The sequence below is a fragment of the Motacilla alba genome, chromosome 1 (genome assembly GCF_015832195.1).
Source record: "Motacilla alba alba isolate MOTALB_02 chromosome 1, Motacilla_alba_V1.0_pri, whole genome shotgun sequence".
NCBI lineage: Eukaryota > Metazoa > Chordata > Aves > Passeriformes > Motacillidae > Motacilla > Motacilla alba.
Window position 1 is genome coordinate 84,404,886 of NC_052016.1, and position 125,305 is coordinate 84,530,190.

General features: G+C 40.9%; 1 protein-coding gene across 9 annotated transcripts; it reads left to right on the plus strand.

Moving 5' to 3' along the window:
* The first annotated feature begins 2,110 nt into the window (after positions 1–2,110).
* On the plus strand, positions 2,111–107,098 carry MBNL2 (muscleblind like splicing regulator 2). 9 transcript variants are annotated; one of them, XM_038158627.1, is made up of 10 exons: positions 2,111–2,256; positions 39,509–40,349; positions 75,227–75,391; positions 78,323–78,523; positions 79,682–79,945; positions 85,545–85,598; positions 86,283–86,436; positions 89,649–89,684; positions 91,099–91,193; positions 106,092–107,098. In XM_038158627.1, the coding sequence occupies exons 2-10, from the start codon at positions 40,176–40,178 to the stop codon at positions 106,104–106,106; spliced, it is 1,158 nt and encodes a 385-aa protein (XP_038014555.1). In that variant the 5' UTR covers positions 2,111–2,256; positions 39,509–40,175; the 3' UTR covers positions 106,107–107,098. The 9 variants fall into 9 exon arrangements, with proteins under 9 accessions (XP_038014555.1, XP_038014594.1, XP_038014603.1 ...); XM_038158646.1 differs by lacking the exon at positions 2,111–2,256 and adding an exon at positions 2,480–3,004; XM_038158637.1 differs by lacking the exon at positions 2,111–2,256 and adding an exon at positions 18,170–18,935.
* Positions 107,099–125,305: the final 18,207 nt, after the last annotated feature.

The window sequence follows — 125,305 nt, forward strand, 5'->3', positions numbered from 1 at the left end:
GTAGATGTGGATGTTTCATTCAAATGACTGGAGGAGAGCAACAAGAATGATACAAGTTTGAGAAAATGTGGCAATTTGAATCAAAAAATAAAGTCTGAAGGGAAAATATAACTCATTATAACTTCAGATGTATATGTAAAAGATTGTCATGAATAGGATAACATCAGTCATCCTCCACAGCCAAGAGAGGAAGACAATTTAATCAGGTTAATTTGCAGAAAGAGGGGCTTGCTCAAAGCCAGTTGATGAGCACATTAAGTTGCCTGAAGAGAACAGGCACCTCATGGGTGGTTTTTAAAAGCAGGGTAGAAACCTGTGTTGGATTTGGCCTGAAATATATTTAATTCTGCTTCTGGGCATAGATGCTTAATAGAAGGCCTCAGGAGATCCCGCGTTTTATGGTATCAGTTTATCAGGCACTAAACCCTCATTGATGGAACTTCCTGTTGAGGCTTTTTGCATATTTAACAACATCTTTAGTTCTGCTTTCTCTCATTTAATGAAGCTTAAAAACAATGTGCCAGGGAAAAAAATGTTACAATCTCATTTATTTTCTTTCACAAAATTGCCATTCACCAAGATCAAAATCATACAAAAGGAGGGAAGGAATAGAGATGTTACTCTTGCTGCTTCTGGTCACCCAGGGGCTACCATAATCAGCACTGGGTTATGCTGGAGCAGCAGCAGAATTTCAAATTTTATTTTCCACCCTTTTCAAAGCCATTGTCTCCTCCTACAAACTGGGGGAGAGTGCTTACTGTACCTGGTGGCATCCTCAGCTAGGCTCTAGCTTGGCTTTGTGTTTGCTCCATTTATTCTATTTCCCTTTCAAAGTAGAACAATATTACCATAGTTTTTTTAATTGAGTATAATCAAACACATTTAACCATGGGGTCGCCTTGCACAGACTGGTTAGAACTGGTTTCCAGTTAGTCTTACAATAATAATTTGTCACTCTGCTCATTACTTAAATTTAAAAAAAAATTTAAAACCCCCAGGTTTTTCTTTTTGCCTCTTTTTTCAGCCTCTTAACACCAAAAGGATGTGGCTAAGTTGAAAGGGTCACTTTTCTTCTCAAAACGTAACACGTTTTTCAGTAGCAGTTCAGTTACTGATCCTTGTGAAAGACCTCAGGGACAGTCTAAAGGAATTTAGTTGGAATTGAAGTGCAGCTGCTTTCTGATTTATTTCCTGCTCCACCACCCTTACATTGGGATGCTGCAGCGGTGAAGATCCATCGAGGATGGGGCAGCTGTGGCCTCACCCCGGGATGTTGCCTGGCCTTCTGGAGACCCTGTTCAGGGACCCGAGCTGCCTGGAAATGAATTGTGGGGTTTGCCAGATGAGCCTTCAGCCCTCCCAGCACGCAGAGCAGGGGTTCGCTGGGACCGTGGGGGCCGGGGGTCGCTGGGGATGCCCGGCCGGAGCGGGCAGTGCTCCGACAGCTCCGCTGAACCACCGCACCTTCAGCTTCACCGGGCACGGGAGCACAAGCACAGTTTGATGGGCTGGAGGCAGACGGGAATCACTGCAGCTGCCCTCTTTCTGGATTGGGAATATTCCATGTTTTTTTAGGGAAAGGTGCCAACCCTTGTTCCAGGGACAGCGGCCTGTGGGAGAACGGGGGCAGAAGGCTACCGGGGGCCTGCGCTGGCTGCTGCGGGCGAGGAAGAGAACCCATTTTGCCTGTGAACGACACTTCACAGGAACAGAAACTGCTCACGAATTCGGGTCAAAATGCGGGAAGAATAAGCCCTGGAAGCCAAGCCACGCGTTTCTTTCCTCCAGAAAATCGTCCACGGGAACCGGCGACACGCCATAGCTTCAGCAGTCAAAAGGAAGCCGAGCAACACGACACAAACCCAGTATTTCGGCCGCTCTGCAGCACAGCCCGCCCGCCGCTGCCCCCGTTGTTTTGCGGAGGAAACGCTCCGGCCCGTCCCAGAGGCGGGCCGGGCTCCAGGCAGAGCACCGCGGGCCTGCCCGCACCCCCGCCGGAGCCCCGGGCCCCGCGCTGCCGCTGCCCCTTCCCCGGCCCCGGCGGCGGCCGGACGGCGCGGGCTGCGGCGGGCGGGCCCGGCCCCGGGGCGGTGCGAGCGGCGCTCGGCCCCGGCAGGGAGGGGCCGGACCGCCCCTACGCGAGGAGCCGCCGCCGTCGCGGTCGCGGCGGGAGAGGTGACAAGCCGCCGCTGCGCGGAGCCGCCTCCGCCCCGCTGGGAGAAGCGGGTGTACCCGCGCTCCGCGCTCCGCTCCGAGGTAAGGCAGCCGCCCGCGCCGCCGCCAGTTCTCCCCGCGCCGCCGCCAGCCCGCCCCCGCTCCGGGGCGGCTGCGGGGCCACGGCGCGGGGACAGCCCGTGTCCTCTCGCCGCGGGGCCGGGCCGCGCGGGGACGCAGCGGGTGCGCGGCGGCGGCGGGACTTCGGCTCGCCCGGCGCCCCGGGGAGGAGTCGTGGCAGCGGTGCCGCCGGCCCCGGGGGAGCCTGGCGGCCGTGGGGCCCGCGGCGCCTCCCTGCGCGGGGAGCTGCCGCCGCTGCCCGTCCCGCCGCACCTGGACCCGCGCTCCCTCCCGCTGCCGCCGCCAAGGGCGCGGGAAGGCGCCCCGAGCCCCGCGCCCGTTCGGGTGCCCGCTGCCCCCGCCGCTCGCCTCCCCTTCGCTTCCCTGGGGAAGCCGCCGCGGCGTGGGACGGGGCGAGAGGCGGCGGGCGCTGCTGCCGGGCCGTCGCGTCTGGTTCAGCGGTGATTTATGGTTTTGTTAACTCAGCATTTGGCACGGCGTGCGAGCGGGGAGAGCGGCGAGCGGGAGTCATAACTTTGTGTTACTTCTGGAAGGGAAAGGGAAAGGGCCCCGTGGGGCCGTGGCCGCCCCAGCGGCTTCCTCCAAATCCTCCCTCCCCGCTCCATGCCCGCCCGCTTCGTCCCTGCGCCGGGGGCTCGCTGCAGCCAGCGGGGAATAGCGCTGGGCAGGTTCGTGGGGGGAACATGACACGGGACTGCCACCCGTGAAGGTGAGTGTGACAGAGGGGGAAAAACTGTCAGAAATTAAATGTTTTTCTTACTCCTGGCTTTGTGTGGATACCCTGTATATTTATTCCTTGTACGTATATATGTATTTGTCTGCATACGCACAGAATATGCACATGTATTTTTTGAATTGTGAGAACATTGCCTATAGGCTTCTGTTTCCAGATTTTTTGTTTTCTGTTTCTTTTTGGGCATATTAACATTTCTGCTGGGAGGGAAACAGACAACAGTAATGTGACTGAATATGTATTTGAGCAGTAGCAAGGAATAACTTGTGTGCCTTTAATTCAGCTGCTGAGGATATCCATGTGGGATTAATATACTTAAGTGATCGTGTCACACTGACGTATCTTGTTCAGACTTGTAGATTTTTAAAGCAGTGTGGACTTGTAGGTAGTAGCGGAAGTGTAATTAATTTTAAACATGTGACTTGGCCTAGTGCTTATGATTTTAACGTGGTATTCGTACCTTGGTAAATATGCATAGATTTAGCCATCTGTCCTCTATTTTTGCTTCGTGCGTGCACGTACCACACTGTGCAAATGAAAAAGTACCTGCGGTAAGCTTTAGGGCCAAATACATATTTCAAGTCTTCTGGGAAAGGATCTAAAGTTACTCTCAAGGATTAGTGGAAAGCGTCTTTCATACAGTTTCTGAGTATATTTAAAGTTAAAAAAATAGTTGCTCCAGCATCAATTATGTCAATTTGTAGCTTGTATTTGGCACTGATACTATTTGCGTTCGTTGAGTACAGTTGATACTGCTGCTGGAAGGGATGTAGTTTTTCCCACTGTGGACAAGGCCCTTTTGTGCAGTGTAAACTTCATGCTTTTAGAGGACGCATGAACCCCTGGGTAGAGCCAGCCCTGCGGTTTCTCTCTCCAGTGATAAGGTGGTGGTGGGGTGCCAGCTCCAGTGTGGCTCGTTGGAGATCATAGCAACACAACTTCTGCCACAGGCTGGAGCTCCCAGTTGTGGCACACCAGTCTACGGCACTTGCAGTAGTTGCAGGCATATGCTATGGCTTATCTGCGTGTCAGTGAAATCTGGAATAGCAGTGAGTCACCCTGGTGATTTGGACAGTGTGGGGGTCTGTCTGTCTGTCCGTGCAAGGTAAGCTGTGGGACGGTGCCTGTTTTCCTGCAGCTGAAGAGATGGGCTGTTCTGTTGTAGTATCCCTGCCGTCACCACAGGAGTGGTACCTATCTGCATTGTGCGTGTAGGTGGGTGGATGATATAACATGGGTCACTTCAACATACCTTCTCCTCTGAAACTTATCTCCTCTATTATTTATGGCCCTCTCTCTGAAGAAATGGCCTGGGTTTAGTCAACAGCAACTCTGCCAAGATCGCTAATCTTTGGAATTGATATGTTTGGGATTGTGATGCTGAAATCTTCATGTGAGCATCATTTTCTTAAATTTGGCTTTTATAGAATAACAGTTGTCATAAGAAGATTAAAAATAAAGTCTACTTGCTGTTAACACTTGGTGGGTGAAATTTTCATCTCTTATACTCCAGATGCTCTGCAGTTTCTCTGCTGGTTGCAGTCTCTAGAATTGTACTGTGCAGTACTAAATGCTTTTTCTCCTAACCAAGGGATTCTTGAACTGCGGTAATACCTACCATAGCAAAAGTAGTACATGAATGCTGCTACCAATGGCATGTGACTGCTGTTTGGGGAACCTTCTTAGTCCTGCTTTTCCTTGGGTTAAAAGTTGGGTGACAAGGCACTGGAAAAAGTTAACTTTTTGTCCTGATTTATGGCAGGAAGAAAGAAACAGTCTATTAAATTGGTATTCCCATTGCTGCCTGATGGTGTTAGATTTTTTGCATCCTCTGGGTAGCTCTTAGAATCTCAGCAACACTACGTGATTATTTTACTCCTTATGCTGCCAAGTAGAATTATATAGCCTAATTTATTTAGATTTGGCATGTTCTCACTGAAAGTCATTCCATGCTAGGTGAATGAACGGTTTTCTTGTTTATATTGCCTTCACTCCCCACTCCCCTTTTAATAGGCCCTCACAGGTCTTACTATAGCTCTACTTGAGCGTTTCTGAATTTTGTTGAATCTGGCAATAAAAATAGAAATAAAGAACTATGAATCACATTAAACTTGTTATCAAAGAAGGTATTTTCATGCTGTCAGTTACCAGGGTAGAAATCTCACTTCTCATGGCTCCAGCCAGTCCTACAATCACATTTACTGCTCTTCTATAAATTTTTTTCTGACAGTTTATGGTTAGCTCTCTGTGGCTGAAGTACTCAGGACAGATGTGAACACACTGCCTTCATCTTTGAAGAATTACGAAGTCACCTAATTGGCTTCCAGATCACACTGTATCTTTCTTCATAGCCCTCTATCATAATTCAGACTCTTCCATTCTACTTATTATTCCTTTCCAGATGTCTTTTAACAGTCGAATCTTTGCTGGATCACTTTTCCCGTGATGAATTATTATTTATTTTATCAGAGGCACCTAAGAAATAAAATGACTGATGGATTATTCTTTTCCCCTCCCATTACCTTTTTTCAATATTCTCCCACGTTCATTTGCAAGTAGAGCTACTTAGAAAGTGTTCATTAAAATGTCATTGAAATGAAAGTCAAGGCAAAGTGTTAATCAAAAATGCTTTTCAGTTTCAAGTCACTCATTTCTCGTGAATAAACCTTCAAAAACAAAAACAATCTCTTTCTTTTCTACAGCTGATACTTTCTTTCCCTGTGCATTTTGCTGTCTTGATCATTGTGGTTGGATTATTTGTGGTAACTGCGTTTGACACAATCGATTGGCTTAGGGCTTTAGAGAAACACAGTATCAAAACACTCAACTAGCTTCAGAATAAAAATGTATGGCTCAGTCAACTGCAGGTATGAAGAAAGAGTAGACCTCTTCAAAAATCTTGAAGTGCTGAAGAATTCAACAGTTCATCTTGCCTTGCAGCTGCATGCCACCATGTCAAGCTCATGTTGGGTGACTGATGGCAGGGATGACTGTCAGGGGCTCTTCCTCTGTGGAGCCCAAGGTATCCCTGCTGCTGCCCAGGGCTGGGGCCTCAGGGAGCTGTAAGACAGCGGGTAGATGTTTGTGCTCTGTGAGGATGCAGCCTGGAAGATGGGAGGATGATGGTATCACGCTGTGTTCTTAGGGAAGGACATAACACATTCTGGAGTAATCAGATTTCCTAGATTGGAAGGCTTCATGGGCTGCCCATGGGGACACAAATGACTCTTTGCCTAGATAGAGCTGAGACAGCAATGCTGTTATTGAGTAGTGTTTCAGTATGAAAGTATAATGTCAGTGTAAAGTCCAGAAATACTTCTGACCTATGACCAGCTGGGATCATGTATCTTAAAGCAACAAACCTATGGTCTGTCTGTGGCTGCAAACTCTTGACAGGCTTTCCTCTGTTCTCCACTGAATTCCAGGTTTAGGTTTAACTTCAGCTATTCCTCCTTGCTTGGATGGTGCTGCAGTTGTTTGTGCTGAATGTTAAACAGGTCTGTTGTTTTTTTCACATTGGCAGAATTTGAGACTGTTGCTGGCTAATTCACCAGGTGGTTTGATACTGATGTTAAAAACTAGTGAATTGGGAATTGAGCTTTGTATGTCTCTACAGGGGAAGGAAGAGGTGATGTGGAAGTGCCTTTCTACTGCTGCCTTTTCTCCATTGCCCCTAGTTTATTTAGGAAGGACCCAAACTATATTTTTGTGGGCCCTTTTGAGGTATCCCCCCAGTGAGAGACAAATATTTCATGCCTGATGGTATTAAAAAGGAGGTCTGTGAGGCTGAGTTTATACTGTCCCATACCTCCTCTGAAAAGAGATAATTTGAAGTATGGGAAGATCCATGTCCTTTCTCTGGTTTGGTGTCCCTGGTCTGTACCATTTGGCTTACCGAAGTGAGCCAATAGTTGGTTTTGCTGCTTATCTTTTTCGGGAATGGGAGATTTGGCACTAACAAAGTGGTTGCTCAGGACAGTATATCCACAATGAGTTTCCTCAGCAGTGGTAGGACTGTTATATTTTTAAGGAGGAAGAAGACTTCCAAGTATTTTGTTAATGATTTCAGACTGGAAGAAGCATGGTTCAATTCACAGGTCTCAAAAAAAAAAGACACCCTGTTTTAAGACTAGGTGATGTCTAAATGTGGTTGGCTTGAGCTGTGTAAGCTGGGTGTTGGTGGATATGGGCGAGGCATGGTTTTGTTTCCTGAGAGGGCTTTCCAAGTGTGCACAAGGCTTTCACAAAGGGGAGTATTTCCTTGCTGTATGTCTGTATGGATGTCACAGGCCTTGAGCATGGAAAGCCTTAGCATAGGCTTTGATTATTCAGCATTTATCAGTCGTTTCTTCATTTGAGAGTTTCTGTCCTATGCCTGTGGTGAGATACTGATAGATAACATCAAGGTGATTGTTGGGTATGTTACTGGAGCAGTGTTTGTCAGGAGTTGACTGTGGTTTTGATTGTTGCTGATGTGTGGGTCTCTGAGCCCTCAGGCCCTTGCCCGGCTGCTGTTGATGAGATCTGCATGGTTTTGGAGTTTCTCAGTCCTTACTCTGCTTAGGCTTTCTCTAGTTCCTTGGAAGCTGGCCATGCTTTCACTTCTCTGAATGAGGCAATGCTCTTTCCATAACTGCAGTAGCGTTGTGATATCCGTAATGTTCAACTTCTCTGTCAAGTGTTAGGTCAAAAATATGATCAGCTTTGCAGGTTGGTCCAGGTGTGATCTGTGAAGGGGCCAAGAGGACTATGACGAATTGGGTTTTCTTAAGAAACACAAGGTGATAAGGTTTGGGAATTTTATCATGTTCAACCTTGTGTCAAAGTATCTGCTGAAATTCTCAAGCTTTGTAGTTCTGGGACCTTCTATTGAAAGATATTAATGTGAGCCTTCCTAAAGCTGTTTCTTGTAGTCTTTGAGTGAATAAATTTTAGCTTTGGCTTTTCAGGTTAACAAAATCTAATAAAGATGCTTTATTATAAGCACCTGAGATTTCACATTTGCAGAACAGTTGAACAAAGTGTTTCTTGGTGTCTGCTTGTCTTGGACGCTGTACTGTGAGGAGCGGGGGAAAAAGACATGGGATTTATATCTCATCTAGAGAGAGCTTTGGGTGATGCAATGTATATCGTGCATTTCACTCTCGGGAGTGTGTGTTGCCTGTTGGCAGTTAGAGGTAGGTCTTACATTACTCAATTCATTCACTTAATTTCATAATGCTTGGTGCTCTTTGCTTCCTGTTCGTAGTTGAGTGTATTTCTTCTACTACTTGCAGCTATCTGATTTCTCTGGTTCTCTCCCTCTAATTCCTTGGAAAACCAGTCCAGTTTATACTATGGCAGATGAAGTGTGCCATGTCATTCGGATTGCTGGGTCCCACAAGAGAGGCACGTGATTTGTCTTTGAGGCACAAGCTGTTCAATCCTGGGAGTGGTTAGACCTGGATATGCCTCCTATGGGAGCTGTGGTGAGTGTGGGCAGGAAGGATGAGGGCAGGGTAATGTTGAGATTAAGGCACATTCCATCAGAAGATGGTGTTGGTGGTTTCAGGCAGTCATTTTTTATTTTAAAATAACCTGTCCTTGCTGTTGTGAGTTAGAGGAAGGGAGAAGAAAAATCTGTCCACTTCCTGAGCTGTAAAGGGGCCACTTGACTAATGGTGTGGCAATAACTGGAGGCCAGAGCTGGGTGGATCTCAATACTCCTCCCTCACAAAGCAGCAGAAAAGTTTGGTCATCTGAATTGTGGTGATGGCCCTGGGGCTGACAGGAGGATTACTACAGCACTGTACTTGCTTTCTGGAAAGCTTACACCATGCTTCTTTACAAATGTCAAAGATGACTGAAGTGTTTTTTCTTACGTGGTATGAGCAGTTCCTAATCTGCTAGTGCTGGTCCCCACTGCTGCTGAGTCCCTGGTGGAGTCTGCTGCTGGAAGCATACTGGGGTGGGGGAAAATGTCATTAGTGCAGAACTGTGCTGAAGGCTTTTAGGATTGAGATAATGAATTTTCTAAACAGGAAGAATAATTGAAACTGCTGTAGTTCCACTTTGCTTACTCCAGCAAGATTAAGTCAGCGGGTTCTTAGTTATTTGTTGATTTCTGCATAATAGACTGAAAAAAGGAGCAGAATGAATGGATATCCATAGAGGTTAGATTTTTTGACTGGACTTTTTTTTTCCCCTTTTATTTTTTAGCTGCCGGTACTCTTGAAGTTACATTGTCTAAAAAAGAAATCTTTAGAGATGGCCATAATTGGAAACAGCTGGATAAAATTTGGGGGTTTTTAAAGTACCCATAAAGATCTCCTAGAGTAAATAAGCACTGGTAACTTCATTTTTTATTGTTAGGTGGCTTGATTCTAGATACCTTTGTAAAATAGAAGTGCACTCATTTTGCAAAATGTCTGAGAGTACTGAAATAAAAAGGTCTGAAATTTTGTGGGCATTTCTGTACAGGATGCAGAGCTTTTAACATATCCCTTCTGTCAGCAGTACAAAGAGGAATCAAAAGAAGCAAATGCAAAACATCTGAGTAGTAGTCCCTTGTATATGCAGGTATATGCAGCCAGTAGTAAAGGGAAGAGAAAAGCAGAAGTCTTTCTAGTTCATCCAGTGTTAATTGAGCACATGGTCACGGCTTTTGTCAAAGCAGTATTCTAGCTCAGATGAAGTTCCATTGCCATGTCTAGTTCCAGTGAAAAGTTACTTTTACAAGTAGGGGTCTAGGGTGAGGGAGGTGGGCTTATTTGCTTGGACAAAAAGTAGGCAAGGGACAGTCCAGTAGCTATTACAGCTATTGGAGGATGATTATGAAAATAGTAGGACCAAACTATACTTAGTAGTGCCAGGTGACATCAAGGGAGAGTGACAATCAATTGTTTCTTTGGAGATTAGGGTTGAATGTTGGAAAAAAATCTTGTTATTAGGAGAGTAGTGCAGCACACCAGCAGGGTGTCCAGAGGAGCCCTCTGAGCTTATCAGGACTCATCAAGGCAAAGCCATGCTGACCCAGTCTGCTCTTAATGATAGTTTTCTTGAGGCAGAAGCTGGACTAGGTAAGAAAGCCCCTTAGGTTTCTTACTGTCCAAGTTTGTAGGAGAACTCCCCTCACACCTTCCTTCTCAAATGAAGAAGTTTTTAGACAACTTTGGACTGAGGTGACCTGCTACTGTGGGATGCTTGGTGGTAAACTTATTTTCATGTCCTCAATACAGCTTTTGTAGTTCATACAGTAATGTTTCAGTGCACTATACTTAGATTAGTATTGTTCATCTAAGTGTTTTTGACCTGAGGACGAGTAGAATATTTTTGTCAACAGGCTTCTTTTGTTCTTACCTGTCCCTGAAGGAAGGGACAGAACTCTTTGATGGTTAATACAATCCTGCTCTAACAGGCAAGCCTCTCCTTGTGGATCTGCTGAAGATAGCTTTGGGGGTTGAGGTGGCATTGCAGTTGCCAAAAGGGCAGGTGATCTGCAGTGAAATTTCGTTTAAAATCTTAAGTTTATAAGACTATGCACCCCACAGCAAGAAACCTGTGCAATCTTCATCTTGTACTTTTTCCCTGCATTCCCCTTTCCTTAGTAGTACTACCTTTAAAGTAAGCCAAAGTTAGCAGACAGGATATATTCTAATCTTATTGTGGCTCTACTAATATTAGTGTTAGTGGTTTTATTTTATCCTTAGTAGAGTTGATATGAGGGGGCACAGCCAAATGAATGGTTTTGTCAATTTATAACACTTTTTTTTTTTTTTTTGAGAGAGAGCGAGGAAGAGGAGAGTTGGAGAAAAATACAGAATGGGTGAAGTAGCTGTGCTAGAAAGCTGGGTGCTATCCCTTTATAGACATTTTCCTACAAATAAACTCTCCGTTCCATCTTTGGGTCTCTGGTGAATAAAGTCCTGTATGGATTTTGATTTTTGAGGCATTTTTTTTCTGTAATTTGCTTCATTTTTCTGGTGGTGGGATTAAATATTGACATGTTCTACTTGAAGCATGCTGTTTTCAGAGGTCATGCTTTTGGATGCCATTTTATCCCACACAGTGCTTCTGCTAGAGGACCTTGTTTCTTGCCCTGCATTACTCATACTTGTTTGCTTATTTTTTTTCCATGTGAAAACAATTCTTGTTTCTCTTTGTGTTTACAGCTACTTATTTCTTGGTTTCTGTTACATGACATTTGGGAAAACTGAAGGTTCATGTTCATGTATATAGTATTTTGTGGCAGAGTAATTAGGCAAAGATCCACATGTAATGTTTAAAAGCATTATACAACAAAGTGTTCCTGACACTTCACAGTAATCAGAAAAACAAGCTGAAACAAAGCAACCTCTTTTGAGGTGCAAATGGAAATTTGGTGCAAAACTCATGACTGAATGCATCTAAGTCTAATGTTTAAAGAAAAGCTTGCCTAAGTGAACACAAACTCATAGACTTCACAAAACAGAGCTGCCTGTTAACCAAAAGACTAGTTGCTTGCCAACAGTTCACTTGGCATAGCTTTCTCCTACCTGTCATCCATACTTCACAGAAAGAAATAAAACCCTGCACTTACATACTCCAGGCCCTCTCTTCTTGCCAAAGTAATGCTTTTTTAATTATATAGAGTCCTCTGCTCTTACATGTGTGGGTTATTAATTGCTGTAAAAGGGTGAGGGATTGAAAGCTGCTCTTACTGATTTTAAAAAACAAAAATTATCCAATTGGCTTTCATTTTCTGTGAAGTTTCCTGGAGCCTATTTTCTCTGCTTACAGTGGAGATTGCTTGCTGATTTTGCTGCATGCCCCTGAGCATCTACCCTACAGACTCTGGCTGTTAAGAGGCAGCTTGTAGAGAAATGGGAGGCAGCATCACCTCTTAAATTAGGTTGTTTTACACCTGTATTGCAGTAGTGTGCAAAAACAATAGCGTAATTTTAATGAATTAGAAAGAGCAAGTTGAATTATTTTTGTGCTAATTGAAGATGGGAAAATTCAAAATGTAGCTTAGTTTCAGTAGCATTTTTTCCCTTTGGGTTTTTAATGGATTAATAAAATAGAGCTTTTGATTTAAAGGATAATTAGAGTTCTCATTACATCATTCATTTCAAGACGTATTATTTGGAGCCATTGCTTGCATTATATGCATGATTTCAGATATATTTGAGGCTGATAACCGAATCTTCATAGATTTAAAAAATACTAGGTTTGCTTGTAAACTTACTTGGAATACGTCTCCATATAGTTACATGAAATACTAATTTTAGTCATTTACGAGCTTCTTGGAGGGGAACTCTTCCTCCCGTGTCTTCCCAATAGGTTGGAAATCCCCAAGATAAGGGGCAGAAGTTTAGTATATGCATCCTCCACTACATTCTTTGAAGCCCAAGAGGGTTTTTCTATGCCCATGTGATTTTGCAGCTGAGGTTAGTAGGTTTTATGAAAAGGTGATTTATCAAATGGTTTCCTCTTGTTGTGGGTTTAAATAGGAACTACTCCACATCTGAGGCCAGAACAATGGGTATGGAGGAAATTAGTCATGGAGGGGTCTGAGGAGGAAGGAGCATGTTTTTATCAGTGATGGAAGAACTTCCCAGTACATGGGGGTCTCACTAAAGATGACTGGGTAGTGCTGGATGGGTAGTGCTGGATTACAATGGGTAGTGCTGGATTACACCTTTGCATTGTTTCCAATTGACTATTAAAAACCTAAGGGTACAACACTTGCTTTCTTCTTAATTTAACACATTTGGGAAGTATTCTTCCTAACCACGTGGATTTGCAATACATTTATGAAGGCTTAAGCATTTGGTGTTTATTTCAGCTGAAGTCAAAGGCTCAGGAGGCTTCCATCAGGTAAGTCCCTGGCTGTGGCATTTATTGTACAAATTAGGGGGACATTAAGTGAGTTAGCAGAGAGAAATTTATCTTGAATTTATGATATATGTTTTTGGCTTAAATAGTGCTTGTATTTTACACTGTGATTCCTTGTGATTCATAAAACATATTCTGGACAGGGTTCAGCAGCTGATGATAAAGGGTTTCTGTTTTGTATATAACCCTTTTACATTCTGCTGGAAGATTTGAGAAGATCTGTTCTGATAGGAATATTTCTGAGGAAATGGTTGCATTTTTGGATGGATACAGGTATCTAAATATATGGCATCTAAAATGGCACTAGACAATTTTATATCTAGGACATCTGTGTGGGGCTGGCAAATATAAGACATACCAGTAACCCAGTCCTTCTAGCAATGGCCACTGAAGGCCAACAGAAATTTCCTAGACCATCTAGAAGAAACTAGATATCTGAGTTTGGATGATTAAATTTTCAGTTTTAATGTTTTAATACTTCTATGATTTGGTGTTTCAGATGAGCAAACTGAAAAAGGCTTTTTATTCAGCTGTCATGAAGAAAAACAGAATCACTTTCCTGAAAAAACTTTTGCATAAGTCAGTGTTCTGAGAGTAAGGCAGTGTAGGTGGTTTGCCAATTTATTTTTCTGAGCTTATTATTTTGCCGGTTTATAGTATCTGCCTTATAGAGTCAGCAAGATAATGGTTATTTTACCAAGCTTCCCTCTCCTTAAAAATGTCCCCCACCAAAACAAAAAAGAAAATCAAGAGGAAAATCCCGATTCAACTCTTCTTAGGTTAATTTGGTGTCCATCAGTTGTTCAGAGGAGGAAAGCGTGAGTGAGTGCAAAGATTGCTATTCAGTCAGGAGGGAAAAAAAAAAACCTGGAACATGTTCAGCATAGCTTAGAGAACAAGCTTATGTAGCTTATATAGCAACATAGCTGGAACATGCTTATGGCAAGCTGAGGATTTACACCAAAGCTGTAACTGTACATTGTCAAAATACAGGTGTCCTTTAGCTCTATGCTAATGTCTTTGGTTATTTGAACTGATTTTGAAAATCTAAAGTGCTATCCAGTGTATGTAACTGAAATATCTAAATATTTATGTTCCTAATAAGGCTTCTTCTGTAGTAAGATTTCATCTCCTACATGTTTAATGAAGGACATGATAGAAGCAGCCTAAGGGTGACCATCTCAGGTAACCGATACAGAAACACAGATGCTTTTAGGATATGATGGAATCTCTTAGAATAGCTACTTTGGGATAGGATGAATCACAGCCCACAAATGCCTATTTCTCTTCGGTGACTATAAAGAGAGAGGGGGAGTAGAGTGACTCAGTGAAATGTGGTTGTTTATATTTGGTCAAATGTATTTCGAGCTAAGTGCATAAGGCTACAATCCTGAGGCAGCTCAGCTCTCCATGGCACCTGGTGTATGAGTCTCAAACATTCAGCTACAAAAGCCTGGTTGGAGTGAACTGCAGTTCTTCTCTGGCTGATGCCTTCATCACCCTTCCCAACTGGAACCACCCTCTAAAGGAATTGTGCACATGTACTTAGTTTTCATCCCGATGGGGAATTGGTGTCATCCTAAAATAAAGTCAGGATGCAGACTGGATGTGTGCCTGAACCCATGTGTTTGGATCTCACAATTTAGACATGGCTTAAGCTCCTTGTGCAAGCAGCGGAAGGAGAGAGAGCATTTGGAAAGCCTCCAGGAGCCACCTTAATTTTGGTAAGATTGATTCCTAACATGTAACTTGAAAATGTGCTTGCTTCTCTGGAGTGTTTCCATTTTATATTTCTCTCAGCATATATATGATGAAAATAGAATAGTCTGTTGTCCTTTCTGTGCACAATCTCCAGTTTTCCTAGGTTAGGGAGATGTTGGGATGTCTGGGAGGTAGGAAGTTAAAACAGTTGAAAAGCCAGACTGAAAGTTCTTGCAATAAGCCTATTTTAAAAACAAAAATTAGACTCATCATTTCAGAACCTGTTCCCAGTTAGTAACTTGGAATTTTGATATTACTCTTTAAACTTTTAACTTAATAATTATTTCCACCATCCCTTCAGCCCCAATATAGAGATTGAGGTATTTTGCAAACGCTGGCATCAATGGTATTATGCATGAGTGCCTAGTTTTAAAATCTTGGCAGCTGCTTTGACTTTTCTTTATGCTGTCATTCAGACCATAGCTACCAAAGCTGAATTTTGCTCATAGTAACAGTTGTGGGAAGTTACTAAGGGAAGAGTCTATTACGGACACAGGAAATAGTTTTACAGTTCTTTTTGTCATTGCCAAACTTGCCTAAACGTCACTGTTGCCATAGGTCATCTAGGCACAGCTCAAAATCATCAATCTGCTGCAACTGAATATCACATAAATTGCTTGGTGACTTCGGTGCTAGTGTTACATATGTTCCATCCTTCTTGCAAAACTCCCTTTGAATTGACAAGTTTTGTTGTTTCTGGAATTAGACCTAATTGCTATGATTCAAGAGTAAGGAAGGAAAAATAACTGTGTGGGTTCTGCATTTTTCAGTTCTCCTCCTCTTTATTACTTCCAAAATAGTTCACTTTTCTCCAAAAGTTGTATCAAGACCATTCAGAAAATTGTGTGTAATAGTCACTGATGGAAGCTTTTTTCCCTTGATTCATTAATTACAAGGAGCATATCAGGCAGAGCAGATGGCATTTTTTGAGTTGGGAATTTACCTTTGTTATTCTTTGTTGAGTTTGACATGCAAATTTCTCAGCTTCTCTAAGATGATATTGTTTTGCAATTAAATACATAATATGGTTGTAAATCAGACTGAAAATTGAAATTCTGGACTTTGTAACTGATGTGAAAAATGAACGGGCACATCTCCATTTGAGAACTACTCACTCCTCAATGTACAGAGCAATTATTTTCAATTTTTTTTTTTTTTTTTTTTGCATGAATGAAGTCATGCCTTACTATGGTACTACTCAGGTGCCATTTTTGAGAAAGAGTATTTACTTTCTCTTGAGCTTTTTGATGGGCCTTAGCTAAAGGGTTCAGCAATGGGATATGATGTATTTCCTGCATGCCCCATTGAGCTGAGGGTTTTCTGATCCTTTGTCATGGGAGAATCTATAACATAATAACTCACATGAGGATCTGGGCAGGTGTGTAGCTGCTAGCTTTGTGTTTGTGATTCAGGATTCCTAGGAATACTGTCTGGAAGCACTCCAGCCCCATTTGATTGCAGTTAAAGCTCTGCAGTGGCTGAAGACCAGTGTGTGCGCTGTGAAGCAGTGGCACTCGAAATCGGGTTGTGCAGGCAGTGCTGAGTCCGTGCCTTTTCAGGGGTTGTGTTAGTGACTTGCCTTGGGTTTGTGGCGGGGAAGGGTTGAGGCAACTTGCAAGTTGGAGAGAACTAATGGGCTGCAGAAGCTCTTGGTGGGTGCTGTGGTATGGATGTGCAAGGGTCTGTGGAGAGGGCAGCCAGCTCCTGCTGACTGGTGCTGCCTGTGCTGCTTAACTCTCCCTTGTCTGGCAGGGCCACCATCTTCCTCTGTGTTGTAACCTGCTTGACTAGACCAGCCAGACTCTGGCTCCTGCATCTATTCCTCCCTTTCCCTCATCCCTCTCTCCCTCTTCTGCCCAGCCTCGTGGTGTGTTTTGGCCCACCTGACCTTTCTGACAATCCCCTCTGCAGTGCGCTCTGAAGGGCTTGTCTCACGCACGTCCTGGGGCACCAGCTGAAGGGTCATGAGAGCAACAGGCGAGGTTGTCTTCCTGCTGTCAGCTCCAATGTCTGGTCTCTGGCAGATGGGAGCAGCAGTTACAGGGGAAATCCTGCTAATCTCCTGTAACTTGAGCCCATTACATGCTCAGTCGCACTGTGGGGCTGGTGCCTTTCCAGCCACATATGGACGGATGGCTGAAGGAATCAGACGCTTACTGCACAACACTTTCCGAGATTTGCACTGTAGGGATCAGAAACAAAAATTAAAAAGATGCTGTGAGTCAGCTGAATACTGGCAGGTTTTAAAGCTTTGTCAAATAGGAAAATATTTTCATATGCATAGCAAAACATATAAAAACCCCTCGATATATTAAAAAAACACCCTTGAAACAACATCAAAAAAGCAAGGGATCAGCACTTTGCCAAATTTCAAGGCTGCCCCAAGATGGGCAGAGGAGCCAGAGTTCCCCAGTGAGTTACAAGGATGGCAGAGCAACATGTTTTTGTCTAGGTTATCTCAGAAATAGGCAAACTGTGTTTTGGCAGAAAAGTCAATAAATCCTGCAGCAGATGTCCAGCATGGAAAATTTTTAACAAGGGCAGCTCAAGTTTGGCAGAGTCAAAAGAATGTGGAAAATCCTGATGAGATGCGCCAAGCCATCTTAATAATGGGTGGAGTTACCACCCTTGTCCCCAGGATCTCTCGAACCCACCAAAATCAACTATTTGGTTTTTTTGAGGAGGATTGTTTTGGTTTGTTTGGGGTTTTTTTTTGTTTGTTTGTTTTTTTAATATAGGGCAGAATACAGAGGAATGAAGGGGGTGATTGAACAGAAAGTAAGGGGTGGCTGGCAGGAACCTTCTTGGCAAGAACACGTTTCAGCCATGCCTGGAAGGGGAGGGTTTTCACAAATTGTGTGGGAGATGGTGGAGCCTAAAGGAGAGTTGTTGCTTGCTGGATAGAGGAATAATGGATTTTTGGGAAGCTGTGTTTATAATATGCAAAACAGTCCACAGGAAACAATGGGGCTTTGGGACAGAGCTGCCAGTGAATGAGAGCTTTGTTTTCTTCTTGTCTATTCATATTTCTAAACTTTTAGTGGCATTTTAAACACATTTTACACATTTTTTGTGTAATGACTTGAATTGCCTAAACTGCTGCCTAAAGTACTGTTGCTCTGCAATCTTTATCCCTTTTTTGGATAAAGATTGACTTTCAGCTTAAGCTCCTTTTTGTATTTTTCTTAATTGCAACTCTTGTTTAATAATCCTTGGCTGCTTTGTTCTTGTGTTTTAAAACTTTAGAACAATTTATAGGAAAACTTGTTGACAGCAGACCTTGTGTATCAAGCGTGTCAAGCTGCCCACAGCTTGACTTGAAAATGGCAACTGGTATCGTAGTCCTTATGCCAGAACCTTGACAAAAATGAACATCAGTTGCAAGCTAATTGCATGGACTTTAGTTTAGATGCTGCTGATGGGATTTGTCTGCCATGTATATGAATTAAAACACCATCATATAGATTGTGTTTTCATTGAGAAGCATCCCGTACCTGCAGTCCGTAACATCCGGTCTGAAATAATCGAAAAGATGTTATGGTTGTATTGCTGTTAAATGCAGACACTGCGCATAAGATTATGCAGTATTAAAATGAGAATATTACTGCCTGAATTGGAGTGTGTTTTGGCTGCCTGTTAAAATAAAAGACAGATGGTTTGATTTATATTGGTGCGGGTCTCACCTTTACAAACAAAACAGCACCACTGCAGTTTTGCAGTTTCAGAAATGTTGTTTGTGCGTGCGTTTACGATTAGCAAAAGCTTTGAAAATCCTTGTGCAAGAAATGCAGAAGCTGCTGTTGCAGTGGAGGGAAAGGGAGTTGTTTGCTTTTGCTGTGTATGTTATTTCATGGAGCTATCGCTTTGCCTCACCAGTAAAACTCCTTCCCTGTGCAAGGGAAATTCCTGGTTCATTGGTATGGATGCATTGTTTTTACACATTAGAAGTGCTGTGTTGCTGTGTCAATCATCCCGTTAGGATCAGTTTAAGAGCAGTAGGGCTGACGAAGCTGGGTGTGATTGGCTGCCATATGCTGGGAGGGCTCTGTGAGAAGGAAGGGCTGCAGTCTTTCAGCAACAGAGTTTAGGCTGTGTCTGCTTCATCATCTGAGGAAAAATCCCCTGATAAGTCACCAGGCTTTCTGAGAAAAAAACCCAAAACATTACAGGCTGCTCATCGTTTGGTGTGAGAATTAGTTACCATGCTGCGATGGGGAAGATGTGGCTGTTTGTTTATATCAGATGTTCCTGTTCACGTTGGGAATGTGTCGAATAGACAGGGCTAAACAAGGTAGGAGGATTGTTGTCTTTTATCGAATGTTTCAAGAGTTTGCTGCAGTATACTGCATACTGTATGTGTTGCTTGGGGGAGTCGGGAGTCACTGTTTCTCCCGTGAATGGATTCTGTTTGGGTGAAATAGGTGGATTTTATGGTAACTTGTTTTCAAAGGGTATTAATTTCCAGTGTAAATAGCTCTCTTCAGAAATAGAACATGAGTATATGCATATTAAAACAAGTAAAAAAAGAAATAGGTCAGTGTGTTTCAGAAGTGCTGCTACCCTAATTGGATTTTTAGCTGGGTTGTTGTCTGGAAGTGCAGCCTAGCTTTAAGAAGGAGAAGGAGTCAACCTGGAAATCTGTGAAGTTTATAGCAGCTATGTTTGAAGATTTAGGTGAATTAGACTGGCTGATCTAAATAATTCCCTATCAGAAGCTTTAACTGAAGCCAAGACTGCCTGTTTTAGATTTGTAGGAGTATACAACACGATTACAGTATTTTGCCCTGTTATAAAACTATGGGTTTTTTTTGACTGCGCTGTGATTCCTTGTGCTCTTCAATGAAAGCCGGGGGGATTTTTCATATCGTAGTTTAGCTTATTGTAGTTTATTGTAGAAAACTGCCCTTTCCATTTCTTCGTCTAGGCAGCAAAACAGAACCTATACATGAAAATAAGGAAAACAAGGTTAATAATATGTGCTGCAATTATCTGATCTTTATACATTTTTAATGAGAGAACACACAGCTAGCAGAATAATTTAATGAGCAGGCTGGCTTTTAGAGCAATGACTTCACTGTGCTAAGGCACATCAACTTTCTTCCAGAGGAGGAGCCTCAGTAAGGAATGGAGAAGATTTATGTTAAATGCTCTAGAGAGAGCAGAAGTCTGTAAAATTCTGGAAGAATAGAGTAGTTTTTAGTTGTTACTATTGTTTATTAGATAGAAAGCAAACTTTACCATCATGTTGCAGGAAGGCTCTGAGAACATTTCCTCGTCCTGTTATATGCTGAAACCTTTTCAACTTTCTCACACTGCCATATGCATTGATGGTGCTCAGTATCTTTTCAGGATGTCACCCAGTTAGTGACCCAAATTAACATGCTGACTTCAGTTGTGTTATAGCAACATTATTTATATGTACAGTATATAATTTAGTTGGGTTATAATTTTTTTTTCTCCTGAGATTACCCATTGGTGAGACAAGAAAATGTTGTATGCTTATTTATTTTCTAACAGCCATGTAGATTGCATACTCGTATTCAGCTGGAATGTTGATAGAAAGAATAAGTGTATGTCCTGAGGAAGACTAAAGATCAATATCTTAAAGAGAAATCAGGTAGAAGAACCTTTTGCTGCCTAAAAAAAAACTTTCAGTGGTGTAATTTTGGGGGGAAAGTTTCAAGATTTCCTTCATCCTAGGAATGAGTTATACAAGTTTTAACATTGTGTATTGTGGCAAGTAGGCCCTTCTAGCCCAACTGTCCATCGACCCTCCCGTTTTTCAAGGAGAAGTACAGGACATGTACTCAGAGCTCCTGATGTCACCTCTCAACTCCTCACAGCTGACTCCGCTCTGGGAAGGTTGACACGACTTCCCTGCTCCCTGGCCAAATACTTGCTGGGGACCTGTGGCTGGGTTGTTGACACGTACTCATGAACCAGTTATTTTTGAAGGCTACAGTCTTCTAAGTCAAAACAACCTTGTGTCTTTTGAAAATTTCAAGATCTGCTAACAAATGAAACAAATGTCAGGATGTAGAGCATTATTATTACAAATCCATAGGGTATGGATATATATGTTTAACCCTCTATCACTATTGATGCTTAAATGTGTTGTTCGTGTGCAGACCGTGTTAAGCATGTGAGGCAAAGACTGATAATTAAAACAAGTTAAATAATCTTTTTCAAGAGGTTTCTCTGTAAAATATGAGACAAATATTTAGGTTTTGCAAATAAAACTGTTTTCCTGCACAGCTCTCAGAGAAAACTTTTCAGTTTCCTGTTTTGAGACAATCTCTTACTTTCAGAAAATGTCAGTGTCTGGTTTCCCTACCTTGTAGATCACAATATGTGGAGTTATCTTGCTGTGCCTGACTACCAAAGTGAAAATTTGCATTCATACTTAGTCAAGTAGTTTATATCAAACTACTGACAGACAGTCAAATGACAAAAGGATTAAAAAAAATTATTTCCTGGTCAAGCTGCATAAATATTCTACTACTTTATATGATTAGGTAAATGAACCTTCAGTTAACAGAGTAGAGGTGGTAGTAAATATTCTGTATTTACATTTATTTGGTATTAAAAGTATTTCAGACAAGATTCTGGTGCCTATTTAATTTAGTAATATCTTTTCTGCTTAATTGCTCTGTGTATTTCATCAGAGTTATTAGTGTGGTAACCTTCTGATGTGCAGTCTGTCTGTTTTCAAGGAATAATTACTTCGTTTAGAATTACTCTATTTTCCTAAGATAAAATTTTCTAATGAGTTAGAGGTCCTGAAGTATAGTGCTTGGCAATAGAACGTTTATAAAGGCATATCTACTTCTTAATTTGTAAGTGTACATTTTACAGAAATATGAGATAATTATGTGCTACCATTTTTTTTTCTGAGCAAGAAAAATGGCTCTTAATGTTGCGTGGGATTTCCGGCACTCAGGTATCACCTCAGCTGTGAATGAATCTTCTTCTCTGTTGTTCAGAAATATGTCAGAAATAATCTGTACCGTGTTTATTTGTAAAAGCTCTAGAAAATATTCAGTTTTTATAATACTGAGAGATGAGAAATAGTGTTCAATTGAAATTACTTATTAATTATTTTGCATACAGTTTTAACACATTGCTAATATTTGAATTTCACATTATAGCAATTAGTTGTACTTTGCTTCCTAATGTTACTAGAAATTTCTGACTTTGAGGATTGTTTTTTCTCTTCCAGGGAAGAAACATTTTTTTAAAGTTGAATTATTTTTTCCCTTTTTCAATGAATATGGCTGTTGTAAAATTTTAGCAAAAGATAACTAAATCACTTTTTAAAAAATTTGTTAGTATGCATTTTCTTTTTAAAACCTTTGATTGTGAAGCTAATTTGATGTGTTTAATACAATGTATTATGGTTAACTCATGTGCACCAGTGCTATGTAACTGGTCTGTAAACAGGCTGAAATTATAGCCTGAGGAAAATAAAACTCATTTCAAGAGAGTGTCAGTGCTGAAAACTAGTTCAAATAATAGCAGTATTAACTGTTTGACTAATTAAACTAATCTCCTTATACATTATTAGCAAATGCAGTGGCAGTTGTTGGTTATTGATATCCAGAGTCTTCTTTTTAAAAAGTCTTCTTTTAAAACCAAACTTTTTGTGTCTGTTTGGAGTAGAGAGTGCCTGAGGAGAAAGAAGTTATGCATACCCTTTCTAGAATCTGCCAACTTCTTAATCACTGCAATTTTTTATTATTCTTTTGTAACCGGGCCGTTAAAACACAGAGCTTTCTCTCCGATAACGCTGGCAACGTCAAGTTCTTAGTTCCATATTTCAGGCGTGCTAAAAAAGGAAAAGTCTGGGGCTGTGAAGATTGAAGAGCATACCTAACAGGGGATTATATGCAAAATCCTTATAACTAACACAAAGAAATACTAATTATGTAGGGGACTCTTTGTGCTACTGATGATTGCTAAAGCTGTTGAGAACTGCCAGTGTGCAGTTTGCTGCTTCTGCAGAAGACTTGTAGGATTCCTGGAGTCGTAAGTCTGGCAAAAGACCTGGTGGGCTTGTGATGCCTGAAACTTTGCCAGCTAGAAGAGCTCAGCTGTAAACAAATTGATAAACACAGAGCTTCATGCTCATTTTATTATTTATTTTCTTTTTCTTCCTTTTGTTTTTCCTTTTCTTTTCTCCTTTCTTTTTCATACCTAGATATATGTCCACAAATGCTTATGCACATACATAATATACACACACTCATAAAAAATAATTTTTCATCCTCATGATTTTTGTACTACCAAAACAATAGCTAATAAAGACAGTGGGAGGGATTAAGTGATACAGTTATTGCATAAAGAAGTGGATCAAGAAATAGGAACAGATGGTTCATATCAGAGTCTATTAATTTTTTCTATTTTAGATCAATGATTTTTTTTCATCAGTTTCTGAGTGTATGATAAACATTTTGGGAGGCGTTTTGGGAAGATCTGGGTATTATACATTGCTGAACTCATAAATAGAGACAAGGTCAGTCTGGAGGTTCATGAGCTGTAAAATCTTCTCTCCTGCAGGGAATACAGCACCTCTGACAGTAGGCAGAATTGAGAGTACAAGTAAGGAAAAATGCAGGAGGGTTTACCTGTGGTAGTTTTATGGAAGGAGAAAGCTAGGATTTGGTTAGAAATGCCTTTCTTTTTTTTTGTGGGAATTCTGGCGGCAGCTTTTCAGTGTGTTTGATTTTTTGGTTTTTGGTTGTTGTTTTTTTTTTTTTTGTGTATGATCACTTTTAAGAGGCCTGGCAAATAAATGTTTTGGGTTTTTAACCCTCTAGTGTTCACTCCTATCCAGACTGAATACTTTTTAACTTGAGTTTCTGAGGAATTTTATTTTGTTGTTTTGGGTTTTTTTCCCCTACTGCTCTGTTATATATACTTCAGATATGTTGAATGGCTCAGTCTCCCAGCCCCTAGTTTTCTGAATCTGTCATGATTTATGTACTTTATAGGTGTCATACGCAGTGTTTTGAACTTAGTCTAAAACTAACCTACAATTTCCAAGTGGCAAGTTTTCTGTTTTTTCTGGTGTTCAGAAGGATGATGTTTCAATACTGGGTTTCAGCAGGTCAGGTTTGTGCCTTCACAGTCTCCTTTGGCAGCTCTCTGTGGGACGCTGCCGCTAATGTCAAGGTGGGTAAAGTGGCTGCCTCGTAGGACTGGCAAAGCCCTATTTTAGTCCATTTAAATATTTTTGGGGTGTTTCCTTCCACTGTTCAGACTATCTGCAGTGCTGTTATCAGCAGCTGTATGCATATTTCAAGCCTGGAGCTGCCTTGGTTTGTCAGCAGACCCCTCTGGCTGTGCCCCTGGCAGGACAGGCAGGCTCACTGCTGGCAGGAGCATACCTCTGCACCCAGTTAATGATTCAGGACTTTAGCACTGCCTCACTCTTATTTACTTAAAAGGCTGTGATAACGTGTGGGATTTCTCTGATGGCTGTGTTCACCTGTGGCACAGCCTCTCTCTGCCGTGAGGAGACCAATGCCAGCTTTCTCACCTTCATCTCCTCACCCTATAGCCAAAAAGTGATGTGGCCTGGGGCACCTCCTCCAGCTGGCATGAGGCTTTTGCAGAGGAGGACGCCGGTGCGTGGGCTGCTGGTGCTGGGGATTGCAGTGCTGCAGTCCTTATTGGCATGCTGAACATGCTCTGGCAGCACGGCGCGCCGCTGTCCTGGAGTCTAGTGCTTGTCTTTAAAAACTTTTTTGCTTTGTGTGTGGGGTTTTTTTTACAATTCCCTTGTGTATTTTAGTTCCCCGCTGCTAATGCTGGGAAACACTTTGGGGATGGATTACTTTATTGCCATAATTTTAAGGAAGTTGGGGTGGTGGCTAAAAACTCAAAGATTTTCTCTGTCACATTGTAGATGGCATGAAAGGCTTTGAAAGTAGCCCCACTGATGTGTTTATAAAGCCAGTGCACTTTCCACTTTTCCCCCCCTTCTTTTTTTTTAAAGACCTCATTTAATGCTCAGGGCTGTGCGGTGAGGCCACTTTCAAAGGCTGTAGTATCCACAGTAGCAGCTCTTTGAAGTGGAAACGCCAGCAGGGAACAAGCCTTCAGCTTAATCCTTGGTGTAAAAGGTCCTAAGCGGTAAGAAGCCACAACATCCCTCTCAGTGGGAGGAGCTGGAGAGCGATACCTACAACTGAATCTATATCCTGGGCCTGGACCTCATCTGTGGAGCTAGAACTGGTTGGACACTTCTGTAGGGCAGGAGGGATGCAGTCCCTCTCATCTCTGTGGTTTTTCATTCTGGTTCTGTCCCAGCTTCTTGCCCCAGTTTCTTGAGGAGGAAAGGTGAGAGAGTAAGGCCTGAGAGCAAACATGTATGTGCTTGGATTTGATTGCTCTCTCAAGCTGGTAAATCTTTCCTCTGGAGTGCAGAGCCAGTGCCACAATCTGTCTGCTTGTCCTTGTGGGCATTTGTCTGTCCATTCAGATTGGTGGCTTCATGGTAGCCTCAGATGCTTGTCTCCCCTTTGGCACAAGGAGGGTGAAGGAGACAGTGCTTTTTGGTCACCAATGACTCATTTAACTGCTGAAAGCTAGGTGGGATGAGTCTGTCATCTCTGAAATACGTTTGTTTTGTAGGGGATGAAAATGTTGAGTTTCTTGCAGTGGGGCTTGAGAATCAGTGTGTCCCTGTGAATTTGTAGCCAGTCTTGGTTGCAGAACTAGGTCGCTTGTAAGGAGGTGCCTTCCTAAAATGAAGAAGGCAGAAGATGGCAGTGCCTTGACTGGCACGTGGTTTGAGTGACCAGGGGTTAGAAGCTTTTTGAGGAGGGCTTTCCTTCTCAAACATAGTAGCCATTGTTGATTCTGATGACTATTTAAATAATCTTATTTTTAATTGAAAAGTTATTTTTAAACTTACTGGTATTTTTGACTTTCAGCACATCATCTGCTGTTTAACTTCACCCTTGTGCTGTTTGCTGTGTGCAAAAACAGCTGTCTTTTCCATGGCTTCCCCACTGGTAAATGACTGAACACTCCCTGCCTCCTAGTCAAAATCTGGTGATCCTCATCATCAGTCTGTATGAATTTCATATTCTTTCTGTTGTCAGAAACCTCACTGTTGCCTCTTTGTACATGTAAGCCTTTTCTGCAGTGCTGATGTTGCTGTTACTGTTCTCTCACTCTTTTATCATTCCAGAGTTACATACTCCATGTCTGTACACACTAGTGTAACTCTTTTTTGTTTTCCTTTGATAGTGCCAAATGTTCTGCTTGTTTTATACTCATCAGCTGCTGAATGTTTTGCAGAAGCCTTCACTGAATTGCCTCTAATGTCCACATGATCTTTCCTCTGAAGCAGTGTCTTGTTGGAACCTAGTGTTGTGTGTTTGCTATTCATTGTTTGTCAGTTTTTTTCCCTCATCTGTATTATTGTGCCTATCTTTATGCTAAAACTGATGTCATTTTATCACCTAGTAAACTCATTATCATGAGATCCTTTTGTAACTCCTCACAGTTGGCTTCAGGTATGACTTCGCAAAAAATTTTTGTCCTGTTGGTGATGGCTACTGTTGTAAAGCAGAGAAGGAAACTCTCTTGGCAAACCTAATTATGAAAATTATGGTACATCATTATAAGTAAAACATGAATTTAATCTTGTGAGTTTGTTGTGAACTTCTGCTCTGACTTGAGTCTTCATACTGTCTGCAAATGCTTAGCACTTTTTGCTGCTCTTTTAAATTAAATTTCTTTAACATCCATAAGGCGTAAGTCATCACGATAACTGGCTTCCACAAAAATCATCAGATTATAAAGATGAAATGGTTAATTTGCTTTCATTTTGCTTAATTTTGAGCTTTTAGGATTTGTATTTCCTAGCTCTTTCCTACCATTGTCAGAATTGTAGTTCTTAATGAAACCTGGCAGTTGCTTGTAAACATAGTTGTAGGTGATAAGGTTTTATGAAATGCACTTGATGTTTTCAGATTTCCAGTGAAATGGGCAAGAGATAGCTATGCTGCAGTAGCTTTTCTTCTTAAACTTGAAGATTCTTGTAATAGGAATCAATATAAGGTGGTGATGGTTTGGGGTTTTTTTGTGGTTTTTTTTTTTTTCTTAAAGAGAAATGAAATTAAAACAGACTTAGTAGTAATATTCTGCTTTGGTGAAGATAACCACCTGTATCTCACCCATCTGGGTCTCCAATCACCAAAACACCAGGATACTTTTCACTTAGGGGAAAGGTAAATGTGATTATTGTAGTCTTTGAAGTGCTTCACTGCAAGGTAAATATTATTTTACTGAAACAGGACATTAAAATTTGTGGACAGGTTTCTGCTTTTCTGATTTCAAAATATATAGTTTTTTATTTGTGTGGCTATTTTGACTCCAGTTTTGCAGTTAGGAAATTTAGGGTACATCATGCAGGATTATTCTTTGCTTTCCTGATGGACTTGGTTTATGTGGTGAAAAAATATCGGACCTTAAATTGTGGATTTCCATTCAGCTTTACAGAACCATAATAATTAAATTGACCACTCCCCCAGTATGTAAATTGAGTGAACTTCTGTTGTATGAAAGTACAGAGCTAGAATACCACTGCGTCTTTGTTGTCCCTCTCTTTTCTGTCTTTTCAGAGTATATTTTGGGGGGGGGGGATTTTTGGTGCTTTTTTTTTAGTGGGAGCTGGTAGGTTTGGGAGGATTTGGTTTGGTTTGTTGTTTTTATTTTTGTGCAGGTTTTTTATTTGTGGATTTTTTTTTGCTTTTGGGTTTTTGGGGATTTGGTTTGTTGGTTGTTTTGGGATTTTTTTTTTATTTTTTTGTATTTTTGGGGGTTTTTTTGGTATTTTATAGTGGACAGTTGTATTCAGTTGCTATAAAGTGGTACCATGGTTTCTGTTCTTTCAGGTGATGGGCAGAAGGATAAATGTGGAGAAGAGCCATTTAAGTAGGATTTCTAGAACCTGTGCATTGTTGTAAAGTGATTATCTCTGTGAAAGCCAAATATTGCTGGTGCAAACTTTGCATCCCATAAAGTTGTAGAGGATTTCTAGAGGGCATAACTTTGACCGACTTTGACCGAGAGTGAGGTTGGTTTTTTTTGTTGGGTTTTTTTTTTCCTTTTTTGGGTTTTTTTTTTTGGTTGGGTTTTATTTTCTGGTCTGGTTTGATTTTATGTCTCACTTGTTTTATCCTGGAAATGCTGTATCAAATGGAAGGAATTCTTAACAGGTGTCTGGGACCAGAGCGTGTACAGGCTGAAGGTTTGAAGTTATAAAATCTCTTATTTACAAGCTAAGCAAATATTGCACTTAAATGAGGCACATTCAAAACACATTTAAGTCATTTTTGAAAACTTGTTTCTGCATAGAAGTGTGTGTAAGCATAACAGAAACAGTCCACTTCTTATGTTTATATAAGTTTTTTTTAATCTCTGGGTAGTATTGATGATGTTATTTATTTGACTAAATCAAATTTATTTTTTCTTTTTTTGTTATTGTAACACAGAAATTTTGACATTGTCTTTCAAAAATTCCAGGCTGTGCTTACCTGTTCTGCCATTACCAGCAGGACAGAGAAATCTCTGCAGTTACCAGTAAGCAGAGATAGTAGAAAAAAGTCTGGAAGAGGGCTTTGTCAAACCATTTATAGGAAATGTGTTCACTTTTCTCTGCAAAACATTGCAATTCATTGTGTCAAAGCATGAAAGCACTTGATTTTTCAACGTATTATTTTTTTCCTACTGCTCTCTTGACAATAAATAGCTGAGTTAAAATAGAAGCTGTAATTTGAATATTGAGAAAATCTTTGATTTACGGTGGGGACATGCGACATGCCTGGCTCTGAGACATTAGACTAACACTGCCTAACCTGTATGGCTGCCTAAATCCATTCCCTTTTCAACTTTTAAGCTGAGAGAAATTAAAACCAAGACTCTATATATTGAAGTTGCTTTTGAAAGATACTGGCTGGAATTTTTGTTGTGGTTTAGGATTTTTTCCCTGACAGAAACCGGAATGTAGGTTATCTCCTCTTACTGTTACAAATTAATGATATACATGGTACAAAAATGAGTATGAACTCATCCAATGTCTTTACTGTAGGCCAATAAACTTCGAGTTGATTTCTGTGTAACCTTTCTGTGTTTAAGTACTAAATCTCCTGTTAGTTGTAAATTTAAAAAAAAAAAAAAGAAAAGAAGTTACTCTCTAAAATGAAACTGAGTTCAAAAGTAACTTTCTTCAAGTGACAGCGGGTGGTGAGCTTTTTGGACTGAGGGAGACATGTTACACAAATCAAAACAACAGATCGATATGACCCATTTTTGTTGGGTCAGTGCTTCTTAATTGGTGCTCAAGCAAAAAGGAAGGTCAGTAGCAGTACTGCACACCAAACCCAAAATTCGTCATCCTGGAGCTCAGGGGAAAAAAAAAAAAATGTTTACTTGGTAGGCAATGTCTGCAGATGGTTATTGTGCACTCCTTCCAGTTGTAACTCTATTACTTGCCTCAGGACTAAATAGAAGTATTCAAGACTTCCAGGAAAACATTCAACAGAAGTTGCAAGTCATATGAGAAAAGCTCGTCTCTTCTTTTCTGCCACCAGTTGCAAAAACTTTAGGGGAAAAGCATTCTCTTTCTGAACTTGTGATAGCTATTTGACAGCTGAATAGTGGTTCACTAAATGCAAATTTATTGTATTCCAGAAAGAGAGAGTTTGCATTGTGTACTGTCAAATACAACAGGTAGCCTTTGAATTTTATGGGTTGGTTTTGTTTAGTTTTTTTTGTTGTTTGTTTTTTCTTGGGGACACATGCATGAATTTTGAAAATGAAGTTTCTTACTGTCATCCTCACATGGAACATGATTAAATATTTTCTTTATTCGCCTTGGAAGACCAAAGATAATCAGGCAGGAAGCCATCACTGTTTACAACACAAAAAAGCCAAACTATCTTCAGAAGAGACCAATAGGGATCACCTGTCAGTCCCTATTAGTCCTACCTAAGGACCTACCTTTTTTTCTTCAAGGCCATGCTAAACCCCCCATTTCTGGTTTTTTCTTAACTGGGAAGGGTCTTTGAAAAATTGGCTTTTAATGGGAGATTTCAACTGCTATCTGAATGTTAATATAAAAACACTATTTTAAAATATTTTTTAAAAAATCATCTTTGAAGATTATTAATTTAACTATCTACTATTCTGTAGGCGACTTTAAAGTTAGGTTGCTGTTCCAACTTTAACTGCTGTAAGATAGGAAGTACTCTGGCATAGGCACCTAATCAGGCTTTGCAGTATGTCCTGTGAGATATTTAAGCAGTAAAGCACTTGAATGTGTTCTGCTTCGTGAGGATTTCTTTAGTTTTGGAAATAAATAAAACTGGTGTTGTGTATTACGTGCACGCTACTAATGGAGCAAAAGGCGAATTGAATCCTTGTGATAAAATGGACTCTGGTGAAGGCTTGCTTGGGCAACCCTTTGAGTACTAAAGACACTACTGAGGTTTTTCTTTTCCCTGCCAGAAGCACTTTGCCATTGTGATAAGTTGCTTCTTCCAAAATATGTTTGAGATGCTTGTGAAATGCTTTGGTTTGGGTGGAATGCAAGAGTGCCTTGCTTAGGCTCCTTTAGACAGACTCTCAGGTTTTCTTCCTTCTCTGTGGGGTTGCTGACGAAGATCCCTGCTTCTGGGAGTGTTCCTAGGTGATGCAGCTTGGGATGCAGAGGAAGGAGTCTTGGTGTTTCTTCCTCTTGTGGTAGGTCTTAAAAGTCTTTTTCTCCAAGCTCCACTTTTCCTGGAGCTTTTAGTTTAGCACATTCAGGAGTACGGGTGAAACAACTCAGATTCTCTTGAAGTCTTTTGTAATCAGTCATCTTACTCTCCAGCTCCAAATGTGGTTTTCAAATTTTTGTGATTCTCCAAAGTCCTGAAGTGTTTCCTTCCATATTCAGGCTCCTCTCCTGAGAGTTTGTGCTTTTGTCAACAATTGTGAGAGCAGTCAGGCTTCTTCTTGGTATCCTGCTTTTCATGCACATTATAAAAGACGTTTCTGACAGAGCAGCATTTGAAAAACGGATTGAGGAAATCCGTGAAAGTAAAATTCAGTGAGATCTATTAAATACAAAGACATCAGTTACAGGTTGTTGGGAGAAAATTCATGGAAATTATCACGCCCTGCCTGCTCTGATTCTGCACTCTTCTGAAGACATCTAGTATAAGTCATAGTTGCAGGCTGCATTTTGGGCGAGATGGACTTTGGCTCATCTGCTGGGGTCATCCTTTTGTGTATTGTTATTCTGTACTCAGGTAAAAGGTGGAGGAAATGGCATAGGAATGCAGAATTTTATTTTATCTCAGAACATTGATGCTGCTTGAATATAGTGTAGGAAATCTGTTCAGCAGAATGGGTTAAGCATTTAAGAGGCAGTTGGAGTTAGCAGCATTGGGTAGTGTTCTTGCTGCCCTCACCTTAGGAGCTTGGTTTGGATGTACCATGCAACTTCCCAGAGCTGGGTAATTTGCTGGAGTATATTTTGTTTGCCATCTTAAAACATGTGCAGCTTGTGAATTCAACATGTCATTGATTTACATACAGTCCTTGGTTTATTCAGACTTATCCTTGTCTTTCAATGCAAAGGGATGCTGTTTGTCACATAAACAAATACCTCAGCAAGAGTTCTGCCTTCTTGGCTTACAGCAAAACTGGACTAGAGAAAATAAATAATTTACAGCAGCCTGAGCTCTTTTAGATTGTGCTCCTGTGTAACAGCATGTTATCAGTCCTTTGGCAGGTGAGAACAGTCATTTGATCACATGTTCCCTCCATGCCAGTCTGTAAAAATTTCACAGTACATAAGCACACTTTTCTATAAATATTTTACAGTCCTAAAAAACCATATATACAATGCATGTCTGCAGCTGGGTGTGAGTGGAAGCTCCTAATGCACCGGGGTACCCTTTCCTGGGAATTGGGTTTGATTAATAGCTATTACATGTTGCACTCTGCCAAAAGCAAAACATTTGTGTCCACAAGAGGCCAAGTGGTAACGTCATTGCTGCCGGGGATGATTAACTCTGCTTGCCAAGGCAACAGAAACAGAAATTGCTTTTGCCCTCTTGTCAAGGTGGGAACTGAATTTCGTGTATGATATTCATCCATATAGAGGATAAAATCAGGTTAATTTGGACTTAGAAAGTGTTTAGGTTAAAAACTGTGAGAAAGTACAAACCAAGAGAGGAGGAGTAGAATAAAAACAAAAGTGGTTTGCTAGAAGAAGAAAACTCTTTTCTGCAATTGCATTTTATCTGAAGCATAATAGGCATTAGTTTTTCCAGCATGACTTCGAAGCACTTTGGTTTTTGAAAATATTCTTGTAGGCTGTAGTCATCCACTGACCTAAAGTTCAGCAGAAACATTTCACGGTCCGTTAGCAAAGTAGTACAGTGGGTTGCTGAAAAGGTCCCAGGCTGTGTCGGTTGTTTCACAGTCAGTGGTACACCTTCCTCCTCACCCACTTCCCCAGGGACAAAGGACATTAGTGTTATTATATTGTAAAGCCAGCTTCAAAGGAAAGCGGCAGGTTTTAACAAGAAGCTCATTGCCATGCTGTAAATAGTGAGGGACATACTAAGAAGCCTGAACCTGGCACATTAGTGATCGTGACAAGGAAAATATGGCTCATTTAGCAAAACTGATTTGAAGGTCATGCTCAGTTTAAATAAAGCAAACTGGTGTTTTCTAGTCTGTCCCTGGCCTGGACTTCAGTCAGCTTAACTAAAATAGTTAGGGTTGTCTCTACACTGTGTAAAGTGTTCATCTGAATTACAGTTCACAAGTGTTCATTGCTGGTTGTATAACAGGCAAAGAGATGTTGCAATAGTTGATCTCCAAGTCAAGCAAATAAAATAAATAATGTCTTTTTTGTAAGTCCTGGCACTTCTGACTTGAGCTGCTTCATGTTGAATTAATACAAGACCCAGGGTTAGAATTTTAGTATTTTTGGCTACCAGCCACCTGCTCAAACAAGTGAGCTGCTTCCCTGATATGGCAGTTCTGGCTTCTTCCACACTTGAGCAATACGGTTTCCTCAGTGTCAGATGGGAGCTGTTCAACATCTTAAAGTGGAAAAAAACCCTGAAAGTGATTAAAGAAATATTTGTAGGTTTTTTTTGAAATTTATGGAATAATTTCTACATGCTCTACTGTAGTTGAATGGCTCTTCTTAAAAATGTTATGGTGACAGAAAGATTTCCCTTTCATATTTGCCATCAAAGAATGGATGATGTTTCATGGAAACCCGTACTGTTTTCTCTTGTTTCTTGAATTTAGGGATTATTATTTTTTGTGACTCCACAATAGTTCAGAGGAGAGCCAAAATCTTGATTCTGGTTTTAGTGCTGTCTTTTTACGTAACTATACTGACACTACTAAAGTCTACTGTGCATTGTCCAGTATCTATCTTAGTAGATATCTAGTATAAGGGTACATATAAAAAATATGAATATTAGACATTGGTTTAAAGAGAAGAACACAAAGCTGGCATAGTACTCACTGATGAATGATACCTCTGTACTGATGCATCACTTCTGGTCCTGTTTCCCTAGTTTGGAAAGCTGATGGGATGAGAAAAGCCTCTCCACCACAGGAGACTCTCCTGCATGTTTTTTCTTTAAGATGTAGTTTATTCAAATGTGATTAACAAGCATACTGACTGTCACATTATTTGCCTGTAAAATTACTTTATTTTTTATTTAATTCATGTTGGCATCTTTTGATGTAGGATCCTCTTTGTATTGGGGAATAGGCTTAAATTAGCGAGTGGTGCCTCAGAGCTGGTCTTGCTTTCCAGGGACAGGGAGCGTGTCCTGTGGGACACAGCACTGTAGCTAAAGGTGCTTGCAAAGAGGAGCCAGACCTGCTGCAGGTGGCGTGCCCTGTCCTGCCTGCTCTGCTCCCTACTCCGTTGGAGTGGGATGCGAGCAGGTGGCCATGTCTCTGTTGAGTTGGCATGTGCGAGGCAGGGGGCATTATGCTGCTGGGTTACTGTGCACCTGATGAGGCAGATCAGAATGGATCCAGCCTGGGATTAAGCTGCAGTCTTGCTTTCCTCAGCGGGGAGTTTGGGGGAACTCAAGTGAGAACTTCACAGGGGGGTAGAGGAAATTGCAAGTAGCTTGCATTAAAAGCAGCAGTGGAGTGAGCTTGTGGGTTTGTGGCTGTTCTTTAATGGGCAGCTTATCTTCTGTTTGGAGGCCTTGAATGCTATTTAAAGCACCAACAATGGGGAAAAAAAAGGACATTTAAGAGTGTATATGAGATTTAGTTGAAAAAGAGAAGCAAAGTTCTACAGTCTTTTGGACTAAAGCACCTGCCAGTGTCTTCTAAACGTATGTCTGTGTCCTGAATGATTTGAAAGTGGAGTCTGCTATGCAGCTGCAAACAAGAGGTATGAAAAGAGGTATGACTTAGTGGGATTTGAGTGCCTTTTCCTGGAATAAGGGTGAGGGTTCTGTAGCTGTCAGTCTTTGAATATCTGTTTTTCCATTGTGAATGGTCAGGATACGTAACTTGATCTGGCTACAGAAGCATTCCTATGTGTTAAACTTATGCAGGGAATCTTTCCACTGGGTTTGGTCTGCAAACATAGTGAAATGCAAAGCTAGTTTCCTTTGCAAATAGGTCAACTGCTGAAGAAGCAGCAGCTTTTTGAAGGAACACAATTTTTGTCAGTAGTCTGAAGATGCATCTGTGGAGTGGGGCACATTGGTTAATCTATGTTTTCAGATGTCCTGAGGCATCTGGAGATGGTTGTGTTTTGTCCCACACCATCTGACCCAGGTAAAATCACCGATTTAAAACTAGTAAGTCCGGGCTGAAAGAAGTCGCTAAACTATTTTTTTTCTTACAGATCAGTTTATTTCCTGAACAAAAAGGAACATCATAAGAATCTAAATTAAAGTAGTATGTGGTCAAGACACTGCTGGTTCATGAACTTGTGCTATGGGATGTGGACCTAGTGATGCTTATGGTTAACCCTGTCTAAGGGGTAGAGAGCCTGTTTTTCTTTTTTCTTCCAGCCTCCAGCCAGACCTTAACATTTTGACAATAAATTCTTTGGGTCTGGTGTCTCCTGCATGATGGTCATTGTTATTGTTTCTTTGTTAAAAAGTTTCTGGAATTTAAGACTATGACCATGATTTTCTGTGAGGAAACAACATGAGATTTTGTTGATGTGTAAATGGATAAAAGTTGTAGAAGCAACCTGCTTTGGGCCAAGGGCTTAAAACTGTACAGTATTGTTTCCCTGGGGTTAGAGAGTTGACCTTGGTCTTCCTGAAAAAGATCTCACATTTGGATGAGAAAACAGTTTGTCTCTGAAGAGTGGCAGTATATGTATGCTGGGTTTGAAAACTAATTTGTATTGGCATTGGGAATATCCAGCAGGTCAGTTGTGGTGGCTGTAGATAGCTCCTGAAGGTGAGTTTTTTCCCCACCTGAGGTCATGTGTTTAACTGAATTTGGGCAGCAGTCTGTAAGTCAACATGTTTCTCCCTGCTAATGACCTAGAGAAGGCTCACCTTGCTTCCACAGCTCACCTTCCTTCCACAGCGAGTCTCTGGGGCTTGGGGAGTGTTTTGGTTTTGTATTTTTGTTTCCTTGTCTTTAAAACAGAGCATTGTTTACAAATTATCAAACTTGTACTTGGCTAAGTATATTTAGTACATCTCTTCTGTCTGGGAAAGAAGAGCTTATATACTTCAAACTGCACAGTCCCCTTTAAGTACAACTGAGGGTTTCCTAACTTTTTAATTCCTGTGCTTCTGGTGTATTTATAGAAGAAAGATATGGATCATGTTGATAAATTTTGACAGTAGGAGCAACAAATTGAGCCCCAGTGTTGACATCTCTTACTCGAGATTTTAATGTGATGAATAATACAGAGTGTTTAAACCTCAAGAAGTGTAAAACTGTTTTAACACCTTGTGAGTAGACTTAGTGGTTCCTCTAGATATCTGTGGTGAGACCATGTAGAAGACTGTGCCCCTTTACTGGATGTCATCACCTGCAGAGATGACTTTTGAAGATGGGATTGCTCATTACTACATGTTACCTACTGAAGTATGTCCAGGAAGTCTCAGCTTCACCATTAGACAGATACTGCATAATCCCTTGCCACATAATCTGGCTGATAAGTAAAACTACTGCACCAAAGCAACTCGTGTTTTGTAGGTAGTAAGAACTCCTGTTTTCTAGCTGAAAGATCCAACTGGTTCGTAATAGAGCAGAGCTTTGTGTTCACTTGCAGTTCCCAAAGATGAGGCTGTCTGCCCTGTATTTCTCTAAGAACTTTTTCTGTGGGCTTCTAGTGTCTGTGTGCTTTGTCTTGTTTACTAATGAAAAGGATTTCTTTTTTCTTAACCATGACAAAGGCCTTTTACTCCTATGCTTTGCAAGCTTTCTGTGAAAGGGAAGTGATGCTTATCCTAAAAGAGATCCAAAGCTAAATAACTTTTACAAATACTTGTCCATGAATTTCATTTCTCTCAACCTACAAAAAACTGCATTTGTAAGTGTGCATTCTTGATCAATTCCATTGATTCAACTGTGTGAGAGACTGAAAATAAACAATAATAGTTGTAAAAAGACAAAAATAATTTGTTCTTAGGTTGAGTACTTCCTTCATCTTCAGTAAGAATATTTTGCAGCTCAGTTGTTTGTTTGTAAGTTTTGATAGTTTGTTTAGCTACAGTGGTGAGTGTTGTCTTGAGCTGGGATTGTTAATGATAATGACAACAAAACAACTAAACAAAACCATCAAGCCAAAACCATCAAGCAGACAAAATCTTCTGCCAGGATAAGGAACACTTGGTGCTGAGGGCTTTATGCCAGTGAGGTACCATTGGTTTTGTCAGGACAGCTAACTTTGGCTGATATGTTGGGACACAATTAGAAATAATGGGAAGAGGAGCAGAGTTTGTGTTTGCAAAACCCACTGGTTTTCTCCAGATGGGTGGGTTTTGCAACACGCAAGGTCAGGATAAGCTATGATGTTAATAATGGCGTGTGACCTGGCAGGCATTTTATTGAGGGTTATTGTTGTTATTGTTGCTATATTTTCTTATATAAATTCCATTCGTTACGGTTGTTTACTTCCCTGTTTACTCAAACTGATGGAATTTTTTTCCTGTAACCACAGTCTCTTCTGCTTTTCTTCTAAAATTTCCTCTTGTCCCTCTCTCTTCCAGTATTCACAACCTTTCTCCATCTTTCTTCCATTTCCTATGAAGTCTCTCCCTTCCTTTCAGTTTCACAACCAGCCATTTCATTTTCCTGCCTTCCTCTCCCATTTTTTTCCTTCTCTTGAGCACATTCCTCATGTGTTGAATTCTACTTTTCCTGACTTCTCCAAGAAGTATAATTTTATTCTCTGCTTTGTCTTTTCTCTCCCTCCTCCTTGTTTTGCGTCCCTCATGTTCAGGTTTTCAAGGTGGCATCTCTTCCTTCATCCTCCTGGTGCAGGTGATGGGCAGAGGTATGACAGCTGCCTAGCGTGTGGTTGTGAACACGTAGGTCATTTAAGTGGTAAGGATGAAGCACTTCAAATTATTCTATCTTCACCATGTTTGAACTTGCCTCCTGCTGAAGGCATGGCCTCCTTCAGAAAGGACTCAGTTCTGTCTCCTGAGTTTTTACCAGTAGAAACTTCTGAGGCATTTGATAACTCTTGAGAAATCATGTGGCGTTGTTTTGTTTGACAAGATGTGGATTTTTGAGACAAACTTCATGCTTCCCTTTCTTTAGAAAATCTTCGTGTAGCGTGAGGGTAAGAAATAGGATGATACTGTGTTTCTTTCTTCTACCCTCCAACCTCAAATGCTTTTTGATGTGAATTCTTGCTGTAGTCTCACAAATTTTGTATGTGATTCTGCTGTGCACTTCTTTTTTAAAAACCATGGTTACTGCCATTTCTATACTGTGTGCTGTTTGCTTTGCTGCCACGTGCTATGTCTGGTTTTTTTCAGTCTTAACACCTACTACTTGAGAAACAACTTTGTCAATTTTATGGTGTGCAGCCCTGCAGAGTATTACTACTTGTGACTTTCAGCAGTGTGCAGTATAACATTTACCCTTTTCCCAAAATTTCCGTCCGTTTCCAACATCTATTACTGAAAACCGTTACTGACATTTCTGAATTGGAATGTGTGGCTCTAGGGAGAGTATTTCCTCTTTTACATTTAGCCAGCTAAATCATCAGCCCAACAAGCTATCAGCTCAACAAGCCCTTGTGGAGAGGCTCTTCTTGTATTTCCTCCTCTCTTTCCTTTTCATCAGTTATGGGTATTTTCTCACCTCTCTGTATGCTTTTAGCTTAATCTCATTCTTCATTGATGCTGTCAGACAACATTGATGGAATATTTAATTTGAGGAGTTTGTAATTTATGTGCTGTACTATAATTGCATGGAATTATTTCAAAATGTACTGATTCTCTTGCACCTTGTTGTTCTTCATGGCCAAGTAAAGCTAAGTGTCATCCAGACCCATCTTATTGCACTTTATACTTGAAACTGGATTTTTGAGCAATTAGCATTGCATTGCCTTTATTCATGCTAGCAGTATGAAATTTTGGTGGAAGTATTGGTCACATAGTAAAACCCCTTTTGGAAGCATTGCTAAGTAGTAGAAAAGCCTTTTGATGTGAAGACCTAGAAGTCAGAACTGACTGATCAGGATCTGATCCTGAAACTGGGTGTGAGTAATTCTTACTTAACTAACAATACTGACTTCAGTTAAGACCAGTGAATCCAAGCACAGAATGGTAATTGTTCTGACATGGAAAAGCTGACAGTGATTTTAGAACTATTTTCATTGACGTATTTTAAAATCTCACTTATTCCAGTCCTTCCCTTTTTCTTTTTTCTTATACAGAAATAATCCATCAACTGTTTCTGGCTGGTAGTTGCAAAGTAAAAGTTGTATTCTTTTGAAGCTAAATAGAAGGAACCATCATATTCATGGTTTCACGGTCTATGTATAAAATATAGTTAGTGGTTAAATTTTTTTTTATAATATCTAATCCTTTGATTTTTGGATCTGTTTTTCTGTAAAATATCCTATAGTCCCCAAACAGTTTAAGTGCCATATTGGAATCTGATGTTTTGATGCTGAAGGATGTATTTGCAGAGGTGCACAGAGGCTAATTAAATCAAAAGCATATTTAGATAAAGACTGCTTCTTATTAGAAAGGACTCATTGGAGCACGGTGACTTGGTGGTTGAGCCCTTCCATGAAGCCCTTATGGAAGAGCATCTTGGTTAATGGGAAAACTAACTATATATTGTCTGCATCTGGAGGGTTTTATTTCCTATTATTTTGGAATGATATTTTTGGTTTCTTTTTTGTTGAGAAATAGAGGGAGATGTAAAAAATCTGAGCAGAATACTACCATCCTGGTTTCTAAGGAAGAGCAAGTAATGAGTAACAATTTATAATACAGTAACACAGTCTAAAGGGCCAAGTGATAAATTAATGGAAACGGGTTCTTGTATACAGTTTTGGAGACTAAGCACATTTGATTGAATTGTTTCACAACTAGTGTGCCTAATTATTGTGTCTGCCACATTCATCTATTTAAATCATTCCCAACTTTTGGATTGCTGCCTGGAATATTCCCGCAGTACAGGTTTCAACTGGTTATTCCCCTATCACGTGTACCTTCACAAAGGAGGATGATTTTTTTTTTTTTTTTTTGAAGAGTGAACTTTGGCTGGATGTTTATAATATCTGATAAAAAGGGTCTGTAGGTTTCATAATGTTGATTTGAATGAGTTGCACGTGAACTGATGCTGTATTTGTTTTGTCAGGTCAGTGACTTAAAAAGTGCCTTTGCCAAGTCACTTTTACGAGCGAGGACTGCTACGCCTGTGTTCTCAAAATCCCGTCTTTGCCAGCCAGACATTGCCTTCACCTTACACCTGGCAGAAGATACCTCAGCTGTCTCCATTTGCCAATTAGTTGATGGGAAACTAAAAGCAGAAAAAGGATTATTATTATTATTATTCCTGGGACATGAACAAATGACTGCATTGCTTTTCTCGTGTAATCAATACCGGCAAGCAACCATCAGAGGACTGCTGTTCTATCAAGGAGTGCCATTGCATTGATGGACCTTGGCTTAAAACCAGTGCATCCGTGATTACAATCAACAAACCCACGTGTTTTACAGACAGAAATGCGACTGAGCATGTGTTTTCCCAGCCAAAAGTCTACAAGCGGGACTTAATGATTGATGAGTGACTGCTTGCTGATAAACTTTCTCTGCTTGTTCTGCTTTGTGTGTGTTGGACGTCGTTAATCGTCCCCCACTGTTTGTTTTTTTTAACTTTCTTTTCCATTAGAATTGAAGTTATTTTTTTCTGACTTCCTCTCCCCCCCCCCCCCCCCCACACCTTTCCTTTGTCATTAGTTTTGGAAATTTCTTCAGCATAATTCACCCGACAGCAACTTACAAGTTCAAATCAGCTTCTCATCATGGCTTTGAATGTTGCTCCCGTAAGAGACACAAAATGGCTGACATTAGAAGTGTGCAGGCAGTTTCAGAGGGGAACTTGTTCACGCTCTGATGAAGAATGCAAATTTGCACACCCCCCTAAAAGTTGCCAGGTTGAAAATGGAAGAGTTATTGCCTGCTTTGATTCCTTAAAGGTAAGAAAAAGAAACTGCATGTGTAGTGAAATGCTACTACATTGTAGTGAAAGTAAAATAGGAAATTATGAGTGATTGGTTCCTGGTGAGATGTATATCGAAACAAATGTTATTTATCATAATGTTTGTTTACTGAAGCTTTTAAGATTTCTTTCTAAGGTTTTGTTTTTTTCAAATGTCACTATGTTGTTTACAAAAATTGCATGTGACTGTGGGATGCAGAATTGGTTGCAGCTGGTAGCACAATTGTATTCTCCCGAGTACATTTTATGAATTATAATTGTTTCCTGGTAAATAATAATACACACTGGCACAATACTATGCCATTCCCAGAGTCCTAAAGAAACAAATCATATGGAAAGAGTGCAGATTTTTTAATTTAGACGAACATAAGTGAGAAAAGTCTATCCAGTAGTTCAGATTTGACACAAGGGTTATTTTACTCTTGGTATTGGGGACTCAGGTAAATTAATAGCATTGTTAATTACATGTATGGATAGTGCAGCTATGAGCATAAGTTTAGGAGGAGCAAAGGGATTCTCCTCTTTGGAGGATATTTAGCAATTATATTGTTAGGGCATCAGCTTCTTCGGACTTCCTAATGACATCAGGCATGCTTTAGAAAACGGTTTTAAAAAGTTCTGTGAAAACAGTTCATGTACTGCATAAAAGAAGATTAATGACCCCCTGGGATTTGAGGAGTACACAGTGTTTTCCATGATGATAAATTTGTGTTCTCATGTCAACAGAAGGAGAAAGCTTATTTCATATAAATAATGAAAGGGTAGAACTTCGAATTTCAGATTTCATTTTGAAAGTTTTACTTATGGCTTTTTCTTCTGGGCATGGGAGAATGTCTTAGCTTGCTATTTTAGCTCTGAGGATCAAAATTTCAGTTACCAATAACTCTTTTACTGTGAAAAAATCAGTCTGAAAGATAAGAAAACTCAGGGTGGGTTATTTCCATTATAATTTTTTTAATGCAATGCAAAATACTGTGTTAGGCATCTGCCTTCTGTTTTTTTCCTCATTTCTTCTTTTCTTTTGAAGATTTAGAAGACAGTATGTCGGGGGAAATATTTATGAGGGGGTTATGTTCTGTATATCTGTCCTGTAAGCCAGAAGAGCACCTTTGGAGTCATGGCAGTATGTCATAGAGGGCTATTAATGACCTTAATCCGTGGATTACTGCACGATAAACTGTAACAGCTTCTTTGTAGATGTTCTTGTATATTGGTTGTCTGCCAGTGGGATTTTTTTTTAAACAAGCAGACTAGTGTCTGCAGCAAGTGGGCAATACTCTGATTTTTCAAAAAAAAAAAAAAAAAAAAAGCAGGTTAGGAGAAGGGGGTTTTTATGTACTATTTTTATGTGCTATAAAGTCTCAAGTCTGTGGCTGGGAGGCTGGAGATAAGCAGCAGGACTCGGTCACCCCTGGGCTGGCAGGACAGCAGCTCTGCAGTGAAGGAGGTGCTGGTGCTGCATCATCCTGGCCAAAGTAGTGATGCACCTGTCCTTGATGCCTGAGGGACAGCATCGCCCTCCCTGGTAGTACCGGGCCCTCACAGTGGAGCTGCCAGCTACTCAAGCTGGAGACTTTTGTTCAGGGATGGTTATTGTCTGCAAATAAAAACTGGAGTCACAGACTAAGCTAATAATACCATGAAAAGAAATCCTGAGGGATCACAGTGGATAATTTACTGACAACCAGCATCATTGCTCAGCGGAGAGAAATCCAAAACCCTGTAAAAAAATGTAGTTAAAGCAAGTAGCTGTGTTTTCAACTATTGTGGGAGGACATGTGTCCTGAAGGGCCAGCCCACTCCAGCCCAGCTCTGGAGGCTGAAGTGGTGCTGCTCTGCCACTGCCCATCATCACCCTTTCTCATGCAGAAGAGAACATGCACCTGTGCCTTCCATCTTGCATCTTCTAGTTGAGTCTCATGGGTTAAATTGTTGGGAAGATGGGATTATAGCAAGAATTCAGATTGTGGCCTGAAGCTGCAGAGGTGGAAGCGCAGGTTTCTTCCCACCACCTCTGCTACAGGTTGAGGGAAATCCAATAGTAGGATGGCAGTGCCTTTAACTGCAGCTCCTTGGCTCTGAGCTTGAGTTGGAATTGTGCATTTCCATGTGCTACCTGATCCTGCTGTGTACAGGAAACTGTTTGGGACCATTGCGAGTGCAGGGCTCTGGGCTGTGCTGTCTGGGGTCCTCACAGTCATTATCTCAGTTATTCTGAAGAGTGCTGGTAAACTGACATTTCCACAGCAAGAATGTATATGCCTGGTTAGGTCAGTTTGCTTATATTGCTGACTGAGGGACTTTAGGTTAGTCACATAAAACTATTTGGTATGTAGCTTTTGGAAGTACTGGTGTTAATCATACAGTTTCAGAATAAGGCTTTGGCACTCAACAAGTGGGATGACTTTTCATGTAAATGAACAAGGAGAATAGTCTAGAATTATAGATAAAATCAGAATTTAATTTAAGAAAAACAAGAGCTATTTTCCTTGCTGAACATTGAGCCACAGTTTAATGCAGGCAATTATTTAGAATTTATTTACATAGCATCTAGGACTCTGGAGACTTAGCCTTTTAACTGTCTTGGTTTGGTGTACCTACTGTAAAAATAAATTATGCTGAGTCTCTGGATAAACATCTTTCTACCCAGATAAGACAATTTTTAATTTTTTTTTTTTAGTGTGTGCTGGAGTTATGTTACATTTAGGTGATGCCTGATAGTTACAGCTGCTCCTTTAGAAGCTAGTCAAACACAAGATACATGACTCTGAGACAGACTTTCCTTTACACACTGATTGATCAAAAGAGTCCCTGTTCTGGCTTGGGAAATAGCTCCCCTGCATGCCGTCTTCTTTCCAGATTTCCAGGGCAGACAAGGGAGCATGCTATCAGTATCTGCCAGCTGGATCAGACTACCAGAGCACCAGTAGGAGGCTGCAGGAGAGAGTCCAGTGGAAGGTCACAAAGATGATGAAGAGACTGAAGCATCCCTCTCATAAGGAAAGTCTCAGAGAGCAGGCACTGTTCAGCCTGGAGAAGGCTCAGGGGCATCCCATCAATGTGTGTAAATATCTGCAGGGAGGGTGCAAAGAGGACAGAGCCAGGCTCTGCTCAGTGCTGCCCAGTGACAGGGCTGGAGGCAACAGGCACAACGTGAAACACAAGAGCTGCCTCTGAACATCAGGGAGCACTTTTTCACTCTAAGCACTGGCACAGGTTGCCCAGAGAGGTTGTGGAGTCTCCATCCTTAAAGATCCTCAAAAACTCTCTAAGATATAGTCCTTGGGCAGTTGTCTCCAGGTGACCCTGCTAGAGCAGGGAGTCAGACCAGATGACATCCAGAGCACCTTTTCAACTTCAACTATCCTGTGACTGTGGGACCAGAAGCACCTTCACATAGACTTTTTCATAGTTTTAGGATTTTTCTCATCTAGCAAAAGCTGGCTTTGGGACCAAAGGATGTATTCCCAGCCAGGGACACTTGCCTCGAAGTCATACCATGCCCTCCTTTGTGCTCCCACTGCTCTCTTTGTGATTGTGCAGTGTACCAGGTTGGAAACATAAGTTGCTGCTGTAGTTGCTGCAGAAGAGAAAAGGGCTATGTGGCACCAGCAGAGCACTGGATCCCTTCTGCCAGTGACGGTGCTGTGGCTTTAGGCTGGCCTTCTGGAGTAACATTATTGCATCATAATCCAAATTTTCCTGTATTAAAGAAGTATATTTGTAGTTCCGGTGGTACCAAGTAAAAGGTCAACAAAATTTAATGGACCTTGTTTACTTCTACTGAGAAGGCATTTTTGGCTCCCAATACCTATCCTTGCAATACTTGACTTTAAACCCAGCAAAAGTTGCAACAGCTACCCCTTGGACTGATTACAGCTTTGAGGAGCCAAAATGCTCACTGTGGAAGACTGTCTGGGCTCTGAATATCCTTCATCTGTGAGATGCTCCAGGCTAGACAGAAATAGCTAAAGACTAATGAGGCTGGGTCAGATTCAGGCCAGAAACCTGCTGGTTTCAAGCCAGGTTCTGCTGTATGGGCTTCTGAGAGGCAGTCCAGCATTTGTTTCTCCCTCTTTGGTGAAGGACAGAGTCTGCTCTGTTCTGAACAGGGCATTTGTGGGTTTTTAGGAGAATGCAGGTGGATCATCCCTGTGCACCCTATGGATGGTGGATGTAGCAGTTATACAGATGTGTGCCCATTAGGTGGCCACAACATTGCTGTCAGCAATGAGGCTCCAGCCAGGAGAAGCCCCACATGACTGGGTCACCAGTGTGGCCACACAAACACACCCAAAACTGTACTGGGCAAGTGACCTTGGTGAGCTTAATGTGAGGGTGAAAAGTGTCTCTGGGCTAATCTGGTTCACTGTGCTTGAGGTGAATGAAGGGGCCCTTTCCTGGCAGGGCCCTGAGCCCTGATGGTGGTTGGGAAGATAAGGGGGCTGAGGAAGCACTGCCAGAGCCTTGTCTGCTGCCATAACCATCCTGAAACCTTTTTGAAGCCCTTACAGGCTCCCCTTTGGATGCCCTTGAAGGGGTCTGAGAAGTGAAGAGACCTGTCTAACATGAAAGTTTGAATTTCAGAAACTGCTTCATTTATGATTTTGTACTTCTCCCTGAGTTGAAGTAGCTTAATTTAAAATTGAATAACGTGCATGTATAACATTTAATATATCACACTTAGATCCAAGTTGGACACTATAACCAAGTCTGTTTTCAAGGCTTTCTTTCCTGGTAGTAGTAAAGAACAAAATCCTTTCAAAGGAATAAAAATATATAATATAGTATGTGAGAACAAGAACATGCAACACTTTGCTGTATTTGAATTGGGATAATTAAAAAAACCACATTAAAATGAATGGTGATGTTTAGGAAGGAGGAAAGGGGAAAGTTTGGCAGATAAGAAAACACAATCATGTGCATTTTGCTTAGAGTTAACTCTTATGTTTGCAGGCAAGTCTGAATTTTCAGTCCTGGTGTCATTTCTTGACTCAGATTTATACCCTTTCTGTGGGTCAGCTCCTAGAAGGATGTGTTGTCCAAGTTAATACAGGTAACAGAGATGGTATCTTGAAGATACTGTTGTTGCAAGTTCTCTGGTGGTAACAAGGAAGCAAAAGCTTCTTTAGGGCTGCTGATAACTTTCTCGCTTTTTCTCTAGTGAAAAACTCTTCAAACTCTTCTATTTATTGAGCCAGCAGACTGTTGTGAACTGGTCATCTGCATTTTCATGAGCACCTTTTAAGAATATGTCTGTCTGGTCTCATTTGGCACCACAGAATAAAAAGTAACTGAAAGCTATGCACAGACTTGCTTATGAAGTTAAAAGATTGCTGGTAGAAAAAAAAAAGAAATTTAAGAAACATCCACTATGTTGAAAGATCTGGAACTGAAAATAATCTTCTTAAGATGGCCTCAGTTTTATTCAGAAAAAGGGGGGAAAAAAGGCTTTGTAAAGTGAGTAGGATGTTTGTACAAGAATGAGCTCAGGGCTGGGAGGCAGTAGGTAGTCATTTGTCTTCCTGTAATTTTTTGTGGGTCTCTGAATGTTTTACGAATGTCAGGGACTCAGGATTATTTCACAATTTGAAATAAGTGGTACCTGCTCACATTTGGCAGGTGAAGCATTCTGAACAGACTATAGATGAGCATGGAAAGGGGATTAGCTAGTTTTGTCTATACTAGAAAGCATTTAAATGAGTGTTTATAGTGTCCTAGCTGGCTGAATTTTTGTCCGTCACTTGGTTATGTGGTGTGACAGAGTTCAAAGACAAGGTGAGTTCAAGGACTGTGCCCACAGCTGGTGGGAAAGAATGACTGAAATGGGCAAAGTAATTTCTCTTGGGCAACAGAGTGGCTTATACCTCCTGGGCCCATGAATTTTGCCTGCTTTGCTTCACAGTGACCCAGTTACAGCAGGATGTTAGGGAATAGGCTGCCCTTTTCAGTAGTTGTGGACTCTGGGGATGTGGAACTTGCAGGGTGTAACTTTTCAGATGGAGGATACAGAATCCAGGTCTCATTCTTCTTGCAGAACAGCTTCCTTTTTCACCTACCTCTGTTTTTTTCTTGTAAAATGTCCAATAATCTCTAGGTAGTCTGAGAACACTACCTGGCAGAAGCTTTCATGTGTCTGAGCTACTGCAAAGTGTGGGCTTGAAGAGAAAGTGCCAATCAAGGCCAGTTTTAGATAACTATTAACTCCGTGGAATTAATTCTGACTGAATTAACTCTGTGGGCTCCCTCTGTGTTCAGAATATCAATGGCCACCCTGGGGCCGATCAAAGCCCCATTTAGCCCAGTGACCCAGTAATGGCCAGTAGTGGGTGTCCTCAAGGTGGTCTGTAAACATGCAGTAGCTTCCGGGATTGCTTTGCCGGCTCCTAGGGATGTACTTCCCAGGGACATTGAGAGCCAGACATGGTATGCTTGTGCCTAATAACTCTCAGTCACCACCTTTCCCCTGGATTTGTCCTGCTCTTTAACCATGCTCACATTCAGCATGCACAGCAACCTCCTGCACAACTTCATTACGTACAGCATGGAAACCAACTTCTGATGTTCTTTTCAAACCTCCCCATCCCATGGATGCCCCCAGTTCTTGTACTGGAAAACAGAAGAGATTCTCCTCTGAATTGTCCTAAGGATGAAACTGGGTGGGTTTTTTTCCGCTGACTTCACTCTGGAAGGGGCATGTTTCTCCCTGGTGAGTTCAAAGGAAGCCTTATGAGAGAAGGTTTTAAATCTGCTTTGTGAAAATGCTGTTCTCAGGACAGGTACGATTCCCGAAGGCCCTGCTTTTTCAGGCTATGGCAATTTTTGCACTCAGAATAAAGTGCTGCATGGAATTATGCCATCCTATTTCCTGAGACTGTATTTTGTCTTATACCCATTCCATGCAACTGTAAGCAGCTGCTAAAAAGAGGTGGTTACATCCAGGCCTACCACAGCTAGCTCCCCATTTTTTATCTCTGTTCAGGTGGTCTTGCAGCCATGCAACTTGAGTTGATCCAAAGGAAAGGGAAGAACTGCATTAAATAAAATGTGAATAAAATAGTTGAAACTACACATTTGGGCAGCACCATCTTGCATAAATTGAGGTAAAAGGGGTTTAAAAATGGATAAGCTTTTTCTGAAAACCTCTCCTTTATCTCTGAGCTTAGGGACTCTTAGTATTCCTTGTTTGTTTAATCACCTGCTCTTGTTTGTTTTCTGATAAAAACTCTCTATGTTCCCCTGTAGCCCTCAGCAGGCACAAGTTCCTTTAATACTTCCTTTTTCCTGTTTGTCTCCCTCATATCTATTCATGCAGCTGTTTCCATGCCAGCTCTTCTGGCTTTGAAGGGTTAAAAGGAAGGTAAGGTTAAAAACCAAGTAGCTGAACTGCTGGGACGACGCACTTAAAAATTAATGAGATTGACTTAAATTGGTAAAGAGAGAAACTGCAATAAGCCTTTAGCTGTTGTATTACTGGTATTTAGCTTTTTTTTTTTTTTTTTTTTTTGGATCTTATTTTTAAAAAGGCTGTTGATCACTGCAGAGGGCACCATTTTCCTTGCTAGGGTTTGTCTCTCTGCTGAGAGGAACATTTTTGATTTATCTCAGAAGAAAGTCTGGAGGCACAGCTTATCCCAACCACCTGTGGTGCTTAACCTTTAGGAGCCCTGGTGAACTGCTAGAGCTAAGCCAAGGGCTGGCCTCTGTGGTAGAAGGCCACCAGCCATCAAGTCTGCTCAGAGGAGCAAGTCTTTAACCTGCTGCCCATGTCTCTGCCTTCAGACCGAGGCTGTGAAGAGCAGAGAAGTTGAACCAGTTGAAGTTCATTACATAGCCTGCTACAATAGCTGTGTGTCTCCCTCAACACCCTGTTTTGTTTCCTCATTTGTCTTTCTCAGCAGCAGCGCCTAGAACATGAAGCTGTCCTGGCAGTTACTGCTATCACCTGCCCCCACCTGAGCTGCCAGATGTTAAACCTGCGCACCTTGTTATAAATTAATTTCCATTTTCAAAGGAGAATGCAGTTGGGTACTGAGCTACCCAGGCCTTCCTTCCCTCTGAAGACACAGGCAGCCCCTCTTCCCAGTGGTGTGGTTCAGTGGCAAAGCCTCTCAGTGAGCAGAGCAGGCGCTTTTCTCCAGCAGATGTGCCACAACAGCCTGTCATCCTCTGGCCTGTTTGGGCCACCTGACGAGAGCAAGGGGGTGTTACTAGTGCAGTTTCCAGATGTGAACTTGGGGGTGTTACCAGTGCCGTCTCCACTGCTGGTTTCAGTGTGTTAGAGCAGGTCACCTGGCCTGGGGACGAGGATGAGCACAAGAAGCAGAAATGGTTGAAAGCAAAAGCAGTTAAAGAACAGTCTCTGAGGGAGGTAGTACAAATCTGTCGTCTTGTTCACTGAAGTGTGTTATCCTGAAGGACCCAAGGAGTAGGTAGTAGTTCCTGGGCAGTGGTCTTGCTGGATTGAGTTAACTCTTGCAGCTCCCTGCTTCCAGAATAGACTTGCAAAGAACATTTCCAGGTGCTGTGCCATACCCCTTCACATCAGATGCAGCTGATCAGTTATCAGTCTAAATCTTATTAGGCGAAGAAGAGCAGCAAGGCAGATTAGTTATGGCCACAGGAAACCTTGTATGAAAGGGCATGGTGTTTGCCAGATGTTCTTCAGATTTTCAGGCACTCCGGGGTGTTTCATATACCCATCAATTCACTGTGTAGATTTTGTTGCTGCACAGATCCATGCTCCCCTAAGCCTTATAATAACCAGTTTGTGGGTGTAGTGAAGGCAAAATTCAATCAGAGTCTCTGACTCATCCCATCACTAGGATTTTAAACACAAGAGCAATTGCTCACTGCCCACTCCTCCCCCACGCTCCCTATTAACTCAGGTCACTCACTGTTCCCACAGGCTTGCTCTCTCCAGGTCTCCCCACCTACTCCTTTATTTTTCTGGCAGGTGGTTCCTCTTTCATTCCAGGTGCTTTTTTTTCCCCTTGGCCTTGTGTACGTAGCTTTCGCTCAGCTCAGGCGTCAGCTGTTCTTCCCAAGCTGTTATACTTTGACTGCATCATAAAATACAAAAGACAAGGTTGTGCTTGTCTGATGGAAAAGCCTAGCAGAAACAAGACCTGTATTCCAGTTCATCCCCAGCATTGGAAAGATATTTTAAATTCTAAAAAATCAATACTAGAAGAATTGGGGAGTTTATTTGCAAGTCTGTTTGACAACTGTGCCCTCTTCCAACTTATCTCCTTATACGAGGATTTGCTCCTTTTTTTGAGGAGATGAACTTCATTGGAAACCTATTGCAATAAAAGGAAAACTGTTGTGGTTTTAGATATTTTGGAACACTACTGAAAGCCTGCTGTGAGGTGTAAGTCCCACAACTGGAATGCAAAAGGCAATTAGAAGTATCCCTTTTCTGTGACCTTGATGTTTGTCTTGTGGCTGTGGGCATGGTGTGCCACCCACTATTGGATTCCTGCAAGGTCTTGACCACAATAAAGAAGAAATTAATAATGGTGAAAATAAACTGTCTTCTCCTCTGCTTTGTTAATGAGTTGTGTTACAAGGGGATGTGAGCAGTGCCTCTAGAGTCAGAAGGCCCTAATGCTTGGAAAGATCAAATCATCAAGCAGTAAAGACAAAGTAGAGGATCAGTGGAATACTGCATGTGAAAAGCATATGAGAGGTGTAGCAGCTGTGGTGCAAACCCTGGAGTGTACTTGCTGGCTCAGGGGCCCAAGGAAGGTGTCCTGCTCCCTGTGGGCTGCTGTCACCCTGCAGGGTCACACGCTGCTCCACAGCCTGGCACTGATGCCATGCTCCTGACTGACAGGTGACCTGGTACAGTCACTGCATTGCACCCTTTCTCTTGAGGTGTTTCAAATTCTCAGCCCTTGCTTCCTCGCAGAACTTCCTGGCTTCAGTGAGAGGAGATCTACAGTGTGCAGTGTCACGGCAGCTGCAGGGATGGCCTGGCCTAGCAGCCCACCAGCTGTGCTGCTGCCACCTCACCTGCATGTCAGTAGGCCAGGCAACTTTTAAACTTTGTAAAAACCCGGTTTATTTACTCTAGTTTGAAATTCAGTTTGGGCCCTGAACATTCCGCAGTGAAGCTGTGCCTCTGACTGAATGGGTTTGTTCACCATCTTAGATGTTGTCAGGAGAGGAGCTTACCCAGTGTAGGTTGGTGGCACCTGTACAGGTATGCAGGGGCCATAAGAACTGCCCAGCTGTGATTCAAAGCCAGTTGAGCTGCTGGGACCTTCTCTGTTGGTTCACAGTGAGCCAGAAAATAAAATCCAGCATGTCAGACATTGAACCAAGCCCCACTGGCTGTTATCAATCAGGTCCCTAGCCTTCAGCCCCAACTGAGTAAAACACACAACAAAAGCCTGCTTTTTAAGCTAGATATAACATGTGAAGGTCAGGAGATGTATGATTGTTTGGGGGTTATTTCAAGGATCATTTGCTAGATTAGGCCATCACTTTAAAATTAATATATATTTATTTGTGGGGGATAGGATATGAGTCTTTGGGCTTGATTGACCTGCCCAGTCAGAGGCATCTGATTCTATTTGAGATGCTGCCCTGGATACTCTTGATGGCTTTTCAGTGGCTTGTCAGAGAAGTGTGTCGCTTTTGTTGGCACCATGCAACAGTCCAGGATATCCCAGGATGCTCCAAGTGGTCCTGCTGCCTTCTCAGTGGTAACAGAGTGAAGCCCTTCTGGAGAGGCAGTGTTAGCTCTTTTACTAACTGGAAACTCTGGTGTGAACTGCTTTGGGTAAAAAGGTGGATGGTGCATTTGCCATAGTGATGACCTGGCTAAGAAAAAAGCTGGGATACAGCCCAGACTCAGGAAAACCTGTCTTCTGTAGCAGAAGAATGCCCTTGTGGAGACCAGGAAGGGGATGAACTAACGGGTAAATTAGAATTCACCCTTAGTAACATGAGCAGCTAATAGAAATTCATTGGTTTGAAATGGTTGTGACCCATGTAACTGGGCTCATTTTTTGCTACCTATGAGAAAGGTAAATCTATGAAAAAGAAAACCTTTCTAGGAATGTTATGGCAATGAACTCAGCCTGTTAAAAATGAAAGATGGACAACCTTTTGCAAATTTAAATTAAATACCAACCATTACTACTGCTTTATGAAGATTTGAAAGCTAGAAATTAACCAGAATATGCATTTGAAAAACCATGAAATTTACAACGAGGAAGTCTTGTTCCTCTGAAGTATAATTCTGGCTTCATTTGCAGATGTGAACATATGAACATCTGTCAAGTGCAGTCAAATATGCATGTAGTTTCTTGATTTCAGATACAAAAGAGAGAAGAATATTTCCTTTTCCAACAGTATCTTAATGGTAATTTTCCTAAACTAGTGGATAATAATGGATGTCATGAAAATGCAGGCTATTCCCCGCATGCATTTGGCCTCACACTGTGCTTCAAAGCACTGGTCATACCATATGTGTCTGCACCACTAAAAATGCAGGCATGGGATTTGCATGTGCAGAGTTGGAGGTGTGTGGATATTGCTGTGGAGATACTGTGAGCATCTTATCATGTGAGTAAATTAGTGTTAGTATGAAGGAATATGAGGGTGATGGTGTGCTTCATGCTGAACATGTTGATGCTGTTGAAATTCCAGCCTGCCACAGTTCTTGGTTTAAATCAATATAAATATTAATTTGCTGCAAACTCTCGTTCCTTCAGTGAGAGCTGTGTTAACTGATTAGTATGCATGAACCAGTTTGTGTTTGAAGTGCAGCAAATGTCTATGAGTCTCCTTCTTTAATTGAACCTTCTGGCTATAATTGTTTTTAGCCTGGATTCTTGAGGAAATGAGGCTTACACAGTCAGTCTGCTGCTCTTTCCCTCCTCCCCTGCTAACTTGTAAACCCACTGGCCAGTTTCAGCCAAATTTGACAGAGATCATAGTCTCAAGGATAGTAAGGTTCCTACAAGTTTTTTTAAAAACAGGTATCCTAATACTAGAGTGGAGAAAGAGAGAGACACATAAGCCCTCCCACATGGAAGAGGTTCTTAGAGCATGCAGACAAGGGGAAATCCTTAAAACTCAGTTAACCACAAAGAAGCTGGGGTATGGGATCTGCAGTCAAACCTGTAAAGCCCTGCCTTCATTCAAGCTGATGTTTGCAGCACTACCCATTTAATGATAGTAATGGTGTTGGGCAGGCATGTGGCAAAGGGCTGCCTACAGCCATTCCCCCTTACCTTTAGCCTCCACTTGCTTCTTGAGCCTAATTTTCATTATGTTTTCCGTATTCAGTCTTTTCAAATAGCAAATTTATCTTACTGAGTCGTTGGTATTCTTACCATGACTTCTTTTTCTTCAGGGAGAAGGAAATTTCCACTAGGAATGCAGATTTAGGTCTTGTAGGTGTGCAAGGCTGTGAAAGGCTGCTGGATGATCGGTGGGGAAGGTGACACCCCTCACTGATGCTGGCTGTTGTATAGACAGCACCACAGAAATTTTGCAGGCAGTAAGAGAGAGGGAAAGAAGATGTAACACTCTAAGAGTCTGTGGAGAGTGCTCATCTGGAAGGAGGAGGTTTGCAGGTACCATCCCTGCTGCTAGGTTTCTTGAGGCATTTTTTCTTTAGACGGCCACTTGAAGGGGGAAAAAAAAAAAAAAAAAAAAAAAAAAAAGAATACTGTCCTGGAAATAAAGGTGACTGTGTTTTATGTAAGAACCATATGCTGTTTTGTCCTAAGCTCATAGCATCTCATTTTGGTTTTGGGGCAGCAGTCGTCTAGGGTTGTTCCTGTATGCTGCAGGAGTAAGCTAGTCTCCTGCATCTCTCAGAGATGATTACTCTTACTTTCTTCACCCATCCTTGATATTGTTGCAGTATAGTTTAACTCTTCCACCGTTGGACCTGTAGAAGGTGTTTTAAATGAGTACTGCTATAAAAAATCCCATTTATCTAGCTTTCCCTAAAGTACCAACAGTACTATAAGCAGGTTTTCCCTTATCAGATACTTCAGTATGCCAGCTGTTACAATATATGTTATGTGTTTAACAAGCAAGGGAGTTTATTATTAGGTAATTAAATAAGGCTGTTCTTTCTAATTAGTTATTTGCCTTTCAGTCCTGGATGTTGCAAAAAGATCCACTGTGATTTGTGTCAGCTGTATCTCAGTGTGCTTTGATTTGCTATAAAGCAGCTGTGCATCTCAGAAATGCACGTGAGAATCAGGGGTGTGAAAGTAGCCAGCAAGTTTTTAATGTGAAAGGAGAAATGTTATCACTGGCTAATTAAGTAGCAACTGAAGGTTAATTAATTCATAATATATCTCTATATGTAGCCAAATTCTATTTAGTGGATCAGCTTATTAATACAGATGTGGAAATATCAAATGAAAAAGTACTGCAATAAGTTTGTAAATGTGTAGCATCTTTAGATGCCATAAAGAAATGGTAGCAAATTGATTTTTGGTTCAGTTCAATGGAAGTTAATTAACTGCTTATATCTAACAGGTTCTGTTGTTTCCAGCGTCCTTGGGATCTCAAGTGGATTTATGGCTTGAAATGAGATGTGGTTAGAGCAGTCCAAAGGAAGAGAGGTTGACACTGGTGAGGTAGCAGGGCCTAGCAGTAGACTCTGATGCTCTACATCTCTGTGCATACTAGCAGAAGGCCACAGAGAGGACAGCACAGTTTGGAAAACTGTGTTGTTTTTTCCATGAAATTCCACAGAACACAGCAGGCACAGAAAAAGGCGAAAGCTGCGGACAGATGTGCTGCTGTTGCATGTGACATGAGGCAGCCTTTTCTCTAAACTCATTGTTTCCTGGCATGATAGAAAACTCAGCAGGTACAGACAGCATGGGAATACTGAGGTTGTTGTGAGGATGTTTAGATGGTAGTGCCTGTTCTCAGGTTTGGCTGTTTCCTTCAGACTGGCTTGGAGAGCAGCATTATTTTATGGAAAAAAATTACTGTGCAACTATAGACAAAGAAAATGAAAAAAAAGCCCTCAAGTGATTCCAATGGAAGGCTGAAGCTTTCTGATATGGTATCTGTAGGATCATTATTAAAATTTAGTTTGATTTTTTTTTTAATTTTGCATTTTTTATGTGCACACTGTGTCTAATTAAAACCCTAGTTTAAATAGATAACCATAATTTATCAGTATAAATACAGCAACTTTAGCATGCTTTCTCTTCCCCAAAGAATGTGGAGAGGATGTGCTTCAATTTTATGTAATTACAATTTACTAAAGGTGATACTTTTTTCTGTTCTCTGTTTAAGGTTCCATTTGTCTGATGATGCAGCGCAAACCTCTTGAAAATCTGTGTAACATTTACAGTGTTTGTAAATCCCAGTTATAATTGGCAGTGATTGGCCTTCTTTCATATTAATCTTAAAATTTCTGAGTAGTAAATCAGAAGATATCCATCTTATATTTCAACACACCACTCTTGCAAAACACCTGAATCTGCCAGTTTTGAGCTGAAATAGTCAGTCTTCAGTCTACAAGTCATAATAAGCACTTGCGTCATAGATAACCTTGGGTATTGTAAGATTTTTTTTTAAGTGATGGTTTTTGACATGATGTTCTTTGTTATTTGAAGCAAATTGTTTAACAGCTCTGCCCCTTTGTTTTCCCTTTTGTGAAAGGGATGCAACTGGGGTTTTTTGGGGGTTTTTTTGCTTACCCTCTCTTTTTCTTTCAGAAGTAGGAAAAATTACTAAGCCGTTCAAGGTTAGTAAGGAGACTCAAACCTTTCTATTAGACATGCTAACATAGCTGGGGAAAAACCAGACCAACTTTTGTATTTACATGTCTTTCTTTGGGTAATATTTATAGATCATCTTGGAAACACAGAGCGTGACTGTCAGTACTCACTTGTTAAAAAAATGAGAGTATTTTAAAATATCCAGAAAAAGCTGCATCTCTGACACAACTTATTATGCACCTAGGAGTCCATGAATGCATAGCTCACATACATACATATAGATATGTATGTGATGAAATGTTTAGTACATGCCTCTCCTCAGCCTGTGTTTAACTCAGTCAAAATACCCCACCACACTCTGTTTCTCTGTTTGTAAGGCAGGCTTTCCTTTCCTTGACTCACCTTGGCAGCCCTCGCCCATGCCTGCTTCAGGTCTAACCCAGCTGATTTGGACATTGGTGACCAGAGCCATGTGTGGCACTGCAAGTAAAGTCACCACAGGAGAGGAAGAAGCCGTGCTGCCTTTCCCCAGTAGTCATGGTTGGATACATCCCTGGGGCTGTGATTGCTTTTTCTGTGGTGTGTCACACCTGTGTCTCCACTGTCAGGCAGCAGCTGATCAAAGCATCCATGATGTTCTCTTCTGCCACGGCCCGCTCCCTCTCCAGTTTCAAGCTGCACACCTTGCAGTCTGTGTCTGCACTTATGGGTGGGGCTCATGTCACATCCTAGAAATGCTCTGTTCTTTCATGCTGATACTTGCTCTCTGAATTTCAAGTTCATCATCTTCTGTCATACCCTGATGCTTCTGTATTCCCATTCCCAAATAAGCAAGAGTCATAACCACATTTCATTAGCTTAGCTGGAGCTTCTGAAAAACACAGATCTAAAAACCATGGATTTGGTGTCCTGGAGATATGAAGCTTGACAGTGTAATCAAAGTAGTTGGTTTCTGCATCTCTGATTTCATAGCCCATCCAGCCCCTCCTGTCCCCATGAATGACTTCTGCAACTAATCCCATATTCACCTAAGCCAACTGTAAACCTCCAGTTGACTTCATGGGACACTTCCCTGTCCCCACACTTTGTGTATTTTTTAAGTGCAGCCTGGTTTGCCTATTTCCAGTTTAGTGCCTCAATGGTTCTTGTCTGACCCAGGGAATTAAGTGGAGCAGGCTTTCCCTCTGACTGAGGTATATACTTTTTGAAGCTGTATTTATAAATCCATTAATTTTAATTGTTTGGGAGCTCTCATCTGGAATTTCATGATGTGAATCCCTACCAGCAGGTTTCCATGAGGGCCCTTTCACAAGAGAAAAACCATTGACACTGATAGTCAAGGGTTCTTGAAAAATAGCTGGCCAGTGGTGTGCATCAGTATGTACTTACACTGGTTTTTTTGAATAGCAAGTAGTAAGTTGCTGGTTTTTTCTTGCTCCTGAGGGCTCCTTTAAAAAAAAAAAAAAAAAGGAAAAGAAAAAAGAAGGAAATCTGTAAGATTTATCTTCCTCTCAATTCTCTTTTTATTTTGAAAGGAGTGTTTCATGCTTTTGCAAAGTGTGTGTGTGTTGGAGTCCTTGTTTTCTTTTGCTTTTTTCCCCCTCTTCTGTCAGAATTCCATCTCTGTTTTCCATCAAGAATATGTGAAAAATATTTTCAATATATATCATTAAATAGTTTCCTTGTTCTTATACTACTCCCTAGGCATCTGCTGCTGACTGCTTTTGGAAACAGGATACTGGGCTAGATGGACCTTGGTCTAACCCAGTACAGCTGTTTTATTTTCTTATGCTGAAGCATTTGTCAAAAAAAAAAATCTATTTATTTACTTGTATGCAGCTGCAGTGGCTCTTGAGAAGCAGAGTCTGCGGTTTGCTCTCGAGAATATGAAGACAAATTCAGAGGTGTACAACAGCTCATCTAAGTAATTGCAGAAGTGTTCCTAATTGTAACCTTCTGTCGAGTGCAGAGGCAACGAGCATGTGTTGTAACAAAGTGAGTGACTCACAAAAAATCTGGGTGTTTGAAAAGAGCTGGAGACCACAACAGCAGAGAAAGAGGGCAGCTACCCCAGTGTGCACTCCTGAGAGAAATAGAGGCTGCCAGAGGGGAACAAAATCTGCCTCAGTCTTGGTAGCTGTTGTTGCCACTGCTCAGGAAAGGGAATAGGAGAAAACTGAGTGCGAGGAGGTGTCCAAATTCCCTAATACCATATCAAAAGTATCAGTGGTAAATATTTTATTAAATAGTCAGCTTAGCAAAACTGTAAGGGCCCACAGCTAGAACCTTTCACACTTCTTTTTGGAACTTCTGTTTTAACATTAATTTTGATACTTAAATGTAATAAGAAGTTAGTGGTTTTGTTGTTGTTTTGTTTGGTTGGGTTTTTTTAAGAAGCAGACAGAAATGTGAACTCAATTATGATATTCATTTTTTTTCTCTTCTAAATTTATGTACCACTGAACTCATCAATGCATTTGTGGTATGATGCAGTGAACCCAAATGTGGCTGTTATTAATGACACTGGATAAGGAAAATGGTTGTACTATGAGAGTTTGAGAGACAAACCTGAAAAGATTCCTGGGCATTAATTTTACCTGCTTATTTGGCTATATGTAAATATGAAAGTTTTATTAGGATTAGGATTTGTGTTCCCATAATTTTCAACCAATTTCCGCATTTAGACACCAAAGTAAGACTTCTACTTTGCTTTTACTGTACTTTTACCCATGTTACCATCATTAATGGATTTTATAATGAAGTACCTCATCATCTGATTTAATTATTTTCAAGAAGGTTAGTGTTATTTACTCAACGGAAGTTTATTGCATGATACCTTCTACCTTTATTGTATTTTTAAAAGGAGCTAGAAATTTTGCAAACTTTCACCCTTTCTTTATGTTATAAATTGTCAGAGCATTTACAGATGCTAGGCTTTGTTGACTTGTTGCTCAGGAGTTAGTTAAAGTTGGCTGAATAGCTGTCCTAAATACTTCCTGGCTGTAGTACATGGAATAGCAATTTTCACTTCTCTGGTGATGGTGCAGTAGCCAACAGGCAATATATTTTTATCTGACTCCACTGTCCTTGAAGCACTTTCATTTTAAGGAACGCCTACATGTCTTTTTATTTTGGGTTTAAACAAAGAAAAAAATTAAACTTCTGGATTAGGATTTTTTTTTCCTAATTATACAGCAGCTAAAGAGATGTAGGGATATCAGTGTTAGTCCCTGATCTGTTCACAAACATGATCAGAAGACAAGACTGGATGCAGTTTGTTTTGTATATAAATTACCTTTCCGAATGGAAGACGATGTTTATCTGAAGTCCATTAAATAGGTGCTTATGTAGCTAATTATTTGAACACACAAGTCCAGGCAGGCTCACCTCATGTTTTGTGGGAACTGCCAGTGCTAAGGTAAGGGAGGTTGGGTTGGGTTGGGTTGCTGGCTTTTCTGCTGGTTCCTCAGAGATGGGCATTGGTTTGTAGCCAGCACCAGCAGTCCCACACCTCTCAGGGTGGCTACTCAGGGCTGTCCTGGATAATACTGCTGTCTTGTGGTGAGAGGCAGTGGGAGCTGGGGATGTTGACTATTTGTGTGGTGTCAAACAGCGGAGGGACTTCACCAGCTTGCTGCTTGGATCCATGAGCCACGGTGCCTGCTTGGGCCATGCATGGGCAAGGAGAAATGTTGCAAAGTGAATCTCTCGCTTCCAGACTGGCAAATTTCAATTACCTGTACTCTTCTACAGCCTTAGGGGGTTTGTCGGGGTTTTAAGGGTGTTGGAGAGCAGTGGCAACCACCATGTATCTATCATAGCAGGGTTGTCGTCATCCTCTTAGCTGCAGTCAGAGATCTGAAAAATATGTCATCATACATCTAGGGTCTAGTGTGTATGGGTGACTTTGTTTTTAACAACACACATAAAAGGTAGATTTAAAATGTTAGAATCATGGTTTTGAGATCTTTGCAGGTTATCATCTCTTGTGTCTGCAAGAAGTAGATGATTAATTGGCAGAGAGCTGTTTGATGATATATAAATTGTTGTCTGGTGCTCAAATAGCTTAGCATTTTCCAACTGTGATCAGATGTGTCTGAAATTGTTCAGCTTTACGCCAAGAGAGCTGCAGTTCCTTAATTCTAGTACTCCATGAGTAGTTAACCAAGTCTGTGTAAAGCTTTGCATTTCCAAAAAGCCATGTTTAATTGCCTAGCAATTGGCCTTTATGTTGGTGTCTTTTTATTAAATGCTGAGAAGAGTTCTTTGTATCAGACTTGCTGGTGTTTTTGCATTGTTTCCCTGCAGTCTCCAAACTGGTAATTCCACTTGTTAAACTGGGTTGGCTTTTGCAATCTCCTTTGTTGTGGGATTCTCCCTTGCTTCCCCCAGTACATTCCAGAAATTATTTGCTCGCAGGCAACTCTATTTATAAGCTTGTTTCATTTCTGTTTGATGTTTGAAAAGGTTTTTCATAGCTCTTACCTTTTCTTTGGTTTCTATGATATGCTAATCAAATGTTCTTCAACTAGTTAAAACTGAACACTTCATTTGTTAAATATAGCCAGCCAAGGGAGTCCTTCAGGCATGCATCTCCATTCTTTACTGTCTCTCTTTCATTGCTCTCAGGATTATAGCATGGGAAAACTAGTAAGGCATAGTCTACAGTATGGTGGGTAGCTGTAGATATGATGAAGCTTCTACTGAGGCCTTCACACCTTTAAAATTCACTATGTTTCTTCTTCTTAAAGCACAGTTGACTTTTAAAGCTGATTTGGTATTTTCTATTCAGCAAAACTTTAAGACTGAAAGTACCATTGATGAGAAGAATTCAGATATGTACTCGCTGATGAAATGCTGGGTTTTCAGTGCGGGATGTTAACAGCACTTCTGTAATATTAGTGTTGATTTTAAATTCATTAAAAGACTTTTCCCCCACTGGCAGTTTATTCCTTTGTTGTAAAGTTGTCAAGGAAGACTGAGATTATTTACTATATTCCACAATATGTTTTGTAGGAAGGCAAGATACTTGTAATCAGTCTGCTTTAAAGGTATCTAAAAATCTATAGCCAAAGGAAACTCTATAATTGTTAAGCTAATAACAATGTGCTTGGGTTGCCTTCATGTTTAACTATTTTCCAAAACAATCTCTGTGTCAGAAGCCATATTTTTAGAGAAGTAGAGGTAGAGAAGTAGAGGTACTCTTAAATATAAAGCTGTATGTGATTGGTCTGCCTATATATATATATAATCCATGGATTCTGTAGCGTTTGGCTTGCCTGCTAATGCAGGGAAATGAGTGCCGTCCTCCCAGCCTCCTCCATCTTTTACCTGTGTGCTCACAGTCAGTGCAGCAGTGCCTTGGGTCAGAGCTTTGCCCTCATAGGAAGATGCTCCATCCGTCTCACAGGTCGTCTAGAGGATCCCTAATGAGTTCCCATACTGTGTTTTTTGATGCCCATTTACCCTACAGAGCAGCCTATGTGCCCCCAAGACTGGCCTGAAGATGTGAAAACTCATTTGACAACTTCCTTTGGCTTTTATTGTTTTATTTATTGTCTAAGTAGTATAGCGTAAGGATTTAATAGCCTGAAGACTAATATTTTGTAAGCTGCCCTGGGAATGAGTGGTGGGAGATAAATGATAGCTTGTATCAGGAACTGTATCTTTTGGGCCTGATTTTTAGATTGCACTTGGCAAAGAAGACCTCGCTCTAGTCTTTGTCTTGCTAACGTTCAAAAATAGCTTTTATTGCTACATACACCGACTTTCATGCAGTCACTGTTGATTGAGAGAGTCTCTCTCTCTGCTCTGCTGGAAATAGGCTACTACAGCCTGGTTTAAATGGTTATAATGTTTTAAATTTTTTTTTAATATGTTACTATTAAATTGACGAATCCTCTAAACTCCCTCCCACCCTCCCACCATCCAGACACTGAATCCCCAGTGATTAAACAAGGGAGTTGACTAAATCCTGTCTAGTTGCTGGTTAGTGATCTCATATTTTGACTATTTCTCCTGATGAATGGTACCCATCCATCACAATTTTTCTTTGCTGAAAAGCAGCAGGATGGGAAAAAACCACTGAATTGGCCATTTAAATACTTCTTTTCCAGACTGTCTGCAATTACAAAGTTTTTTTGAAAAATCTGAATCAAGATGGTTTCAATTATGAGTAACATTTATAACCATACTACATTCTAACCTGTATGTCCTTTAGGTTGGATCTGACAAACCACAGTTATTGTAATCACTTTATGATGTGCGCATCAGATAAATAGAAAATAGAAACAAATACGGAAGGGTTTCTGGCCGTGAAAGAACCACTCTTGAGGAAAGCATAAGATCATTATACATTTTTTTCTTCCATAAAACTTTGTTTTGGTATGTAGAGTTTTAGTTTAATGTATTCTTCGGCCTTGTGACATTTATAAGGAATATTTAAACCAAAGTCCTCTAAAGTAGCTGTGATGAATGAGTCTCCTGGGAGCAATGAAAACATGGTTCAGCCACACTGCCAGGCCAGGTGATGTGCTGAGTACCTTCTCAAAGTCTGTGTGCAGTTTTGAGGTCTTGGTGGTTGTGGTCTTTTCCTTCCTGCTCCTGAGAGGAAAGTTCTCAGCACTTCTGGTCTCTCTCTGTTCCTGCTTGGGAGCAGAGAGGGAGAGAGTGGTATAATCTTCACTTAGAGTTTCTCACTTGGTTGTTGTTGTCACTTTGGCATAAAAAGCAGTGACGGAAGCCTTGGCTGTGCTGTTGGCTCCTGACCGCATCCTGCCTCTTCCCTCCCAGCACCCAAACAAAAGGAAACATTTGACAAAAAGAGGTTTGATGGGAATCTCTGTCTTGTGACTCCTGCTCAGATAAGATGCGGGCAGTGAAAACACTTTACCCACAAAGGAAAGTCATAAATTATGTTGTACTTCAGTTCCTGTTTGCAGAACAGTATTTTAGACCCTGAGTTTCTCCTGAGAAACAGAGGAGCATGATGCCAAACCTGTGAAGGCTTCCAGGAGATAGAACACTGAAAGCTGTCAGTTCATCACTGTTGCAGTGGAGCCTGCTTGTCTCCCATAGAAACGTTAGGGGAAAGGAAGAATATAAGTAAACAAAAGTGGTTCCTTTCACCAAGTGAGTTTGCATGTGTCTTACTAGATGTTGTGATAGCCTGTTAATACTTGATGAACTTCTTTTCCCTGCTAAGAGTTAAAGCTGGGAAGGTATCATCTTCAAAATGCTGAAGAAAACAAATTAAAGTAATCCTTGTTCAAGTCAAATGGGTCAATTCAAGTCCTGACTCTTTTTCTTTCTGTATAAATCATTGGGACTTTGCTGTGACACTGCAAAGTCTTGGTACACTAGTACATGATTCCTTTCAATGCAATTTGAAGTAGAACAAAGTGTTTGCCTTGAAATTATGTTCATGTGCTTATAGCATTATATTCTCCAAAATGCTGTTTGGTAACTCTTTATTCTGTCAGTGGAGTGCATCAGCTTTGAACATGGAACAACTGCTTGTATTAAAGTATTTCTGGATGAATGGTCCATCAGATTTCATTTTTAACTTGAATGTTTTGCTTACTGCCATTGTGCTTAAATGCTTTTATTGCTCCATAAATGCTTGGTGTTGCTGTGATCATTAGCCTTTGGTTGGGCATGTTGATGAGGCACACATGAGTGTTTTATTACCAATAAACAGTGTGCCATCATCATCACCTGGATTTAATCTTCCCCACCACTTTCCAAATAATATCCTCCTTTTCTGTGGTTTCTAAGTCTCTCAAAATGCAATTATCTGGGCTGAAACATTTCAATTACTGACTCAGAGTGTTTATTTAAAGTTTTGGTGAAACATTTCAACCATCTTTGAAAAACAGTTGAGATGTAAATACCTTGGTTTTCCTTCCACTTTTTTTAAACTGGCTCAATAATAAACTTGATTTCTCATTGTTTATAGCTGAACCTTGAGATCCAGCACCAGAACTGTTGCTCTGATATTAGTAATTTGCATTCTGCTGTTTTTGTGAAATTTCACCCAGATTTGGTCATTTTGTAAGTGTGAAACCTCACCGTCCATGCACGCCTAGCAGAGGCTGTGTGCAGACAGGCAGGTTCCACATACACTCAGCTGTTTTCAGACCAATGACACAGCTCCGTGTGGTGTCAGGGGCTGGTGCCAGGAGCACAAAGAGGCTGAAGGTGAGGAAATGGAGAGAGAGAGGAGCAAGGTGGGGGTTTGGCCAGGTGAACTGGTTAGGAGACAAGAGCTGAGAAAAATGTATTGGAGATGTGCTGTCCAGGCAACATTAGTGCATGCTCTCTTCCAGCCCTGTATTTCCCTGTGCCTCAGTGTGAAATGGTGCGTGGAGGGGTCACGTCTCCACACAAATGGTGCTGGTGCAGCAAGAGAGGCAGGTAGTGGCAGAGTTGGCAGGAGATGGACTCTTGGTCGGATGTTTTCCTCTGGAAACCGGTGAGTGGGTCCCTGAAACTGGCATCGTAGCTGCTAGCCATGAGGTGGGTGGAGTCCCAGATCCCAGGGGCAGTAGGTGTCTAGTGAGGCATTTGCATGTGCCACATGGAGGCAAAGTGAAAGGAGGACAGACACCTGCAGCCAAAAACTGCAGGCATTTCTCAACTCTTTAACAATATTTGGTCTCAGTTTATTCTGCACAGAGTGGGAGTAATGCTGTCTAGTGTCACAAGAAGATATGAGAAATCCATTAATAATGTTACCAGAGCCATTTCTAATGTGATCCTATAGAGCCAGCCCTATGCATAGGCCCAAAAGGGAGCGAGTAGCTTGCATTCAGGCTGGGAGGTAAGTGAACATGTGTTTATGTATTGACCACTGACTGTCAGGGTTAAAAGAAATACCTTTTGACTGCCTATTTGCTGTATGAAAAAGGCTGTGCAAGATAGTAGATGTAGTAATGTGATTGAGGTTTGGTATCACTGCTTTTACTGATGAAGACAGGTACCATGGAGATTATCAAGGTATTCCAATGTCATTGCCATATAATAAATGCTAGGGAGTCTAGTGTGTGTGTTCCTCCCAAAGTCATGGATATATGCATTGGAAAACCTAGAGGCATTATTTTAATTTGAAATTAACCTAGAATTTTATTTAGTCAGTGCTGAGTCTGTCTTAAGGAAGAGAATAATTATCTGCTTCTTCAACACGGTATTGAGAAGGTATAAGCACTCTCGAGACCACAATCCCATATTCTAGTACTGGAATGAATATAGTATTCAGGGAAAGTAATAAGACATCCTAATGTGTCTTATCTTTTCTCATAACCGTGATTTAGCTGCCTAATTCCGTAAGCTACCATTTCAGATAAATGTAACTGCATTATATTTCTTGCTATTTTTGCTAGATCTTCTGGAAGCTTCCTAATACCTGGTGGAAGGGGATAGATAGCCTTTCAGCAAAAAGAAAAGGAGGTGGAGGGGAGGTTTAGCTTATTGAAATGCCAGGGCTTCATTCTTTCTCTTGCCTGAGTTTATGGACCTTTTACCATTGTTCTTTCTCCCTCTTTTTTTTTCAAGCTGATTTAGTTTGTTGATTCTCTGGGTATTTCTCACTGCTAACTCTTACATCCTGCTGCTTCAGAGCAGGGGTCTTATTGCCCCTCTTGCTGGTAGTGCTGTTTTCCCAATTCCTTGAGGAGGGAAATTCAAGGTGTGTCAGACTGCAAGAAAAGACGGAAACTAAAATGTTTCACTGATGTTAAGAAACCAATTCCCAGAAGAGGAGCAGCATGAACTGGGTATAGAAAATGTGAGGAAAGGTGCCCTATTTCCCCTTGGCTTTTCAGGTCAGGTATACTTGATTCTCTCTGTAGGCAACCCCACAGAGATATGGTGTCTTTTAATGTCAATAATTTGTTTGCAGCTTCTCAGCAGTTTTAAAAATTTAGGAGTATTTAATATGTGCTTCTTCCTTGAAAATGCATATATGTTCATTTTTAGGTGTTTGTTTCTTTAATTTCTGTTTGTTCACAGGAACTTTCCAATCAGTTGAGAGCTGGTGTCAGACTCCAGCCCTTGCTGGCTGGTCCTAGGAGCAAGGCCGATGATTTATTAATAATGCAGCTGCAGTGCCAGCGCTGCCACTGGGAGTGGGTAAACACTCCTCCTCTGCAGAGGGACAAGACTCTGTACTTTTCACCTCTGCAGTTATGTAAGGTGTCCTTGGCCATCTGTGTATTTAACTTGGCCCTTGCTTTTTCCATTTGTTTACAAAATGATTGGCTGTGAAACAGGGAAGAGTCCCATGTAGTATTGTGCATCTATATTTTGTAATACTTTGTAATCATATGATTTTATATTCCCTTATTGTTCCCAAATGGTGTACCCCAGAGTATGCCCCTTCCTTTTTGCCTGTCTAGGCATTTCCTTTTGCTGAGATCATCCCCAAACCCCCCTCCCTGGTTTCCTTGTCAATCACTTGGTATCCCGTCCCCTATATCCAGAACTTTCGGACAAAGTCATCGGGTGATTTGCTAGGGGCCAAAGGTCAGCCCCTCAACTACTGTCCTATACGTTATCTCAAATGTCCATTCCCCATGGCCTGATGCCTGGGGGATCTTTATTGGTCAAGCAATGTATATACCTTCCGTTTCCTCCCATCTTTAAATGTAGCCTCCGCATTTCCCTCGGGGCTCTGAGCTAGTGCCCCCCCCCCCCCCCCGAGGCAACCAGGGTCCCTCTGGGGCTCTGAATAAACCTTGGACTGGCCTCCTGTTGAGAGTCGGCCTTTTACTTCTACCACTGTCTCCAGAAGTCTCTCTGCAGCAAAGGCAAATAGCCTAACAGCCACCAGCATCCCCGGGCACGAGAGAGTGTCCCCCCGCTGTCGGTCTGCTTTGGGGGTTGCCCCCCGGCTGTGTGCCGGCCAGGGCCAGCCGGGGTTTGCTGAGAGGGCTCCCAGATAGAGACGGAGACAGTCCCAGGAAGCCCCAGCAGGACTGGGAGCCCCCGCAAATAGAGGGGTACAGGGTGGCCTGGCCAGAATGAAAGCATATTCCCAAGAAGCAGCGCAGGGGCTCGTCAGTGACATATCAGGTCACCTGGTGGCAGTTCGGAGCTGCTGGGTATCCTGCTTGAGAGCTGGGGGCAGTGGCGAGCTGGTGTCCGAGGCAGTCACTTGCCTCTGGTGAACGTTAAGTCTGCCCTTCTCTGTAGTACACCAAATGGATCCCTTAATATGTCAGGGACTTGGTAGATCATACTGATGACCTTTTCCATATGGTGACACTATTTCAAATAAAGGACCTTTTCCAAGTCACATTTAATTGAACACTGGAACTCTGAAATGAAGGACCTTCTCAAGATTCCCTTGGCCAGGTGAATTACTCTAGGAAGTCAATGTAGTCACTTTTATAGCACTCTACTTCCATTTTCTCTCTGATCCAGTCAACCAGGCTCCTCAATGCCAAGGCATATTTTTTGCTCCTTTTTGATGCCACATAACTAGTTTTATGGCTTTTCCTGAGGTGCATTGAGATTCCTGGCATGCTGCTGAGGGAACCATTGCCTGGTCCTGGCTGGGGTGTTCATCCTTTGGGCTTATGGGCATCCCATCAGCAAAGACCTCTCCCCATTACTCACTATTTCTTTTCTAACCTGGATATGGTGAAGGATATGTGTATGGACATTGGAGGGTGAAGTCTGTGTGCTGAGCCATAGTGCCTTTCCTTTACAGGCCTCTCTCAGAGAAATAAGGTGTCTCAGGGCTTGACTGTCAGTTCCCTTATGCAGTTACCCTTGCCTACCTTATCAGTGCAAAGTGGTGTTTCCAAAGCAAAGGAATTTCATCTCAGTCCTGTTCATATGAGCAGGGTTGCATTAAAGTCAGCATATGTCTGCTTGAAGGTTTTTATGGGAATTGGAAAGGAGGTGGGGGAAGGGGTATGTTAGGAAGTGATGCTGTGCCATACCCATCTTCTTGTTCGGTATTCTGCTCTGCTACACCACTGATGTCTTTTCTTTTGCCATCTGCCCTGCAGCCAAACAACTTACCTCTCTTTGCTGTTATTAATTCCAAAATGGCTACTTTTGTCTGCTCTTGAGATATTGAGAAAATTTGAAGAAAAATTGCCTCTTATCAAGCTCTTATCTTCTTTTACTGTTCAGTCAAGTTAAATTTAATGGTGTAGTGTGTTGTTTACCAGCAAAATTCTGTGTCACCTTGACTTACTGTGTGGTGCAGCCTGCAGTTTACACATCTCTCCTCTGTCTTCCACAAAAACACTCAATCCTTGAGATGAGCAGATGTGTGAAAGCTGCCCAGCTATCAGTTAACTATGTGTAATGCTCTACTCTGAGACTCTATAGCAGTTTTAGACATTTTTTTCTATAGTGCATTTTTTTCTATAATGCAGGAATTAGTGAATATGTTGACTTCTCTGGCTGGGCAAAGTTGGAGGGCTTAAATCACCTCTGCTTTTGAAACCCATCTTGAGTCCCATGGCAGGCTGCATCCAGTCCTCCCTCAGGGGAGCTGTGTTGGAGACCTGCACAAGGCAGCTTCATGGAATGTGAAGACTCTCACCACCCATGTAATAGAAATCAGACATCTGAGGAATTTTGTCTAAATATGGTTATGCTTCCTTCCACTTTCTTTATGTTCATTCTGTTGGATTTTTCCCTTATACTACCTGTTTGCTGCCTCTCATTCCATGGAAGTTGTCTGTGTGAATTAGAGTGAAGATTTATTTCAAGGATTGTCCACAGTTGCTTGTGATGTACTGCTGATCAATGCTAGTAGCCAAACTTGATGCTAAGATAAAAATAACTGGTTGGTTTTGAGTGCCAGTGAAGGGGGAAGAATAGAAAAACAAAAAGAGCTAGATAATTTGGAAAGAAATTATCTCTATTGCCCTATTATTCTCAAATTATTTCCAAGGCAGTAAACACAGAAATAAAATAAATTGATATTAAACTGTTGTCTTTTTGTCTGAGTGTTCTTATTTGTTACAATAATCTTGAGCATGTTTGTCAAACAACTTAGAATTTCTTGGAGGGTTTTTTTGAGTCTGCTATATCTGCCTGACTTCTTTGTCTTCTGAGCAATTTAATATTGAGTACGCTTCCCTTGATATTGCAAGGCAAATTATTAAACCATTCTCTATAGTTATGCTCAACATTTGTTTGAAAGAGCATCTTGAGAGACTCAGAGCTCTTTGTGCATTGCAAATGTGCTCTTCAGTAGAACATTTTGTCTTTTTCCATTTAAATAAATATCTCCTATTAAGTCTTTAGTGGTAAGACTCTTACATCATTTAGACATTCCATCTTTTTGTAAGGCTTCCATTTTTGTTCAATATTTTTCTATTTTTTTCTGTCAGTTACAGGCAGTTCTTGTTCTCTACTTTTATGAATAAAATGATCATTTTTTTTTACCAGCTTTTAGTTTCTTACAAAAAATTGAAGTCATTAAAAGAGTAGCTAATGGGTTTTCTTAGCTTGTTGGAAACTGAATCAGACTGAAGTCACCTGAGAATTTTTTTCCTTCTTTCTTCTCTACCTTAAAGTAGGAAAGTGAATTTGCCTTCTGCTTTTTCTTGAAACGGAAGTGTGTAGGTGCGTATAAATATGTATGCACGCTCACTAACTTTGGTGGGTGGACTTGCAAGGTGGCTTTATAAATACAGAACTAAGTTCTCAGCTATGTTTTAAAGTTGTTTTTAAGTTGTTTTGTTGGTAGCTTTTGTCTAGTTTTGTTTTTTTGTTTTTTTCCTAGGAAAACAGATCCAAGAGCTAAACCATTTCAAGCTTAATATAAGAGATGCTTGTGTTGTTTTGAAATACATTTTTTCCTTTAGGTCTTTGTGTTTATAAGATGTATGGCAAATTGTAAAGTCTGAGGTATCTGAACTCGCCATCAAAAGCTTAATATTTCTATTAGTAGTACAGTTTGGTCCTTTTGAATTATTTTTCAATTTCACAAATAGTTCAAGTGTGTCCCATTTTCAAGATAAGAGATCTTATTCTGATCTCTATTTATTTCTATGAAATTATATAAAATTCTGCTTAGGCTAAAAAAAAAAAAGTGTTTTCTTAAGCATGCATGTTTGCAAGGCAATGTACTCTAGATGTGAAATTATGCAAAATTTTAAAAATTGAATTTTTTTTGTATGCCTTAAGGAAGAAATAAAATGCTACATTACATTTTTTTAAATCTCTGCTTAGTCATTCTTAAGGCTTAACTAAATCCCCTAAGTCCTTGGACATATGCATAACTCTATGAGCGTGTGTAGTCCTACAGATTGTGTGAGGTGGTGCATATTCACAGCAAGTGCAAAGGGAATACTTTAGTGGAGCTGTGGTGTCTGGTTTTTTACTTCCTGAGTGAAGTTAGGAAGCAGATTGACCTGCATAGGAAAACTGAATTCATGGATTGTGATGTTAGATGGAAATGGTTTTTAATTCAGTCCAAACTGGAGTCTGAGGGTTTTCAATGGCTGTTGAAAGTGCTGTTGGTGTTTGAACTCTCATGTACTAAAATATGTAGGGAAATGCATGCATTCAAATCCTGTAGAACAAGAGGAACCCTCTCTCTTTGTGTATGAATACACAGTGGCCTTTTATTGTTTTAGTGTTTTTTTCCTTTTTGATATTTCTGCATTTGAGAAATAACTTCTGAACTGGAAGTTTTGGTCTGGTAGAGTTAGTGTGGCTATCTGTGCATAGGAGCAGAAGCTCAAGTATCTCAAAATACCTGCCCTCCTATTGACTGGGTCTATTTTTAGCCTCAGGGAGCACAGGATTATCACAATTGAAAAGTTCCTGGTTTATGTGATACTGAAATTTTTTAATTGATTGGGTGAGGCCACACATGTTCCCACACAGAATTTGCTGAGAGGCTGCTGAGGAGGAATCCCAAAGGAGAAAAAGCAGTTTTTGCTGTTGACAGGAACTCTTCCAAAGAAGTGTTTATGCCTTAGGTACCACCCCAGCTGCTGACACTGCTGTCTTTGTGGCTATTCTCGCCATGTGCTGCCACCACCCTGGACAGTGGCCTGTGCTAGTCCCACTCTGCTGGGGTTTTGACAGTGTGTAATACCTTCAGTAGGCAGTGTTTAGCTAAGCAGCGTGCCCACAGCTGCAAAGGCATTACTGTTTTAAAACGTGTTCTGATCTTTACAGGCATGTGCAAGGCATGCAGAAAATTGCAAAAGTTTTTTTCAAGTGGGAGGAATAGTTGTGGCATTAGGTGATTACTTTTTAAAAATTTGTGTATGTCTTTTCTAGCTCCAGCAAATGTTTAGATCTCATAGTGTCTATCTGGAAACCAGAAAATCTTCTTTTCCCTTGTAGAACGAGTTGCTCAGATTCCTTCTAAAGCCATTTATGTCTTGGAAGTCATATACTTTTCTTCTTTTCTCATTAGATGCAATTCAATCTTGAGAGTTCATACAATTTCATCTGCATTTTAGGTTTAGCTTGTTTTCTTAAGGAAACAGGTTTTGCATAAATGCACTGTCCATATTTTTGCCAGCGTCATCCTCTAACCCTAATAACTTCTGAGCAATGTAGCTAATTTCAAGCAAAGCTGCTAGAAGCAGACATCTCAAAGACATATCTCAAAGTTCTTACTGGTTATGCAAAAATCAGTGTCTGGGCAGAAGGCAGATCCGAAGTTTTACCCTATTAAGGAAAAGGCAGGAGCGGGCACTAAGCCGCTCCCGAGCGTGGTCTGCCAGCAGCGTGCGCGTCTTGGCCGGCTCCTCGGGACACGCACGGCTCCAGCCAGTTATAATTATCCTGTCACTTGTTTCCTGGGCTATAGTTAGGAGAGGTGGGAGGGTGCTCTGGGGGAGAAGGAAGGAGGGAGGTGGTGTACAGTAGGAAGCTGGGAGTTTACAGAGAGTTGAGTAGGGAGAGCTGGAAGCACCCTGGGGAGCAAGGTTTGGAACAAGGGACAGACGCCTGCAAGGCAGCAGGCATCCTACTTTCTGCTTCTCATTGGCTAACCTGTTTTTAACAATGTGCTGTGAGTAGGGGGAGTCATGCTCTGTTATTTCCCACTAATAGCATCAATAAATTGCCTGAAATGCCCTACCTAAGCAAAATAATTCTGGAAGCTTTAGTTGATTCTTGCCTTAAGAGATAGAAGAAACATTGTTTTGTCTTTTTTTTTCTGTTCAAACATCTTACTTTTATGAAAGATAATTTTAGTAAGTAAAAGATAACTCATTATTATACATAAGCAATTCCCAAGCTTGAATTAATTGTTGTTATTGTTACTATTAGAGCAAGAGTAAAATACCAAAAGCAGTTGTGAATTTATGAAATATTAAAAGACAGGAAATGAATCCTTATGTGGATCCTTTGCATGTGTTAACTTGCAAAGTTATGGGGTGTTACTTCTACATTCACCTCATTTTTCTTATTTTAAATTTAACTTTAAAATTCTAAGCACATATCTAGCTTTTTAATATACTCTAGTCTGTGGGCTGTCTTGTGGCATTGATCTTCGACAAGCTACCTATTGTTCTTAATGGGAAAATCTATTGATTTAAAAAAAGAAAAAGCCAATGGTGTGACATGGCTTGTTAAGGGACGTGTTTTTGAAATTAAGCCAGTCAGGCAGCAGCTCCCCAGACCATTGCTCCTGTAGAAGTGGAGCCTCTCTTTGCTGTGCCCTGGTGTTGGGCACTGAAATCCTTTGAGTTCCCAGCTCCTCAATGCACCCTTTCCTCTCTCACTGCTTTACTAGAATGAAACCTGTGGGACAGCCTGACGCAAGCCACAGCATGTTCTAGTCCAGATAATTAGCAGTAGAAAAGTAGTTTTTCTGTTAAAACTTTCCATTACCTGCCTGAAATGGGGTGTTGGGCAGTAGGCTGGACAGCTGTAGAGGACAAAGGCAAAGAAATAAAAGGTCAGAGTTAAGTACCATCCTTCCTGGATGAGGGGAGTAACAGACTGCTGGGAATGTGATCTGATGTCTGTTCGTTGTTCCTATCCATTGCAGATAAGGAGACAGCTCATTGAAAGTGATTTTTTTGCATGACCTCCCATGGGAAGTGCACACCTCTTATAATGTGCTTGTTGATAACCTTCACTTCATGGGTGACAGGAGTTTCTAGGGACTCAGTTTCAAACCTGTCTGTGCCTTTGGTTTCAGGACTCTAACTCATATCTGGGAACAGGTTAAAAGTTGTAAGAAGCAATTATTTCTCCCTGTCGCCTGCCTTGTCCTGCTGAATTTGTGCCGTCCTGTGCTAGAGGGACTGAATGTCTGTGGAACAGCTCCTAAACTGCTGTGGTTTTAAGATGAAGCAAGCCTTGCTCCAGAAGCTTGATATTGATGCACCTGAAAGTTAAAGTACCTCTTTTTGTCTCTGCATTTGTGATGATGTGGCCTTCTAGCATAGTAGTTTTTTACAAAGTGGACTGACTCATTGATGATGACCCAGCCAATACATTGAATACCCCTGCATGTTGTATATAGTTGCCTGTTCTGGTTTTTGGCTGATATGTGTTGTCATGTGAGTTGGACTTCGTATTTGACTTTTTAATAAACAAAAAAATTCAGGGTCAATATAATTTCATTTCACTGAAATGATATTACAGGTTTGAATTTTTGTTTCTGCAGTGATTAGTAGCTAGAAAATGGAGCATATGGGAAAAAAGGAATGAAAAATTCCTCTAGATGTTTTCCTGCTACCATTGTAGGTTCAAAAAGTAAAAAAGCCGGTCTCAGAATTTATTTAATTTTGGTAGTGAGGGCGGATTAATTTACTCACTATTTTCAGTGCTCATTCCACTGCTGTTTATTTTGGGTCATTTAATTTCAACAAGGCTTGATCTGTTTAGAGGGCTTTCTGTAGCAGCATGGCAGGACCACACAGCTCTTTTATAGTACGTACGTTCATTGCTAACTGGGAGCTCAAAAAACTGGTAAACCATGCACAGACATGAATAACTTCAGAGAGGACAGTACATTTCTGTATGGTTGGATTATTTTGAAAGTTTTCAGAAATAACCAATCTTTTGTTCACTGTGGGTTGCCTTGCAGAGCTTGAAGTGATGGTATACAGTAGCTATGTGCTTTTAGAGGTAAGACTGGAGGTCTGGCTGAAGGCACTGTTCAGGTTTAAGGTACTTCAGAAGTCACTGTGCATGAGAGTTGCTCTTACTCCTTGTTTAAGGAAAATTTTTTTATTCCATTGGTTGATATTTCCATCAGATTCGGTAGTTTGATATGATTTTGTTTTTTTAATTTTTTGCCGATTTGCTGTAGGAGCTGTTCATATACAAAATAGTCTAAGGTAAAACAGATATCAGTTTAAAATGTCTAAATAATTTGGCCTTATCAGCCAACAAAAAGGCATATGGTCATTGTCTGTGCTGAGTCTGCTCCAGTTTAGCATTATGATGGTAAAGGCCACACTCCCCCCAAATGAAAGAGCCAGCTTTCTTTTGTGTCCATCAAATCATGACTATTTCTGGTTCTGCTCATGCCAGCTGACAAAGTAATATTCCTTTTGTGTAATTCATTAAATCGGGCAGCATTAGTGATTCTCTCAACAGAAGGAAGGCCTGGTGTCCTGAAGGTGGCTGCAACTGTTCTAGGAGGTTAAAACAGCACTGAGACCATTGCCCCTGAGTGTTGAGACCATTGCTTGTTCTTAAATCTTTACCTTTCTTGCATTTTCTGGTTTCTGCTGTTTAGCATGCTCCTGGCAGCAGCCAGGGGCAGGTCAGGAAAGTGCTGTTCTCAATAGTTTACTAGTGTGGAAATAGCTGTTGGCATTCCCATCAGCCTCAACACAGGAGAAGCTTCCTGAACATGTTTAAATCACCCCTGAACAGCTAGTTATGACATCCTTGCAGCAAATTAGAGGCAGAATCCACACTGTTTTGGTGTCTTAGTCAAAAGTATAACGTAACGCTAGTTTTGGGACGTTTGAAGCCTGTTGAAAGTTTTGTAGCAGTGTATGTGTGTGCATATACAGAGTCAGTGTATGTCTGTACTGTGTGATATTCCTGCATAGGGATCTGGATGCTTTCTTGACTATAGAAGGATATTCCTGCTTGTCTACAAATAGTAAAGCCCTAATACCAGTGAATGGGAAGTTTAAAAAGCACTTCTTAAAAACATCTCAATTTGGAAACAACTTACTCAAGTTGAGTGTATCCAATGTGGTTTGACTAATGCTTTAGGCCCTCTAGTTGCAACTCTTAAAACTGTGTTTGTGAGCCATGTCATCAAGGAGCTTCTGATCTCAGCAGGTCCTGCCCTGCAGCTGCACAACCTCCTGGTGCACACTGCAATTTCCCCTTCTGGGGGAAAATATATCAGTGCCTACGCCGCTCTACGCCGCTCGTTTGTGGTCAGCTTGTATGTCCATCTCCTGTAACCCAAGCCACCTCAAGATAACAGCCCACTTATATTTTTACTTTCTTATTGTCTTGTAACTGTCTAAAAACTCCTCCTTTCATGTTGATTGGAGCTGTCCTTTTGCTGTGTACCTTCAGATTTAGATCCATACACTGCTTCTAAATTTAGGCTGTAAAAGTACCACCTTTACTTCTTTTATACTCGAATGGAAATACTTCAAAGTTGTGCTGATGTAATAAAAACAGGAGGCTGGAACGCAATGAACTGGAATAAGGATGAATGTGTGAGACAACACAAGCAGTGAGTGGCAATTTTAGATCCTTCCATGCCATGATCACAATTATTTTTAATAAAGCTGCATTTCTCTTAAAGAAGGTTTCAATTTTTTATTCATCATGTGATGTCATTTAATAAAAAACTTTTATGTTACAGTAACACCAGATACTCCAGCCAGGATGTCATGAGAGACAGTTCAGGCAGTCTGGACAGTTCTGAGATTATTAATTGTATGGCAGTGATCTGTATTTAACAATGAAAATGCTGATTCACAGCCTTTCTCTTTTTTGTTTTCCATGGCTAATAGCCTTAATGATCAATCAGAGGTGGTGGGCTGAGGCAGAGCTCAAGGCCATCAGCTCCTTTCACTCCTCTACATGGTTCCCAGGAAACATCCTGTGTTTCATTAGTTCTTGCTTAGTTTATGATGTAATATTGTGCTCGAAGGCATTGAGCTATCATCAAAAGCAGCCAACTGATTAGTGTGACTTCTTTTTCCAGGGTCGTTGTACAAGGGAGAACTGCAAGTACCTTCATCCGCCAACACATTTAAAAACTCAACTGGAAATCAATGGCAGGAACAACTTAATCCAGCAAAAAACTGCAGCAGCAATGCTCGCCCAGCAAATGCAGTTCATGTTTCCAGGGACACCACTACAGCCAGTGGTAAGTATATTTCTCTGGTGGTCTTAATGGTAAGTAAGGTTGAAGACTCTATTGACCTGCGAAAGTTCTCTAAATGGTATGAATAAAAATAGTCCCTGTCTGTTTACTTAAGGAACAGTCAAGATGCTGGAGATATGCTAATTTATATTTGCATTTCAAGATGTAATGGAGTGTTGCTGTAGACTTGATTTCTTTTTCTTTAATGCCATGATAATTTGCATTTTTCCCTCTTTTTTTGCCCCCTTATTGCATTTCAGGTCATGTTTGCAAGATTTTTAGCTATAATCCTTCTGGAGGTGAAAATATGTGTAATAACATTAATTTGCTAGTAAGTAATTTGAGTAGGAACACGAAGTTTCTCAGGAGTCTATGCGTCTGAATGGCTTTAAATATTATTTAATCCCAGTACTAGAAACAAAGGTTAGTGATTAGCATTTTCTTACTCTGTTGAAGTCTGAAGTGTCTGAGGATAAGACAGAGAATTGGTGGTGCATGCACTACACAAACTCAGTGTTTTGTTTCAAGGTGATTCATTCTTGAGACACTTCATATCGAGGAGGTGATATAGAACTAGAGTCTGGCATGCATGAGCAGCATCTTTGGATATGCACTAAAGTTGGGCTTCTCAGTGTAGCAGACTTCCAGAGCATGTTTTGGCAAGTAATCTGAATTAAACTTTTCACACATGGCTGCTAATGATGTTTTTTCAATCTAAATTCCTAGTCTAAGGCATCCCACCAGAGTGGGATTTTTTTTCTCTGATTTGAGGCATCTGGAGTGTTGGCATCAACTTCTGCAGTGAGCTTCCAAGGTCCATTTATGGTTTATCAAAAGACATAGGCACTCCTAGTTACTATTTGCTTGGCTTGTTCCAGACATCAGCATTTGGATTAGATGATTAAGTTTTCAAAGTGCCTTTGTCTTTCCATGGGCTACTGCAGAAGTCAAGTGTAGGTATCTCAGAAGAAGACATCTGCATTTGGTCACAGGAAGCTCACCCCAGATGCCTTTTTCAGTAATGCCTTTTTATACTCAAAACATCTACTGTCAGCTGGGATTGGGCACTGAGTGCCAGGACTCCCTGAATTTCTGGTACATGTTCATCAGATTGTGTCTGGTGATGTTGGCCTCCTAATGTGTCTTGATATTTCCTGGGGATTTACTGCTTGAGTTTTCATCAGAAAAAGTTTTGATTTTTAAGATTCCACCACTTAATATTATGAGAAAAATAGAAGTGTCAAAATTATACTTTCTTCTTCTCATCCATTTCATCATTTGAACTTTACAATTTCATTGACATAATGTCTTCTGTACTGATTGCTGGGATAAAAATGCCACGTCTGTCTCACACAAATTGCCAGATTAAGATGACTCAGCCTTGACCAAATGGATAAAAAATGAAATAAAATTTCATAGAAGTCATTTGATGAGTGGATTTATTCTTAAAATTATATCTGACACAAAGCTCTTACTTGTATTTCACATAGCACATATTGTTTTCAACATAGTCGAACCATTGTTTCATATAAATGTTCATTATTATGCTCTTCAGAATTTAGCTCATGCTTGATATCAAGCAGATTTGATCACTGATTAGAACCCAGCATAATATATTTTTAACTCTTAAGGGCAGTTAGATACCATTTCTGTATAGTTGGTTATCCTGGTTAATCTGTATACTCAGAGCATCTTATTGGTGCTAAGTCACATACATTTATAATTTAGTAATTGGTTCCAAAGACAAAAAAATCCCAAGAAAACCAAACAAAAACAAATAGAAAAAACTGTCTTCCAGCTGCTGTGTTTTCTCTTGTGTATTTTCTATGTACTTTATGTCATGCAGGCCACTTTAACGAGAAAGACACTTCTCCTTTGTTAAAGTATTTTGAAGTTTTAGTCTTGCGCTGTTGTGTTCCTAGCTGCTGGCTTATTTGGGAACCTAATTTCTGACAAAGCTGGTTGGAGATGTGCCCTGTTTTTCCACATAGTTTTTCCTCATTTATAGTTATAGCTTCACTCTCTGGGGTACTCAGCTCTGCTGAACTAAAGCACTCTGCAGGTCTGAGCATGAGCTGACCATAGTGATGTTCTGCCTCCACCCCCTGTGGAGCTGGTGTTAACAAACCCACTATTCTGCCTCATCATGGCTGTTGTAGCATCACACAAATGCCCTTTCTTCTGGTCATGACTTCACTGGCTCACTGTAGGAAGGAACAAAACAAGATTCTTAGACCCGTATCATTCCCTCCAATCAAAGTTTTTCATATGATGAACAAATATAAGCTTGAATAATCCCTTTCTAAATATTGTGTCCAGCTGAGATTATAATATTTATTCTGCTTGCCACTGGTGACAGCTGAGCACACAAACGTTTGTGAAGTTGAGTTTTTTTCAGTGTATGAGACACAGTAACATATAATTGCAAAGGAGCTGGCAAAATACAGTATGCAAACATACTAGAAGTTACATGCCAAAGAGCTCATTATATGTACTCTTATTAGAAATATGGCTTTAATATAGTTAATAATGCTTCATCTATGAAATCTGAATACTTTGAAAAACAGCCTGTTTTTCCAAGGAAAACAGGTATTGAGAAAAAGCAATAAAGTCTATGTTATTTCTACATTTAGGTGTGTAAATAAGCCTGCAGTGTAAGCTGGACCTCCACACTGATTCAGGTTCAAAGTAGGACTTCCTTTGCATCTGCAGACTCTTTTCCAATAATGGAGTTACAAAGGTGGCTCTTCATGTACTGTTGGAATATGTTACATGATTAAAAGAAGAGAGGATGCTGTGTATTTTGCCAGCTGTTTTAAGTTTTTTCAGCGGGAAAACGAATCAGTGCCAGAAAGAACAGCAAGCAAAGAACAACTAGTAAGCTATTGATTAAGGAGTTTTTATTTCATCTTGGTGTGTGTTTTCCTTTTTCAGCCCACATTTCCGGTGGGTCCCACAATAGGAACGAACACAGCTATTAGCTTTGCTCCTTACCTAACGCCAGTAACACCAGGAGTTGGCTTAGTCCCGACTGAGATCCTACCCACGCCGCCTGTCATTGTTCCTGGAAGTCCACCGGTTTCAGTCCCCAGTTCAACTGCTACCCAGAAACTCCTCAGGACTGATAAACTGGAGGTACTGTAGACACCACTGTGACTAGAAACGCATTCTCTGTTAGGCTGTGTGAGAGACCTTGGAGGGTATAACTGTTGTTTTAGAAGCGAAGCTTAAATTTAGTTGCTACAGAGAAAAAACTTGTAACCAGGTGGGATTTCTGCACTTGCAGCCAGTGGTAATTAAACTGTTTTTTTTTAAGGTAGTTTTTGCTTATATTTAGTACACAGACATCAACATGAGTTTTCATTTTTTGTAAAGTTCATCATCTCAAAAAACCTCAGGTATACGTGCCTGTAAAGGCATCCCTTGATGAAATATCTAACAAGCACATTTTTTATTTCAGTAATAATTGTCTTGGTTTTTCTGCACTGACAATAGGGGAATTTTATAGCTTTACGGATTGATATTAGGGGAATGGTGTAGCCCTTCAGCCCTGTGCTGCCAATGGAGATGTGGAATATTACCAACCCTGCAGTCTGAAGGGACAAGCCCCCAGCTATGTCCAGAGCCTCCCAGCAGTTGCTGGATCACTGCCTGGCTGGACTCAGTGGAATCTGTGATCCAAGTACACAAGAAAGCCAAATGGCTCTTGCAGAAATTAATGTCCTTTCCCGAAAACCTAAGCACCGGTGTCTTGAGCGCATTTCTGCTTAGGAAAATCAGTGTGTTCATTCTGCCCATTTTTGAAAACTATTTTTAAGTAAGCTCTCAATTTTGTTTGTAGACTCTGTAAAAAATACAGTGCATCTGATGTGTATTTTCCCTGGGTTTCAGCAAGAGGAACTCCTTCCCTACCAGTCCACCTGCAAGAATACAAAGTGTAGTCAGAAAGAGACAAACTATTTTGTGATTCTCAGCTAGTTTTGCAGGAGCAGTTACGTAAGTAAGTATCCTTCCCAGCTGCTTTTTAAACAGGAAAAAGGAAAGGCATTTGGAATGATTCTGTTATTTAGCCACAGTACCAGCGAGCTACCTGAGGAGCCATAAACATAAGGCTAAAACAGGTGCACTCCCCTCACCCACCAAAAGATGCAGGGTTTATTAAACTGAAGTTGCTGTAAAACTTGAACTAACAGGGGAAAGGGGCAGGTCTGTCTTTTGGGGGCGTGGGACACTCCCTGCCCTTTCACGCTGCACGGAGCTGTGCCCCTGCAACGTGTGTTGTTTTGCATGTAGGTGTGCAGGGAGTTCCAGCGGGGGAACTGTGCGCGTGGAGAGACTGATTGCCGCTTTGCGCATCCGGCAGACAGCACAATGATTGACACAAATGACAACACCGTAACCGTGTGTATGGATTACATAAAAGGTCGTTGCATGAGGGAGAAATGCAAGTATTTTCACCCTCCTGCACATTTGCAGGCCAAAATCAAAGCGGCGCAACACCAAGCCAACCAGGCTGCAGTGGCAGCCCAGGCAGCTGCGGCAGCTGCGACTGTGATGGTAAGTGCTGGCATGTATGGCTGCCTTTTTTTTAATGCCTATTTTGCTTCAATTTAATGCTGTTTGCTTATACTTTCTTTCCTATTTTGCCTCTTTTTTTTAATTTTTCTTTTTTTATTTTGGTGAAAGATATGAATTTATAAAATTATTACTATTGCTTGATGGGAGGAAGCACTTTCTTTTCTTTATGCCCTTGTTTTAATGCTGTATTTCTATTCAAGACAGTGAAGCAAATGACACTCTATACCACTTCTGTTCTCTGCCTTAATTATACATAAATTTGCCCCTCGTATTTCCAAACAGAAACAAAACTGATAAGCTTCAGTGTTCCCAGGAAAACAGGGACACATATGCTGTTTTAGCTCTTTGATGGCAGATATACATGTGGAAATTTGGAAGAAAAGCAAAGAGAGAGTGTTTGCTTCACAGATCAGTAGTAGAACAGAAACCTGTATTGAGATCAGCATAGTCCGCCTTAGAAATGAGACAACCAGCCAGCCACCTTGGTCTCACTGTACTGGTACTGTAGAAAAACAAGGACATTCATCGGATCTACCATTAGTGCCTGCCTGAGGATGAGAAAGAACTGCCCTCTGTAGATCTACAGCTATCCCCAATGACTAAAAAGTGTTGTCTGTATATTTTTGAACTTTGGTTACACACATTTCACGCCTAGAGACTTCTTGCCTCTCCTCCTATTATGGGCCAGTTACTTAAATCATGAACTCTTAAAGTAGTAAACTGTAATGGGAATCATCAGGAAAGAAGCATTGTGGCTACAGTCAGAAGAAAAGATCTTGAGTGAGGGCTTTTATTTTCAGATATTTTAACCTCTTACTTAAAACTGTTCAGACAAGACAACCCACCCCTTTACCAGGATTGCATTCCTCTTACAGTTGCTACCAGGAAAGGGGGTGAGTTTGCAGTGGTATTAATAAAGTTAAATAAATTGAACATCCAGGATCTGACTTGAGAGACAAAACTGCTGGCAGCAAATCAAAGAATCATTGTCCTCATTGTTGGCAGTGGACGAATAATTTAGCAGATGTAGTTTGTGGACTTGTGGGCAGTGCATACAATAGTTATGGACAATACAGTTATTCTCTGGTTTAAAGGCCTACAACACAATACAGTACAGTACATAACTACCCCAAGCTATTGTATTTAACAAATTAGAAAAGACCAGACTTTTTTGAGGGACAAAGGGTAAGTTATGCAAGAAAGTAAACCATCATACAGAAGAATATTTCTTAAGTTTCAATATTCTTTCTCTAATAGCATCACAGCCTTTGTTTCAAATTGGATGATTTTTAGTTAAAGTTTCCTGTGCTTGCAGAAATTGAATACCATCTGGAAATTAAAGCAGAGAAGATTGGGTTTTTATTCTGATTAGCTTCTGTTGTGCAATATTTATTGTTCATTTAGAGAATGTTATATTTCTAGGCACTATGCTAAATAAGAAAGGAGAGAGATGAGGAGATTAATTTTTTTTTGTGCTTTGGTAATGGTTTCAGATATATATCCTGGGGTTTTAAATAAGGCTTAATTAGAGTTGCATTAGCCTCAAAGCAAGATGAAGCATATTTGGAAACACAGAATTGAGATGTTATCAGTCTAATGTCACAGGAGAAGGCAACAGGGACCTGTAATTCAGGGTAACATTTTGCAGAGAAATATGTACAAAATATTCCAGCCCATTTCCCCTGCTTAAGCAGGGGAGCTAGAGGAGATTGCCCAGGATGTGCCTGTTTGGTTTACTAATATCTCTGAGGATGGAAACTCCATAACTTGAAAACCTGCTCAATACTTCCAGTAAAAATAAATGCTGTTTTTTTTTTTAATCTTACATTTTAATGGACTTTCTTTTATTCAAATTTGTTTCCATTGTCTCTTCTCCTGTCCCTGGGCACCACTGGCTCCATCTTTACCCTGGAATCAGGTATTTGTATATGCTGATGAGATTCCCCTGTATCTTCTCCAGGCTGAATCCAGTCCCTTTATCATCTTTCAAGTCCTTTATGGGAATGTTTTCTAGTACACCTCTATCTTTCTTGTACTGTTGCCCAGACCTGGACAGAGGACTCCAAATGTGGCCTCACCAGGGCTGAGTAGAGGGGAAGAATCACCTCCCTCCACCTGTTGGTGATACTCTTCCCAATATAGACCAGCCTTCCATTAGCTGCCTTTGCTTTTGAGGGCATATTGCTGGCTTGGTGTCCACCAGGATCTTGAGGGTCTTTTCTGCCAAGCCTTTGTGGCCCCCAGCATGTACTGGTGCCTTGTGATGTTCCTCCTCAGGTACAGGTCTTGATATTTGTCTTTGTTGGACTTGGTGAAGTTCCTCTGTGCCCATTTCTCCAGACTTCCTAGGCCCTCCGAGCAGCACGTCTATCTTGTGTATCAACCACTCCTCCAAGTTTCACACCACTGGTGACTGGCCTCCAGCTGGGCTCTGTGTTGATGGTCACATCCCTTTGAGCCTTGCTTGTGAGACAATTATCAGTCCACCTCCCTGTTTCCCATTTAGCCCATGATAAGTAAATCTGTCTGTGAGGATAAAATGGTGTTGAAATCCTTTCTGAAATCAAGAGAAAAATAAAATCTTGCTCTCCCTTCACCACCCTGCCAGTCTCATCATAGAAGGATGTCAGGCTGGTTAAGCACAATTTCTCTGTCATAAATCTGTGCTGACTACTTCCCATCATTGTCTTGGCTTTCATGTATTTGCAGATGGTTTTCAGGAGGATTTGCTCAATTGCTTTCCCAGGGACTGAGGCGACGCTGACCAACCTGCCAGTCCTCAGACCTCCCTTCCTGCCCTTTTTCAAGATAGGAGTGTCATTTACTTTCTTGCAGTCTTTGGGAATTTCCCTCAGTCACAGGGACCTTTCAAAGATAAGTAAGAGTAACCTTGCAGTGACATTGGCCACGTCCTTCAGCACCCAGGGTGCATTCTGTTAGTTCCTATGGGTTTGTGTACATACAGCTTGTTTAAATGTTCCCTTGCCTGATCATCCTCCCCCAAGGGAAAATCTTTGTCATTTCAGACTTTCCCATGGGTCTCCCACTGGCCTGAAGGCCAGTCTTGCCAGTAAAAATTGAGATGGAAAGGATTTCCGAACCTCAGCCTTCTCCATGTCCTGTGTCACCAGGTTGCCTGCCCCCTGAGCAGTGGAAACACATTATCTCTAGTCTTCCTTTTGTTGCTGTGATGCCCTTCTGGTTGTCTTTCACATCCCTTGCCAGATTCAACTCCAGGTGATCTTTGACTCTTCTAACATATCCCTGCATGTTCAGGCTGTGTCCCTGTTCCTCCTGAGCCATCTGTCCCTGCTCCCACCTCTTGTGGGCTTTCCTTCTTTCATTTGAGTTCTGTCAGGAGCTCCTTGCACATTCATGGAGGCCACTGCTGTGTGGATCTTGTTTGTATTCCAGAAGACATTATAGCATACCAATGTGCTGTATGGCAGGCAAATACTATGCCTTGGATGTTTGTTTATTTTTAATATCTTTATTTCCTTTTTGTATCCTCTTCCTCTCCACCCTGTAGCTATTAATTTGTTGGTTGTTAGTTATGTAGATCAAATGTTGAGAAGGAGATAATCTGATGGAAAAAAAAAGGCAAAGGAGGTTTTACTACCAGGATGAAATAAAAGAAAATACTAATGTAGGAAAGCAAAATGAGCAGTTTGAAAGCCTGAAAAGAATGGGAGACTGCATGGAAGCAAGGTTGATGAGTATGTTTAGAACAGATCAAGCCTTCAGCCTGGAAAGACTAAGACTGAACTTACTGGGGAATATGAGGGGAAAACCAGAAGAAAGCTTCAAAGTAGGGAGGTGATGTTAAGACGAGCATGGAGAAAAATTGGAGAAAGGCAGTAATAAACAGAGAGATAATAAGTTAACAAGTGAGATTAGGTAAGATCTGTATTTGGATAATAAAGGTAATTAACTGACACACTTTACTCTTGGTGATGTTGATTTGAACTTGTGGACTTCATCATCGCATAATGCTGAATTCAGTTGCACTGCATCACCTCTGTAGAGACTTCCCTCTGTGGTGGAGGCAGAGCAGCTCTGAGGCTGTGCTCCAGGCAGTGATGTCCTCTGCAGTGGTACCTGCTCAGTGACCTGCTTACACAGAAGTCTGTCCAGATCCCCACTTCATACTGGGTGTTTTTTGTTGTGTCTGGGTCTTGTGCCCAGAGAGATGAGCAGATCCTGTAGATCAGGGTATGTAATCCAGAAAGGGGCTAAACGGATGAGGCGGGTGTTGAGAAGACTCATGCTACAGAGACAGGTACAAGGAATAAGTAAAATTTTGAGGACTGTCCTGCAGAATACCCTGTTGGCGCCTGGTAAACTTATGACCACAAGGTGTTAGCAGACATTTTATGCCTTGTCCTCTTCCTCCACCTCAGCTTTTGTTCTCTATTTCCACATACTGATTTCAAGGTAGACATAATCTGCATATTCTGAAAAGAGCTAAATATCAGCCAGTGCTTAAGAAACAAAAGTAAAAATTTCAATTTCTAAGTAAATTTCTCTTTCCTTTCTAAAGGTTTGTAAGAATTATTTACACTATAAAACTTGAAAGTAATATTTCATATGAGAAATTTTTTTTACAGAATGCTGTCATATCAGCCATAATTTTGAATTTACTATGCAAGAATACATAAATGTATATGCCTATGTACTATGCCTAAATAATATCTTTTGAAGAATTAATAATGCTGGACTAGTATGATAACTCATATGTTAATGTTAGCTTATGAACTGGGAGCTCAATTTTACTCCCTTCTACTGAAGCTAGAACTGAAGGTTGTAGGAAAATTTAGAAAATATGTTTTCAATTCTGAAAGACCTTTTTCCTTCTCAGTGTAATGTGGTAAGTTACAAGATTAAAAAAAAATCTGCAAAAATGACCCAGCTGTAGGAGAAAATAAAAGGAATTAATGATAAGTTAGTGTAACTGGACATCCGATGTACTGTGTTTTGTATTGGTGAATGAGAACCTCTCTCATTTTGACCATTGAATGATTCAATTCTCTAAATTGAAAGACAATCACCTTGTAAGCACCTATATTAATAGCATTTGTAATGTGCTACAACTTTCACTAATGTTTTGTGTTTGAAAATGTAACCTCCAAAATCAAAATTTTCCCACTTCAAAATGTGACCGAACTGACTTATCAGGAATTCCAATAGGTGTATCCTTAAAACTTTCTGCATCTCTGTGAAGTGTTTATATGATGCTTAATAGTGTCTGCAAGCTGCTGTTTTACTCAACTTTCCTGAATTTCAAACATCTATATTTTACTCTCTTATATGCTTTTAACTAAGGTATAGTAGATGCATTTTTGCTTCGGTACTAATTCAAAATGTAATATTCATTTCTTTAGAAGACATTTTTGTTGTTGTGCATGCCTAGTGTTTTGTATGTTGTATATTGCATTCAGAATATTTTTTTCCTTCTCACCTATCCACAAATGCAATGCCGTTCCCATGACGCACCTCTGCTTGCTGTTTACCTGTATGTTAATTCGCTTGACTCCCATTGGCCCACTGCCATCATGTGCTCGCTGCCTGTTATTAAAAGACTCAGTCGACTGCCAAAGCAATGAAGCGACCTCTCGAAGCAACTGTAGACCTGGTACTTTGACCTTTCACCTTTTGCTTTGCATGTAGCTTTTTTTAATTTTATTTTGGTTTATTATAATTTATTTTTTTTCCTTCAGAGAAGCAACTAATGAAATTTGTATCGCTTTACTTTTCAAACATCAACCGGAAATGATTTCACATACTCATTAATTTACCGGAAGCTCTATTTATCCATCTCATTCTCATACGTAATAGACCGCAGACGATTTAGTTTGGTTCCTAACACAGTTTCATCTTTTTTAAATCTCTCATGAAAACTCGAATTGAGATAAAACTGCTTTTGTAATTGAAAATGCATAACGTAATCCATTAATCTGTATAATAATAGGAAATGATATTTAAATTTAAAAATAAAAGAAAATACTTGGCAATGAAACACAAGTGGTTTTTTCTCCCTGTAATATTTGAAAACCTACTTAAAGGCAATGCCATTTTCGTTGCTTTAAAGCAAACGTTTCTTTTCAGTAGTTGTGCTGCTACAGTTCTAGGTGAATAGTACCATGCTTTTGCTACCAATAACAAAATTTCACTCATTTTACATTGCTGTGCTTTGAGTTAATATGCATGGCAAGGCATCCTTAGCCGCTTTAAAAAATACTAAGTTTTTGTATTTATGTATATGTTACAGACAAGGTCTTAAAAATGGAGCCATTTTAACTAACTTTCTTATTTACAGGCCTTTCCTCCTGGTGTTCTTCACCCTTTACCAAAGAGACAAGCACTTGAAAAAAGCAATGGTGCCAGTGCCGTTTTCAATCCCAGTGTCTTGCACTATCAACAGGCTCTTGCCAATGCTCAGTTGCAGCAACATGCAGCGTTTATCCCGACAGGTATGTTGTATCCACATTGAACCAGTTTAGTGTCCCTGAGGTAGCCTCTGTGTCAGGCAGTTGCACTTAACAGAAGGTTTTATTATGCTCCCTTCCTCACTTGAGGTGAAGTCTGCGCAGATGATTGCACATTATTTTAATTCCTCTTGCAAAGGACAAGAATTCAAGCAGAAATTTCAACATGCCGATAAGCTGCTTTTTTGCACATTCATAGCCTCGCTCATCGTTCTCCAGAGTTTGCCCCTTTTTGCCTACTGTAAATTGGCTGGATTTTGACTCGTATCTGTTTCCACTAACAAAAATACTGGAAAAGCATCGTGCTTCAGGGATGCCACAGCATCCACCTGCTACCTCAGCTGCTGTCTTGCAGCTGTGGGGATTTCCCCAGCCCTACACGAGCACCCTGAGAAGGGGAACACCAGCCATAAACTTCCGGTCAATACCTGCGTGGAAGCACTGGCAAAAAGCATCACTCCCCACAGCTGCACTTAAGGGTATTCAGCCATCAGATGCATTTTCGTGGTTTTGGAGCACCACCAGAACTTTTCCTAGCATTTGTGGCTCATACCTGGGGTTATAATTCTTGATAGAGATGATCTGAAGATGAGTGAATGTAATTTACATTTCAGTGCTCGGAGCTCTGTGAAAATCAGAGCGTTCAGAGATGGCTTGACCTGCACCCTGGCTGGTAGCAGAGCAAGGGAAGGAATGTGCCGGGTGCTCGTGTAAGCAGTAACAACACAACCCTCTAAATTGTGTCAGTCACCCCCACTCCAACTTCCCAAAGGAGAATTTCCCTCCGAAGGAATTCTGTGATTTCATTCATTATTAACAAATTACGTATTTTAGCATCAGGGTGTTCTCGAGTGTGAACTTCAGAATAGTTTAAAACTACGTGTTTGCAAATGTGCTTGACATTTCAGCAATGTTATTTTAGTTTATAGAAATAATGTCGGTTAAACAAGGAATGAAAGGCAACACATGATGATTTCCCAATCTATCAGCATTCCCATATGTTTTTAAAGATAAAAAACAAACACAGATGGTTTTGACTTCATGGAATTTTTGTGTAAGGCCTCAGTAACAACCTTGGAGCCTGCCCCCATATTTGTAATAGTAAGTAAAAGCATAGCCTTATTTTTAGCACATCGGTGCACCAAAATATGTGTGGCAGAAAACACACTGACATTTATGGGAGTGTTTGAAAAAAAATAAATAAATGGTGAGACCTCCTATTTGGACGTGAATGGAAGACTGCCCTGTGCTTGAAGAACATACAGAAATTTCCAGAAATTTATTTCACATTGAAACTATGAGAATTTGTAGCATGATAGGTATTTTTCCTTCCTAAGCACTCCCCTTCAGGGCTTATTGCTCTTATTTGCAATTGACAAGGACTTCAAATTAACTAATGGAAAATACAATAGTTTAAATCTTTTTCAGTGAGAAAGCATTTGGATATTTTCCAGACTTTTGGAGTGTTCATGCTTCCTTAAGTAGCTCACTTTTTGTACTTTTTATTGTCCATCCCTCTTTCCAGCTAATTGTTGTAATTCTAGTTTTAGCTGACCAATTTCTGGTGGTAGGAAGGGTAGATCTTGGAACCAAACCTTAAGGGCCAGGTTGTTGTCAAGTCCCAACACAAGTGCATGATAAGAAAGAAGAAACAGAGGTATAAAATACCAGATGGAGCCCAAGCCCCAGAGTAGAAAACCTTTCTTAAAGTGATGAACCTCCTGCTCTTTTCAAACACCATCAGCTCCAAGGAAGGATATTAAAGAGAGGAGTAGGGTAAGGGAGGAGTTTAGAAAAAGGGAACACCCTCTATAAGAATGGGTGTCATGTGCTTTCCATTAAAGATGATACATCTGATATTCCCACATTTCCCGGGAAGGTTGGATTTGGTGGGTGTAAGGACTGTCATGCAACCCACATCTGAGGAGCAATGCATGACGTTATCTGTTGGATTTTAAATGATTATGTGATTTTTCTAAACTGGTATAATCTTCAAATGTGTTCCTTGTGTGTGTGTGCGTGTGTGTTAAATTTTAAGGCAAGTTTTGCTGCTGGAATATATATAAAACTTAATTGTTTTATATAACTTCTCTGCTTTATTAACCACTGGCTCCCCTAATAAAAAGTGTGGGGCTTGACTTAGCATGGCTTACCTCGGAAGTTCTGCACTTTGTTTGTTTTACATCAGTTTGACTGCTTTGTCACCTTCTCCTTATTTTTCGGTGAACGATCTTAAAAACAGCAGATCTTTTCTCTCTTCCCATTGCTGTTTGTTAGTGTTTCTATAGCCTCTAGAGGAGGAACTTTGTGTATTCTCTGGGGACTGTTCTGGGTAAGGTCATTCATAGTCACGCAAGTCCTGCGACGGTCCCCTGTGGGGCTGCAGTAGTTATTCAGCAGGAATACAGGAAGCATATTCGACTCTCCGTCAAATATGCACATACCTTGCACTAGTCTCCTTACCTGCTTGCCTTCACCAGCTTGCTGTGTGCACTGTACTGGAAATAGGCTGATCTCTTTCTTTCATTTGGCCTTTCCAGAAAGGTTAAGGGTGGACTAGGCACCAAAGGTAAACTGCATGGCAGGTGAGCAGTCATCCCACAGCACCTCTGAGGCGCGCCGGGAGCCTTCTGCTGGAATGTTACACGCTTTGAGGTGTTTAGCTTGGGACTTGTCAAAGTACTGTTTTCTTTGTGTTAAGAATGGCTAGGTTAACATCAAACACAAATTTGGCAAAGCCCCTGCAGTAGAATATTGTCTTAATTCCGCTTTCTTTTCCTGCCACATGTCAAAAAATTGGTGAATGTTGATTGCGCAACATTGAGCTGTCTGAATTATGCAGTGATTTCTAAAAGTCTCAAATACTGTGGTCTTTAACCACAGATGTTTTTATAAACAAAAACCTGTTGCTGCAAAAGCACTAAGTGAAAGGATAACATTAATAAGTTAAAAAGTTTATGAAGTATCTTGAATATGTACAGAAATATGCCAAAACCCACACAGTATATACAGAAGTTTAGTAAGAACACAATCACCTCTTTGTGTTTAAGCAAAACTGTGAATGACCTTACAGTTTCATTTAACTAACTTACTTCTCTGTGGTTATGCTTGAATCTCACTTTGAATGTTAACTCTAAACAGCTAACCTGTTTCTTCCCTTTATCCACTTTTTTCACCTATCATTGCATGACACGCAGGGTCAGTTTTGTGCATGACACCCGCTACCAGTATTGGTAGGTTCCAAATTTCTTTATTGATCTCTTGTTTTATACTGTTTATGATGTATATTCACTTGTTTCAAAAATTCTAGGCGAGATTTAGCCACTGACTAGATTTAAAGGTTCGCTTGTCCTTCTGGTTGACTTTGCAGAGTGTTTAGATTTGTAGACGAAAGCTGCAGTTTAGACATGATATCACCTGCTATAACAACTACACTGCAAAAGCATAATACCATGAATTCCAGTCTGCTTTTCAGTTTTCAAAGTTTTATTTCTCTTTATATTTTATATTGTCTAGTACTATAAAATCATAAAATACTGGAAAAAGCCAGCAAATTTCATCAGTGTTTGAAAGTTTCATAGTGGTGTGCCTATTTCTCCTTTGCTGTGTGTTAGAAAGTTTTATCAGCGTTTCCCAGAAATGCCTACTTTGATTCACAGAGGTTCTGTTGAAACTCGTGATCTGAATCTCACTCCTTCTTTTAATATATTTGCAACTTGAAATTAACATTTTGGGCATGCAGAGTGGAAGTCCAATGCCACGGCCTCTGAGACAGAAAAGTAATCTTTCTTCTAATGCCCTATCCAGTGATTTTATTTCTGGGTTTTGGGCCTACTCACATAAACAATTAAAATATCAAGCCTTTAAAACATCAAATTAATAATTCCCCCATGAAGAGGCTGATTAAAATTCATTCTTAAAATAAGGAAAAGCAGTGTCTTTCACAAAATCGATCTTGCTTTTTTAGATCAAACAAAGTAGTATATATATCAGAATAATTATTATCATCCCTCTCCTGATTTTTGCCTCAAGCAGATGGTAATTTAACTCTGATAAAGTCGAACACTTATGCAGTGCTAGTAGGAAAAAACACATAAATTGGATTATAAAGAAAGACAGCGAGTATCTAGCTTACTTCTAAATGAAGATACATGAAAATAATTCATTTTTAATTGTGTTTAAAAATTAAGATGAACATTTAACAGTTTTCTTCCCAGTATAAACCACTGGGGTTTTTTTAGTAGGATTTTATTTTGAAGTGCTTTATAGCTGTACTGGGGGAAAACAAATTTTGCATGTAACAATCCGCAGGTAATGGGCTATTTTGATAAAGGCCTCATTTGCACAAGTAATCTTCTTCTTGGAGACAGCACTTGCATTTTCAGTGGTCCTTACTCTTTTTTTTCTGGGAATCGCCGATTGTGTTGACAACCTTCCTTTAATTGTACTTGTAATAAGCTATTTTCCCTTTTTTTTTTATTTCTCCGCCACGCTTTCTCGCTTTGCACTGTGATTGCATGCCATCTGCCGGTTTAACCCATGACGATGGCTTGCCGCTCTTGATATTCACCATGCCAAAAATACCACTTCTCTTACCATAATGCTGCACCCTCCTGTTCATTGCTTCCATGGTTCCCCTCCTGAAAGTACCCATGATGCACAACGCTACGGCCGCCACTGTCTCTGCAGCAACAACTCCTGCAACAAGTGTTCCCTTCGCCGCAACAGCCACAGCAAATCAGGTTTGCTCCTTTTAAAGCTTTCTTTCACAAGATCCTGAACTCTAAATGAGTGCTGAGATTTTTATTTTATTTTTTTAACAAAAAAAATTCTCACTGAGAATTTTTTTTTTTATTTCTGTGTTTACCCCATCAAATTTTACTTTTATTTTTAAGTCGTTTATAGCAAGTGTTTGTGGGACAGGTTGCACTTATTTAGAGTTAACATTTGTTGCAAATAATAATGTAGCTGTGTTTTGTGTTGCGATGTTTGTACCTAATTACTGTGTAATTAACCCAGCTGGAGTTAGAATCACCGTAGCACTGGACTACTTACAAAAGTCTGTTATTAACTCCTAAGTTCAAAAGGAAGATCATCGCAGGTTTCAAACATTCAGGTGTGTTAATGTAGCCTTCTCCATGATGTGTGCAAGTCACTAATTTGTAAGCATGGAAGCTGTCAAAAAGTCACAAGCAGGACAAGGCAGCTGGAAAAAAAATGAATGTTTTCTGTAAATTCTAGTGATCAAAACAGCAATGAAGATACTTATGACTATGCCTGCTTTATATTTGAAAGTGTATCTTTGACCTGGGAATTATATTTCCCTAAGGAAGAATGCTTATAGAAAGAATCCCAAGGATTATTGTCTGAGGTAGGCTAGGAAAGATGATACTTTCTCCTCTTCTTCTGCAGTTTACGTTAATGGCAGTTTTCATTTTGGTTGGGTTTCCCCTCCTCCTGTAGGATCTGATTCCCAAGGAAGACTTATCTATTGCAGCCTGGGGTGTGTAGCTTTGACTCCTCTGTTGGGGTGGTTCCCACCCTGATGTACCGAGAGAGGAGTTTGCACAGCAGTTGGATCACTCTGTCTTTTCTCTTGTTCTGGGACCATACTCAGGCACTCCCACCTGAGATGGGTTCCCCTCAGGTTCTGAGAGGTCAGATGGAAAAGCAAACAAGCAGATTTGCTCACCAGAAGAAAGCAAAGGGCTATGTCCCCAACATCTTTCCTTGTGTTGCTCCTGGACAGACTGACAAGCTGTTGCAGACCCAGTAGAAATGCTGCCTGTTGGTTCCTTCCCCTCCACTTGCCAAGGACTTCGAAAGAAATATGTGAAAATGTTTTGCTTAATAATAATATACTAACAGGTTTATTTTTTTTACTGGCATTCCCAAAACTATTGAGGTATCTCATGGAAAAATATAACTTGCTGCAAGAGTTTATTTTCAATAATTTAGGAAAAATATACTACCTCTGAAATACATCCTACTTTCTTAAAGAAATACAAACCAGTCCATTTTCTTTGGGTTTTTTAAGGTTCGTTTGCCAACATTGTGATGTTTTTGCTTCTACCATTTTCACCAAAAGAGGGTTGTTGTTTTGTGCTTACTTTTCTGAGAGCTAGCTTGTGAAAAATGCTTGGGTTAAGGGTGAAGGTGCAGCAGGCAAATGGTGCATTACACAGTCCTTCCCAGAACAGTGTCTATAGCAGAAAATTGGTGGTATCCAGTGTAGTTTTGTGATCTCAAAGTGGTGACAGAGGGACTTGAAGATGCTAAGAGACTAGGAGAAAATGGCATGGTTTGGGGAGAGGTTGAGCCAGGGACCCTTTCCAGCCCAGGAATGCAGCTGGGGCAGCTCCACCACCTGCACTCCTGAGTGCCAGAGGGGCTGACTGGGGCTGAAGGTAGAATAAATACATGGATGCCTACAAAAGGACCAGAAAGCAGTATTTTTTTTTAACTTAATGGGAACACTTTCATGCAAGTAACTAGTGCCACTGAGAAGACAAAGGTGTGCCTTAATGCTCTTCCTCATCTATCAGGATGGCAGGCAGAGCCGCTTCTTTCCCAGTGCAGATTTTGTTTGCATTGAAGGATTATAGCATTTTAAATTTAACAGGAATTGTTTATCTAGTTGCATATGTGTGTGTATACATACAATTCCATGCTGAAATTAATAGATGGTTTAACAGGAGGATGGGTTTTCACTTGTTTTACTTCAGCCATTTGTAAGTTTGGCATCTAGATCATCTGCTTTTCTGGAACTCTGTGTTAGGACTTTTTCCAGGGAAAATTGCCCTGGAAGGTCTTGCCTCTGTCCCTTGCCCGTAGAATGAAATGTAGGTGTGCTACCAAAGCTCTGCACCACTGCACGTGGAGGAGATGAGTTGGGAGCTTGTTGGCTTCTGTAGTATGTGCCATCACAGTCTTCTTTTTTCTCTCTCCTGTCTTTGTTTTAGTAATTTAAAGTCTTTAAAAGTTACTGTTAAGAAACCATGTATTTCAAAGTAAGGAAAGCAGTAGTATTTAATTCTTCTTTATAAGAGACAAAACTCCCAAGTTTTCTGTTTATTTACAACATCTTAAGATTGGAGACAAAGTTACAATGCTAGGAAAGCCCCACGGTAACTCTGTGGCTCCAATTCTCAGTATTTCTTTAACCCAAGAAACATAGCAGGAGTAGGTTATTAAGTTGGTAATTAGCATGACTTTGTTCATGGTCATAGCATTCTTTGTGTCCCCTTGTATGGGTTTAAACTCTCCTGAGTATTTCAGAAAAGGACTTTTTTAATTCCCCACCAGATAAAATTTCCTTCTCTAGTCTGTGCCACACTGCTTTACATATCTGCGAGGTACAGTTTCCTCTTTCCAGTGTCTCTACCACAGTTTTTTTTTACAACCTGCAGCCTTCAGCTTGCAGCCTTCAGTCCCATTTCAGCTCCCACAGCTTCTCCTCACAATTCTGGGCATGAAAAGAAAGTTTTAGCAGAGCTTAATAATTTATCTGAATATCATTTGCTTTAGTATTCTGACCTGGGGAAAGATTGCAGGTCGTCCTGGGATTGAGTGTGATGATCCCAGTGTCTTTGAAGCACAAGTGGAAGGGAAAAGTCAACATCCCAAAAGTTATGGAGTCTCAGCTGATGGCTAATAAAACATAATAACTCCATTGGGTCCAGTAAAATATTCAGTATGTGCTGTCAGTACATATTTTGAAAAAAAAAGTCACTATGTCTCATGTCTTCTGTATATCCTTTCATTCAGAAAATAACATGAGTAAGAGCTCAAAATACACCTGCACTGGCACGCACTGTCAGTCGTGCTTGGCCAGCAACTCTGGGCTTTGTGTGTTCAACGTATGGCACGAGGCACATGAGAAGATTATGTAGACTTAAAGGCTGTATGTATTGTGTACATCTGTGCAGGGTGACACTAGTTAAGAATATATGGAAAATTTGGCATCCCATGCTTTTTCTGACTTACAGAGTTTAGGTTTTAAAAATAATTTTCTTGCAGCGTTCTTCAGAGGGGAGGAGAATTGCTTTGGTGCAATGCAATGTAAACAGGATGCTGCAAAATGCCCCACTTACTGTAGCTGCCAGGCTGTGGTGAGAGGGAATGGAGGGGAGGGGACTTCAGCTTTCCAGTGGAAGGTAGCTGGAAAGGTACATGTCCAGGAGTATGACTGGTCAAAGGTAAAAGGCCCTTCCCCTTTTCCTTCTTCTGCTCTTCACAATTGCGCCAGCCATTCCTGCCAGGATGGGCCTTGAAGCCTCAGCTGCTTAAACCCACTTCAGCAGCAGATGCTTGATGAATTTTCAGTTCAGTTCTTTGGAGATGCTGACAGCATTTTCTTGGAGCAAAGTTTGAAACCATGTGAAATAATGGTGAGAAGCAGTGTTAGGACATGAATCCAGAGGGTTTGGTCCTGGCTCCCTCTAGTGCATGCATGTGGACAGAGCTACATAGGACGTCCTGCTTAAAATATTAATACAGTCTTTGTGTGTAAATATGTACTTCAGAGATCTTTGTCAAAGCTTTTGTTACTCCTTCAGCTAGTGGACTAGCAATACTCAAGCAAGCAAGGTAACTGTTACCTGCTGAGCTTCACTAACAGGTAGAATCACAGAATCATTTAGGCTGGAAAAAACCCAGGACTGCAAAGTTCACCACTAAACCATGCCCTTAAGTGCAGCAGTCTTTTAAATACCTCCAGGGATGGTGACTGCTTTGGGCATGGTTTCAACCCTTTCCATGGAGAAATGTTTCCTAATATCCAATCTCAACCTTCGCAGTACAACTTGAGGCGATTTTTCTCTCATCCTATCACTTGCTACTTAGGAGAAGAGACCAATCCCCACCTTGGTACCACCTCCTTTCAATTGGTTGTAGAGGGAAAGAGCAATATTTACTGGCTGTTTTTTTAGGCTAAGAATGTACAGTGCTGCAATTTCAAGATGATACAAAAGTCATAGATCTTAAGGAAAATTATTTTGGAAGCTTTTTTCTCTTCTTGTTTTGCTGTTTACTTTATGAGAAAATACAGGATTAGAAAGATAAGATAGAGCCTATTTGGAGATAAGGATGTTCCTGTAATGGAAATGCAGAAAATTGTGACTTCCTCCACCCTGCACACCAAAGGTAATTCAACAGAGGATGGTTTATCCTGACATTATTTGAGAAAGATGTTATTCTGACTTTTGGGGCTGAAGATCACTTTTAAATACTGGCAAGCACCTCCTTGTGGGGGCTTTAAATTTCTAAATTAGAAAGCCTCACTACTTTTCCATTTATATATATTTATCTTGTTGAGTCCTTCAAGGATTAGAACTCAGCCCAAAATTAAGACACTTAAGTGTTGTTGTCTAAGTATGGGTGTCTACATGCAAGATACAAGTTTAAATACCCATTGTAGACTGTGAAGTTTTATCAGCCCAGTCAGATGAAATCTGGAGAGTAGCCTGGCTTGTCCTTCAAAAGTCTCACAGGGCTTGGTTTGGTTGCCTAAACATGTGTCTGGTGACGTTTGAGATTGTCCTAAGATAACCTTGGGTTAAAATGTCTGCGTTACCCAAGACATTTTCACAAACTTGGCAGATGCAATACAAGACCTACAGACAAATTTGCATACCTACTTCTGAACTGGCAGTGAGATGACATGCAAGAGGCATTAGCCCTTAGCCCAAGTGGTAATAAACCCCTGGTGAGCCCATGACCCAAGCTGGTAAGACATCAAGGGATCTCCAGGCTTTGCTGGCTGACTGACTAGGTTGTGTCACCTCAGTGAGTGTGGCAGGGGGTTAAGACACCAGCATTTCTGTGTCCTAATCTGTGTCCTCAGGTTCAGTGAGTGTTTCCATAGTTCCTGGTTATTAGAGGACATATACCAAATTCCAAGCAATATGAGTCTTGCTCACATGGCATCAATTCAGAACAGTTCATGGCTTTATTTTTTTTGTACCAATGAAAATGGGCAGAGACTGATAGTATAAAAATAGCATAATAGAGAATGCTGCTTAAAGATGTTATTTCGTGACATTATTCTACTGGTTATATGACCTTTTATCAAGAAGGAGATAGTAAAGAACATATCCAAAATTAAAATTAAATACTTAGAGCCTGTGTCTAAAAAGAAATAAAAGATCAACAGGCTGTCTCATGCTAAGGCTTGTGATTATCTGGCACAGCTGCTTTAAATTATGCATCAGCATTTGCACTGAATTAGGTGGCAATTATGCAGATATTAATTATGAAATCATTCAGTAGCCTTCAGTTCTGTCAAAATCTGTTAGAATACAATGAAGCAAAAATAAAAATAGTAATGTTTGAGTGTCACAAACAAAAGGACATTTTAAATATTTGCCCCAGGATTCAAAAACTACTTAACATAGTGTAAAATACAAACATGCAGAGCTTTTGGGATTTGGGACATCATGTGTGGTGGCTTTGTCAGGAAGGAGCAGAGCTGCTATGTGCAGCAACTGAACCCCACTCCTTGCCAAGGTGCCCGCAAAGGCAGCACCACTCCCATGGGAAGCTGATTCTTCTCAGACCAGAATGTCTGCGGGGGCACTGACTCGAGGTGATCTCCCCTTCTGCACAAAGCAGACATGCCAGTTGCTCCCTTGTGCAAAAATTCCTTGGTGTCCCCCAGCAGGGTTTCCTCTCCATTCCTCTGTAACCCCAGGAAGCTGTCTGGCAGGGCAGAGAGCTGCCCATAGCACTGCTGACAAGGCTTTTACTGTTTCACATTCCCTTTCTTCCTCATGGAAACCTGCTGTACTTGTAAACAGGGAGAAAAGTAGCAATATGCTGAGAAAATGAATTGAAAAATCTGGTAAATTGTAAGAAATGGACTATTTTTGTTGTTGTTTAAAAGCAAGCTTTTGAGAAAGAAGGTGGGAAGTGGAAACAAATGTTATTTACAACCTTAGTGCCAGCACACAAGAACATTACAAATAAGAGCCTATGCAAAATTCATAGAAAACCTTTAATTGCAGTTTCTGAGGGAATGAGGGAACAGGTAGGAAAGCACTTCTTTGTGAATAATGAGTATCTAAATAGTTTTAGTTTTGTTTTGGGTTTTTTTTTCTGACTGAAAGTTTTGGTCTAAAAATTCCATAAAGTTCCAAGTTAAATGCTCCTATAGAAAATTCCATTCCAACAGAAAGAGTGATTTGAATCTGACTTGGAAAAGTCCAGAAGAGGAGACAGAGGAACAGGTTCCATCCTCAGACACATTATCAGAGGGAATGCTTTCAGGGAGCCAGCTCAGAGGAGAACAGTGTTGGGGCATCTAGCAAGCCCACCTAAGGACTGTCCATCTTGCTTTGTACCTGTACCAGGCTGGAAAAACAAACCTATGTGACCCTTGATCATGAAAAATCATTTCTCTAGAGAAGATATTTAAATAGCAATAGCTTATCACAGTAGGAAGGGCAAACTGCTTGCTGCTTCTTTCATGCTAGACACACAAGAATCACAAGCCTCATCTCACTCAAATTATTTCGTCTGACACCGGTAAGTAGCTGGGACTCACAGACTCAAGAAGTGAGAGTTTCCATTATTAAAGCCCACAGCAAATCTTGAACAGTGTCAAGAAAACATCCTTTGAACTGCCTAGAAACAACTGATGGTACAAAATAAGTGGCAAAAAATGTTTTCTAAGGCACCAGAGAAGCAAAACTAAAAGATTACCCTGGAAAATATAATGAAACTCTATTTTAGTTTCATGCAAACTTTACTGAGTCTTATTTTAAAATAGTTTTTGGCCTCTTCACATAGCATGTTGTTTATTTGTAGATGATAAAAAATTCCAGCAGGCTTGTATATGGAATTTTAGATTGCATGTTCATATACAAGAAGCCAGTGGGGAAGAAATGAAAAAAAATCTCTGTTTTGTTTTGGGTTTTTTTTAGAAATTCTCCCATCATACCCCTCTCCCCTGTATAGGACTAAAACCTGACTTCCTCTGGTATCCTGCTAGATGGCAGTGTCACACAACATAAGCAGTAAGCAAAGGCTTCATTCTTTTATGTAACAAAAATCAAAACAGATTTCCCTTCCCTGTTATAGAAATTTAAGGAAAAAGTGTTGATGCTTGATATGATAATTTCTTTTTATGTTCTTGCATTCAATTATTCAACAACTGATACTTTTACAAGTGGAGTAAAAGTCTTTTGGAGCATGTATTTATTATTTAAACATAGGAAATTATTTCTGAAGTCCACTAATTTTGTAGGCATTTGGGGCAAAATGAGTGTTTCATGGTTTATACACACAGCTCCATGTGAGTCCAGGTTTTTCCATCATAAAATTTTAACAACACAGAGCAGTGTGAAGCTGCAGATGTACTTGTCTAGGGTCCTGTCCTTTAAAATAATTGCATCTGGACATCTCTAGGTGCTCCAAGTACTTTCCCTTGAATTAAACAAAGATCATATTTTTATCTTGGTGTATGATTTATTGCCTACTAGAAATTCCAGTCTTTGGCTTTGAGTGTGCAGGAGGCTGCACTGGAAACATCTGTATATTTAGTTTTGTTGATTGTATCTGTTGTGACTTTCAGCTGGATGCAAACATTTGCTAACTTGCCTGACTTCATTTTTAGTGCAATATCACCTGCCATGGCATACACTAGTATGCATGGCTGTTTATGTGAGAGTAATCAGATAAGAAGAAAATTAAGGAAGTGGTAAGTAGTCAAAAGTTAGGAAAGTTAAGATTTCCTCAGAGTAGTTACGAGTACAGTGAGTTTTATAAAACTGACTCAAGGTCTTACGAGTAATCTTCATGAACATAAATTTGGTACTTTTCTGTGTTCTAGTTTAGTTCTGGATGTTGTCTCTTGCTTTGAAGGGAGTCTGAACAGGAGTGCCAGGTTTTGGGAGAGGAGGGGTTTCAGAGTGATGGTAACTGCTGAGGAGTCTGCAGTCACAGTGCCAGCTGTGCCCTGTTTGCAGCGGTGCCTTTGCCTAAAAAGGATGCTGCATGTGTATTGGCAGCCTCATGTTGCATGATGTGGGCATGCTTGGTGTCTAAAAGGAAAATGCAAAGCAGATTTTGTTAAAAAAAAAAAGGCTAAATGAGGATGTCTGGGTGGAGAAGTAACACCCCTGCAAGAGAAATATGGGCATTTCCACAGATAATGCCCAACTTGTGCTTGGCTTTCACTCATTTGTGCTCTCAGTTTCTCTGTGCAAGCCTATTCTGATAGTTTCTAAAATTCAAGAAGAGGAGGAAAATTACCTAAAAGTAGGAAGTGAAAAATACAGATTATTGCAGTAGCTCAGACCTGCTGGGAGGTAGAATTGAGTGGCTATCCAAAACAGTCACTGTATGGGTGCTCCTAAAATACTACAGCAGTGGTTTTCTCACTTCTCTGTAGCCTGTCTGCTGCCTCTGCAATGAGTTAAAAATAGATTTTGGTAGAATATATTAGCGTATGTTATGATCAATTTTTAGCACTGCATTATTTATTACTTTAAAGAAGAATAAATAAAGCCAGATTGCTTTCATTTCTAAACCAAGTAATCCTCTGTTTCTCCAGAGCGAGTAAATACTTATTAAGTTGAACTTCAATATTGTACATTATTACTTGAGTAAATACCTATTGAAGCTCATAAGCAAGCTAAGGAGTTGGCAGCACAAGTGGCTTTGGTCTCTTCTCTCAGGACTTTGTGACTATTAAATGAGAAAAATGGTGCTGCTGAACCCTTGAACCCTTTGGGATCCCATAATTGCCTTGAACTTTTTTTTTAGATCATCATGAAGAGCTGGATTCAGACAAGGTCTTAGTCAGTTTTATGACACTCTAATGGCCAACAGCTTGTGCCTGATGGAATGAAAATGTGCAAGCAGATGTGTCCACTACAGCATGGACATCTGACCCTCAGCCATTTCCAGAGGCATATCATCAACATATGGGACAGGCAAAACTGCGCACACTCAAATTTAGGGAAGAAGAAAGAGAATGGCACAGGGTACCAGAATTACCATGTGAGGGAATGGGCTATGAGAAAGCCAAGGAAATAGGACCTGCAGCCCTCAGGAAACACCTGATGCCCCCATATTAGAGCCTGTATGGCCAGGCAGCCATCTGTGGCCCAGACATCTCACTCACTGTGTTCAAATCAGAGGTCATCTTATTGATGAGCAAAGTAGATAAATATTGGGGCTGAACTGGATTAATGGAAAAGCAATAAGAGAAAATCCTCCTTTAGCCCTGGATTTAAGAGAGGACCATGGTTAGTGAATAAAACAAAGCACATATCCATTAAATGATGATATGCAGGAAACGAGAACAGTGTTTCAGGGGAGAAGGAGTAGCAAAGGAAAAAGTCCAGGCTGCATTTAATGCAAGCAAGAGTTGGAGCTGGCTCATCTGTCAGTGGTCAAGACAGGGGTAAAACCTATCCCATGGGACAGTCTTGGTGGGAGCCCTGGTGTGGGCAAGTGGGATGGTGCTTCATGGAGGTGCTGCTGCAGAATTTGTAGGAAAAAGAAAGTGAAAAAGTCCATCTGTAAGGTTACGTAAAAATTGACCAGGCATATGTAAGATAAGACCAGGCATAACTGATACAATACGGATTACTTTCAATAAGTGTCTGAACAGTTACTCATCTTTTGCCACTACTAATTAAAAAAAAAATAAAAAATAAAAAAAGAAAAGTTGTTTATTTTGAAAAAAAGGAACGAGGCACATGCCACAAGAGAACATTCTAAGAGAAAATGAAAAATAAAGACATGGAAGCATTTCCCAAAGGCTTGGGGAAATATAAATAGTCTTGGGTTCCTTGTCATAAGGAAGAAATACTTGGTGTTACTTTTATTTTTAGAAAGAGGGAGAAGTTATGAGACAGCCTGATATGAGCCGACTGTCTGAAAATATCTGTCATTTTTAATGTATACCCCAGATATATCTGACCAGTCAGTCTGCTACTCGTGTGAAAAACATGCAAACAGAAAATGTCACTGTGGAAGGGTTCATCTATCCTGACCCAGATGTTCAAAAGTTAAATACCTTGGTGCAAACTGTTCACCACAGACTCTTTCATTTGGTGGAGGGCAGAAAAGCATCATGAGTTGATTATCTGTCTCATGCTAAAATAAGTTGCCTGAGGTAGCCTAGGAAGATGCAAAATGGGTGACTGCTAAGGCATTCGTGTCTGAAATGCTCTGAGATAAATCCTGTTTACAAGAAACTCCTATTACCACATTGCTTTCAAAATGGAAGGCTGAGCAGACCAGAATGTTTGCTATGTCTGAGTTAATTTTTGGAGGGGTAAGTGCTTTGTAATGTGAAGATCAAATACAGTCTTAACATCTTAAAATGTATTAGGGCTTATAAAGCACACTGTATTTTGGACTAATATTTTCAAAACTTCTGAAAAAGAAACATGTCAGTGGTAGATGCAAAGTCATGTTTTCCAGCTGATCCACTGTGACAGGTCTTTAGTTGAACAAGAGTTCATGTACACTGAATTCATGCAGAATGGTAAATTTTCTGTATTCATCATTGTATAATAAATCTGGAACTGGAAAATGAATTTAAGTCAGAGACTATAAAGAAGCTTTGTGAATTGTAGCTTCAAAACAGAAAATCTCAACCCAGTGTTCTTGTAATTCCTAGAACCTAGTCATGATTCTCTGTAATTTGGTCAATTCCATGAACTGTATCAAGTAAAGCAGTAACCTGAGTGTCAGAAAAGAGTTCACAAAAATGGAATTCCTACTTTAATTTAAAAAGACTTTCAATTTTACTTTTTGAGTCTTGAGACAATGACTGATCACAGCCACCTTTGCCAGGTCTGAGGAACTCCCAAATCGATTTATCTGCACTGGTAGTTGGTGAGAAGCTGAAACCGTTGGCAGTAATATCTCTCATGGTTGTTGTTCCCCTGGATGACACTGCAGAACTGTGTCACCCTTATGAGCAGCCCTGAATTTTGGGATATTCTATGTTGCACAAAGGGCTTAATGACCCTTGTGACTATGATCACTCAGAAATCCTGATGGTAAAGGTCTAAAAGAGGCATGCTCTGGTTGGAAAGAAAGTCTTGACATTTAGGAGCTGAAAATGTCACCTCTAAAGAGAGGGAAAAATTTGAGGAGCGAATTTAGAACGTGGTTTGCAGAAATTTAGGTTCACTGGTTGTATTACTAGTTTCAGTGAGGTCTGTTAACTGTCATTGGCACAGTGTGAATGATTTTAATCTAAAGGGTAGACAGCTTTCTGCCACTTCAAACAGGTACCAAGAAAGAAGATGATGGAGAGGATACCTTTGTCTGTGATGACCTCAAAAAAAAAAAGCCCTTTCTTGTTATTAAATCTTCTGTGAGATGCTACTCAGGACTCTAAGTGCCAGGCCATTTTGCTTATGCTGGAAATAGTCTTCTTACTAGATCTTCTACTGCAGCAGCAGAAGGTGTGTTTTCTGGCATGTCTGTATCCACACCCATGGATCTTAACCATTCAGAGCATGAGAAAATGCATTCCCGTGCTTGACCTGTCTTTGTATAATCTTGTTTTTCAGGGTTTTTTCCTATATATACTATGGTAGAAGTGTCATGACATTGCATCCTGTTGCTGTGAAGTATAATGTTATAATAGTATCAGTGCAAATACGACAAGTCATATATATGTGCATTTGAGATGTAATTCTTCAAAGAGTAGTAACCATGAAGGTGGCTGGACTTATTTACAAGTAACAAGGGAGTGCAGACTCTGTAGAAAGTGTTTGTAGGGATGTTCCTTTCTCCAATACAGCTTCTTTTTCACCATGCAAGTGATGGAGCAATTAGCAGTGATGCAGACTTAGATAACCTCTGCCTTCCATCACAGTTTATTACTTCATTTGTAGATTAAACAGGAGAGGTTCACAGTGTGTTTTCCATGTAAAGTAGTTTAGCAATTTATGTTTGTCAGACACGGCGGAAAAAAAAAAAACAGTGGCAGAAGCTGATGCCTGTGTATGTAGCTGTGGCAGAGTTGTGATATCTTTTGAGAAATAGGGTGTGAACATGTAATTAAAGACTATGGGAGATGTTTTACACTTTGTGGCTAAGGTTAAAAAAGAAATGCAGCTCCTCAGTTCTGCGACTCTGCACTGGAGAAGCTTGTTCTGAAGGAGAGACTTGAGGGTTTTTTCCTAGGAGGACTCCTACGTGTACTAGAAATAGCTGGGTGCAACGTGCCCTAGTTACGGCCCTTGTACAAGGGGCGGCACATCGAAGATGATGCAGTGGGAGCAAGCCAGCTCCACAGCCACTGGCAGCAGTAGAGGCATGGCAGTGAGAGCTCCAGCTGCTCCTCTGGCAACTGCAACCCATAAACAGGACATGCTTGCACAGAAAAGTGTTCACATTGTCTTTACTGTGATCCTGAGTTTTGATAGGAGGAGAGAAAAGGCAGGAATAGGGACACAGCAGTGAAGTCCTTACCTTGGGCTTTGCCACTCACCAGGGCAGGGAAGAGAAGGGGTCTCTGCTCTTTCACATTGCCCAAAACCCCTCTGTCCTGCCTGGCACACAGCAGGATGAGTGGCACTTAGGTTAATCAAAATGCCAGGAATTGTCCTACTATTTTTCTGAGAAACAGCCTGAGATTAGGCCCTTCTGCCTTCACTGTCACACATTCTGGGGGAACTGTGAACACTGGTCTTGTGGAACTGTTTGACCAAAGTAATCTTGGCACAAGGGGCAGTTACCTGTCTCCCTGTACTTGAGGAAAAAAAGCTATAGGAAATGCAAGTTTATCCCCTCAAAAGTTAGCAGGTGATGTAGTCAGCTGCAGTGTCTGAAATTCTGGGATTTTACTGAGTAAAATACTTACTAAGTTTCAGGTTATGTCCCATTAAGTGAGACCTTAGGATCCTTTAAATACACTTGTGTGATTATGGCTAACCCAGTGTAGCTAAAGCTGCTTTATTAATTATATTAATGTTGGGTTGTAACATGCTAAAAATACCAGTGCTGAAAATCTTGGTCATTTCTTATTTTCAGCATGGCTGTGTTCTTTACACGTATTGTCAAATCACCGTGCTGGAGCTGGACCAGGGTTATCACAGAAAGGGCTTTATTATTTGAGCAAAGGTATTTCTTTGTTATTTCAAAAGGAAACAGAAGATAGGCGATAAGCTAACAAACTCACAATGGGTGGAAGTTCATTAAAAATATATGTCCTTGTTGTGTGCATGATGTATTTAGATGTTAAGTCCTTTGGAGCAGCAGGTGTTTGTACAGTGTCATTACAATGGGGCCTCACGTGTCACCAGATTTCCAGAGCTGATGGCAATCAAAGATGGCTTTTTGGCTTGCTGGCAAGGTCATTGGGGTCAGGGAGATGGTGCTTGTGTACAGAGAGTGAGGCAGTGCAGCTGTGAGGAGCAGTGGGGTGATGAGCAGGGGACTGGGACAAGCACTTGAAGTGCAGAACCAAGTGGTTTTTTTTCAGTGGTGTGTATGTCAGAGGTAGTATGTTGCTTAAGTTAATTTCCAAACACCTTCCCCCCCCACCTTTTAATACAAATATTGCATTAAGCAGTGGTCAAGCTTCATAATACACAAGTAGGTCCAAGTGCTGTCATGACTGCCTTGCATACCACCTGCAAATACAGCTTAAAAATATGCCAAGTGCTAAATGAAACAGGAAGAGCAGGCAATACACTCTTAATTCCTTGACTTGTGCTTAAGTCTGGAGCACGGGATAGCAACGGCGTGATAAAATATCACACCTCTGCCTTTTGATATCACTTTCACTGACAGCCATTTCAGGCAGGTGATGGAAATCTGAAACATTTTCCCATACTGTGAGCAGGTGGAGTTGGTTGCTGAGCACACTGTGCATTTAACCTTTGCAATATTGGAAGCACAAGTAAAATACACCTGTAAAATGATTGTTTCACCCTCCATTTGAGACACCATGAAGGTAAAGCAGCAAGGTTAGTGACTAGTTAGGTGCACAGAGGTACCACTATGGTATTCCCCCTGGAATCCTTGCCATAAGGAAGAGTGAGAAAACCTTTCAAGTTCACTGATCTGCAGTTAATTTTTTTAGGGAATAAGCAGCTGCTAGAAGTGCATTGAAAAGACACTTTTGCTTCATGAAAACACCCAGCCCAGTACATCTTTTTGCTTGTTAGTGGCAAGGAGCCCTGCCTCCATTGTTTCCCCTGGTCATTCTTGACTTTCTGAGAGCACAGTGGGAGCTGTGCCCCAGGCACAGATGCTCTTTGAGCTCCTCTGGGAGGTGCAGGGCTTTCGCCTCCACTGATAGGCAGGGCGCTGAGGGTGCAGACCCACCTATGGCCAGGCCCTGGATTCAGCACTGCCCTCCAGTATGTTGACACATAAAGTAGCCCCTCTGCATGTTCTCATGCACATGTGTGCAGGGGATGAAAACCAGGTGTTTGAGACACAAACACCTCCCAGGCAGCCTGAGGACGCAGGATGCTGTCCCACACACACGGGATGCTGTCCCACAGGGGACATTGTCCCACGTGGGGCACTGTCCCACACGGGACGCTGTCCTGTGTGAGCTGTGCCTGAGCTCAGTCAGGCCAGCGCGGGCCGGCTGGGCGCACTGCTGTCCCCGCGTCACCTAAAAGCGCGATCACGCTTTCCCTTTCTCTCAACAGATAATCCTGAAATAGCCGGCAGGAGCGGAACGGAGTGTCACGAAGCCTCCCTGCGGACGGCCAAGCACGGCTACTGTACATACTACCCCGTCTCCTCCTCTCTAGAGTTGCCACAAACTGCATGCTAAGTCAAGAATTTGTTCTTATGGACAAATCAAAAACTCAAAAAAGCTAGTGCTGCTATGTCATATATGAATATTAAATATGGTATGCTTACTATACTCCAACCTAAAATAGTTAACTACCTGATACCAGCTGTGATGTTTCAAGACATAAAGGATAACATTTAGTTTTAAAGATTTTCTAAGCATAGTTTAATTATTGCAAATATTGTCGTTTCTCCATAACTACACCTAATGAAAATGGTCCAGATCAATTAGTCTCGTGAGATTCCATGTTTATGAATCTTTCGAGCTCAGCAATAATTGAATTGAATTGACTAAAAACTTTCCCCAGTTGCAGGTTTAATTTTCACCCAAACTATGATTCGGGGTTTTCTTCTCAGTTAAAAAAAAATCTTGGTTTTGCTCCCTTCGTGAGTTGATTCCAAGACAGAGGAGGTGAAACGCAGCCTGGTGTCCTGCACATCATCCTGCCAATCTGATCTTTTTAGCCAGAAGTCCAAAGTAAAGCACAAAGTCTTTAGATGCACATGGTTGGTGTTTGACTTGTATGGAGAAGTTGCATTTGAATCATAGCAGAATAGCAGAAGAAAATTTTAAAAATTTTGCACAGTATGAACTTCATACCCCTTTCAATCCCCAAAAGAACAAAGTCTTGAGAATATTATTTTACAAGTATATTTATAATGTTTTTAAAATAGACTTTGCAGAAGTGCCTAAATTTTGTCACATCAGACTTGATGAAAGTGAGCCTGATGCCAACAGTCAAATCTCATCGGACGTGAATAATCTTTGAAACTCATAGTCAGGTTACCAAAAAGATCCAAGCTGTTAAGAAGTAATTTCTAGAAGTGTAAAATCAAACAAAACAAAACAAAAAAAAAACCAAGATCAAACTAACAAAAGAAAAGGCAAAAAAAAAAAGGCTGTAGATGAAGAGATTGTATGATACTCTAATTTAATTAAAATTCAGTTGAGTCACTGAAACTTCATAGGTGACTTTAATCTAGGCTATTAACTGAACACTAAGAATGTAGAATGAGATTCAGTTTAATAAATCATTACTGTATTTGCATTTTTTTAATTGGATTATAAGATTGTAACCAGATTAGAGTGGAGAAAAAATAGTTCTTTTAATTGTTTTCCTTTAAAAACATATTTTATGTCACAAAAGTATGAAGATATCTTTAATACAATTATATACATGTTATATATACATACATACATATATATGGATGAAGCAGATTTTAATGTTGTTTACTTTTTTAAATACTTTGTTGATTTACAAGGTAATTATATATGTATAATTAAAATTTCATTTGTTTGATTTGAGATTTGTTTCAAGCACTATTGTACCAAATATTTCATATTTCACATTTTATATGTTGCACATGTATCACATAAATGACATAGTTTTTAAATTATTGTTTAAAAAAAACAAGACAGCTGTTATAAGTGGATATTATGTATAATTGTTTGCAGCATAAGTTTTCTATGTGGACATTACTAGTGATTGCAGTATTTTAACTTAACCTCTTCAGATTGATTGTAAACTATTTTAAACTTTGGCAGCACTGCCTGTTCTGAACGACTGAAGGCACTAACCATATTATTATTTGTCTAAAATTATTTTCCAGGCTAAATCTTGTTTGTCCGATGTCTAATTACTATCTATTTATATATAAAGCTGGAGATTTGATCATCCGAAAGAAAAAAAATAATCACAATTTGGTTGTAAAATTAACATAGTGCTTGTAACGTTGCGTTAGTTTAATTTGTGGAAAAATAACGTATCTTAACTTGTTACTTTAGCAGTTAAGGTATCACCATTATATACTATTAAAACACTAATATTTGTAGACTTTCTCAGTCATTATAACTAGGTAGTTGACACTGCAACTTGCCTATATCTGTCAAAGTTGTTTTTATTTTTTTATAATAGTTAATTTAGGCATTTGGGTAGCTTATTGTATAATACTAAATGGTAAATTATCCATGTTTAAATATTTTATGTAGATAACTCTTCAAGACATCATTTTGTGTGAACTTTTTATGTTTCAAAATTACTGTTATTCTATGTTTTTTACAATTAATCCAATATTACTATTTTTTGCCCATGGATGACGAAGCTTCAGATACATCAGGTCTTTCATCCAGATAAACTGACAGACAAAAAGAGAAAATGTATTTTTAATAAGAGATCCACTTTCCGACTTTATGACTTTGTAATATTCCTGAAAACTGTACAAGTACAAACCTATGCTAACAGTAAGGAGGCAATTACAGAGATGTGCAAATACGTGTACAACAGATTCTGCATTTTATTTATTTATAAAGTAATTTTATAGACTATTTCAAAATTTGGGAAGATCTAAAACTATTTTTCTGTATAAATATTATTTGCCAAAACTTTGTTTATATTTTAAAAAAAATTCTAATGAAAATGATTAAATTTTAAATGCTTTGTTTAATTAAAAAATACAACAAGAAATATAACCCCCTAAAAGAACCATGAGATGGGCCAACACGGAGACAGTAAATACTGTAGCTGGGACATGGTTTCAAGTGACTTGAGATGTCTCAGTGCTTATTTTCTTCAAAGGATACAGCACCTCACCAAAATACCTTTTTGTTTGCCTCTCTCATCCAGCATAATTGACAACACGTACAATGAATATTTCAGTAACAGTTAAAAGAAACCCCTTCATTCACTCTTTTCCAGCATATATAATTACTAGTGGTCTGTTAAATAGCCATTCTATTTCTGTTGTGACGTTAAATTCATTCACCCAATGTACAACCACTGAAATAAAAAGAAGCATTTTAAAATGAGAGCGGAGTCGGGGCGATCCTTTCTTGTGGTGCGCTCTGGGAAGAGGGGCCTGGGGTAACTAAAAATAGAAATCTTTAAAAGGTATGTATTTTTTCAATTTTATTTTTTCCTTAATTGCTTGTTCAGGTAACAAATCCTTAAGTGCAGTCCCTAGGTTCAGGATATGCAGTCCCTAGGTTCAGATGCTGTGTGAGGAAGCCCTTCTCCTGCCGAGGATGCCACGCCACTGGGCTCCAGCCTCCAACAGCCATCCCGAGCCCTTCCCTCCCACCTGCACAGGCCGGGGTGCGGGCAGGCACTGGTTATCCCAGAGGTTGGTTCACAATTGCCTGACCATTGTGGTGAATTTTTGGTGGCACATCCTTTGCATCTTCTTTTCTTTCCTACATCTTGAAGAGTGTTGCACCAACAGATAATCCCTGTTATCTGCTAGTTCCTCTGGAGAGAGCAGTATCACAAAGGAGTTGTGTGCCCACAGGCAGGGATTGCATGGCAAACTAGTGACAGAGGAGGGATTAAATTAAGCACTCTGGGTGGCAGCTCCGTGGTTATTTCACACTGCCTTCTCTGTTTTATTTTTTAAATGCTTTTAAAGAAAGGAAATACAATTCCTGCAGAATCTAGAAGAGTTTGTGTCATAAAGTTGTCTACACTTCGTCAGCACAAGGCTGGTTTGAAAGGAGCCCAAAGTCACAAGTGATGTGGAAAACCACCAGGTCAACCAGTCTATTTGGATGTGTCACACACATACTGAGCCAGAAGCCTGCTGAGAATAAGTATGTGGGATGGAGAGGAGAAATAGGATGACTTGCAGGGACGGGGAAGGACTGGAGCATTAGAGAGCTGCAAGGGCATTGTAGAGCAGAAGCAGCAAATTATTAAAATTCAACTCCTAATGACTCAGGAGCGGGAAGCCTGTCTGTTGACACTTTCTTATGTTAAACCCCACCCTGGACAGTTGTCAGCTGCCAAGAAGGGTCAGGACATGTCACTTTTCTTGTCTAAAAGCTGCTTTGTTTCTTGTCAACTTGGGCATTTTCCTGGCATTGGAGAAGTGCTCATGGAAGCCATGAGCTTTCAGGGGCCACAGCAAACCCACAGTGTCTGTATATGTCCATGTGCAAAGCATCCTCCTTTCAGATAACATCAGAGATTCCAAAATGGAGCAAGTTACTTCTAGAGAAGAGCTTTTAGAAACCTTTGGTTTTCCCCCCGGCGCTTGGCCATGAACCTCCCCTGGCCCCACATGGGGTAGCCATGGCCATAAGACTTATTCTCCATGTTTTGCTTGGTTGTCAGTTCTAAAATCTGAAGTAATCTGAGCACTGGGGTGTTCTCGCAATCCACTGGAATTAAAAGCGTGAAAGAAAGGGGATGTGACATTTGAGGGATCAGAGACTGCTGGAATAGTTTTGCATGTTTGTATACAGCAAAGAAAGCCAAAACTGGTTGAACCTTGTTCATGCTGCACTTTGGGAGTGACTCTTGAGCAAGTTATTAAAACAGCAACTGGGTTTTCTTGCCAAAAGAGTTGTTTCACTCCAGAAGAGAGCTCAGGAGCAACCCAACATTTCTGTACTGTGGGTGACAGTAGATAAAAGGACTTGTGAGCAAGGCTGCTCAACAGTGCAGGCATTGCATCTCCTGCTACTGACATTTATTGAATTCATGGGACCAAAAATAATACCTCGCCTGGAACTGCTGAACACCTTCCTTGGCGTCTGATCATATGGTCATCTGAGCGTACCATGCTCTTTATGCCTGCAATCAGTTCTCTAGCTAAGCCTTTTGTCCAGTAGCCTGCATTTTTAATGTCATATAATTGACAGTTCTGGAGGCTTTTTTACATGGGTCAAGATGATGTTTATTGCTGGAGTGGGTGTGTGTGAGAGCAAAATCACCTCAGCTGTTGCATTATTGCTGGCATGTAATGTATTTGAGCATAAAGGTATGCAATAGATAGTTGGATTTTCTGTGAATGGATAAATTATGGAAATGCATTCTAAAGTGTTAGTCTTCTAATTCTGTAATTATAAACCCCATAGAAATCATAGAAAATAAATTACATGTTTAATTACATGAAAATACCTTCTGCTGTAACAGGGGAAAAAAATGCAATACTAAGAAATGTGAAAGGAAGGTATTGGTGTGAGCTGCTTACTCAGTGCTGGGCTGCAGTTGCATTATTTCCATCAAGGCTTTTTGGAATGTGAGGAAGACACTTGGCTTTATGATTTAGGAAAATCACTACAGGAAAGACGCCCTGCTCCTCTCATCTTCAAAGGGCTGGATTTGGATACTACTTTTAAGGAAAACAAATTCTGGTGACTGTCTTCCTTAGCCTTAATTGTCACAAAGCAGTCAAGGTGTGGCCTGTGTGGTTCCTCAGAGGGCCACCAGACCAAAGAGATGCCAGGATGTGGAGGTGGCGAGGGTGACCACAGTGGTGTGAGGTTCACCTTGTAGGAACAGCCCCCAGGGATGGTCATGCAGGTGCTGCCTGTGCTAAACCTGAGCTGTGTTTGCATTTGCCCATGACTGCCTCTCCTTTTCACGCAGGGCTAGAGGGAAGAACTGCTTTTACTTCCTTGGGTTATGGTTGTAGCCACTGCACTGAATGCCAGTGGAGCACATCCAGAGATGCTAAAGTTGGTACTTACAGCACAGCTCAGGACTGTGAGTGGGCAAGTTTTTCACACTTGGAAAACTGCTGGGGTGGGATCCAGCTTTCTGTCTGTATCTCTGGAGTCTCAAATGGGACACTGCAGAGTACCCACTTGGCCTAAAGCTGCTGCTGTGGAGCAGCACAGGTCTGGGTGAGTATGTTAACTTAAGTCTGCCAGCCCCGTGCAGGTGTCTCAGATACTCTTAGGTGTATCTTAGATGAGTTTAGTCAATGAATCCCGCCTGTTTTCACAAAGGACAATGGTTTTGATGGCTTTTAAAACACCCATCATGAACAAGAAATCACAAAATCATGAGACTGTCTGAAATTGTCTGATAGTTAAAAATCCTGATCTTCTCTGTAGGCATTTGGAGGATGTTCAGCTTGCATATTTAAGCTTTTTCTCTCCAATCATTGTACTCAGAAATTTTTTTCATGTCACCTAACGTGTTCCTGCGCTCACAGATGTAAAGCAGCTCACAAAATTCTTGAGAAACTCATGAAAATTTGCAACAGGAATTCAAGCAGTTCTTATGTCTTACCATGTTGTAGGGAGGAGTGACAAAATATGGTAACCCTTTAGGACGTGATATGATTTCTTCAGGCTTAACTTCCACATGGACTTTATTCAGTTATTATGCCAATGAAGGTGTGGTGTTATCAGTACAACATAGGCTGAGTGCAGTTGCAATGGGGTGGACTGTCCCTGTATGCAAATAAATTGCTCTGTTTAACATGTGAAATGACTGTACCCTACTCTAACCAAATTAGTTATGTTGCTTTAATTTCTCTAAGTCTTGAGAACAAGCTGTCCTTGGAGAGGCATTGGTAAAGCCTACACATTCGTTTCTAGGTTTAAGATAAATTATTATGAAAGGCAAGAGTCCTGTTTTGTGTCTTTCCTCAAGCCAGATGGGCTCAAAAGAAAAGCTACGTAAGCAACTACATGTGAAAGAGAGCTCACATGGAAAAAAGTGGTCAGCCTTAAGCAGATTTCAGTGGACTTTCTAACTACAGAATGGATATAAAGTATTTTCATTTCTATTGACCTTAAAAGTGGCTACTTTATACCCATTCCAGAGGAAATAAATGAGGTTGAACTCTTCTAATAGAAAATCAATGCACTCCTCCACGAGTGTGAACTTTGCAGGAGCAATCACTGGAAGAAGTCCCTGGGCTGATGGTCCTGCCCATTCTTCTGCTGTTATCTCAGAATTCATGGTAAATGCTTCTGGGCAGCAGTAGAAGCATGCTGGCTACTGCTGCTGTGGCAAGGGACTTCTCATTTTATTTCCTTTTAATTAGATCATGAGAGAGGCTGGACTTCTTCAAGTCCAGTTTTATCTGGAGTTGCAGGTATGTATGGGAACTTTTGTTTGGTGTTTTTCTCACCAACTTGTTAGATTCATTGCTCTGGGGTCCCCAGCTTAAGGAGGATGTGGACCTGTTGGAGTCAGTCCAGGGGAGGGTCATGAAGATGGTCAGAGGGCTGGGGCTCCTCTCCTGTGAAGGCAGGCTGAAAGAGTTGGGGTGATTAATTGGAGAAGAGAAAGCTCCAGGGAGACCTCAGAGCACCTTCCAGTACCTAAGGGAGGCCCATAAGAAAGATGGGGACAGACTTTTTAGTAGGGCCTGTTGTGATTGGGCAAGGGATAATGGTTTTAAACTAAAAGAGGGTCGATTTAGATTAGATGTAAGACAGAATTTTGGTTTACAGTTTTTACAATGAGGGTGACAAAAAACTCAAACAGGTTGCTCAGAGAAGTTGTGGATGCCCTATCCCTGGAAACATTCAAGGCCAGTTTGGATGGCACTCTGAGCAACTTGGCTGAGTTGATAACAAGCTGCCCATGGTAGGGGGTTGGACTAGATGACATTGAAAGATCCCTCCCAGCCCAAACCATTCTATGACTCTATACAGAAAGCCTATAAAGCAAATGAAATCAAATTAAATCCAATTGTCAGCCAGCTCAGCACTTTCTTACTTGCAGCCACTCTATTTGCCAGATGTAGCTCAGTACAGATTGCCTGAACAGTGGCAATAGTTTCTTGCTGAGCATCCTTTTCTGTGTGCAGGTAGAACAGAGACATGCTTTTACCACACTAAGTTCAGGCCTTTTGCATTCAGCCCCAGGGTTCTTGTATAAGCAAAAGGAGAGTGAGGCTTTGCCAGAGGGTAACAACATTGAACTTCTAGGCAGAATTGCTTCCTCTGAAGCTTTTCCAGCCCTGCTGCCTACAGAGGTGCCTAGTGTGACCCCTCCTCCATCAAGCTGGGGCACACAGGAGGGTGCTGTGCATTCCCAATCCTCCCTCCAGCTCCTTCTTGCTATGGCTTTCACTCGAGCTTGTCTTCTAAGCATGTATGCACCATGGGAACCCCATGCCACCTGCTGGCTTCCGTGCCTTTATTTTTGTCTGAGGGTGGTTGTTTTTTTCAGACCATCTTGTTCCCCTTTTCTTCCTTTGACCCTAGAGATGATGTGGGCTTTTACAGCACCATGTGGTCGGGGAGCACACTGTGGTCCTTGCACCACTGCAGGACTGTAATAGGTGCAATGAACTGATTCATCTTGCCCCCACAGATTGAGCACGCTGCCTGAAGGATGAGGAGATGATTTAACTGATCTGTTCTACAGTAATCAAACACCTTTCCCCACCACTACACATGCACATTAATGTGAATCCTTCTTACTGTTTAGAGAAACTTCAGGGGGGAAATGTCCTTTTGCTACTTAAGGGGAAGCATTAGCCAATCCTGTCTTAATTCGTGCATAGAGGCTTTTATCTTCACCCGCCTGATTCTGCTGGCCTTCCTTAGGAGATCCATGGATCCAAATTAAGGGCCATGCTGTTCTTGACCATACAGAAAAGTTCCTTGCAAGGTTAGGGAAGGCTCTATGAGTCAGTTCCCGTGGAATGGACCAAATGAACTTCATTTTCATAACTGAAGAAGGAAACCACAACCGTCTGAGCATTTAAAGCATCATTTAATTACAGATTTGTTTTGCATGGAAGGTAAAGTGGTGTAAGCCTTCCTAGAGAGGATATGACTTCCATGAAGGCCGTGTCTCATCTGCTATGTCCAACATTCTATGGTCAGGAAAGACAAATGAAGCAGGCTGACTCCACCTCAGCAGCAGAAGCAATTCTGTGCTTACTATGATTTGGCCAGGGAAGTCTTCTAGTCTTTCCCAGTGAATGCTGTCCACGGGAAAGGTTTTGATGAGAGCTCCTTGGGTATGATGGAAACCCCATGAGAAGCAGAAGGTGCAAAGCAGTGAGGGGACATCACGCGGTGGAAGCCAAGTGCAGCATAATTATTCTCTTATTTGCTTTTTACGTCCATCCACATCAGATGTTCAATCTAAAAGGCATTCCATCTTCCATCTTGATGGAAAGGACTTTCTTTCAGACCTGGCGTTTGGGAATTTTAGATCCTTTCTTATTTCTTTCCTCTCCTTTTGTTTTAATTTTAGCCATAATGCAGATGATCCAATGCGATATGAGATCAGCCTTTGGGCTTTGGTGAATGCAGGAGATAATTACTCCTGAAAAGGAATGTATCAGAGGAACTGCTTTCAAATCCAAGTTTCCTATGCAATATAATTATTCCTATTTAAATAAAGGACTCCAGCACTTCCACTCAGCAGCACCTCTCTATACAAAGTGAGGGCTGTTCCCTCTTGACACAGCTTTTTCTGCTCTTCTCAGAAAATGGCTCTATTGAAACCAAACATTAGTCCATCAAAGTGCCTAAAACCAATGACCATTTTATATTCAATGGAATCCTTACTTTCTAAAAAATATCACAATGAAACTGCTCTATTTTCCTTCCCCTTTTTGTTACTAATATTACCTCATGAATGCTCCAGAGAGAAACAGCTGCATCTCCTTTGCTTTTCAGCTTCTCAGACTTAGCTGGATGTGGCTTCATGCTCTAGGAGTCAATAGACTCAAGCCAATTTGCAATAAAACTAATAAAGAAAATGGCCCTGATAAGATGTGGCATTTGTAGAACTTGGATTTAGTTTGCTCAGCAAATGTCCCAAGGTGAGTTTTATCTATAAATGGATGCTGCAGCATCATGGTGTCAGAAGTTTCCATTCACAGGGGCTGATACCCATTGAAACATCCAGAGTTTGTGGTGGGGTCCCTCAGAAGCAGGACCTGCAGTAGTTGGGCTTCACTGGGATTAAACACTTATTACTGGAGCTGGATGCACAGCTGAAAGGAATAGACTCCCGCTGGGTTACTTGAGCAGGGCATTAGGAGAAGCTAGTGTGTGCACTTAAGGACACTGCCCATGCTCTGCAGGAGCTGTGGGTAGCTGCTCAGCAGTGAAAAGTACCCTGTCTCACAGAAATGGAAGTAGCTCATCTTTTTTAACAATCTTTTTCTTTCAGGATCCCAAAGTGTGTGTCTGTCCGTGGCGATCACTACAGGGATATTTAGATTGGTTGTCAACAAGCCACAGAAGGTCTTCTCAGGTACTTCTCTGGTGCTTCTCTTTGTCCAGCAGATAACTAGATTTACCACAAGAGTATAAACAGCCTTCTGGTAGAGCGGAAGGCAGTGGGAAGGCCCAAAGGAGAAGACTCAGAGGCACAGCCTGGGTGTGGAATTAAGAATGTGTCTTAATTCCTTCAACACATCCTGTGTCAGAATCCAAACAGCCTCACCAGCTATCCTGGTCCTGCACCTGAGAAATGCTACCATTGTAAATAAATAAAACCCAAATTCCCCTAACCTATGGCATCAGAAATAGCAGGACCTCTCTGAGAAGTTAGTAAGTATGAAGAAGGAAAGTAAGTCCTGTTGGCTTCTCCTTGTTGGGATTTCTTCTGCCAAACCTCTGCTCAAGGCCAGCACTGGCATCCCCTGTAGCCATTCCCTTCTGCCATGTTTCCTTCTGTCAAAATATGGAGAAATTGGAGCACATGCAAAGACAGAAATGTAAAAATGTCTTTTTCTACCACACTTGGAAAACCTCCCTGTGGAGGACCTGAGGAAGCAGGTGGGTTTTACAGGGCCCATTCAGCCAGCTGGGTTACAAGGGAGTCTCCTCAGCTGCAGACCCTCAGGGAGCCTGAGGCTATTTTTAAATCAGTAAAATTAAGAAGCCTGGGGGTTTGGGAGGCTGATTAGCTCCACAGGGCACCTACAGATCTCAGAGGCAGCTGAGGTGAGACAAAGCTTGCCTGTAACACACCTGCCTGTTTCTGCCCTTGAGCGGCCCTTGGCCACTGATGGTCCCTGCTCAGCCAAGGGGCTGCCAAGGCTCCTTCTCCTTCAGAAGGGAGACCTGGCTGCATCTGTGTGCCTTGGGCCCTCAACCCTGCAGCCATGCCATTATTTTAATGCTGGTGACACAGGCTCACATGCAGCTGTTCTCTCAGCTTCAACCCAGCCTCCCAGCAACCGCTCCTCAGCCTTTCCTGGTGTCTCTCCACACACCTTTACCCACACGGGCACAGGACACAGGGCTTGGCTCACTGCATCTTTCCCATGTCAGAAAAAGCCCAAGACTCTTTTAGAGCATTTTTTATCTGTTCAGAGGCAAACTTTGCATTTGTTTTGATGAAATGAAAATAGCTGGAGGTTTATGATGATAGCAGCCTGCAGCTATGCCTGCTAGTGCAGCAAACCTGCTGCAGGGAAGAATGGCTCTGTGCTCTGCTACTCCTGCCAGGATCATCCCTGGCACCTCCCAGACTGCTGCATTTTTCCTCTGGATAAAGCTTGGATTGGCAAAAAGTGCCAACGTTTTTAATCACTGTCTTTTCTATCTCAGGGGAAAAAGAAAACTATTTTAAAAGCCTGTTCTTCAGGCACTTGCATTCGTAACAATTTAGCCTGCCCAGCTCCACCCCTGAGTGTCCATCCACCCACCCCTGCAGAGGGGCACGTTGCACAGGTAGAGCCAGTGGGGACCATTTAATTTGTTTTGTCCTGACACAAAGGAAGCACCTGTGTGGGCACAAGGGCAGAGCTGCAGCACCTCAAGAGCATTTCTCCACCTCCTGCTCTGTCTCTCCACAGGCAAGTGAGGGGCTTGGAGGAGCAAAGCTTTCTTGTCATGTCAGATGTTCCTCAGAAGGGTTTGCCCCTTACTTAGCACTGGAAAGCTCTGCCACTGCCTCTTTTGTCCATCAAAAACAAAGTGCATTTTTTTAGTGCCACAGTAAGGACACAGCTTCTCTCTTCTTCAGTTTCCATCTGCAAGATGAAAATGGCAACAGCCTGGTGGCAGTTTTGCTGGGGACAGGTGCAGAGCTGCTGAAGGCCCCCTTACCCCTGCTCTGCTTCACACCATGTTGCTTAAATCAAGGAGTAAAATGTAAGCATGGAGCCAGGACTGTATCAAAGTCATTATTTATTTTGACCCTGGCAGGTTAAAAGCTCTGGTATTTACACAGTGGTCCCACAAATCCCAGAGGTCATCTCCTTGGATCAAATAAACTAACACAGCTTTAAGATATTGGAGTTTATGCCAATTTATAGGAGCTGAGACACTGGCTGAAGGTTTTCAAGTCCATGGAAAACACTGCAGCAAAGAATTCTTTCTTTTAATCTCCTTTATTTCTTCTAAACTACATACACCCACATGCAGGTACTTAGACAACATATGCAAATTGAATTATCACTTTTTAAAACACTACACCAATTTTTCCAGCACCCTCTTAATAATTTTTAAATTTTGCTTATAAGAGTATTTTATGAAAAGCTAGTCCTTAACTAGACAGGTGGTGGCTGATTTGTGTGGTTTAAGAGAACATTACAGGGCCACAGCGACCACTAACTTTGCTCATGTCTCCCTCTGCATAAAGCAAGCCATTATGTTACCTGATAAAAATATATCACCTAAATGATTATTTTTTTCCAGAGGAGGCATGACCAGACACTAACCACTTTGAGAAGATTGTCATGGAGTAGTTCTAGCATTTTCCTCAGTCATCTAATATGCCCAGTGCGTTCATCCCAAACCCACAAGGAAATATTGTTGGAATCTGTCCCAGAAAAGCTATCCTGATAAAAGTTCATCTCTGTGCAGTGGGGACCAGATCTATATGAAAATCCCAAAATAATTCTGGAAAAATCTAACACTATGGATTTGTTTGGTGTGCTGTGGGTTGCTCTTAAATTACTTTGCAAGCATCTACCTGTAATCGTATCAGCTCTCACTGAAGGCCCAAGAGAAAATGCCAAGAAGAGCTGGAGTTAATTCTTGTTATTATTTTCCTTAAGCAAATGAGCTGTGGTTCCTAAATAGGATATGCAGATCTCCTCCTTGCACAGACCTCCCACTATAACACACCTCTGAAAGGCTGCTCGAAAACAGTAGTCACAGTGTTGCATTCATGTACAGCACTGAAGACCTAAAGAAGAGTATGAGAGCTTTGTACACCTCACAAACTCAGCTCCTTTTAGATTTTCCCTGCATGAATCTTTTCTTTAGCCTTGGAATGATTTTATCATAAATTTATGATACTGGGTTGTCTTAAAGCATCAGCTACTGGCATCAAAAACATGAGATTCCTGGTTTCTGTTAAAAAAATCCGAACAATCTATCACAAAGCAGCAAAAAGAAGCAACAATGACTGAAGACCAAAAGGCAAACCCAACAGTCAACATTTAGAGGCAATTAATTTCAGGCCCTTAAAGTTTATCTCTGAAGGCCAGCAGTTAGTAGCTCCTATTGTGATAAAGATCATATATAAACCACATGATCCTGAAGCATTCAGTTAAAACTTCCTGTTCCATTAATTAAAAGCTTGGGCTCCACAAGCTTCTACAAGTAGAAACTCCAGACCTCCATGTAGAAAGAGGCAAGTTACATTTGTCCACCTCCTTGTGTACACAGACAGGGTCAGCCCTTGCTGGCAAAGTGGCAGCTGGTCTTTTCCAGGGGCTGTCACACCCCCCAGGCAGTGACCAGCCCCCTTTAAACCTACCTCTCCATGTCTGCCCTTAAAACCTGCCTCTCCTCAGGGACCCTCCCGAGGCCTTTCCCACTGTGACTGCGATGCTCAGCACAGCAACCAACTCCAGCAGGACACATGATGTAAATCCAAACATTCAGAGCAAACCCAGCCCTTTGGATATGCACCAGAACGACCTACTCAGTTTTTGTGGGAACCCAGGACATCCCTCTGGGTGCCCTGGATGGCCAGAGCCGCTGGCAGGGGGCTCTGAGACCCTGGCATGCAGCCAAAGACACACGTGGGGTTTTGATCTTAGCCTGTGGAGCAAATTACCAACTCTGTATGAAGAATTACAAGCCACACACAAGTTTAGATAGCGTAGTAGAAGTAGTCACGAAGTGAAAGGAAGGATTTTTGAGTGCTGTACAGGGGGGTTTTAAGCCTTGTACGCAGGGGTCCAAGTTTTGTACATGGGGGTCAGGGGTTTTAAGATGGAGGGATTTGGGTGTGCCCTGTCCTCCTCCTTTCTCCTTCCTAGCCTCCATGTCTTTGGTGATGTTGGCACTCACAGATTGGTTTAGAGTAGAAAGTCACCATTCAATATAGACAGTAGGCATTGGGGAAAAAGTATAAACATGTAACACGTAATATATGATATAAAAGATGGCACCAGCCCCCTGGGAGGGCAGTGTGCCTTTGTCTGAGCTGCTGAACGGGCCACAGCAGCTCAGGAAAAGAATCTTTTAGATAACCAACAATAAACAACCTTGAGACCGGACAACAGAAGACTACTGAGTCTTTCTTTGAAGGCACGGGTTGGAGGAGAGACTTTTCCATCTTTTGGGGTCACCCCAATCTGGGGGTGAGACCCCACAGGTTTTAGTTCATGTACTAAATTGAACTTATCTAAGTTATGATTGGATTATGTGAAATCAAGATTAAATGCTTCCTCTTCTTCTGTGAAAAGCATATTGGAAATCTTATTTTAATTTCCAGTATAACTCAGAGCAATTAAGACATCTTACAGTTTCAGTTCTGAATATTTTGCAAAAAATAACCACATAACAAGCAAATATTATTGTAACTGTAATATTTATTGATGTCTACAAGTGTAATGTCCCGATGCTTATACAATGATTATTATAAAGAAGGACTTCTTTTAAGTCTGACTCAGAAAAAAAAAAGCCAACTTTTGACAGATACTGCAAACTTTTGCATCTTAATAAAAACAGACTATCATTGTCTTAACTTTCTCCTAAGACTGGTGATTGAATTGATTTATTTTTAAACATCATAAGGAGAAAGAATGACAGAGTCAAATAGAATAATAAATTACCTGGTTTTGGTTTATTTTGCTGTGTTTTTTATATCTTGAAACTGACTTCCCCTGTTTTTACATCTGAACAACAGCTATTTAACTTAATTAGTGATGAGTATTTCTTACAAAACTTAAATATGCAGTGGAAGTTTTAATTAAAATTAATTGCACCATTAAGGTTTCTCATTTGCTTTATGGGAAGCAAGGAAAACTTTGTTGTGAAATGCCATAATACACCAGCAAAAGTCCACCAAAACCACTGAAAACAGTAAAAAACAGGTCACTAGCTAACTCATACTATTTTCACTTTGATTTCCAGGCACTTTGAGGAATGGTTTATCAAATTTTCACTATTAGTAAAAAGAGGGGACAGGAGCAATTACTCTTTCTTAATTTAACCACCATCTTCAATTAAACAGAATGACCTTAATACATGACAGGGATGGGCAACTGACTGCATAAAACAGTTAAAAAAATCACCATTCCTACCCCTCAACAAGTGATCCCCTTCTTTAAACAGTTAACCTGCAGTGTTAGAAAAGATCAATAATGAGAAAGCTGTGGGAATCTGCAGACCTATCGAATTCTGAAATAAACCCATGGGTCTGAAGCTATCTTAATGCTTCTTTCTGGTTAGAAAATTAAATTATGACTGAGAGAAGACTTTGGTATGTGTACTCTTATTGTCTCCATCTCTTTCAAACTGTAAAAACCTGGAAGAACCCAAACCCTGGTGACTGGATCACACAGGAACAGCAATTTAATGAGTATCTATTGGTGGAGCCATAGTAATTGTCTTCACACTGGTTGTCCTCTCTAGTTGTAAGGTAAAACACATTAATTGAATCTTGTTCTGCTGGAATGTAATCTCATTTGTTTTCCCTCACAACACAAAACAGTCTTTTGGGAATCAATAGGTGGGGGGGTTAAACTGTTTTAAGTTGAGGATGTTAACACTGTGAGAGTTAACAGAGTTAACTCTGTTCTTCTTTCATGGCTGAGCCCCTGGCAGCTAGGAATTATAAAACAATTTGTATTCATAGTCTGGGTTCACTTTCTAGAAATTCCATGAGCTGAAATGGCCCAGCACAGCTGTCAGAGGCAGAAAGGCAGTGTGGGTTGGGCAGAGTTGGGGAGCTAACAGAGCCAGCTTCCAGGGTCTACTTTCACCCCTATGGATCACAGGTAGTACAAGAGACCATTTCAGATTTTGGCTCTCTGACTCTAAATGTGCTTAAGTGAAGGCTATAAGCAATTAAAACTGAGCAGAAAAGAGGTGCCCAAAGAACATTTCCGATCATCTGGTTTAAAATCTCCCAACTCAGAATGCTTGGCTGCTGGGAATCTGAGTGCTAAAGTCTCCGTTTTGCCAAGAATTTCCTAGAGCTTACCTGAGCTTTGTGAAATGTCTTCCCAAAACCAGGTACCAGAACTGAAGCATAGCAATACTGATGACCATCACACTTGCTACACTGGAAGATCAGCCTAATTTACCAGCTTAGGGTGCTGAGCCCAGGACGGCACACAGGAGTGAATCCCTGCACACAGGGAACTGTTAGCTCCAGCCAATGGGGACATGTAATGATGACTGTAATTCATCACTGCAGATTTTGACTCTTCCTTACAGTGAGGTCTATGGAGAGCTGCTGTCTCATCTTGGCACAGAGCACCCCTGACTTCAGTGAGGCAAGACACAGAGACAAAAGTCATTCACTCAGAGCTCACACAAGGATTCACCACTACAAAACTAAAGCACACTCACCACATCTTCCAAAACAAGGGCTTAGATTTGCTTAAGAACAATACAAAAAAACCCAAGCAGAGAAATTAATGGAACCTTGCTTCTGTAACATGCTCTTCCAGTGTGGTAAGTTAAATCCCAAATCCTAGTCTCTCCAGCAGGCTGGAGATGGTGCTGGCTGTCACTGATGGGCTCTTGGGTGACCTGAGCTGCCACCCAACTGCTGCCAGACATAAAGGAGGAGGTCCAGCCTCCTTCACTTTTACAGGTACACTCAGATAGTTCCTGCTCTCACCTAGAAAGCATGAACAAAGGTGTCAAACATTTATAATTTTGCACTTGGTAAAAGAATGGGACAACTTTACTGCTGGTGTGAAAAGGAAATTACCAGTCTGATCACCTGGTAAGGTGCTAAAATGCTAAGGACAGGGTAAGCCAAGTCAGCCCCATTTCACTGCCGCTAGTTGCATCCTCAATTTGCTAACAACTTTATGGACAGTACTAGCAAGAGAATTTACCTAGCAAGAAATATTAAGGACTAAACAAAATCTTAATCCTTAACACTCCCTAAATACTGCAATGACACAGAGTTAGGAGAAATCTGTGCGCTGATGGAACTGCATTGACAGCCTGAATGTAAAGACATGATGGTAAGCAAGGACAGGAAATCATGTTCTTCTACTAATAAGTACTTAAAAGAACACTGGACTGTGGAAAACAAATGTACACCAGAACACTTTGTAGCACAGACAGCTTTATCCCACACATTTTCTTGCACTTTGAGGTCAGAAGACCATCATCAGCTCTCAGAAGGAGGGAACTAGGGATTCCCCCATCTTTCATGCTGCTACACTATACATCTTGCAACTGATACTGTTAATAGTGAAGATTGGAAAACCCTGGCTTTAGAATGGAAATTGATATTAGAGGCCATTTTCCTCTTTTAAACACCTACCCTTATGCATAGTCAGAGGCTACAATAGCTAGCAAAAAATTACAAACCAGTGTGTTGGTTGCTGTGCAAGATAAAGATTCAATATTTACTGAGAAACTCCAGGCTACCATGAAACAGTGCGGTAAGCCGCAGGCTACTGAAGCTTGAAATAAGACAGCTCGATACAAGACATAAAAAGACTTGAGAAGTGAGCAATAAAACTGAAGTTTCTAAATCCTAGGAAGCCGGCAAAAGCCCAGCTGTACAGCACAGGGGGACTAGATGACTCTCGAGTCTCCTGTGAGAAGCTACAAAGGAAGTCATGCTGGGAAAGCTGAGATATTTGCCTGGCAAGCCTTACCCAATTCAATCTTTTATGGAAGTTTCTCTTTCCCTGCAATTTACTACCTCATTTTTTTCTCCCGTTCTTCAGTAAAGAAGGACAGAAGTATAAGCAATATGCAATAAAAACAGACTGGCAGTACCCAAATGACCCCATGTTCTCCACCTCACTATAAATAACTCCACATAACTGATACTGTATTTGTTTTCAGGGCTGAGCCTCCAGCACTTATTAGGTGAATTTTCAGTGTTGTTGTTGTTGTCAGATGAATTACAGAAGTTCAGAAAAACAGCACTGGGCAATGACAAGATGTTCAGCCTCAAAACAGACTTGGCAAAATCCCTGGGAACTCACAGCACCCAGCACCTCCTCCTGTTGAACACCCTACATTTTCTTTTACAATCCTCCAGATACACCTCCTCTATATACACTATCCTTCTGTATTTCCAGTTTCTACATTTCTTAATTCCCTGCACACACTATTAAGTAAAATAACATTTTGCTGCCCATCAAATCTAAGAGACTGAACACCTGGTGTAACTCTCCTTAGTGGGAGCATTCCTGTTACCTCTTTCTGAACTGTGGCCTTCCCACCCTCCCATCATGAACCAGCAGTTGACAGCTTTTTTTCTGATGAACATCAGGAGGTTGCTCTGGTCTCAAGATGAGTCAGGGAGGCCCAAAACTCCTCCCTCCAACATTGATCACTTCAATCTGTTTTGCACAATTACAGATAATCTTCCTATTCTGATGCACAACATATTTTAAAGCCTGTTAGATAAGTCCATTTTCACTGTTCTTCATGGAAGACGAAACCCTCACTGCACTGAGACAGGGCTTAGTTTTTTATCCAGGTTATAATCAGTTTAGATCCGTGCTCTTCCATCAGTGTTGTTCATTAGGTTAAATGCCTACTTGAGCCTGACTCCACCCTGCCTTACTGGTTACTCATAACCCTCCCCTGCATTTGCTTTTCCTAGGTTAATCAAACAAATATTCCCAGAGCACTCCTGCAGATAAGCTTTGTTTTCATCTCCAGTAACCCTCCTGGAAGTACTTCTGCACAAACTCCTCTTTCCTGGACATGATTTATCAGAACTGGATACAGTAATGTCTCACCAGTCACCCCCCAGAAGCTTGGCTGTGTGCACACCACTGTCACACTCAGTTTTTTCACAACCACATTGAATTGGCAGCCTGCTTTCATTGTTGACTAATAAATCCAGGTATTTTCCCATTACTCTGGTGGAGGGTTCCAGGATTCACTCTACAAATAGTTATTAATCTGCACATTAGTTTCAGTTAATTAATCTGTTACTGTTAATTAATTAGT

Excerpts from the sequence above, each read along its gene's own strand:
- MBNL2 (XM_038158627.1), top strand. The coding sequence starts at position 40,176 with ATGGCTTTGAATGTTGCTCCCGTAAGAGACACAAAATGGCTGACATTA. Across the intron at positions 78,524-79,681 it reads TCAGGACTGATAAACTGGAG|GTGTGCAGGGAGTTCCAGCG; the intron begins GTACTGTAGACA and ends TTTTGCATGTAG. Across the intron at positions 85,599-86,282 it reads TCGAAGCAACTGTAGACCTG|GCCTTTCCTCCTGGTGTTCT; the intron begins GTACTTTGACCT and ends TCTTATTTACAG.